We start from the raw sequence: 109,966 nt of genomic DNA, 5'->3' as shown, positions 1-109,966 counted from the left end.
ACGCATATGTTAAAGCATTGGCACATCTCATTTCCATGAAGATAGTTTGGCCCCACCTCCTCAGTCATAGTCTATTGACTATTGCATACATGTAGTTTACCTGATAAAGTTTGTAATTAGGTCAGTTTAAGATGAAACACTAATAATAAGACAATGATATTTGGAAGGCAGTTGAACTAGTATTGGCACGTCTCGTTTCAACTGAGATTATATGTTCCCACAACTTCATCATGTGTCAGTTTATTATCATGAATAAAATATATTTAAATCATGACTAATTATAAATAAGAAGATGTGGTATGAGTGTCAATGAGACAACTCTCCATCAAAGTCACAATGTGTAAAAAGTAAACAATTATAGGTCAAAGTACGGTCTTCAACACGGAGCCTTGGCTCACACCGAACAGCAAGCTATAAAGGGCCCCAAGTGTAAAACAATTCAAACAGGAAAACCAACGGTCTATTCTATATGGAGAAACGAGAAACACTCATGAACCACACCAACAAACGACAACCACTGAACAACAGGCTAGCACATTTAAAGGATTTTTTCATGTTCTTTGACAGATGTATTGCTATTTTTTGTGTTTTTAGACGACTCTCTTGAGTGTAGTTTTCAAATTTTTGAAGATAGTTAAAAAATGTCGCAGATGAAATTACATATGATTGTCATTTACGTAAAACGTTAGACATGCGTTTTGTCAGTACGAAACTTGTCAGTAACGGTCAAATTTGTTCAAATACATATCCTTGACAGACAAACAGACGGAGTACAAACATATCATCTTTTCTGTTTCATTTGTGATATTTTTAAAATAAAAATACCGAACTCCAAGGTAAATTCAAGCAGGGTAAGCCAGTAAGAACTGACAACAAACATTCGACTAAACCAACAAACGGAACGACTGGAAAACAACTATAATATTCATTAAAGCAAGTAGAAATCTTGATAAGTTGCATTCATTAATGTAACAATCAAGAAAAAGAGAATTTGACAATTTCCATATCAAATTTTGCGACCTGATACTTTAACATTCTGAAAGTATTGAACGCAATATAATGACTATTGTCCAACTACAACTGTTTATATTGAATATTTTTACACATCTATAAAACACACATTAAGTTTTTACTGATGTATATAATTTCAATCTTATAAAATACCATTGTAAAATGTCCCAAGGATAAAATATGAAAGCAATACTTTAAAAAGTTTATGCGTCCGAAGCGATTATCTGGATTTACCTTCACCAGGACGCTCAAAGCCGAATATTTGAAAGCCAAAGTATAAGAACCGAAACAGTTTAAGAGATATATAACAAACAAAGAACCTGAAAAAAAATCCCAATTCCATCTAAAGTCAACTTTTCCTGAGGGAGTTAAAAAAAAGTATAACAAAAATACCGAATTCCAAACAAGTCGAAAAATCACATCCTTTATAATAATATGAGACAAATAAATTTCGAAAACATAGTAAATAGATATTTACCCAAAATATGTCAGGACTAAAGGCATAACTTTTACTATTGTTATGAATCTGACCTATCTCACAAATGTTCAATGCATTTTCAATGTTTTAATGTCATAAACGGTACCAATTTTAATGTATCGAATGCTGATCTCGACAAATCTTGTCTCTTCAGTGATGCGAGGCTAAATATTTGAAAATTTCAAATCAAGTACAAACGTTGAAGAGCTGATCAAACTAGTATGAGATAATTAGGTATTTGAGTTATTCTTAATACAAATTCTAATACAAACGTTTAAGAGTTGTTCAAACCAGTATGATATAATAAAGTCTTTAAGTTATTCTTAATACAAATATATTCTGATAAATGGGAGATATATTAATTTTGAAAATATGTCAACGCCAATTAAACTACAATAAGCGTTACTTACTTACGTGAATAAGTTATTTTGCAAGTTCACACGTCTTCATAAGAAGATATATAAATTTAGATATTTAACCCCCATGATCAACCCCGGATTATGTAAACTGCTGCTTGTCTTACCGCAGTTTTTCGTTTTTCGCCAATTGTTTTGTCAATTTGTCTTCGATTTTTGAGTTTGAATATCCTTTTAGTATCTTTCGCCTCTCTGAGAAAATAAACGAGAAGTATGACGATGCCATACTAGTAGTTCTGATAACTATGTAGCCCATCACCCAATCCTTCTTCTTCCTCTTCTCCTTCTTCTTCTTCTTCTTCTTCTTCTTCTGTTTTGGACGTCATAATACTAGTTTCATTGGACGTGTACTGACAGTCTCGTCTGGGAAACATGATTTCATTATTAGTACCAATTGTCTATAAACGAGCTTTCAGTACCTGAATACAAGTAAGAATGGTACTTTGTGTCTTAGTCTTGTTGTTAGTTGTTTCGTTTGCTTTGTGTTGACCTGATGAATCAAGTCTTTTTAAACTGATTTGTATAGGTTTTTCTTATGCTGTGCTGTTACACCATCGTTTGAGGTTGTAGTAACGTTTACTATGTAATGATATACCGTAAACCAACTTATTTTCGCGGATACTTTATTTCGCGTTTATCCCTTTCTAGCTCATTTCGCGGCGATTTAATTTCGCGATTCTCAAATTTCTTCATGTAGATAGCTAAGGAAAAGTCAAAGTTTTACATATTCGCGACGATTTATATTCGCGTTATTTTTCTACTAATAAATCGCTCGCGAAAATTAGTTGGTTTACAGTATACTAGCAAATAATAATATGATAAAACATTAACATTATCATTAAACAAAGGAAAAATCGGACGATGAACCTTTAAAACCACAAATAAAAAATACGTTGCATGTTAACTCTCACAACACTCATGTAATAATGTTCTTTTAAAAGCATGTAAATAAAAAAAGAAGATAAAATCACCTTTACAGCTCATTGTTTTATTAATAAAATGATATGCCCATTTAGCATTGAATTGCACTTTGCTAATTTTCAATATTTACTTTGTACTTTAAACTACTGCGCTTAAAGTGAAATTAAACAAAGTGAAATAAATTGTTTCATGTAATTTTTAATATTAATGAAACCCCTGTGTGATAACAAATTAATTGAAATGCTCAAAGTCCTTGCATCACTAAGTACATGATATAAATTTATCTTAAATAATAAAACCCAGTTGTGATTTGTTACATTGCATTTGCATTAACTAGGAGTCGGTATCAACTGAATATCATACTGCTTATGAATTTAAAGATATTTTTTTTTTTACATTATAGATATTTTCAAAATAAATGTGAGAAGAAAGGAAAATGAATAATGCTTATATTACTTTGCTATGAATACACCAATGATTTACTTATCATTAACAGCAGTGGTACTACTAACACTCGGTATAGACAGTCATAACGCTAAATTGCAGAAATTCAAAAATGAGAAAAATACACGCATTATTTCAAATGATTCTCCGGTTGGAAATTTTATTGCCCGAACAAGGCAGGAATGTGCAAGCTTATGTACCACTGATGAGAACTGCTACTCTGCTACCTTTGAACTTATTACAGGGCAGTGCTACTTCTACACTATATTATATCCAAACACGGAAGCATTTGTTGGATCTGAAACCATCAGGAAGACCTCAATTACAGGTGTGGCTTCAGGTAAATGCGATAATACAATTTTTGTTCACTGCATAATTTTACTTCGGATTTATTTCTTGGAGAAACATCGTCGTGTGAATCTTAAAGTGTTATATGTCCACTTTTGATAAAAATGGAGATAACTATATATTTGAGATCCAAGTGCAATGGTCTATCCCCCTATACAACGATGATAGATTTCTTCATTCTACGAGTTTTTGTCAGAACTACACTGTTCCATCTTCACACTTCCATTGAATTATAATGGCTTATTCAGCTAGTTAGTTCACAGAAAAAATATTTTTATAGTGTTATATCTCCACTATTTCTCATGTATATATACTGTTAAATAATTGTAATCAAAATTATATTAGTAGTTCTATGAATAAATGGTTTGTATGGTGTGAACTCAATCTATAAGCAATTCTCAGAAAATCCAGCAGTACAGAATTAGGGATATTACAAAGTTAAAAAATCAATTGTCTATCTCGAATGGAAATATAGGGATACATTTCTAAAACTACATCGTTTGTAGTGAAATGTTTTATCTCCAAAAGAGGGGATGATATATTTATCTAAGTTGTTTGGCTTTAAAAAAAACCAAACAAACAAATAGCTACTCTTCATGAAGGTAAATTCGATTCCTATATAACTTTTTATGTCTCAGTCAAATATTTATGATATTGAGCATTTAAAGTTTAATTTAAATTTTCTCCATTATTACCAAAGGGGAAATACATCATAATAAGATTCACACGACGACATTGAAATGCATGTAGTTCAATTTCGTTTGGTGTTTAATAAATAATTTTGGAACACAATGCGCTAAAATGATACAAGTACGACTGTATCGAAACGATTCTGTTAACAATCATAATATACCATTTGTTTGATTTCTGTATTTCTGTTTATTGAACACCTTGTGACTGCATATTATATTATATCGTAGATGACCGTCTTGTCAATATTGTCCCAAGCAATGCCCAGTGTCGTAAATCTTTTGATAAAAAGGAATATGAAAAGATATTATATTTTTTGTGTTATTCTGATCGTTAATATGTTTATTTTATCTAGTAAAATCAAAGACTAAAAACTTCTTCTGAAGGTAAACAAACTAATTATAACTACACACAAAACTTTACAAAGTCTCAATAAACAGTTAATATTTGATACTATGTTTTGGAATTTTGGGTCCTAAATGCTCTCCAACTTCGTACTATATTTGACATTTTAATAGTTTTTTTATTCGAGCGTCATTGATGAGTCTTTTTGTAGACAAAACTTGCGTGTCGTGTTCCAAATTACAAACCGGGTATCTTCCATGAGTTTTTTTAGCATCTCTAAACGAAAATAGATAATTAAGGTTAAACGCAGGTGCTCCGGAAGGGTCTGGAGTTTCTGTTCAACCGTCGTGTTTCCCCTATAAAATTGCTTTATTTGTATAACGATGTCTATCGGCTATTGAACTTTACACACCTATTCTACCTGAACTCAAGAAAACTGTTTCATACGTATCAGATATTAATCATTTTATAGTCACGATTTCAAGCGTATGTTTGAAATTTAAAATAGATAATTTGCATTGAAAATGAAACTTTTAAAATCTCATTACATTTTTTGTAATTGTAAATGTTTTTATCTCACAATTTGGTTTTGATTGCAGATCTTGATTGACACTGTTAAATGAGTTCACCAGTGTTTTAAGACGTTGGTAGCTCAAAAGCCTGATATAGTATATAGACGTCTATAGCTAAAGTCTAAATTTCTGTCGCTGACACTGGCGTATCCCCGCATCTTTTTTTATCACATTGAAAACCATTTAACTGTCTCTTTTAATCTATAAATTGTACAATTTAAAACCATTTGACGATGTTGTTTAAATTATTGTTTGAATACTAGCTATATTGGTAGGTTGGATACGTTTTTATCACACAAAAAAAAAAACCCATTTAACTGTCTCTCCTAATTTATAAATTGCATTTTAAACCTTTTTATGGTGTTGTTCAAATTATTGTTTGAATACTAGGTAGGTTTAATGCAATTCTAATTATTTACTAATGTAACTGTAATCTTAAAACAATCTGTATTTATTGATTGTTGTTAACTGGTTAGAAATTAGCAAATTACATCATGCCATCTGATATAACACTTTAAACATTTACATTTTGTAATTATTTTCGTTTCTGAAAACTATCTAAATTTTGTTTGGAAGGGTCTGGGTTTCTTTTTTTTGTTTACATAAGCACTGACCTTATAAAGTTTAGTTAATTTTGAATGGGGTCTTGGAATAAATATATTTCTATTATTTGAAGATTTTAAAGAATATTTTGTAAAGTTAGCGCACGAAGTAAAAATATCATTTAACTTTTGAGGTGCATTATTATTCATACACTGAAACATTTCTAAAAGATATTTTGGAGACCATATAATTTATTTGTTTACACTACGACAAAAAGTTATCATAAGTTATTCATAGAAAATTTTGATATTTGTGTTTGTTTTTGCGCAAATTTTCAAAGAAATTTACAGAAATATAGATTGGAAGCTTCCACTGAAATGGTTAGATTGGTACCTTAGTTCATTATGTTTAAGTCTTTTATTAAGATTTTCTGGACACAAAAATGACTACATAGATACATTTATAATTTTTTAAGAAACTAACGTTTCCACTGCCTTAGACAAAGTCGACCTAAGATGGATTTGGATAGTATTAGGTCATTTTTGTTAATATAGCTCTTCAATTGTTTCAGTTCTTATACTTTCTTGGTTTTCAAATATTTGGCTTTGACCGTTCCTGATGAAGGTAAATCTAGAAAATTGCTTCGGACGCATGAAATTCATGTAGTGTTGTTAAAATTTTACAGCACTGGGTCGATATCGCTGCTTGTGGACTATCAGCTCCCGGGGTATCACCAGCTCAGTAGTCAGAACTTAGATTTATAAATTATCAAGAAAGTAACGATTTCAATCCTCTCAGGCAAAAATGACCATAGATGGATTTGACTATAACTTTTTAAGTCGTCTTTGGTCAATTAGCTTTTTAACTGCTTCGGTTATTTTGGCTTTCAAATATTCGGCTTTGGGCGTTTCTTAGAAGGAAAGGCAAATTGAGAAAAGTGCTTCGGACGCATGCAATTTATAAAGTGTTGTTTTCCTTTTTGACCGATACAGAAAATTATTGTTAGAGATGACCACGAAAATTTGTCGAAGCACAGCTCGGTTCTCTTTTCCCTGTCTTTTCAGAGAAGATGAATTTGACATAAAATTAGATGTTAAAGATGATATTACTTTGCTTCAATTTTCGTTAAAAGCGTATAACAGCTGAATCCTTTGGCTAATATTTTATGTCATTTTTAAAACAATTTTTAAAGACCGTCAAAACATGATATCACAAAAGGTAAATACATTAATAAAGTAACTTACTGATTTCAGATTTTTGTAATATAGTGATGGGCTATACATATGATGCAGACATCAACATTTGCTACAAGGCTTTTACCCAGAAACAAATTCATGCAAATGCAAAAGCAACATGTGACGGAGATGATGCACGTCTCCTTCTTATCAACTCTTTGCAGGTGTATCAATGGACTATATATCTGATGGGTAATATTTTATACATAAGACCCTACAAAATGAACAAACATGAATACAACTTCTTAATAGCAGTCAATCGTAAAAGATTCATTTTGAAACAAAGCGTTGAATAAAATCTGCCCAGAAAAATATGTCACATCTTAAAGATATGTTAGTAGGACAAAGGTAAATTGATGTGCACATTTGCGGTTGATTCTACAGAATTATCCCTTCAAAATTGAACACTTTGATGGAAATCCAATACCATATCTCAAAATATTTTAATACAAAATGACTTTTAAATAACCTGAATTATTGCAAACTGAATTACATGATTAGACTACAAACATCATTACGTTTAAATATAGATAATCAACGATATCAAGTAAGTTTTGAATCAATCCATTATATTTTGAACCTAATAAAATCCATGCAACCTTCTGTGATATCGGTGCAAATAGTATAGAAGGTTGGTTATTTAGACAGCATTTGATGGATTATTGACTGACACCAACGAGTGTTTCGACACTTATAATTGCTTTGACATAAACTCAATATATGTCAATGCTCTTGGACTGTTTTAATTCGATCCCCGCTGATGAGTCTCATGTGGACGAACGCGCTTCTGTCGTGCTAAATGTTAATCTAAAAATAAGGAGATGTGGCATGATTGCCAATGAGACAACTATCCACCAAAGTTGAAATGAATTGGATGAAAGCAATTATAGGCAACCGTACGGCCTTCAACAATGAGGAAAACCGATATCGTATGGTCGGCTATAAAAGGCCCCGACATGAAAAATATGAAACAATTCAATTGAGAAAACTATCGGCTTAATTTATAACAAAACAATTTACGAAAAACAAATATGACAGACATGAACCAACGACAACCTGTGATTTACGGGCTCCTGATTTGGCGGGGTTAAACATGTTTGTGAGCACTCACCCCCCCCCCCTAAACCTGGGACAGTGGTGTAACAGTACAACATAAGAACAAACTATAAAAATCAGTTGAAAAAGTCTTAACTCAACAGATAGATACAAATAGAAATACATTTAACAGAAACACAGAGTGGACGTGGACGGGTACTTATACATCCCCAAAAGCCTGGTATCTTTGATAAGTTTTTACAGGATCAATGGACGAAGCAAAATTAACTTGGAAATTAATTCTCAGATCTCGGACTCCTGAAATATAAGTCAGGGAGGCGTTTTTGGAGACTTTCGTTCTGCCCATAATTTAGAATGAATGATTAGTAATTGATTGTTTATGACATCAAATCCGAAATCTGAGTCTTCATAACTAAGTCCTGAATACCAAATCTACAATTGAAATTTCCCAAATACGCCTTATTGCAAAATTGTATAGATGTAGGCTAAAAATTCGACACTGAAGTGTTGATATACAAGTCAATATGTGTCACTGAAGTGCGACATTAAAGGTGTTCGCATTCGCATACAACTTTATTTCCCAAATTGCAAACCTACAACAAATCATTTGTGTATAGGTCGTTCGCGTAATATTTGAGATCTCGACATGGACATTAAACTAGATCAACACCACTGATGCTTGGTACGTAGTTCAGAGTAATTCCTTTTTTTTGGAGGCTGTTATTTGTCTTTGATGCTGGCTTACAGAAAATCAAACGGATTAAAGTCAGTTTCAGTTTAAAACTGACTCGCATTTGAATGATTTAAATCATGGGATTTACTCTTTAAATTTTCATATTATAAAATTATGCACTTGTTTTGAAACTAAATATACAACCTCATTAGACAAAGCTGACTCGATACAAATTTGATGGTATGGTTTATATTACGCTCGTTTGGTTTTGATAATGAAATTGCAGAAATATATAAAAATTCTTCCGAAATGAAAAGGGAGCTACAATGTAGATTGATTGATTTATTGTTATTTGCCTCATGTCCATTGAAAAAAAACACGTTTCCTTATCACGCATATTTCTTAAAGTTATTGTATGATAAGACCTCTAAACCCCAATTTTAATGAAATTTTCAAAGCTATATAAAACCATGCTATTTTATTTGTAAATGAATAGAATAACATAATCAAGACATTTACAATGCAGAACTATCAGATAGTGTGTCCTTATGATTTCATAAACATATCGAAACTGACACGTTTGATCTAAAATAGGCATTTTACTCATAGTGTTATGCAAAAATAAATGTCCACCCGAAAAGAAGGTTCACCAATAGGGATCTGTGTTTGAGACACATTGTACTACAGTGTTTTTAGTAAGACTTTGGCTCATATCTAAATATCAATGACAAGATTACAAATTGAAGCAATTTGAATTGTGTTTACTCTTCAATAAATTCGAGACTGGTGAAGCCTTATTCAAAAATCCAAATCAGAAATATTGACCTCTCATAGACTGTAGTATAAATAACATCTAAAGGATGTTATTTGGTAGAGTTATTGTTTGATTTTAGAATTCAAGAAGCAATATTTACCATTTTATATATAATGTTTCTTTATCGTTTCATTCCAGTCAATAGTATTTGTTACTTTCACACTCGTTGTTCTATTTTGCAGCTTCAAATGCCATGTCAAGAATCTATTTTCAAGGCGAGAGAGTCAATGACGTTTCTCCATTTTTGGACGACGAAGGAAATGTATTAACATATTTCAATTGGGTAGATGAAGGACCTGGCTCCGGAACATATTTACGTACGGACGGAACGACCAAACTCATGGAAGCATCTTCCGGTACAGGCGCATATAATTTTATTTGTCAGATATATTAAATTTGTTTTCCAATGATACAATGTAGCAAGATTTTCGGAATCACCTTATATTTAAAGATCGTATGTGCCTACCGACAATATTGTCTGAGCCTTGTATACACGGACAAAATCGTTGTTCAAATCTCGTAAATCGATTAGGAAGAAACAAATCTAAGGTAAAAAACAAAAACTGGGGAAATTGCAAGAACTCAAAAAGGAAAGAGACCGGATGCGTCGAAAGGGTAAGCGTCTTCTGTAATGCATGCATCATTCGCCATGCAAATTCACACTCAGTCAAAATGCCACATTCGGGAGCAGCTTTTGTGTAAGGAGCACACCCCTGTAAATGATGCCCGAATAGTGTGAACATGCACAAGTGTATGTATTAACTAAGATATGTTAACGCCATACAATGGAGTAGAATGGATGAAATGGGAAGTTAACGATTCTGATGTTGAAATCATCACGTTTGTCATAGATTATGGTTTTAATTTGTCCATCTGTCTCAATATTCAGAAAAATATCAAGATATGGGAAAGACTTTCTACTTTCGATAGTATCATAAATTCCAAGTTCACTTAGATTGCACTCATTGAAATGTGTTATTGAGTGACAGAACATCATCAATATATCTGAAATTGAAATTAGACAACTTTTCAAGATTTTTTTCTGCTCGTCTTTGAGAAGGTTTTGCATGAAATCTATTTCATTTTCGTACAAAAAAAAGTTGGCTAGCAGTGGTGCACAATAAGCACCAATCGGATTACCGACTGTGTGCTGAAATATCAATCCACCAAACTCAACAAATATTTTGTCGATCAAAAAGTCCAGCACTTTTATGATATATTATTCGGTGTATTTGGTGTTGTTGTTATAATCCAGATTATGCCATCAATTTATATTAAATAATTATGTTATTGCCCTTTTTGATAGCAATAAAATTGGTACGATACTGTGCGCATATAACATCTGTTTCTGGAATAATTGTTTAATACATTGACTTAAAATGCAATGTTACACATGTAAACGACAGCAGATCAAGAATAGTTAGGGACAAAAGTAAGATGAAGACATCAAGGAACCATTAGAATCATAATCTAAATATGGAGATTATCAATAAAACAACTATTAACCAAAGATCAAAAGAAAATAATGTAAACAGATCACCGTACGGTAGACAAGAATGAGTGAAACCCATACCGCATGGGGAATTATAAAAGACCTCGGGATACCTGTAATAAAAAACACTTGCCAGTTCCAGCAGATAAAGCCTCCAATAAATTGTCTTCATATGTAAAAGCCATTATTTGCAATGTCTCACAACAGAGCTTGGAATAAACAGCATAACTGGTAATCCTACATATTCTTTAACATCATTTACAAAGGATGAAATTTTACAAAATCACAAATCTGTCCTTCTTTCTTTTGGTATCAACATCAAAGAAAACGAAGAAAATTTACCGTCATTATATTGGATACCAAAACTTCACAAAACTCCATATAAAGAACGATACATAGCTGGATCATCCAAATGTTCGACTAAACATATTTCTAAAGTACTCTCTACTATTCTTTCTATAGTAAAAGATGGCCCTCAAAAATATTGTGATGAGATATATTTTACCAGTGGTGTTAACCAGATGTGGATTCTCAAAAATTCTTAAGATCTATGCTAATCTTAGATCAAAATCTCTGCAATTTTGCAGCAACATTAAGACTTTTGATTTTTCTACACTTTACAGTACTATTCCTCATGCTAAATTGAAAGATCGATTCCACCATCTCATTAAACAGAGCTTTTTCTATAACAAATGGGAATCGTGGATACACATTTCTTGTTTTGGGTTATAATAATTCTTATTTTGTATAAAAACCACACTGAATCTACCAGAAAATATACGGAAGATGATATTATCAAAATGCTGGACTTTTTGATCGACAAAAATTTTGTTGAGTTTGGAGGATTGATATTTCAACAGACAGTCGGTATTCCGATGGGTACTAATTGTGCACCCTTACTAGACGATTTGTTTTTGTACTCGTATGAAGCATAAAATTGAGAATGGAAATGGGGAATATGTCAAAGAGACAACAACCCGACCAAAGAGCAGATAACAGCTGAAGGCCACCAATGGGTCTTCAACGCAGCGAGAAAATCCTGGAACCGGAGGTGGTTCTCAGCTGGCCCCTAACTAAAATTGTGTACTAGCTCAGTGAAAATGGACACCACGCTAACTCCAAAACATATAAATGAACTAAAGTTAAAAAACATACAAGACTAACAAAGCCAGAGGCTCCTGACTTGGGACAGGCGCAAAAATGCGGCGGGGTTAAACATGTTTTGTGAGATCTCAACCCTCCCCCTATAACTCTAGCCAATGTAGAATAAAGAAACACATAGCAATACGCACAGTAAAACTCAGTTTAAAAGAAGTCCGATGTCAGAATAGGTAACAAAAGAAACTAAGCAAAATGACAATGATACATAAATGAACAAAGGACTACTAGCAGTTACTGACATGCCAGCTCCAGACCTCAATTAAACTGATTGAAAGATCAAGTCTTCATCATATGAAAATCTAGTACAATCCCTCCCGTTAGAGGTTTAGTATCATACCATCATAAAATATATGAGAACATAACCCGTATCATTCAGAACATTCTAAAAGATAAAAAGAAAAAGCACCTTGCGAAATTCTTTAATTTTACTTTCAGATAGATTGATGATATCCTATCACTGAATAACCCATATTTCAGCCAATACTTACATCTCATATATCCAAGTGAACTTGAAATTAAGGATATTACTGATACTAGATGGACTGCTTCATACCATGATCTTTTCCTCAGTATTGACACAGATGGACGACTTCACACTAAAATCTATGACAAACGGGACGATTTCAACTTCCCAATTATCAATTTCCCATTTCTCAGCAGTAACATACCCTCTGCCCCATCGTATGGTGTTTACATTCAGTAATGTCAGTATTACAAATCTAATCCTGAATCAATCCTAATCCTATCTTATTTTTGGGAAATATTTTTACAAATTCAAATGTGACGTCACTTTGTGTGTTTTTTTAGAATTTCAAATGTGACGTCACTTTGTGCGTTGATGCTTTGGCTAACTCGGCTGTGTATTTTTATATGTTGGATTAAGTTGTTTTATGTAATGTATCCGTTGTTATTCTGTAGTCAGTCCGTACTTTGGTTTTATCATGTATATCTATTATATAGTCATTTTATAAGATTTACTGTTTGCAAAATTATAAATTATTCTAAATAATAAGGATGTTCTTGTCCCAGGCAGAAAACCCTGGCCGTGTTAGGCGCAACTTTTTGGAAGTTTTGGTCCTCGGTGCTCTTCGGCTTTGTACTAGTTTTGGCTTTCAAGCTTTTTTCATCTGAGCGTCACTGGATGGTCTTGTGTGGACGAGACGCACGTCTGGCGTTTTGAATTTTAAGCCTAGTACCTTTTGTTAGTTATTATTCGTGTGTTTCTTTGTCCTATATGTTCTCCCATTTATTTGTATTGTGGTCCTGTCATGTGATGTTGTCGTTTTGGTGTTGTGTTTGACGTTGCCATTAAAGCGGGAGGTTTGGCATGCCACAAAACCAGGTTCAACCCACCATTATTTTCTTAAAATGTCCTGTACCAAGTCAGGAAAATGGCCATTGTTATATTATAGTTCGTTTCTGTGTGTGTTGCATTTTAATGTTGTGTTTTTGTTGTGTCGTTGTTCTCTTCTCATATTTGATGCGTTTCCCTCAGTTTTAGCTTGTAACCCGGATTTGTTTTTATCTCTATCGATTTATGAGTTTCGAACAGCGGTATACTACTGTTGCCTTTGTTTACATATCTCAGTTGATACGTTATGCTCGTGCATGTTCACACTATACGGACTTCATATACAGGAGTGTGCTCCTTACACAGAAACTGTCAAACAAAGTTATGAGGAGAAAAGTTTAAAAATGACACTCCGTAAATTTTATGGACACCATCACGAAACGGTTGATCCATACGATGTGTCTGTGTCTAAACTAACTAAGGACATTTTACCACGTCTTAGATTGTGGTTTACCATTTACGTCGTCTGGTCTTTTAAGTACCGAACATGAACTATTCCCGAATATGACTGTTTTGTTGAGTGTGAATTCGCATTGCTATAAGACGTGTCACGGTATTTGTATATCCAACATTCATGTATTTAGTTATGATGTTGTATTTGTAATTCTGATCGGATATTGTTAGATGAATGCGTTGTAGAGTCAAAGTTAGTAGAGATTTGTCGGGTTGGTTTAGGTTCGGATCCCTATTTTCTCTTTGTTGTCCCTTTTCTTTCGTTTTTCCGTTTTACTTATTTTGTATGTTATTGTCGATATTTTGTATCAAGAACGAATTTTCCCGTTTATTTCTGATTTATTATTGGCTATTCTACGTTTATCAAAAGAAAATGATTATATTCAATTTGTGTTTTCTTTTTATAAATATAGGTTGATTTTATCTGTTTTGAAACATATCTTTACAAATGCATATTCGCAAATATATATTTCAGTAAATTGTGATGTGCATAGCAATTGGTTTCTTGCTAGAATTTCGGTAACATACATATTATATATACTTCGAAATTAATTCGAAAAAGCCTTATTTCGTGAATTACGGATAATGTTCAGTAATTTTCATAATAATTCAATGGAAATTTCAGTATAGTATACTGAAAGTGCATGCGATTTTGTTTTTTAATATTATTTCATGATTTGAATCCACTACCTGTATACATGTACTTCTAAAAAAAATGATTGTTTCTTGTGAATCGTTCAAGATCTTTAGGTGGTTATTTAGATTCACTGACAATAGGGCCTAATTAGTGAAATAACTGTTATTTTGAAAAGACGTCTCAACAATAGTTTAACTAAGAGACACAATGGATAAGCGTTGGATCTTTAAACAAAATAACACTCACCCTACCGGTTTGTGTTACCTTTTTAACGACCCAACGATTATCCATTGTATCTACTTTATATATGACTTGTGCATCTGGATTAATTCATCTAATATTTGAACTGTAAATAACGTATTACTATATACATATTTTGAAAACAGTTTTAGCAGGGGCAACCAAAAACTATTAGTCAAAAAAAAAAAAATCAACACAACAATGGGTAAAAGCAAAAACGACTACAAACCATACATTCATTGACAACAGGCAATAATTTACTACAGAAAACTTTAGTTAGAACAAAAGCTGGTTGTCAACTCGTGTGATCCGCAATAGTCAGTGGTTCTCGCTTGACCAGTCGAAACATTCATGTTAAATGTCATTGGTTAACGATATCCGGTGATAAAGCAAAACATAGTCTATGATTGGTAAATGTCTGTTTTCATATACCAAGTCAAATGTTTGAACCATTGGTACATGTAAATTCTCTAGCCATTCAGCTTGGCTTGTGTAAGTCTGAAATTAGAAAAAAATATATTCTTCACAAAAGATTTACAAGGCTGTAACAGTAAAAACAATATAGATTGACAAAATAGGAAACAGCAAAAGCAATATAGATTGACAAAATAAGAAACAGCAAAATACAACACTAAAACTAAAGATTCAGTAAAACAAAACCCACCTACTCATGTATCCCGAAAGGGCATGTAGTGTTCCATGTGTGGAATGTTGTAATATTAGTCATGATAAGTAAACATTCTGTGATAAGAGTCATTCGGGTATTTCACAATCGGAGAAAAAAAGAGTGGATTGTGGTTATGAAAGATTAAACATTTCCGGTGTCATCTGTAACACCTCTATTCTATAACGTTAGTTAATATCAATCTGGCTATTGTCAAACATTCGAAGAGAACTCTTAAGCTTTACCATTTAGAACATTTGTTGGATACCTTGCGTGCAATCAGTAATCAAGACCAATATCTAAATCCAAAACGTTATATGATATAAACGGACATAACTGTATCTACTACAGAGGTAGTGGTTGCTAGTTGGTTATTCCTTTAGAGATCCTTTGGTAATATAGTTTTTCTTGTATTTATACATCCTTAGCTTTAAAATATAAATAAGTAATTACTTGAATATACCACGTCTTGTACCAGAAATGTATTGGAGTAAATAAGTAGCAATCGCTCACACATCATTACCATGGTGTTGTCCGTTTCTTTCAACTTATGACTTTGAATGTCCATTTAATATCTTCCGCGGTGCATATGTACATTGATCAAAGATGTAGGTTAATATCACAAAACAACAGAATATACCGGTCGATTAAGTTTGCAAAAAACTGTCCAATAATCTCATTGTAAAATACAATGTATATAAAACATAAACACATAAACAATATCTGCTAAAAATATGTTTAAAGAACCCCACCAAACACCGGGGGTTTACTCAGGTTCTCCATAAGGTTATATGTTCTTGCTCAAGTAGTGTCATCAGTCGTGTTACTCATGGTTAGTAAAACATTACTGGACAAGTCGCACCGATGATGGTCTTAAATACTCTTTAAAACCAAGGCAGAAAAAGTAAGTATTTCAGATTAACTACATTCAAATAAACAATATCCAAATATAAATAACTCCAAACATACATTTGTAATATGTAATATATTCTGTAAGAACAATAAAAGAACAGTATTAAGGAAAATATAAAGTAGAGCTCTTGAATAATTAAGCCATATATGCAAATACACGAGAGCATACATCTTCAGCATTGGTGAATTTTTTACGGCCTCCACACATCGTGCGACACAGACTTAGAAAAGTCTCGATATGGTGAATTATAGGTAAATGAATTCAAAACGACCACCGACAATGCTGTATGATCACTTTCCTAAAAAGTATTTTTTCTCAAGGTTGATACAGGTCACCGGGATATAATTCAGGTGAAGGATTTAGGCTACTTGGAGCATTTTAGATATTTGCTATGAGTAAAGTTTTCACATCAGGACTTCAGATTTTAGTGAAACTATCTACTATTTAAGCGGCGTGAATGAAATGTGGATACCTAACACTTTCAAAGTTCTAATGGAGTCTCTTATCATGTGCAATGTTAAAACGAATACTTGACTTATCTACTTATTCATAACTGTTTCTACTTCTAAGGTTCAGTAACAACGAAAAAATGTACTAGTCCTTTGTGTTTATAGTCTTTTGCTAGTTCGTGTTTCTGCTCTGTCGACGAGTAAAGTCATTTTCAAATGATTTTTGTCCCGCCTGCGACGAAAGTAGCGAGACATAGGAATTTTTATCAGGCGGTGACGGCAGTGTAAACTATTTGTATAAGGCTTTATATTTCAGAAGCTAGAAGACCTGGATGCTCCATACCTTGTATGCAGATACTTTATGTTTCGAAGGTTTTGTATGTTTTCATATGTCCATTGTCCTAGACCTCATTTTCATGTTTCAGTGACTGCTTGAAAAATTTACAGTTTTTTTTTGTCATGTGAATTTCTCATTTATTATGAGTAATATGATAACTATATTTGGTATATAGGTTCCTTGCAACGTCTTCATATCTGTCAGATAGGGTTCACCTGATCCTTACCTCATTTCAGTGATCAGTGATAGAGGTTAAAGTTACGTGATTAGGTCCGTTTCTCGGATACTATAAGTAGTAGGTCAACTATATGTCGTGTATGGAATGATTGTAAGGGGTACATGTCAGTCTGACAGGTTTCATCTAGCCTTGACCACATTTTCATCTCATTGGTCAATTTTAAGTTTTTGTGTTTCGGTCTGTTTTTCAAGTACTATAAGCAATAGGTCAACTATGTATGGTGTATGGAATGATTGTAAGGTGTACATGTATGTTTAGCCTTGACCTCATTTTCATGGTTTATTGGTCAATCGTAATTTTTTGTGTTTTCGTCTGTTTTTTTAAATACTAATAGCAATAGGTCACATATATTTTGTGTATGGAATAATTTTAAGGTGTACATGTCTGTCTGGCAGGTATCTTGCCTTGACCTTATTTTCATCTCATTGGTCAATGTTAAGTTTTTGTGTTTCGGTCTGTTTTGTCAAGTACTATAAGCAATAGGTCAACTATATATGGTGTATGGAATGATTGTAAGATGTCAATGTCTGTCTAGACGGTATCATCTGGCCTTGACCTCATTTGCATGGTTCATTGGTCAATGTTATTTTTTTGTGTTTTTGTCGGTTTTTTAAATACTAATAGCAATAGGTCACATATATTTTGTGTATGGATTAATTGTAAATTGTACATGTCTGTCTGGTATCATCTGGCCTTGACCTCATTTTCATAATTCATTGGTCAATGTTAAGTTTTTGTGTTTTGGTCTGTTTTCAATTACCATAAACAACAGGTCAACTGTATTTGGTGTATGGAATAATTATAAGGCGTACATGTCTGTCTGAAATTTTTGATTTGACCTTGACCTCATTGTTAGGGATCTTGTTAAAATAATAAGTTTATGTGATACATGTAGCAAAACCTCTATCTTTAAGACTTTCAACATAAAATCAATGGTCAGTAAAGCAAGTGAGACATTTCAGCGTGTGCCCTACTTATGTTGTGCTGTTACACCACTGTTAAACACAAATTATGTGAGATTGCAAGTTTGTTCTTTTGCTGGCCACGGTAAATTAGATGTTTTCGTTTTGTTTTGTTTTGTACATAAATCAGGTCGTGAATTATTTTACATTTTATCGTGTTGCGACCTTTTATAGCTTAATTTACGGTATGGGGCTTGATCATGGTTGAAGGTTATACAGTGTCCTATAGTTGCTTACATCAACATCAACATACCATATTCTCTTATTGTCATATCAAAGACAAAATCAAAGAATAGAAAAACAAAAAGTAAAATGATCGACACCATAAAAATATCTTTTGGTAGAAGTCACAGATTATATATTATGTAAAACAAACTTAGATTTAAAAAAGGTTCTCTGAAACTGTCATCTTCATGAAGCTCTATTTGTTTGACAGGCGACCTATCTGGAAACGCGCGTCTGCATGTCGTACACAATTTTAATCCTGGTATCTTTGATGAATTTATTTGTTCTATTTTGCGGACGTGTATTTGTCAAAAGAAACATTCGTCTCCGATGGTATCACAGGCCATTATTCAGTATTTTCTGTGTTGACTTGAATCATCATTGATATGTTTATTTTCTTTACATTTCAAGTTACAAAATGTTGAATCATTCAAAACACTAAGGTTTATTTTTACCACCATGCATAGATTGCCTTATCCTTATTTGGCATTTTCATTTAACTTTGTATTTAATTGGACCATCCAACTTTTTTTATTCGAGCGCCACTGATGAGTCTTATGTAGACGAAATGCATGTCTGGCGAACCAAATTATAAGCCTGGTATCTGATGAGTTTTTACAACCGCTTGATAGATGGCTCTGCTGATGGACGTTTTGTTTGCTAGGGTTTCACCAGCGCAGAAGTTAGCATTTTCTGTGTTGTCATGAAACATTAGTGATATGTTCGTTATCTGTATATTCATTGTTATAAAATTTTGAAGTAATAAGGTCATGCAAAGATTGCCCTTAACATATTTGGCACAATTTAAATTGAAATTTTTGTAATTAAAGTTCTTCAACTTCATTTTTTGTACTCTAGAGCCGCTGATGAGTCTAATGTAGATGAAACGCGAAGTCTGGCGACACAAATGATATGCCTAGTATATTTGATGAGTCTGTTTTCGTATGAGGCAAATTGTATAATCGAACTTCTCAGACAAAGTTGACTTAAGATGGATTTGGCTTTTTTTTGTAAGTTTTTTGGTCATATAACTCTTCAACTGTTTCGGTTCTTTTCACCTTTGGCTTTCAAATATTCGGCTTTGAGCGTTTCTGACGAAGGTAAATCCAGAAAAGCGTTTCGGACTCATGAAATTTATAATGTGTTGTTTTCATTTTTTCTCAAAACAAATGGCAAGAAGCTGACATTATCCCTTATTACTCCGCTTTAAAAATGATGTCCGCTCACTGAATAATTCAAATTTTAGTAATACAATCAACAGTACCAATATTGCTGCACCTGATGCGCATTTTGACAATTATAATGTCTCTTCATTGATGCTTGAGGACTACATATTTGAAAATCTAAAACATACGTTGAAGAGCTGATAAAAATGAACATTCAATAAAGCAAAATCCAGAGAAGGAATAGAACTGTATTTTCATAGGGAAGATATATTCCTTAATTTACAATTATTTTCAAACTTTTATTTCTGCAAATTGAAATGAAACAATATCAGCATTTTCATAAAAGTACCCAAGTACTGTCTAGTGACTTCGGGGAAAAACAAACCACCATCAAAGGTATCGACCCAGTGATAGTAATAACATTAGCAGTACCAATTTTACTGCACTAGACGCCCTTTTCGACAATAAATGTCTCGTCAGTGATGTTCGAGGCTAAACTTAAAAAGAGGTTGATGAAACGCAAATAGACATAAGTATAGCGAAATCTGGACAAGGAATCAGAACTTACATGAAGGTGATAAATTCTTTGATTAAATTTTATAACTGAAACTCTCAACCAAGCAATATAAGTGACATGTGGATCACATATCTATCTATCAACAGTCTTGGTGATCTCGCATTAGCGTCATCATTTCAATTGCGGCTGGTCATGGATTTAATTCACTGCTGGATTAAACCACGGACTTGAAAATTTGTACTTGCTGCTTCAGAATTGTCATATACTCATTGATACGATTGATACTAATGTCACTTTAATTTTTCATTTATAATGGTATATATAAATCTAAACAAATCGTTAAAATATTTTTTTTCGTTGAGATGTCGAAAATTTGAATTGTTACGGTATTGAAAAGAAACATTGTTCTTGAATGATCAGTTCTTCTAGATTTAAATGCTGGTTATGTAATAAGTTTTAAAGGTTGTTTCCATACATTGACATATAAAAACTCCGTATTAAAAAGATTAAACACTTGTCATTTCAGAAGTTTAAAACTAAGTAAAAAAAAAATATAAAAGACATGACCACATGCATGAAGAAAAAAAGTGAAGTAAACTTCAATAAAAAAATCCGTCAATCACTTGTGTTTACAACAATGTACCAACATTCTATGATAGAAATAGTATCAGTTCAGTCTTCTTGCCTATTCTTTTGTGTATAACAACATTAACAATACCAATACTATTGGTTTGTACTTAGACATTGGAATCATGTGTTGTATACATGTTAACTTTTTTACTATTTTAGTTTTGATTCATTATAATCTGATGTATTGACATATTTTATAAAAAAGTAATATGCAGCGTACAAAAAAACGGGGGAATTTATAGAACTCTGAAAGGGTGAAGTATTATAAAAGATGGGAAAATTAGTTTTGTTTAAAAGTAAGAAAAGAGGAGACTTATAGAAGTCACAAAAGAAGGAATAAAAGAGGAGTAATAACAAGAGGAGCATTGTCGACCTAGGGAAATGGGTGTTATAAGAAATAAGAAAAAGCGGATGATTATAGAAGTGAGAAAAAGAGGAGGATACTATAAATAGAATACGCGGAGGATTAAAGAAGTGAGAATACGCCGAGGATTATAGAAGAAAATACACGTCGTGTGATGAAAATTTAAAAACAAAATACGCAATACTTTGAATATCACAACCTTCATACAGCGTAGCTTACTAAGTAATTTGTGATAGTTTTTTGAAAGATCAAAAGAAAATATTTTCTGGTTATCTGTTATGTAGGAAAAAGTCCTGCTCATGTTTTCCGCATTATTTAAATCTTTCAATATATACATATTGTACTTTATGTAACAACATTTCAAGTAAATTAAAACAAAATCAAATAAATTGCTACTCACATTTTGCAAAACCAATAAATTCTTAGTGAGATAATTTAATTATATGATATGCTCCAGGTATTTTCATCTCATAGGACAATCTAAAAGCATCTTTTAAAGCTTAAAATAACCTAATTGAGACTAGCCCATTGGTTGACAAACAAATGAATATTTATTGATGTGAAGAGTACTCACTGGAAAGCATACTGGTTATGAAATAAGACACTGTTTTAACTGTTCTCAGAAAGCTGATCGTATTGAGTATATATGTTCAAGATAATTGAGCAAAAGCAGGAACATGAGTATTTTGTAGGATAAAATCACGGTACAATGATTACACAAATGATTCACTCAGCTGTAGCTGCTGCAGTACTGTTATCACAATGTACAAACACTCTGAAAACTAAACTACAGAAATTTGAAAATGAGAAAAATACATGCATTATAAGTGGAACACAGATTGAAACATTTTTTGCAAGAACAGTACGCGAATGTGCAAGCTTGTGTGCCATCGATGATAACTGCTACTCTGCTAACTTTAAATCCGTTTCAGGACAGTGCCATTTTTACTCCACTTTCTATCCGAACACGGACCCCCTTTTCGGATATGAAACCATCAGAAAGATCCCAGTTACAGGTAAGGTTATAAGAGATAAAATTGTATATGCAAATAATTTCCGACATCCTTATGCTTACAGGAAATTGAATTTTCGAAATAAAGGAAAAAATGAAATTTTAGAATGATTGCACATTTTTGGTACTATTAATGTCTTTTTTTAAAAGAAAACAAAATGTTCGTATGACCTTCCATTGTTTTTAAATTTCTCTTTAAAACTAGTACGAAAATCCTGTTTTGTTTTTGAATTTCTCTATCTTGGCAAACATTACATAAGATAAAATATTAATAAATAAATAAAAGCAGACAAAAATAATGGAATAATAAAAGTATAAAGAAATAAGCGAAACCCCCCCCCCCCCCCCAAAAAAAAAAAAAAAAACAAACCAAAAAATAAAATTTCATTATCAAAAAGGAAATGGTTGTTTTCTAATGCTAATCTAAGCCCCTCTAGTATAAAACCCGACGTGAATATATTCGATGTTTTCCCGAATATCTCTGTATCCAAAATTGTACGAGGTCAATTCTTGCACTGTTCGTGGTATTTGTAAAAAGACTGACAACATCCAGACTTTCCAAGTAAAACTTAAAGTGTCTCTTTCTGGTATGAAATTGATGAAGTCCATATCTTCTCTGAAATGCACTACAAAAGTCTAAAAGTCTGAAAAGACCAGTTTTTGTCTTAATTTGCATGAACTTTTACTCGACATTCTCCAAAAGTATGACTTGTGTCTTAATTTTTCTTGACAAATTCTCATTTATATTAAATTTGTATGAAATTTACTCGACATATTCCCGACATTCTGAATATGGTCTTCAAATTTCTTGACAAATTCTTGACATTTGAATAATGTCTTGAAATTTCTCGACATATTCTCGACATTCTTATTTTTTCTCAGTATGGCTTGACATATTCTGAACATTTTGAATCGTGTCTTAAATTTACTTGACAGTTCTGAGTTTTACAAATCATGACCAATATTCATGATATAACTTTAATCTTTATTTCTCTTTATATGATATACTGTTGTTTCAAGTTACACTTCTTTACAACAAAAATAAAAGTTGGGCATGTAAAATAATTGAAAATTTGGGTATATAAATATTTTTACAAATGCAAATATGGCTATGAAATCTAAAGTATAAAATAATTCAAATGTGGGTGTGTTGATATAAAACAATTTCAATGTGGGTTTTTAAATAATTACAAATTTTGATTCCTAAATCTTATAAATTAAATGAATCAAACCAATCATACATGATACTGTAGACATATTTCATTCTACATTCATAATATTCAATGTTGATATGGTAAATAATTATTATACCAAAATGTTGTTTATATAAATAGCAAATTATGATGATATACAAATCATTCATTTAACAGAAGAAAAATTTGTGTTATGTCATCTGTTGGAATATATTAAGTATTACACATGGACAGGATGTTCCCCATAAAATTAAGGTATTCCACACCCCAGAGTACACGCAACTGTCAAATGGAAGTTATTGCTTTACCTGTAATCAGCCATACAACTTATCAGTTGACCGACCATGCCACTACAATTTAAAAAGTTTGTTGATAGATGAAAATGAAAATCATCATTTTGATGAAAAAAAATTGAATTGAAATGGATTTTCTTCATCAAAATTATGAAGTTAATTATTTTAACATAAAAACAAATTGAATAATTCCCAAAGATTAAAAGAAAATTATTATCTACTCCAGGAAGAATAAAAAAAAATGTATTTATAATGGGTCCCATCAATGATTTCTATAGAAATCATCGGTCTTATGAAATGGTTCTCAAACAGACATGCATAATATAGATCTAAACATTTTTTTCTTTTCAGGAAGGAGTTATCACAAATATTTATTTTTGATAAAAAATTATAAAATTCAACACTCAAATTTGAATAAAAAATGTTTTTGGGTTGTTCTAAAAAATGAATAAGGTTTTTGAATCAAGATGGGAACAAATTCTTTGACCTGAACGAAAGCCCCCCCCCCTCTTTTTTTAGCCACACAAACCCAAAAAATGAATTGTGGGGTCCAAAAGAGATACAAGACACCTATTTTAGTAAAGCAAATTTGACTGGCAGTTTTGCGAACGACAAAAATCTAAATGCTGTTTGTCAATACCTTCGACTTATATTCCAAGTGAAAACAATTACTTAAATGTTTAATAAAAATAAATCAAAATTAAACTACATGGGGGATTATTCAGAGTATTCCAACTTAGTTGCACCAAAAGGGTATCTTACTATACCAAATTAATCCTTGATTCTTCAAAGTTTAGTTTAGCCATAATAAAAAGGAGTATATAACAGCAATAGAATGTCATAAACAGTGCAGAATAAGTCTGTTCACATTTCAAGCGAAATTTATACTGTTGAGATAGTGTCAAGACATATTTAAGACTGTCAAGAATGTGTTGAGACATATTCAGACATTATTTAGAATGTCAAGAATATGTCGAGACATATTCAGACAATTATTAAGAATGTCAAGAATATGTCAAGACAGATCGAGACAAATTTAAGACAGTCAAGAATTGGTCGAGACTAATCCAGACTCTTATCAGATGATACAGGAAGTGTCGAGAAATTTTAAGACAATGTTCATACTGTCAAGACACTTGTCAAGAAAAATCAAGAACCTTATTAGACAAATTCATACTATGTCAAGAATTTTTAAAAATTATTCAGACAAATTAAGAATGTCGAGTAAAAATTCATGCAAATTCAGACAAAAACTGGTCTTTTCAGACTTTTTGACTTCTGTAGTGATGGCTTGGCACTATTTTGCAGATAAGTTTCAGATTAATGTCCAGAAAGTTATTTAGTCTGTGGGTACTACAAGCTGGCCCAGCAATTATAGTACGCAGTTTTAGATCTGATGACTAGGTACCTTAATGTATGTTTGGTTTTGACCTTTTATTTTTTCCTGAATATCTTGTGATTTATGTTTTTTTGAAAGTCCGTAAAAGTTTCTAGTTTTTCTTTTAAATTTTTTTAAGTAATCAATATTAATATTTGTAAGATTACTATCATATATTTTGGTAAGTTAATCAATTTTTCAGCATGGTAATTCGGGTTTCAAAATACTGAATCAAACCATGTAGACATGTGATTTGTTGTGTGTAGACAGTATCAATTACAGCGATAATATGACTATCAGCATAATTAATATCAACCTTAAGTGAAAAAATTTTGAAGCAAGAAATGTATTTGGTAAAATTCTACACCATTCAAGTTTTTCTAATATAACAGAATGTGTGTGTTTCTCAAACTTTTTGTCTCGACGTACCTGACGGAATTGATAATATCATCATCAAACAATTGATAAATATTTGACTGAATAATTTTCATAGTCGTAATTAGTTTTTAAAGTACATATTGGATTGTCCTTTGTGCAGGACATTTAATTAGCTATATTTTTAAGTATGAAGCAAATCAAAACGAATGTGCACTGAGTCCCACGATTAGTACCACGAGCAAAGTTGGAACTACTTTCCATTTCAGAACACATATGATCAACCCCGGTTATCGGTATGGCCCGTATTTCTAAATTTTTAGTTTTTGGGAAAAGACGGCTTCAATCCGTCAATTCCCTATATGGCTGGCCAGACATTCTACTTTCAAAGCCTTTCACGTCAATCATTTTGTATTTTACAGTTCGAAACCCCTCAAAATTTCATACTGATTTGATGAGCAGGAGATAAACAAATGAACAGATTGACTTTAAATACTGTGTTACACATTTCCCTTCTGTTTCTAGTGAAATCGTGTCTCGAGCTCTCTTCCTTTCACTATTTACGTTTCTTTTACAATCCGGAAAAAATCAGTATTACGAAATATTCCAAATATATCCAACCTAGTGATGTCATTGTGGGACTTCCACACTTCGTAGAAGGAGGGATATCCTGCACTCGTTAGTATCGAAATCATTTGCAGAAATCGTGTACGATTATTAAATCAATATTTGTGTATTAAACATAATAATAAATGAAGTTTCTTCATGAAACGTAGAACTATCTTCGTGTGGTACTTAAGCAAAGTAAGGACGTATAATAACTAGTACAATAGTATAATAACAAAGCAAAAAAAACCTAACGAACTGTGACATAGGTGGCGTTGTTTTCTTGTCATGATTATAGTCATTTCGTACCTCATTGAATATTTATATGTATGCAACTTCGTTACTCGTGTACTATTTATATTTATTGAATGATAGGAGCAAATCAGTCCTATAACGGATAAATCAGCATATGTAATACAGTTGACGTTGTCCTGTTGACATAAATCATGAGTAAATATTGCTCTTCTGTCCAGTCCGATACGGGAAAAAGGACGAAAAGCAATACAGGATTTTCACTTCCGGTGGCAAAGTTTCGCTTCCAAATTATGTTTGACGTATCTTAACCTGGAATAGACGGATCTAAAAGAAATTGGAAGACACATTTTACAACGTAAAAGACAAGAACATTTAATTATGATCCGTTTTTGTTACGATTTGCGGAAACATTCCACAACCTTTCCGAGTAATCTTTCAATTTATTATCATTCCGTCGACAAAAAAACATAATGTCTGAATATTCTCCCCAAGTACTTTATGTTTGCTAGATAAATAGAATTGCATCAGCATAGATTAAGTACCTGGACTGGAAATCGTAAATCTAAACAATATGATTTACAAAACAATTCGTCGTGACTGGGAAGAGGCAAGTTCAAATGACTGAAATGTGATTTACTGTACCTACAATGTATTTGACGGTAATTTTCTTGGTTTTTTAATCGAAGATTCATGATTATATGTATTGGCCCAACCCTTTAGTCTCAGGGCCAATTAGCGTCGAAAGTCGCAGAATGCAAGACATAGGATTACAATCCAGCGGCAGCGACAGCATAAACTATTTGTATATAACGCTTTATATTTCAGAAGGTAGAAGACCTGTATGCTTCCTACCTTGTATGCAAATGCCTTATTTTCTAATATTACGAAGTTTCCTGTCTGTCATATGTCTATTGTTATTTTCATGGTTGAGCAACTGCTTGAATATTTTCAGTCCCCAATCGACGAAGTTCAGGTTTGCACTCCGTCCGTCTGTCTGTCTCGATGTCTGTCCAATTTTCAGTCCGGCAAATCAGTTTTCCCACACTTTTTACCTTCGTGCTAGAAGATATTGATTTGATATTTGGTTTATAGTTTTATCATTACCAGTTACAAATTAAATTTGATTTTTGTTCCGGTCTGATGATTTTGTGCAGAGCGATGGTCCTTGGACTTAAAAATTCACGCAAGTAATCGGTTTTCACACTTTTTTTCGTCATGCCTATTGGTATGTAGTTTTCCATGACAAGTTACATATTCAGCTCGAATTTTGTTCCCATCTGATGATTTTGTGCAGACTTATGTTTCTTGGATTTAGAAAATTCAGGAGATTATCAGTTTTCCGCATTTTTTTCATTATACTTGAAAATATTGATTTGGTTTTTGGTATATAGTTTTACAATGACAAGTTACAGTTCAAGTTTGAATTTTGTTCGGTTCAGGTGATTTTTTTGCAGCGTTATGGTCCTCGGACTTAGAAAATTCACGCAAATAATCAGTTTTCCACACTTTTTTTCGTCATGCTTGAAGATTATGATTTGATATTCATTATATAGTTTAACCATGTTAACACCAGGACAAGTTATAGATCAAATTAGTTGTTCCAGTGCAATGAATTTTTAGCTGGTAGGGGACTATGTATTGCCATGCTTGTTTCAGTTTTTTTGTCGCTGTGAATTACTTCCTTGTTATGAGTTATATGGTAACTATACTTTGTATATTGGATGCTTGCCAGGTCTACATATATCCCTCAGACATGGTTCACCTGATTTCAACCTCATTTCATGGATCAGTGATCAATGTTAAGTTTTCGTGGTCAAGTTTGTATCTCAGACACTATAAGAAATAGGTCAACTATATTTGGTGTGTTGAATGACTAAAAGGTGTACATGTTCTACTGAAAAGTTTCTTCTGAACTTGACTTCATTTTCATGGTTCATTTGTCAATGTAAAGCTTTTGTGGTTTGGTCTGTTTCTCAGATACTATAAGCATGATAAGCAAAATATTAGCTTATTTGGTGTGTGGAATGAATGTTAGGTCCGTCTGACTGGTTTCATCTGACCTTGACCTTTTTTTTTGATTCATTGGACAATGTTTTAAATTTTCCTGTTTGGGTTCTATCTATGATACTATAAGCTATAGGACCACTATATTTGGTATATATCATGGAATGATTGTTAGGTAGACATGTATGTCTGGCAAGTTTTCATGGTTTTGTCCATTTATCAAATGCAGTAAGCCATTGGTCAACTATATTTGCTGTAAGGAATGATTGTAAGGTGTACATGTCTGTTTGGTAAGATTCATCAAACCTTGACCTCATTTTCATGGTTCATTAATATAGTCAATGTTCAATTTTGGCAATCAGGTCTGTTTTTCTGGCCCTAAGGCTTACAGTATCTGAGAATATTCAATAGGCCAACTTCATTTGGTGTATGATATGAAATTTAATTTAAAGCAGGCGAGACATTTCAGCATGTGCACTCTTGTTGTCATTTTGGAAAGTAAAATAACAAAAATACCGAACTCCAAGGAAAATTCAAATCAGAAAGTCCCTTATGAAATGGCAAAATCAAAAGCTCGAACACATCAAATGAATGGAAAACAACTGTCATATTCCTGCCTGACTTTGTACAGGCATTTCCTTTTGTAGAAAATGGTGGATTAAACCTGGTTTTATAGCTAGCTAAACCTCTCACTTGTAAGACAGTCGCATAAAATTGCATTATATTGACAACAATGTGTGAACCAAACAAACAAACATAATAGGTACAAATGTTAAAAATAGGGTTACAGCAGTCAACATTGTGTTATAATCTTAATCATTATAAAAACCAACAAATAAGTCAACAAAGAAAAACAAAATGGCACATAGACAAAGCACATGAGCAAAAATGACAGATAAGAATACAAAATATGACCACAGCACAACAACACAATGGCGGGATGCATAAGTACGGAGCCACGCCTAAAGGATATTACCAAAAATAGACTAAACAGTAAAGGTTAATAATTTACAAAGACAAATAAAAGAACACTATAACACGTAATTAAGATGATAAACAACGTCAGTACCTAGAATCTATACTTCCAGACCATCATGTATTATTTGTGAAATTGATATATATCAACAGTTACATTTAGTTGCATTTTATTAAGTTAGTTATTTTTCAGTATGAATAAAGTTGCCTTCGCAAATACTTTTAATAATCTGACCTCGTCCACCATGTTGAAATTAAAAATATTTCACAGTGGCTAGCTTAATTGTTCTTGCATTTTTCTCTCTTTTTAAATATTGATATACCAAAAAATAGAAACAATGGCCGTCTTTACCCTCAGAGCTCCTAAACTCTTTGATTGGGAAGTATTTTTCAGACTTTGTCAAAGTGATGTCTGATTTTATAAGAATTATGGTTTTTGATTGCTCCTTGGTATTTTGATCCGACTTTTTCTTTAAATATTTCAAAAAACTACCATATCCTGATTTTTTTTGGGTCCGGAGGAAAGATAGATCAAAAGTGAATGACAAATTCATTATAGTAAGAACTATTGAAAAAGCTGAATGTGAGATGTATTCGTATAAAAGAATATGAAACGTGATGATTTCAGTTTTTCAATTGTAAAATATCAATTTCTCGGAAGAAACACATATTCTGTAAAATCGTATGTCATTTACATCTTTTAATTGATACGATACTCCGATACATCTCCACATTGTACCGACTTCCTTAAAAGGTGTTTACTTCTAACGCAAAAACTGCAGTAGGAATGAAATGAAATGAAATGAGGAGTGAATGTGAAAAATTGTTGTAGTTTTTGTCATTTCGGAACCTTTTCTAGTCCCCTGTGCAGTATTCCGTCTCCTCATTGACAAAGGCCGTACAGTTACCTATAGTCGCTTACATTTATGTCATTTGGACTTAGGTGGATATATGTCTCATTGGCAATTATATTACATCTCTTTATGTTTATGTTGAAAGCGACAATACCTAAGTTTTATGGTCACCATCACAAATTCCTTGACCAATTTGTATGTCTATGTTTGAGCTTACGAGTGACATGTTTTCATGTTCGTATATATATGAACTCCAGAATAGCTGTAAATTTACCACTTGTGTAATACTTTTTATCTAACATTTTAAAAATGGTCTGAATTCACATGGCTGGTGTAGGAGGATAGCAGGATATCCATACCTAGTCGAAGCACAAGGTCTTGCTGTGTTTGGAGTTCAAGCGATTCCACAATGAAGTATCTCTTAGATGGTTTATCAAAATTGATAAACGATTTTCAATATTAATGAATTATATAGGCTCATATTTAGCATGATACTGAAAAAAGAATATAGGAAATTAATTTCAGCATTTTGAAAATTCTCCTTTTTGATGCCACAGAATAATCTTTTCAATTGTCCTGTCATGAAAGCATACATATACCTTTGTATGCTTTTACAAATGTATTTTTTACGTCTTAAACCAAGCTTAAATCAAGCTTAAAATGGCATCTTAGGCAAATTCATCAATGTTTCTGGCATTTAAGACCACTCAGGTTATATAAAATATAACCATTTGATCTGATAATGTTAATTGAAAGGCACATCAATCGTTCCTACTTTCTCGGTTCAACATTGATCGGAATACATTTTTAGCTAGTGCTTATTGATTTTTATACATCTTTAAATTACATCATTGATGAACACTTTTATAATACGTTACATGTATATGAAATTAAATTCAAGTTGTCTTGTTAAAATCATTTTTTTTGGAAACAAACTCCACCTTTGTTGCCTATAAGGCCATCATGCATAATTTAGATTATATAACTTGAACTTTTTAATTCAATTTAGAATCGATAAACATGTAAGTAGTTTGAGTGGAATTTAAACAAAAACACGAAATATGCAAGACAAATATGAAATTTAGCCTTTCATCATATTAGTATCACATTATTTGTAAGATGAGTATTAATTCAACTATCAAAAGCATTCATTTTGGGCATTTACTTCAGTCAAGTCATAGCTGTACGATTCAATTTTCATATTAGGAATGCTATATATTCACTGTGTCTAAACTACCCCGGCAAAAAACGTTTGGACTCGATAGTATCTAATGTCCGGTACGGTGACGGACAATCAACAGACAGAGAAAAGGTAGAATTTCTATTTATTTATTTGGCTTTTAATGACATTGAAGAATAAACATACACATATAACTATTTTCGATTGTGTGATGAAATATTTTCTACAACCGTTCTAGATTAATGGAGAAATAAGTAAAAAGGTACATGAAAATGGTGAATTGAGTGAACCTTGCTACGAATTTGTTTAATTTCTTTTTAAATTGTGCACATTGTACGGAAAGAAAAGTACGGAAAGAAAGATATTAACACAGAGATTGCATGGCTAGTCACTATGAGCACCTCAATATTTGCATTTCTGTGCACGGAACGGAAGAAATGGGTCATGTCAAAATGGAAGGACCATGTTTCGTCAATGTTGTTTATTACACAAGGACCCTGTTTTGTCTCAGTATAGGACCCGGTTTTGTTTTGTTTTGAAACCACAAATTTATGAACAGCTACGTTAGCACGGATCTGGACATTGCCCATCGGAAGAAATTAATTATTTGAGTCAAAAAGATGTTATACAGATGTTATTGCAATACAAACATGTGTTAAAATATATTTCAAACGGGAACTTTTCGAAATAGGGAGTAGACATTTTTGAATGCTATACGTATACCTTATTGATCTTATCTTCGAACTAAGTTTAAATGGAAATAAATACTTTATATCATGTACTTACATTAATTCCTTATGATAGCAAAAAGAAGATGTGGTGTGATTGCCAATGAGACAGCTCGTCACAAGAGATCAAATGTCACAAAAATTAACAACTGTAGGTCGCCGTACGGCCTGCAACAATGAACAAAGCTCATACAACATAGTCAGCTATAAAAGGCCCCGAAATGACAAGTGTAAAACAATTCAAACGAGGAAACTAACGGACTAGTTTATGTACAAAAAAAAAATGAACGAAAAACAAATATGTAACACAGCAACAAACGACAACCACTGGAATACAGGCTCCTGGCTTGGGACAGGTAAATATATACAGAATGTGACGGGGTTAAACATCTTAGCGGGATCCCAACCCTCCCCCTAACCTGGGAAATTGGTGTAACAGTACATAAGAACGAACTATAAAAATCAGTTGAAAAAGGCTTAAGTCATCAGATGGATACAAATAGAAATACATCTCAAAAATGTTTGTTTGTTTTCTATACTACTGTAATGATGTAAAAATAAGAAGATGTGGAATGATTGTGTTACCATATCAATTTATCAAAAGAGTAAGGATAGTATGCTTTACTACACTATACGCTATGTTTACAATATATTTACTCATTCGTTCATCCATTGACGGACAGTGAGAGAAAAAGCTCCGTTTTGAAGGCCGTACAATGACCTATAATGGTTTACTTTTACAAATTGTGACTTGGATAGAAAGTTGTCTCATTGGCACTCATACCACATCTTCTTATATCTATTAGAACGTTTTGGATATCTCAAATCAAAATGGTTGCCTTTCGAACGTGTATTTTTTATGTCCGCTTCGAAATACACAAGTTCTAAACTTCCCCATTAGAAACAAAATAATTCTATCATGCCATGCTCTACGCTCATTTTAACATAGGTAGGCATTATATTTGTCAATATTTTATACCTGGCTAACGCTTGGTTTAAAAATTTTAACAAATATAATGCCTTCCTATGTTAAAATGAGCATTGAGCATGGCATGAAAGAATAATTTCTTTTTATAAATAAAAGTTGGTTTGCAACATTATAACGTCCAATATCTTCGTCTTCGTCTTCTTAGAACAACCTAATTGGCAATTTAGCCCGTGAAAAATGACAATGAGACAGCTTTCCATCAGAGACCAAATGACGTAAAAGTTAACAAATATAGAACACCGTATGGCATCCAACAATGAGAAACGCCCATACGGAATAGAAAGCTAAAAAAGGCCCCGAAATGAAAACTGTAAAAAAAAAAATTAATGTAAAAACTAACGACCTAGATTTATGTACAAAATAAAAAACGAATAACAAATATATGTATGATATACAGCAACAAAAGACAACAACCGATTTACAGGCACCTAGATTCGGTACTGGCACATACAGAATGACGGGGTTGAATGTGTAAGCCCCCCGCTCCCCCTTCAAAAAAAAAAAAACAAGAAAAAACTGGTATAACAGCACAACATATGAACAAACTATAAAATTCAGTGAGTTGAAAAAGGCTTAACTCATTTGATTTCAGAGCCCCTATAATAAATATGCGATTGGCGGCTGTCTCTGTTTTTTCGTCTTTTATTAAATTTAATGATGGTATACGATATAGTTACATTATATCAGTGGCGGATCCAGGGGAGTAGAGGGAGAACGCCGACCCCTCCCCCCTTTTGGAACTAGAAATAATTATTTTATCATTTTTTTTACGATTTATATATGATTTTTTATTTAGCATAAAATCGTTAAAAAAAGTTCCCCTTGCTACGCTCGGCGGTATAAAATCCGTTTATGAATACGCCCCTTTAAAAAATCATGGCCTCGGTCCGCCCTTGCATATTGACAATTTTAAACTTGACCAAATTGCTTAAATTGTAGAACATTTGTCAATGTACGATGATCATTATACAATGAAGAGATAAACCTATATATAATAGTTGTACTATACAGGGCAGTTGTTAACAACTTGATACTAGTGCATTAAAGAATTTGTTAATGTTAAAAAAAAAAAAAGAAAAAAAAGAGAGATAAAACATCGTTTATTTATAAAAATTACTAATCAAATAATCATTATTGCAATTTTTGGATGGCCTAAGACTTTTATACTAATTTATACTTAGTATTATTGTAACAAGGAGGGGTAAACAGATTTTTAACGCACTATTACTGTGATCCTTTGCGCCGCATGGAAATTCCTTTTCTTGGGCGATTCTGCATGCACATACATTTGTCTAATTCTCTTGCTTTGTAATGAACGTTTAGTTTCAGAATATTTATTTTCAAACGATTATACTGTCTTCCCTTTAAGTAGAGCGGACACTAAGATAACCATCTTGTTGTCCCAGAAAATCCCATATCAAATGTGCGTCCTTAAATTTTCAAAGCCGTACACTAATTAAGTTTGAACACTTAAATTTGTATAGATGATATAAAAAATCTAATTCCGTTTCAAAACCTTCATTTCTTTTTAATTTTTCCTTTTTTTTTTATACAAAACAAAATTGAAATTTGCTTTGTTCTAATATAGCAGGAATTCAAGTGTTTACGGATTCAAAAAGGTTATAAGTTATCCTCTGAAAGAAAATGTTTTTCAACGATCCCTCAAACTGCTGTTGAACGCCATATTTTAATTTTCGTCATGCGATTATGCATTATTTTCTATGACAAAACCGGGTCTGCTTTGTGAAATTTAAGGACAAAACCGGGTCGTACACATTGACAAAACCGGGTGCTTCAATTTTGACATGACCCACTTCTTTCATTCCATGCACAGACATGCAAATATTGAGGCGATCATAGTGAAAAGTCTTGACATCTCCGTGTTAATATCTTTCTTTCCGTACCTTTCTTTCCATACAATGTGCTCAATTTAAAGAGAAATTAAACAAATTCGAGGCAGGGTTCACTCAATTCACCATTTTGATGTGCCTTTTTACTTATTTCTCCATAAATCTAGAACGGTGGTAGAAAATATTACATCACACTATCGAAAATAGTTATATGTGTATGTTTATTCTTCAATATCATTAAAACAACATATAAATAAACAGAATTTCTACATTTCTCTGTCTGTTGATTGTCCGTCACCGTACCGGACATTAGATACTATTGAGCACAAACATTTTTCGCCGGGGTAGTTTATATTCAGTGATATCAATACCTTGTTTTGAAAAATATTACTATAGCTGTTGTGACATGGATCATAATGTCAATGTTCTGTACTAATACTTTAATGCAAAACTTAATCGTTGAGTAGACAACAATGCCTTGTTTTTGATTGGTGGTGTTATCTTCTTTCAAAGCCTCTATCAAGCTTTAAACTAAACAATTTAATCTAAATGAAATTAAAAGTGCTTGTGTTTCAATCAGTCGTGATTTAGAACGAACATTTGCGATTGCTTGCCAACTGAATGATAATATGATTAGTATTTACACATTCAATTTAATTTGGACGGATTCAGTATCCCATTAGAAATAACTAATTAGGAAAAACATACCATGAAAAAATAGAATTATACAAATTTTACCTATTAGAATTGAAAGTACACATCTGTTATTGGATAATTAGTCGTTCTTATATTGAATATACGCTAAATACTTCCTTGTTCGATTCCATTGATTCGACCAAGATAATCAATTTTTTCAATACTTTTTTGACAAAATAAACCATTTTTTTTACTATTCGTGAGAATATGACATGTTTAATTTGACTAATGACGTACCTCTCATACGCCGTCAAAAAGGCTTAATTTTCATCTGAGTACTTTAGTCTTGTTTTTCGTTCCTGCATGAATTTTTAATACGATATAAATTAATCAAAGAGACTTTCATAAAGTTGTTTTCATGATAATTGTCATGAACATAAACAATTCGTAAGGGATTCCATGGAACCCTGTTTCTCTCCTACGATTGCTGCTGTCAGTGTTAAAGGGCAATCTTTACTGTAAAACATGAGTCCATTTATCAATAGAATACAGAATTTTCTTTAGATGTAATTTTTTGATTTTGAAAATAAGTGTCTGTCAAAGTTTCAATACAATACATGGAGGTTTACAAAATTATTATGTTTAAACAATTTAATCCAAGACATTGTGTAAATGTTAACTGCAGTAAAATATTGAAAAACAAAAGAAATATATTTTCAAAATTTTGCCCCAGACATTATCTCATAATCATAAATAAGCTTCTGCCAAAATTTCATTACATTTTATGGAGATTGGCAAAGTAATTGATGTGTAACAAAATTTAACACCTAGCTGTATCTACTTCTAAACTGCAAACATCTAAGTTATTCTATCAGTAAACAATATTTTGATTATTTTGCTCCGGATACCGTCTTTAAAACATACAAATATTCCCTCAAAACATATGTAAAATTCCATGAAGGTTTGACAGAGTTATTTATAATTGAATTTTTTTAACCTTAGATCGACGTTAGACTGAACTTTAATGTTGACGCCGTTGACGATCACGGCATAGCCGACGACGATGGAATTTGGAGCGTTATGTCTCGTTTTTGCGACATAAATGTCATAGATTCGGCAAAAATGAGATCTGCTTTTAAGGACAACAAACTGTGAGGAGACATTGCATGTCGGATGCGCAATCGATAAAGTTGAAATGGTACCCTTTAATACGATCACATATACGAAATTGTAAACGACCTCCTTATAACAGTACCATCTCAACTTTATCGATTGAGCTTCCGATATGCAATGTCTTCTTAGTCAAGACCAACGCTAAAATATGTATTTATCAAAACAATAATGCAAACATTGAAGAGCGGCCATAACCAAGAAGGACATCAAGTAAAGCAAAACCGGAAAATACAATTAGAACTATGCATGAAGGAGAAAATTCTAAAATTCAAATGATTTGTCTTTTTTGTAGATCCAATCGTGGTCTTTTAGACTTTTAAAGTTTCTCTCTATCTGTTAGAGATTGATGCCACATGTGGAGCAGGAATTACCTACCTTTCCGGAGTGCATGCTTTCATTACCGGATTTTAGTTGTTTTCATGTTGTGTTGCTCAATTGTCGGTTTATATGTAATGTTTTGGAATTGTTGGTTGTTTTCCTGTCCTTTTTGAGGCCATGCCGTTGTTTGTTATTAAAGGAGAAATGAGTTTTGCTTGTCCCATTAGTATCTGTTCTCTTTTCCCCCATAATTGTCAAGATAAAAGTTAAAACGCTTTAAACGAAAATGCATATTGAAGGACAAATATCGGTCCTATAAATAAAAATAATACTTTGAAATGTTGGTGAAATAATAGTACTTTTCATTATTTACTTTCATAAGAAACTCTAAAACAATTGAAAATATGCAATTGTGTGAGGAGCTTTATAACAAAACGGACATGCATGTTATTGCCATAAAACTAGATAGATTCAACTTTAATGTAGAAATTTGAATATAAGCTTCTGAACAAATTTCTTAATTTATCAACGAAAAAATAAATAAATAAATGTATGTTATACATAATGTCTGTGTGAAGCACTGTCTACTTAGTAAATAACATTTCTAAGAACTTTTACAGCACCAGCTGTGGTATCGATGCATTACGAAATGAGAGGCAGATGATACCAAAGAGATATTCAAACTCATACATAGTAAGTCGATGAGAAACTGACAATGCCATGGCAAAAAAAAACGAAAACCGACCAATGACAAACAACAGTATAAATAACACAACAAAGAAAGCTAAAGAATGAACTACAAAAACCCCGCCCAAAACCGGGGTTGATCTCAGTGGCTCCGGAAAGGTAGGCAAATCCTGCTCTAGATGTTGCATCCGTCATGCTGCTCATGTTAGAACAAACTCGGTGATAAATATAATGCGGTGATTTCACATTCGGAAAAACGATGACGATATTGTTGTTATGACAGTTGGAACATATCTGTCTCATTTGTGAAACAAATATTCCAACCAACTAGTGATGGCGTCCGTAAAATTTTCGAAGGACTGACTTTAATTTCACCACTTACAACCCTTGGTTTAATAGCTATTTTTGTAAGCAGCAACACTCTATCAAGAAAATCATGATAGGAAATGCAAGCTTTGGAATATCGTATCAACTGAGAGATATATGTCCCATATGCAGGTGCTGCTGGAATATTGCTTCATAAAAATGTTAAGTTCACGATGGGAAGCTGGATCATCTCTTTTTTCGTAAAGTTTTGTTATCAACTGACCTTCATTGTCAATTTCTAGACGTAAGTCAATGTATGAGGTATACCTAACTTTATCAATGTTCTTAAACTTCATGCTTTAATTGGGCTTTTACCTTTTTTATTTGAGCGTCACTGGTAAGTTTTAAGTAAAACTACGCGCGTATGACGTACATTATTATAAGCCCGGTATCTTTAATGTGTTTTTGTATCCTTTTTTCCAGTTCTAAAAATTATAATTTTAAGTGCTATTAGGAGTCAATGAACATTTTCGATTATGTCGACTTATTTGAAGAACTTATCTGATCATATTTGCTTTGTACAGTTTCTCTATACATATAAATAAATAGGAAGATGCGGTTTAATTGTTAATAAGACAACCATTGATATCCCAAATGCCAAAGATATGAACAATTACAGGTCACCCTAAGGCCTTTAACAACTAGCGAAATCCATATCGAAAAGTCATCTATAAAAGTCTCTAGTATGACAAAACGTGACTCAATTCAAGATGGAAAACAAACCGCCTGATAGATATTATCACAATGAAAGAAAATAAAAAGATGGCAGAGAGCAACTTACGATAACCACTGGATTATAGGCGCATAAACAATTTTGCGGGGATTATATGTGAGTGAGCGCTAAATTATCTTTCCAACCTGGGACAGTAGTGAATTGTAGTGACAATAGAAGGGATTGAATCATCAGATCGGTTCTTAGAATATCTAAGTGTATATTATAGCGTTACTGTTAAAAGTCATATGTTTTTTTTTCTGTACAAAAGTTTCTAGGTACCAAATCACCAGTTGTGGTAAAACTAATAACACAAAGGTCAAAAGAAAAAAGACTTAAGATAAACTACAACACAGAAATAAAGAATAAGAACTAAAAGGCCCAAAAAAATAGACAAAATCATCTAATGTTCAAACATAACCTGCGGTAGTTTCTTACCTTAGTTTTTTAATACTTTCTTAATTCATCCATGGGGAATTTTGAAAATAGTATGACTAGTGGAAATGCGTTTGAACTTAAAACAAAGTAACACATGACAACTGTCTAAGGTTGGTGGCCTAATGCCTCTTTGCCCTTTAGTCTTTTATCGGCAAGGCATTCTTCTTTTACTTCTATTGCAAAAACTTTACTTAGTGCTCTTTGGACGCACGAAATCACAGTGCTATTTTTATTTTTCACTGTTAAAATCACAATACTGGGAAAGCTTTTATATTAATTAAAAGTAAGTTATTTTATGCATGTTCTTAGCTTTTCTACTTCCGTTTTGTGCATTTTAAAGATTTCTGTCATTATGGATGATTTAATGCACTTGACATTTTGCTTCAATCGATTTTCTTTAAATACAATAAATTTTACATTTATTTGTTCTTTCCCGTCCGTGAAATTTGAAAATACACGAGTTTATACTGATTTCTGAAAAGAGTTTGATTTAAATGAGGTCATCAGTTAAGAGAATCAGTATCCATGAAAAACAGTGAATTCTTTTCTTGTAAAGTAGTAAACGCTCTCCTGGTATTTTGTACCAGTAAATAGCAGAAATAAAAATAAGGTTTGCGCGTTTACCTTTATTCATCCAGCATTCTGATACAAAGGATTAACCATTTAAACAGAACATTATGTACTGACAACATCTAAAAATTGACACACGTTGTCTTACTTCCCCAAGACATTTACATTCTTAAAATCGAGGTTAGCAAATCGATTAACATGATTAAATAAGCTTACATGTATCTATTATGAAATATAGAAATGACCACGGTTTCCACATTTATATGAAGTTTTTGGAAGAACAGTTGCAAAGCCAAATCAAATGCATGTTCAATAGCATTCATAACCGAACATTCCGAAAAGTTGTGTCTAATACGATCAAATCAGTCTGTACCTTGTGTTAGAAACCCCTTAGTGTTTTAAATATTTCAACGTTTTACGTGTATAAACAAAATCAGCACAAAGAGGATGACTACTTGGCTGGTGATACCCTCGGGGACATTGTCTATGAGCAGTGGCATCAGGGAAGCTTGACTTTTTATTTCTTCTAAACAGCATTGAATGAAATAAACACGTTCTGTATTTAGCTTCATCAGGAAACCTCATACTGCATAGCAAGCAATGAAAGGACCAGACATGACAAAGTGACAACTCAAAAGAGAAAACCAACGTCGTAAGTGTCAATAACAATAACAAAATATATTCAGTTATGATTTAATGTATTGAACAACAAAATTAATGTTTGTACCGATAAAAACAATATTCAATGATATAATTAAAATATTTAATTGATGAACTATTAGAAAATGTTTATTCGAAGTGTAAATAAGCTTACACGGGTCGTATCTAAATTTACGGACTTAAAAAAAACACCATCGTAAAAATTAGAATGTGATATCCCGTTTGTAATACGTTTTCTACATTTTTAGAGGTACAGCCTAACTTCCAAACCAAATAATATATCTGTAAAACACTTTGTTAAAAGTTGTGATTAATTTGTTTTTGAAAAATCCTTGACTTAATCATTTTCTAGTGATACATAGATTACATTCATTTTATTTATAACGTCACTACAGACACGGGCATATCAAACGCGTTGGGATATATAACTATTTTAAGAATTGGTCAAATGAAAATTACCGTTAAAAAAATAAAAACATGGAAAAAAAGATTGTCCATTTTTGTCATTAATTTTAATATCGAGTTTCCCATATGAAACTGAAATATGCGAATATAATAAAGGCAGTTATTACTGTTTATATTAGATTCATTTTGAGTATGTACCCTAGAATAGATTTTGGCACTAAATGTAAAGACAAAATATCATCAAGGTAACCGTATGTGTAGTTAAATGTTTCAATCAAGTAAAATTTAGACGGGCCATGACTGAGTTTAGCAAAAAACTGTCATACCAATACCGGAACAAAATTCTTATTAAAGGGCGCATTTGGTGCCCATGTGAAAACCTTTAATGTGTCACTAAACTTATTCCAGAAACTAACATAGATGTTGTCAAGGAGACTTTAATAATCTCATCACACCTCAATTAAACATCTAGCATATTTACCTATCAACTACAGGAGAAAGCTTGATATGATTTGCAGGAAATAAATTTGCAGCCAGATTACCAAAACGATTATTTAATCAATAAGGACAAAACATTGTGTGGAAGTGCAGTGTTGAAAGTCGAAAAGTTAAAACTGTCAACAGAATTGAAAGGACCATTAAACGCATGTTATGTTTTTAAAACATCGAAATAATTTTCTACACAATAGAAATGTTTAAAACCGTTATTTTCATATGCTTTATTACAAAAGTCAATGATTGTGATAATAGAAAGAGAGCTAGTTAAAAGTACTGAAAGATTAGTTGTAAAACGCTTACTTGAGTCCAAGAAGAAACCACTATTTGACGGATTTGTTTGTATCGTTTATATAACCTATACACAGTAGGAACCTTAGTCTTTAGTTTTCTATGTTGTGTCATCTGTACTATTATTTGTCTGTTTGTCTTTTTATTTTTGGCCATGGCGTTGTCAGTTTGTTTTCGATCTATGAGTTTGACTGTCCCTCTGGTGTCTTTCGTTCCTCTTTTCAAATATTTAGAGGAGCATTCGCTGAGATTTGGGAATGATCTGATTTTAACTATTTGGCCGGCTCACTATTAAAAAAAAATTGAATTAAAACGATCATTTTCATCTAAAAATCTCTTAAAAGACTGAACAATAATTTTAAAAGTCATTTTCAGTCTTCCAATCAATTTTATGGCTCATTCACTGCGGCAAATTTAGAACTGTTCAGACAAAACACTTGCAGTCAAAATGAAACCATTTACTAAAAGACTGAACATGACTCAATAAATTATTGTTCAGACTTTCCAGTAGATCTTTACATCGAAATTACTAATACAGACTAAAATTCACTTACTAGTGTCGTTGGAAAGCACGTACCTGAACGTAGAAAAATTATTTTATTATTCATGATACTTTATAAATTTGGATCGTCGGTACACTAATCTATATTTGCCTTCGTGCTGTAAATTTGAAAAGCCAAAGATGTATCAATACACGAACATGTGAAGAGCTATATGACCAACACGGACATAAATGAAAAAACTAAATCCATCTTAGGTCAATTTTGCTTGACAAAGTTTGAACCTTAGTTTTTGTTTGATAATTTTGAATTTTACCCAACGAAGAAGTGAATTAATGAATGCCTCTTAAGATTTGATGTTAGACATTTAAACATAAGGAACACAATTTTGACCTTTGCATCGACAGAAAGCGTCCTTTAATTTTGACTGTTATCTTAAGTGCTATTTGCTTTTATGATCTAAACATTTTATGTACCAAACTTTTGAACCAGAACGTATTAAATAAAGATGATTTCAGAAACACGTATTCGTTTGTATATCAACCACAAAAATATGTAGTTTTTCATGGAGGACACGAGGAAATTTAGTCGAAGAGTACAGGATCAGAACCTCAAAGCATAAAATCGTCTTAACTATAGTATTTATTCTCTATCAAATATAATTTGATTGCAGAGTTTGTATTTAAAAGTTTTTTTCTCCTTAGATGACCCAAAATTCATAATATACAGATCATGATAGCAAAAACTAAACCAGAGGGAAACTCAGGAAATATGAACAGAGCCATACGAATCCATTCTCAGTCATAATGTCATATTAGGGAATAGAACATAATCGGTTAATTAATAGATCATGCAATCTAAAGATCTATGACACTTAAACACGGTGCTTGTGAGTTGAGATAAACGTACCTCGACTTGGTCGACATATATACATGACAACGACCGTAATACTTATATATAAAGTAATAGGGAATAGTGTATGTTGCATGATGAATGTTGTATGGTTCGTAAATTTAAGTTTGTTTAAGTAAAACATTTTTAATTTTTCATCTTGCTCAAACACCTTTCATGGTTGGTTATTTTGAATAGCGTGAACAGTATTTGAATGAATCGGGAAAGAGGAAAGGGGAATGATGTATGGTGAATGGTGTAATGTTGTATGTGACAGGGTGTATGGTGTAAATGAGATGATGACACCATTCGAGGATTGTATAAATAATAAACATAATAATGTTTGAAGCTATCAATTGTTTAGGTCAATCAATTGATACAATACCATTAACATCTGAGGTGACCATAGTATACATTTTAATTCCCCAACTTAGTTTATTTTGACGACCTTTGAAAGTAAAACACAAAATAATCGGATTATTAGAATTACGAAAGTAGGTAATTCTGAGAAGCACAAATTGTATTTAAATTGTATGATTCTAAAACTTTTTCAGTTGCCACAGTCTTATTTTTAGGTGTAAACACGACCATATTTGACAAAAGGTTATAATGAATTTCGGACCATGAAATTTATGAAGAGTTGTTTTCTTTAATCTTACAAGTTTCAAAATTAACGTAATCTTCGACATACCATACAATAAAACTATACACCACACCTTTTTAATGCATAACTCATACACATGTTCATAATTTGAAGCAAAACATAAAAAACCACACATATTTCTACACTCTTTAGTTTTCTAAGTTGAGTTCTATAGACTGTTATCTGTCTTTTTGGTCATTAATTTTGCTTTTTGCCATGGCGTTGCCAGTCTGTCTTGGACTTATAGGTGAGTATCCCTTTGATATCTTCCCCCTCTCCCCCTCTTCTATAATCTCTTATATATTTACATGTATTTATGTGTAGATATAACTTTTTTTCCACTATGGTCAAACTTAGAAAATTTAATAACGCTCTTAAAATACAAGATCATAGAAGAGTTATGTGCCCTTTAGAATGATGGACGTGTAAATTTTCAGAGTACAAAATATTGAAAATATAGCGAAATCAAAGATGCTATGGAGATATGTGAGATATGATTGGAATTGATATCTAACGGACTTTATTTTGGGATGAAGAGAGCCAATAAAAAATAAATGGTTTATTTATTTTCACACAATTTGTTTATTCTTCATAGACATCACCAAAATAGAACATAACACCTACACGTAACGAATAAAACTAACTAAGATTGAACAATACAACGTTTTTGAAAGCGCTACTGAACAGTTCATCGAAGTTAAACTTTGGACTTTAAGATCCAACTATGCCCATAAGTGTTTACACGCAACCTCAATACACATAATGGATTTGAGCGAGACACGTAAACTAATGGAAGATAGAAGGACAATTATTGAAGGCAATGGAGACGACCAAAGCGTACCTTTACTATTGAACACTTTTATTAGCTTGGTATCGAGCATTGATAAAAGATTGCAAGTTGTTGAAAAGGGGATTGAGAAGTTTGTAGAAATTAAAAATATAATTACATCCTAGACCAGTAGGGTAATAACTAACGAGCAGGGACAAAAATCTTGTCAAACCAAAGTAACGGAACTTGAAACCAATGTTCAAGGAAAAAGGGAACTTATTTGACGATGTAAAAGCTTGATGCGACAGAAACAAAAGCGTCAACGAGAAAAATTCAAATGAACTCGAACAAGCAAAAGCCTGCTTTAATAAACTCTTTAAAAAATTATCAGAATTGAGAGACCAGCGGCAAGAATGCAACTGTCAAACGGAGCTTGATAACATGAAGGAAAGAGTGCTCGACCTTCAGTGCCGCTCCATGAAGAACAATCTTGTTTTTACCGGGCTTCATAATGTCAGAGATGAAAATACCGAAGAACTTCTCCGGTGCTTTCTTTACAACGAACTAGGCATTGACTATAAAATTGAGTTCTGGAACGTTCACAGGTTTGGACGATATCAAGATGGCGGAAGACCGCCTCTTTATAGAAAATGAGCTGAACCTAATCCGCGACGAAGTCGAGACAGCAGAAATGCCATACCAAGGTGGCAGTCTACCAACACGCCAAGGTGGATCTTCGCCACCACGCCAAAGCGATGCCACACCACAGCGCCTAGGTTAAGCCACACCACATTGCAAAAGTTACGCCACACGCCTTCGCATTGAACAACTAACATCAACCCCCTCATCTGATAGCAACCCCAGGAAACGATCCCGCACAGGGTATACTCCGAAGGGACAGTTATTGGATTGCCTAGGAGTGCACCATATTGACAGTTCAACACTAATTGATAGATCTGATATTATTTATGTAGACATTGCTAATAATGATGTAAATAGTAACTGTAATAAAACTATGTGTAATGATGAAACATTTGAACAGATTAATTGTATTTTTGAAAATGTAAACGTCGATTAAGATATTGATTAAAATGTTAATATAAATCATGATGGTATAAGTTAGTCCTCTTTTGATGAAACTGTAGATTTGTCTAAAAACAAAAGCTATAGATCTTTTATATGTAAATTGTTGTGGCCTAAAACATAGGCTACAATATCCAGAATTTTAAAATTTGATCCGAAAACATGATATTGCTTGCTTTGTTGAAACAAAAACTGACGATATGGATGATATTCATTTATCTGGTTACAAATCAAAATTCAAAAATAGACGTAAAATATCAAGAGTGAAATCAGGTGGCATTATAATCGGGTATATAGAAAATCTGAATACTCTATAGAAGTGCTTGAAACAAATAGTAAATATGTTCTATGGTGTAAAATTTCTAAATTTTTAAATAACGAGGATATACTATTCGGAGTAGTCTATATCCCACTAGAATATACAACATATTCTTCCCCTGATGAATTCAATGACATTGAAAATGAATACTTGGAATTTTCAACCACATTTGAACATATTTTTATTATTGGTGATTTTTACGGACGTACCTCAAATGAGAAAGATTATGAATTAATTGATGAAAAAGATATAAGTAGAGATTTGGAGGGTGTATCTATAAATGATGTATGTAATTTAGAATTGTATAATATACCCAGAGATCGTATCAGTATGGATGAAGAGAAAACACGTTACGGTAATAACCTGCTTGGTTTATGTAAATGTAACAACATATTCATTATGAATGGTAGACTGGGAAATGATAAAACTGGGAAATTTACCTGCAAAAATGCTAGCGTTGTAGACTATTGTCAGAGTAATGTTAACGTTTTAGAGAAACTTATTGATTTTGATGTGTTAAACACTTGTATTCAGATGTTCATTGTCCATTGTATTTTCGCTTACAAAGCAATGCATTTGTTATAGATTGTAATGACCTGGACAGTCCGAATGATCAGTCAAGACAAAAGATTAATAAATGGAATCATAAAAAGGCACCTGAATTTAGAGCTAATATCAATGTTGATAGATTAGACAGTTTGTTACGTAATTTGAAAAATGTGAAAGAAAATGTTGATGATAACAATGTTAACGCATTTGTAAATGAGATTGCATTAGTTCTTTCTGCTAAGACAACGTTTGAAATGCGAACTGATATACCGAAAAGGCGAGCCCCTAAAAACAAAGGAGACAAGCCATGGTTTAATTATGACTGCAAATTTGCGAGGCAAAGCTTAAGAAAACTTAAGCGCAGGCTCATATCAACACCTTCGCTTTTATTATATAACGAAGTTAAAGATTCTGAGAGGAAATATAAAAAAGGTATGGACAAAGCCATTAAAAATCATAGACTGGATATGGCTAAAAAATAAATAACCTCAGATCTCAAAATTCAAAAGAGTATTAAAATATTTTAAATAAGCGGGAACACACGAAACAACCGGACATAAATTTTGATAATTTTCTTAACTTTTTCAGAGATCTAAATTCAGGCACCCGCGATCCTATGGTTTTACCAAATGTTGACCAAGATATTTTAAATGAATTAAATGGTACACTTAATGGTCTAATTACAAAGGACGAGATTATGAATTGTATTAAGAAACTAAAAAGTAAGAAAGCCTGTGGCGACGATATAATTATAAATGAATACATTAAATCTTCTTTTGATTTTTTAATTGATGTATATGTTGAATTGTTTAACTTAGTTTTTAGAACTTGGATTATACCAGAATCTTGGGTAATTGGCACGATCAATCCATTATATAAGAATAAGTGAAACAGATTTGATCAAAAAAACTATAGACCTATCACAATTGTCAGTTACTTATTCACTTCGATCTTATGTCATAGATTATCATTTCCGATGAAGTTTTGTTAATAAATGAAAATCAATTTGGATTTAAAAGTGGATATTCAACAGTAGATTGCATATTTATACTGCATTCTTTCTTTGAAATTTTGAAATTAAAAAAGAAAAAAATGTTTTGTGCATATGTGTATTTACAAAAAGCGTTTGACACAGTCAGAAGAGACGCTTTATGGTAAAATATGTTATTGAATAACATTAATGGTCATATGTATACCATAATTCATAAGATGTATGATAATATTAAGTCATGTTTATCTTATAATGGCAATACATCATATTATTTTTCATACAATATTGGTCTAAAATTTATCTCCTTTTCTGTTCTCACTTTTCTTAAATGATTTGGAAAACTTTTTAAGATTAATGATTTCCCATTTCTCAGCAGTAACATACCCTCTTTTCCGTCGTATGGTGTTTACATATCTAAATTGATACGTTATGCTCGTGCATGTTCACACTATACTGACTTCATATACAGGAGTGTTTTCCTAACGCAGAAACTGCTCCAACAGAGTTATGAGGAGGAAAGATTAAAAATGACACTCCGTAAATTTTATTGACACCATCACGAATTGGTTGATCTATACGATGTGTCTGTGTCTAAATTAACTAATGACATTTTTACTACGTCTTAGATTTTGGTGTAAAATCTATGTCGTCTGTCTGCTAAGTACCGAACGTGACCTATTCAAGAATATGACTGTTATACCGAGTGTAAATTTGCATTGCTCTACGACGTGTCTCGGTATTTTGTACATCCAACATTCATGTATTTATTTTTGATGTTTCTGTTATGGTTTCGGTTGGATAATGTGTTATGTCTTATCGTTTGTAGTCCAAATAATTTATAAAATTGCCTTTCAATTCCATCATTGTCATGAACATTGTTTGGACTGGTATTGCGAAAATATTTGTATAAAGTTCGAGACTGCATGTTTGTTACGTAAGTGCGTCACTGTTTGTGGTGTCTATCTTTGATAGAGGAGGTTCGTTGTTGTTCTGCAGTTTGCATGTTGTGTCAACTATTATATTATTTGTTTGTGCGTTTCTCTGTGATGAGTGTTCTTGCGTGTGTTTGTGCAGAATTTCTGTCACGTAGTGTTGTCATTTTAGCGATATTTTTTAACATTGTCATATAAGCGGGAGGTTTGGCTAGCCATAAAACCAGGTTCAACCCACCATTTTTTCTTAAAATGTCCTATACCAAGTAAGAAATAAGGCACTTGTTATCAAATAGTTCGTTTCTATGTATTTTGCGTTTGTTTTTGTTGCACTTCAGTGTTTTTTTTTGTTCCTTTGTTTTCCTCTTATAATTGATGTGTTTCCCTCGGTTTTAGTTTGTAACCCGGATTTGTTTTCTTTTAATTGATTTATGACTTTTGAACACCGGTATACTACTGTTGCCTTTATTTCATCAACGCGAACTTGATTGGTTTGAACACTATTGAAGATGCACTAGAAGAAAAAAGGGATATTTATGTTAAACTTTTTGCAACTCTCTATGCAGATGATACTGTGCTAATGACGGAATCGGTCAAGAACCATCAATTGTTGCTAGATAAATTTCACTCATATTGTGATGTCTGGAAAATGAAAGTTAATGTAGAAAAAACAAAAATTGTAATTTTTAGTAATGGTAGACAACCGAAAAATCTCAGTTTTACATATAATAACTCTGTCATAGATATCGTTCAAGTATTTAACTATCTTGGGATCTATTTTTCCCAAAATGGCACATTTAAATACTGTAGAAAACACCTAGCAGAAAAAGCTACAAAGTCAATGCATGAGGTGATCGAAAAGGGGAGAAAACATGGCTTATCTATTAGTTGTCAATTGGATTTATTTGACAAATTAGTGAAACCGGTCTTATTGTACGGTTGTGAATTTTTTGGGGTTTGGGAATAACGACATTCTGGAGAGAGTTCAATTAAAATTCTGTAAGCTTCTTCTGCACCTAAAGTCTTCTACCCCAAATTGTGTAGTATATGGTGAACTTGGATGATATCACATAAAGGAGAGGGGGCTCTAAGGGGCAAAATTGGCCCCACTTCCAAATCTATTGATATTTCTTTCAATTGATATCTATGATATGGAGCTTATAAAACACCAAGGATTTAATAGTTATCTTTTGCCGTTTTCTTGTTATGACGTCATAAAAATGGTATGCCGACTAAGCTAAAATATCAGCTTTTTGCATATTTTATCCTTTTTTTATGAATTGTGTACTTTTTACAACAGATTAAACCTTAAATAATCAACGTGAATACATTATTACTAGTGTAACATTGTATTTATACAATGAAGAACAAAATTGATATAAAGTTTAACTATTTAATATCAGTAATATAGTTGCTATGGTAACAACAAAGTTAAAATTTTGTTCTATGTATGACTAAATTACAGAATTTTTTTCACAAGAGAGAATCAACAAGTATTGTTTGTGTATTCTTTTACCTTGAATAACCAAAATGAGTATTGTGTGTACTTTTATGTAGCCTGTTGATAAAAACAAAAAGAAGGTATAACATTTAAATCGTACAGTACTAAGTATAGAGATAATATATGAATAAAGTTCGCAATTTCATAAACTATACATTTCAACAATTTCTCAACCTTCTTAAAACTGAAATATTCTTAGCACGTTTATCTTTATTAACTTTTCACATGTTCTTCATATCAAATTAAAAAATATAATGTGCATCCCCCTACCCCACCCCCACCCCATTTTTTTATTACCTCAACCTTCCTTTTTTAAATGTTGCCAAGGTTACAAGTGCTACATCAGGAGATAGTATATCAGATCAACAAAACTGTTGATTAAGAAACTCGTCTTACTAGACAATGATTATGATTTTTTTTTTAAACAACAGTTATCACAAATTCAGGTATTATGCTATCAATAATAATTATGCCAGTTTGGTGTAACAATTTGTTCGAATTTACCAATTTAACTATTGCAATAAATGTCTTCCCTTCTATATTCGACATCTGCAGATACACATGAAACTTGAATTGAAATCATTTCAATTGTTGTTTAAGATTTTCCGTACTGAAATTAAGCATGAATTGAATATTAAATATAATGAAAAAACTTCTTAAGTATCACCATTAAAAAATTTAGAAAAATCTCAGTCAAGCCATCATATTTGACATTTGTTTTTTGCTTTAGAAATGTTAAAGGAAGTACATGTATATATCAGGCAAAAACACTTTAACTGCTGTTCTTTTCTATAAAATTGACAGTTGTTGGTAATATTCCACATAGTGGTACCCTGATACCGACGTACGTCAGTTTCATTTCCAACAATGACATACAAAACAAAATTGACATTATACGATATGCCCTATATGGCCAAGTAATTGTTCAGTATAGAATACAAATGTTTAATGTTTACTCCTCGGGTTCACTGTCACTATCATCAATGACTTCAGGCTGATTAGCATCATGGACATAGTCCCTCCATTGCTTTGCTTGATTTCCTTTGCAACTTTGATGCCGGTAAAAACTGAGAAACCATATCACTGAGGAAATATGACTACAAGTGCCAACAATTCGAGCTCCGGCCTTGCAAGTACAGTACCAAGCCTTTATGCAGCAGTCATCGTATGTAATCCATAGATTATGCGATTTGCTGCTTGTATGCCTACTTGCCATTCTAACCCTAATGAGTTGATGTCCCTGTTGCATGACTTCATAGTATTCGTCATTTTCTAAATGTTCCTCAGTATAACTCTTAGCTAGTTTAAGCTGGTATACACCGAGCGTTATGTCCCTGATGTCCTCCTCCGATAGCTTCGGAAAATCTTCAACTGAATCGTTGCCGTCTATTTTTTGCCACCTACCACTTCTGGAATGCAAGTTTTCATTTGATACTCGTTCCATGAGCTCATTTTTCTTCTTTGACATGTGAAGCATTTTTGTACCTAAGAGAAGGTCTTCAGTTTCATTACCAGAATTAAGTGGTGGTCTATACTTATTACATATGGCACTGACAAAACGTGTATATTCACCAGCATACGGTATAAGGGAATTGGGTAGTACTTTGTCAAGCAATCGCCACTGCTTGATTCTACCATTAACGGACTCAACAACCCAGCGGACCTTTGTTACTAGACGTGTTGTGTTACCATCTTCAACCGAAAGTTGCTTCTCTTTACGTTTGAGAAAGCTTGGCATTTTAATTTGAATACCAAATTCTTCTAAAAGGTCGATACTGTCCCGAAATCCCCGATCAACCACAACAACATCATTTGTTTCAAACCATTCCTTAATTTTCTCCAAGTTATTTTTAAAAATTGAGTTCAAAATTTTGGCATCATTGTTTTTGCTGTTACAAAGGTAGGGTCCAATCACACTTACAATGTATCCAGTAGTAGTTACAAACATCATTGGCTTAATCAGGTTGCGGTATTTGTGCATGCTATATGTACTACGTTGAAATTTAAATTGTCCACTCTTTTGTATGTAAATATAAGTACCATCAATTACGAGTATAGCAGTTGTGTTTGTGATATCACCAAATAGTGTTTGTGCCAGTGGACGAGTGTGGTTTTGTATAACACTTTCTCTGGATACATGATCAAAACCTAAATATTTTGGTGTAAAGTGCTGTTTAACTGCATCTCTTGCGGATGATATAGCTTTCCTGATAGAATCTTTGCTTATATTAAACAAAGTTGCTAATATCTTATTAGACATCCCCGAACGAAGTTTGGTCAAAAATATACCAATGCATGTTCTCATGCTTCGTACTCGAGTATCTCTTATAGATGAGTTTGGAATGTGAGAACATAAGTCTTCAAAATCAGTTATTGTTAAGCCAGTCAAATTTCGAAAATCTGTGTCATTTAAAGAAGAAGATTTATCAAAGTCAATTCTAGCGTTTTTATTTTTTAAAGCATGTTCTCTAATTGTATCGATCAATTCAAGTAGTCCGCTGCGATTGAAGTCAGAAACAGTATACACACTTGTTATGTCTTCGTTAGCTTCTTTTGTAAAACCTTCAGTACATAAATGACGAGGACAGCAACGTGATCCGGCAGGAATAATTATATTCTTTTCCAAAAATGTGTTAAATCGTGCTTCTTGGGGAACAACCATAAGTTTTGGACCACGCTTTTTGCAAAGACAACATTGTGCATGACCTTTAATTGTTGAAGAAATAGGAAGCGATATTGATAAAGGAGAACTTAATTTTGCTCTTTTAGGTGCGGATGGTGGCATAAAATCAGGATCATTTGTATTTGTATCAGTTGTAAGAACAGTTGGTGTATTTACTTGTGCTTGCTCTTCTCTGTAGTATTTCCGTCGACAAGTATCACATATAACGTCATCATCATTAGGTAAAACAAGGAAACTCTTACTGAGAAAATTGCGCAGATTTTTATTTGCTTCTCCACACAAAGGTCTTCTTTTTCCAGGTTTTGTTCTTTTTTCACACAATATACATTTAAAATCTTTTCGTCCCTTTCTTATGTTGTCCATTCTGAAAAAAAAAACAACATAAGAGGATACAAATAATATTTGGTACATTCAATTGCAAAATCTATCCAACTCCTAAACAATTTCATTGCAATCTGTTTTTGTTAAATATATATGTGTTAACTGTATTGCAAAATCTAACGTTAGCCTGTGCTAAAAGAATATTGGTGAAATAACATGATTAAATTTAATGATTATTATTGTAAAGAAGAGAATAGAAATAACCGTTTATGAATATAGGCGGAATACATTTTACAATGTGTTGTGCAGAATAGCCATATTAAATGGGGAGGCGAATAAATAAGACAGCAAACCAACTACAGAGAATACCAGAACATTTTCGACATAAGACAAGCCCGGCACTGTAATGACTGTTCAGCATAAATTGCTTTTTTAAGTAACAGTCATGTTGAGGTTTTATGTTTGATGTTTGTTATTCACATAACACAAAATTTAGATCAAATATAATAAATTCCTTTGAAGATGAAACTCTGTCTGTCACTCTTCTTAATAGCGTAGATTATGCAAGCCAGTGCATCACATGAAATTTTCATAAGATTTTCCATAGTAGAAATAACATTCTAAGTTGTCAAATTCATCGATGTATTTGGTTATATGAATATTAAATGAATGTATTGACATCCAGTGGCAAATATTTCATACATTTTCAGACTATAACATAATGTAATCCATATTTTATACTTTTACTTCTGGATGCTGCGCATAAATATCTAATTTTAAATCTGGTTTCGCAATGCTTCTAATTGAACTATTAATCTTCTGCACTCAGTATCAAATAATCGATTGCATAAAACTATATGGATACTTACTCATTTTTAATTCTACAAGGAAATTATCATGTAATAATTTAGGTCCACTGTCTGCAGAATCCATTTATGTCTTAAAAAAAAAAAAAAAAAAATCACGTCTTTATATATATTGGTGCATGTTGATTTTGTTTCTTTTTTTTATATCTATCATGAAAGTCAACAGAAGGAACTTTCCTCTTTAGCACATATACCATTTCTTCATGAGTAAAACACGTGCAAATCTGTCGATAATGATACTATAGTACATGTAGCTTGAGAATTAACAATTAACAAAGTTCGGGTATATACTTTTATTTATCTTTTTTTTTAATTTTTTGTTGTTTAAGGTGTCTTTACAAAATTATTGATAAATGATAATATGATTTAAAACGACAAATGTAAAAAATTACGAAACGATGAAAAAAAAAAATTGGTCAAGATGAGACTCGAACGTAAATCCTTTTCTTACTAACGTAGCGTGTAGGCGATATGAACCACACTGCCACATCAACTACATGACGTTAATAACTCATATTTATCATTTTGATTCATAAACGGACGGAACAATATTATTTCGTTTTCATTTCTTTACTACTTACTTACGATTCAACTAAATTGTTTATATCATTGATATGGCCATTTCATAATTGTTGATTATGTCATGGTCTAAATTATTTTTGTTTTATACCAAACAGACCATGCAGACGTGCAAAATGAAAATGAAGTTTTCGTCTGCTGTGCCGTGGAATTTTATACGTGTTTAGTAATCTGTGTTCCGTTTTAAATACTTAATTTTGAATAACTTTGAAGCAATTAATAGAAAATAAATCATATAATTAAAATTTTGTTTTTATTTCGATTTTTCTTAGAGATAATTATATGAAAAGATGGAAGAACTTTTTACGTGACATGTTCATGGTGTAGTTTATGCATATAACTTAATTACCTTTCACGGAGTACAAATTCCACCATTTTCAAAAATATGATCACATCTTTTAAATTATATTAAGTTCTTTCAATTCTGTCTGGCAATATCAAGTATTTAACGAATGATACGCTGATTTCTATTCCGCTATAAAAAGCTTCTTAACAACAGCACTAGTAAAATTCCGTGCGTCAGTTCCGTAATCGTTTACAACAAATATACGCAAGGGCCAGGATATGCTTGAGAGGCTATGTTATATATATATATACCCAAAAAAATGAAGACAAACACTTTGTTATTTACTATCTATAGCCAAACTTTATTGTAATCAACCATTGACAAAAAATTCTGTTAAAAAAATACATCTGTTCCTGGTCAACTCTTTGTCTGACAAAATTTGCGTACCGGTATATATGAAAAACGGACGATAATTTTAGATTTTTGATGCCGGTTTGAGCAAGTTTTTAATTGAAATTCAGTATGAGCGCAGCTTTGCCCCATGAAAATATTTCAACATAAGATGCTTTTTGTTGATATTATTGCTCTGACAAAATATTTTGTTGGGGCAAGAATGCGCTGGTACTTTTTTCGTAAAAAAACTTAGTGAAAATGACTAGAAAATTGCGAAAAGCCAGCAAATATGCACGTGAAGTGATGTCAAAACACAGCATTGTGACGTCATAACTACAAAAAAACATTTTTTTCATAAAATGAATATGTCCAACGCAAAAAGAAAGCCATACACATACGAATAAGTAGAATTTGAAAAATTCTCGAAATTGAGGCCAATATTGGCCATTATAGCCCCTTCTCCTTTAGATATTAAAGTCCGTATGATGTCATTTTGGGTGAAATTAGTATGTGGTAAACCGACTAAATTATCAGCTAGCATTTATAAACTACTTTGCGTCAAATGAAAATGATGTAAACTTTAGTTGGTTAAATCATGTTGAATCTATTTTTCCATTTTTAATGAAACGGGATTATCTTCTGTGTGGTTATATCAAACATGTATCAGTGACATTTGGTTAAAGAATACAATCAGAAAATCACTTCAAGATCAGTTTCAACACATATGGTTTTCAAATGTGCAAGCATGTTCGAAGATATTAAATTATCGAATTTTTAAGAATACTGTTGGTTTTGAGAACTATTTTGATATTTTAGAATTTCTTGATATTTACACTTTATGCAAATTTAGAACCATTAACCATAAACTACCTACTGAGATAGGGAGATAGACAAATATTCAGAGAGATAGACGAACTTGTAAATTGTGTAATTCAAAAGATCTTGGAGATGAGTTTCATTATATTATGAAGTGTAAAGAGATGTCAGTAAAAAGAAACAAATGTATTGATAAACAGTATGTATCTCGTCCAAATATATTGATGTTCAAGGAAGTTATGAATTTAACCAAAAAATCTAAATTGAGAAAGCTTTATACCTTCATAAGATATATAAATTCCCATGTGTGCCCTCCTGGCTAAATACAATCAGTATAATTGTAAATAGCGTACATATTTTGCTCTGTGTATTCATGTATTTATGTCTGTATTTATTGATGTCATGTAGTGTCTGTATACCATTGTAATTGTAATGGTTTGACAAAATAAAAGATATATAGAACTAATAGGCAAAGCAAGTAAAAAGGAAATAATTCAGATAGAAAAATGCAAGGTAAAAGACAAATTACTGCCATGTAATGTATTATTAACATTTGCTTTGAGTATTTCGAAATTCGATCATGAACAAATTCAAAATATTATTTGGGATTTTCGCGATGATTTGGTTTAAATTTGTAAGGATTTCATGTTTCTAAAGCAGGTAATAAATATTTATCGTATTACATTTGAAAAAGATATCGATCTCAACAACTGAAGAATATGTATCATTTATAAACAATAAAGTTGTTTTTTCTAATAAATTAATGAATACAAGCACTCTAGGAGACTATATTCTGCGTTTAATGGACGAAGTTCTATCGATCCCTGTATTTGTCGAGAAAGTGAAAATCAAGTAGGTATATAAACCTTTGAAGTAGAAACGTAAAGAACATTCATATAATTGCAGAGCAGTTTATATCAAATATGCAGAGAAAACTGATTTTCCGTGTATTTTTCTCTCATCTTGGTACAATGAACTCATCAAAGTATCAGAGGTTATAATTTCGCACACAACACGAGCGTTTCATCTACTTAATACGCATTAGTAGGAATCTAAACAATTTGAAAACAAGAAGTTAAAAAACACTTTAAATTTTCAATAGTATATTTGATAAATTAGTTCTATCAGAACTTTTGATTTTTCAACCCATGATACCACCATTCCCCATGTGAAATTGATAAAAACGTCTAAAAGAAATAATCCTTTTAATACGCTATACATTTATTACTTTTGGATACCATAAGGCATATTTTGTTAATAGGAAACAAAAGGGTAAATCATGCTACACAGAGGAACAAGTGATCAGTATGCTGGAGTTTCTTATTGACAACATATTTGTTGAATTTGGAGGTAGACTTTTTCAACAAATTGTCGGCATTCCTATGGGAACAAACTGTGCGCCTCTCCTTACCGACCTCTTCTTATTTTCATATCAATCGGAGTTCCTTCAGACAAAACAAGAAGATAAAAAAAGCCAGGTTATTCAATTTCACATTCAGATATATTGATGATGTTCTTTCCATTACCAATCCGAACTTTTCTGATTGGGTTCCATTAATATATCCCCCAGAACTAGAAATTAAAGAAACAACAGACACGGCTTCCTCAGCCTCAGCCTCATTTTTAGACTTATATTTCGAATTTGACATACACAGTCATCTCAGTACCAGAATCTATGACAAACGAGACGATTTTAATTTTGAAGTTATCAATTTCCCCCACCTTAGTAGCAATATACCAACTTCACCTGCATATGGGATATACATTTCCCAACTTATTCGGTATCCAAGAGCTTGCAGCTCTTACTCAGACTTTGTAAAACGTCACCAGTGTCTGAGCAGAAAGTTGATGAACCAGGGGTATGTCAAAGAACGTCTGGTCCTTTTTCTAAAAAAGTTCATCGGAATGTACCAAGACCTTGTTGATAAATATTCCGTATCAACTTCACAAATAATACACGATGGTCTTGAAGTATAGATTATGCGTACTGACGTTGTTTATCATCTTAATAACGTGTTATAGTATTCTTTTATTTGTCTTTGTTAATATTACTTTCACTGTTAAGTCTGTTTTTTGTGATATCCATTTGACGTGACTCTGTACTTATGTATCCCGTCATACTTTGAACGACACAATTATTTCATTTTATTAATATTACTTTTACTGTTAAGTCTGTTTGTTGTGATATCCATTTCACGTGACTCTGTACTTATGTATCCCGTCATTCTTTGAACGACAAAATTATTTTATATCTACCTGTGTGACGTCAAACGCGCGATTCTACGCCAGTACTTTAAACCTTCAATCCTTTATGGGTGGATTTTACATAGTTAAATAAAATCGTATAATAAAAAAGCAAAGTGAGGATGTTAAATTTGATGTATGCCTTTTTGTGCTTCTTTGTTACATTTGTTTGTTTTTATAGTGATTAAAATGATAACACAATGTTGACTGCTGTACCCCTATTTTGACATTTTAACCTATTGTGTCTGTTTGTTTTGTTTACGCATCGTTGTCATTATAATGGAATTTGATGCGACTGTCATACCATACAAGTAAGAAGTTTAGCTAGCTATAAAACCAGGTTCAATCCACCATCTTCTACATAAGAAAATGCCTGTACCAAGTCAGGAATATGACAGTTGTTATCCATTCGTTTGATGTGTATGAGCTTTTAATTTTGCCATTTGATTATGGACTTTCCTTTTTGAATTTTCCTCGGAGTTCAATATTTTTGTGATTTTACTTTTAATGATAATCAACATTTCATCACATTGAAATATAATTGAGTGCATGTTGTTAGTGCTTTACTTGATTGATGGTCCACGAAAAATTGTTTTGATCAATATTTCATATCAGTGAAATAAACCGAACCAATTTTAAAGAGAAATAAATTTTGACAAAACATGTATACATAAATATATAATGATCGTTTTCAATCGAATATGTAAATTTCTGTCTTGTTTTGACTAAAATATCGGAAAGAAAGGAAAATGAAAATAAGTTTAATCATTTAAAAATGTAAATACAATTTACCAAAACAAAAAAAAAAAAGAAATCATGATGATCCCAACACAAATAAAAATATATAATTTGATAAGAGATAAAGGTAACATTTGTTCAAAGTTACAAATGCACGGAATTCACAGCAGGACAATATGCTTACATGTAAAAAAAAATTTCATCGGGTCGTATTAAAAAGTCATTAAAAATAAAAATCTATTAACAATCCGCAACCCTGAAGGAAACATTTATTATGTGTAGTTTCGCCGATTATAAATGAAATATTTATGTGTATTAAATTGGTTTTATGGTAATCTAAGTTGCCTTTGCAAACAGATATAATAACAAATATTTTTTTAAATTCTTATAATTGTTTAGTCGAACGTTTGATTTTGTTTGTTTTTGTAGATAAGTAAAATTTTGTACATCCATTTGAAAATGACTTCTGCGATACAATCTTTATTTGAATTTTTATATCAAAAGTTTTACATGGAAGAATTTCTTACCGATTACTCTCTTATGGCTTGTGTTATATTGATAGTCAGAATATCATTATTCATGTTTTTTTATTTGTCCACTAAATTCTTAGATCATATGAATTGTTAAATTGAAAGTATGCTTATGATATGAATATGTCTACACCATTATATGTTAGATTGTAGATAAAAGGAAATTGCAAAACGGATAAGAAAGGATATGGTGTTTCAATTCTTTACACAAAACCAGTACGAGCACATGGCTAAACCAGAAACAAAAGAAAAGCGTTTTTATTGCTGTTCAAATTTGGTCATTTGTGACACAGATTTGGCATGATGGTCAGGAAAACCATTCTGACGTTCATAACATGTCTAATGAACGACTTAAACCTTTCAATGAAGAGCAATTGATGCAATAGGTTCCATGTAGCCAACAACAATTTATCAGACAGGTTGTACTATGGGATGTATGGCTTGGAAAATATAGATGTATACTTCATATAAAGGTACTACTGGAGCGGTTATACAACGCTTACGATCCCAAATTGGAAAATGTTTGGATCATCTTATTTGTCATTTAGTTTATTACTCATTAAGTACTCATAGATGAAGATACAAAGACATGCCATAATGACCAACATACATTTTATACATCATACTCATTTATACATTATTTATAGCTTCAAGAACAGGTATATTGAAATAAAAAGTTCATTGTGAAAACGCACATTTGATCCATCAATTTTGAAAATATTGAGCATCAAATTAAATTCCGTATCTAATGAATTTTATTGTCACTATCTGTCGTATTTACAGTTGTGATTATCTATGAAAGTTTGGCAAATCTGTCAGAACAACAATTTCCAGAAATGTTCTTAACTGTTGTAGAACAGTATTTAGAATTAGCGGAGTGTATTTTTAACGGATACATTTGAATCAATCTCTAATTCTACAAATTTAAGCTTGATTGCGATTATATAACAATGATCAAGTCAATGAATCTAACAAAAATGTTACTATCTTGAATTTGCGTTTCGGACCAAAGATCATTTAGTTTTGCCTTAGTGTAAAGATAAATATGACAATGGTGTGGTGTCGTTGTCAGCAAAGTGAAATAATTTGCACCCGTTTGAAGACTGATCGACATATTCAAGTTGCTTTCCTACAGATAACTAGTTCGAGAAACATTTGACATTTTGACATAAAGTTCATGGTTTACAGTGTCAAATGGAGTTTGTAAATCTATTATTATAATCCCTGTAAAACTTAATATGATCAAATGATTGATAACAGAATTATCTGTTGATTGCTGAAACTTGAAATATGCATAATAGACTATGTTAAATAAAATGTGTCTCAAGTTGTTTATACAATGGCTTTTCAAGCAATGTATACACCATTCTTTAATTCGATTATTTATTTTGCTTCTAACTGATTTGATTCGAGCGCCCCTGATGAGTCTTGCGAAGACAAAACCGGCGTCTTGCCTACCAAATGATAAGACTGTTATGTTTCATGAGTTAGTTTTTCTCAAGAATCTTGATATTAATGTATGAAAGGCTGACAGGTCCAAACTTTCCTATTTCTATTCTACTATACACCCAGTCTCATTTAAGTCCTATTTATTAGAGACTTCGTATGATACTCGATATTGTTATATACGTATCATTCCTTGCTTTTATAATAAATCTTTTTAGATTTAGTTTTTTTCATGAAGATCTTTACCTTGAGCTATCAAATAGGATATATGAAGTTCGTCTCTTTCTCTACAGTTGACATAAATGTCTGATGTCTCCCAGGGCTCTGCGTGATGTCTTATGTTGACATTCCTATATGGAGCGACGTCATTGAGGATTGAGTGGAACAAGGAAGAAGCTTCCCCCAAAGTTCTTCAACGGATGACAAATACGTTTCTTAGCCGAAATTTCGTTTTGTACTTTAAATCATAGTTCAATTTCAATTTCAAGCAACAATAGTTAGATAACATATCATTTTCTAGTTAAGTCAATTTATACATGAGTTTACCTGATGCACGATAACCACAGAGTTTTGAGGAGGAAAGATTAAAAATGACATTCCGTAAATTTTATGGACACCATCACGAATTGGTTGATCTATACGATGTTTCTGTGTCTAAACTAAATAACGACATTTTTACCAGGTCTTAGATTGTGGTTTATCATCTACGTCGTCTGATCTGCTAAGTATCGAACTTGACCTATTCCCGAATATGACTGTTTTGCGAAGTGTGTATTCGCATTGCTATACGACGTGTCTCGGTATTTATACATCCAACATTCATGTATTTATTAATGATGTTTCTTTTGTAAATCTTTTTGGATATTGTGTTATGTTTATTTTCTATATGTATGTAAAAGTTAAGATAATTACTCAGCTATTTCATTTATATGATTTTTAGTTTATAGCAACTATGTGCACGGATTTTTGTTTTTTTTTTTTTGTTTATACACAGTTTTGATTAAGAAAAAAACCGAAATGGTTAGAAAATACAGTTAAATACACCATTACAAACACAATTCCATTTTAATATTCTTGTCATGGTTAGAAAATACATAAAATAACACCACTACAAACTCAATCCTAATTTTATATTCTTTTTTTTTTAGAAATTTACATGTGATAGAATAAACATAACAAATAATATGTCACTTTTGTGGTTTTTTGGTGTGACGCACAGTTCATCATTCTATTGTTGTGTCCTGGTGTACTTCCGTAAATTCATGGGAGGTGATCGTTGATATTCTGTGGTTTACATGTTGTAATGCACTGTTGTATTATTTATTTATATATTTTGTCTGTCCTGAGTGTTCTGGCGTTTATTTGTTCTGTATTTCTGTCACGTAATGTTGTCATTTTAGCGGTATTTTGAACGTTGCAATATAAGCGGAAGGTATGGCTAGCCATAAAACAAGGTTCAATCCACCATTTTTTCTTATAATTTCCTGTACCAAGTCAGGAATATGGCAGTTGTTATCAAATAGTCCGTTTCTATGTATGTTGGCGTTTGTTTTTGTTGCAGTTCAGTGTTTCTGTTGTTAGGTTGTTTTCCTCTTATAGTTGATGTGTTTTCCTAGGTTATGGTTTGTGACCGGGTTTGTTTTCGCTTAATCGATTTATGACTTTTGAACAACGGTATACTACTGTTGCCTTTATTTGACATTACACAATCTTATACACTGACAAATATATGGTTTAGCAAATTTATTAAATTTGGTTCACATGTCGTAAACAAATAATAAAAAAATCATAACGAAAAGAAATTAATTAAAAAAATTTAACAAAACTGAATAAAACATAAAAAAGACATAACTTCTGTTAGAAACTGTCCCAAAAGTGCAAAAAGAACTGTTTTATCGACTTTTCTTGAACAGTTCCGGACATTTTGTTTTATGACAGGTTAGATCTGATGCCACCTTTATCATTAAGTGGAATATGTACACGGGAGTATGTAAAGCCACATCAATGATCTGTTGGCTAAAATATTGTCAATGTAAACAAATCAGGTATTTGCATATGATTTTTGTCATCTGAAATTTGATAGTTTAAAATGAGGTATCAACAAGTGTACGATCTCGTGCAAAACGATATTTCTCCACTCTTGACAGTACAAATTTGAATATCTAAAACGCCCGTGGAGCCGTGCCGAATTAAAATTGAAATTTAAGTGCTCGCGAGTGGAGAATATTCGTATGCAATGGTAGAATCGATATTTTGCTTGCAGCTTAATGTTGACACTTTACTCAAATAGTTTTGTAAATCTCAACCGTTGTATTTTATTTGAACATCAATTTAAATGGTTAAAACGGACAACGAAGAGAACCTACAAACCAGCTGTGACAGTAATTTAATATGAATATTCCTCAATACTTAATCAAGTACTACGAGTAAATTTTCATGTACTTAAGAAATAAAAATTCATTTATTTGTATGTACATGTATATACCTATTGTTTGTACATAAGTTGCATGTTTGAATTATTAAATATGTTTGGGATAATGCACACTATAAATCGTCAGATCGCTATTATGATAAGTTTACCGTGATAAGTATTATAAATTAAAAAAGGAGACTTTATTTTCTAGTAAAAAAACGTGTATAAAATGATCAATGCTCGTGTTTATTGTTGTTTGCAAGTTGTAAAACGGCTTTTTCGGGGATGATGATGTATATCTTAAGACTGCACTTTTTCAACTTTACTTTTATACACATATATATAAAACAAAAATACAATTAATTCTAAATAAAGGAAACAGTATTCATAAAGATATGAAGTAAACAACGTATGAAACGGATTTTTGAGCCCATGACAGGTGTATCTTGAATATACTGTGTTAGTAACGTTTTGGCTTATATTTACAATGTGAATGCTATCAAGACAATTTGTCTCTTAAGGGCATACGATACATTTTTGTTCCCACGGTGAATTTTTGACTAAAGTTTGCATACAAGCTGTTTTTCACCTAGTCAATTCAAATATGTTATAAAAAAATAGACCTTCATGTGCTACTCTTTGAGATAAATGGGGTCGAAATTTTAGACATTTACTGGAAATTTCGGTTTCTTTGAAATGTATATCCATTGGAAAGACATACCTAACTTTTTTGTTTCAAAAGATAAACGCATGCGGACTTTTGTAAAAACTTCTGTAATATCTTCTCTACAGAAGTGTGCTTTGAATTTGTGTAACACTTCTTTGGAAATAATCTATTTTTTCATATTTTCATGATTTTAGTCAAAAAACGGCATGTTTTGCTGTATATCTATCTTATTTAAAAAAAATTTCATTGGTGATTTGTTTATAAAAATTGGCACAAATAATCTTCATACATCAAGCCAAATGTCATTTTTAAAAAGAGGGGTCCATGAACTCGTTTTCAAGTTAAATCAGTCTGAATGTGAAAAAACAGTCGAAAAATGCCTCTTTTCCCAATATGTCACAGTTTGACGTCGCGAAAAATAACATTTTACGTTAGCAACGTCATTACCTCCCCTGGAACTGTATCGTATGCCCTTAACTTTATACGTCTCACCAACGTCTTAGTATTTGCAAAATTCACGTTAAACGAAAAATCAATATCTTATATTTCAAAGACGAAAACAGAAACTACGTATCTTTCTATCGATTAGAGAACGTTGATATTTGGGTTTTTATACATACTTGGCTTTTCAATATTAAGCGTTCATGATATAGGTAAACCAGAAAAGCGCTTCAGACGCATGGAATTTATAAAATGTTGTTTTCATTTTCGAACTATAACAATTCAAAATCTTTTTGAAATCTGCGCCTACCCCCTTTTTATAAATATGATAACTACTTTTATCGGCAATTTGTTCATTTTCCCTTTGATCTTACTGCCTAATATTTTTAAGATCATGGACAGGACTTGATACTAAAAAAATTCAGGCAATGACGTCATGTATACAGCAGTACAGCAACGTGACGTGCTCAAGTCCATCCGCGTCAATTTATCAATGATTTGCACGCGCCTTCATTCATACAACCGAAATACTATCATAACGTTTCATATGCGTAAAGGTAGTTTTACTAACTAATTCATTTTATTTCATATTCTCAACAAATAAAACATTTTGTTAAGACAAATTGCCGATAAAAAGAATGATTGATTTTTATTTTTTGCTACTGATTTCATCAGCTCGAATATCATATCACCCTAGCGGGCTCGCTTGATATTCTTGCTGATAAAGTAAGTATCAAAAACTAAAATGCCATTATTCTATATATCCCTGTAAAAGAAAACTGATATCTATCTTATAAATAAATCATATTTAGGATAATTTGCATCTAACTGAGTACTCGAACATTGTTCAATTTTATTATATCCCGTTATCATATGTAATCTCAATTAAAATCGTATTCAGTGAAAAAGTTCATTAAAGGTGTGTGAGTCATTTACTTCTTTAAAATATAAGTTATGCCTTCTGGACATCTCTAGTACGTAATTATTCCCTTAAAACCTTTTCACGCAGTGAAAAATAAACAATATTATCACTTGATTTATCGCATCTCAGGTAAATAAGTGACGTTATGATTGATTTAATGTCGACATGTGGTGACCCCATGTATCTGTATGGGGTCAGTAGATTTTATTTTGGGTGTATGACGTCACGTCTACTATAAATGGTGGCGTCATCAATAAATAATATTGTATTTCATAGATTATTTTTATACAAAATTTGGCAGGAAAATTCCCGTGAGCGATGAATTCGTTATACGGTTCACTTCTGACCCCCTACCAATTAATAGAGGGTGGGTAAAATCCATAGGAGATTCGGCCATCGGTCCCACCCCCTATGGATTTTTTTTTAATCCTCTATGGATCAGAAGGAGTCAGCAGCAAAGCATTTAACGTTTTATTTTAGTATCAAATGTTTTCGAAAAGGAAATGTCTATATTCAATGTTTAATGAGATGTCGGAACTTTTGACAGAACAACAACATGCATTTATTACTCTTTATTTCGTCACTTGAATTACGATAGATATGTTTATATCATTCAAATAGTATATAATCTCCCCCTCTTATTACTTCTGAATTCAATGTATCAAGTCAAGGCTTACGAAACTGTTTCACCAATAATCAGTGAAATTAATATGTATCTTTAAATTGCGCCTAAATTTCAATAATTGTTTGAAATCATTGCAGGAACAAGCCAGACAGAGTTATTGTCTACTCCATCTGTAGACGTAAAAACAATTGAATCAACTCATCAGGTGACCAGTATTTCTACAATTGAAGGTATTTAACTTTTACAATCATAAATGTTTGAAAATACCCTGTATTAATTGTGAATTTCTGCATATACTAATCAGGTAAATTATACTTTAGATGAATAGAGCAAACGGATGTCATAAATTATTACTAACATTACTACAAAAACAGTGCCAAACAAATTATTTCTGAAACATTTAGAAATTATTAATAATCTAAGGTTCAAACTCCCTCAGGCACAGTTGACTTTAGGTGTATTTTTCTCTTCAATTTATGTTTTGGTTTAAGTCATATTGCTCCTCAAATATTTTAGCATTTATACATCCTTTTCTTGTTTTGAATTTTGGTTTGAGAGTTATTGATGATTTTTCCCCCAGAAAAGACAGCAACAAATCATTGAAGCATTATCTTTTTTATTTTAAAAAAAAGGAGGGAAATGTCATTTTTATTTTCAATACTCTTAATTCTCTTTTATGATTTGGCCTTCCAACTGTTTTTATTCGAGCCCCACTGATGAGTATTATATAAAAGAAACGCGCGTGTGGCATACTTAATTATAAGATTCTAGGTATCCTTGATGATTTTTTTTAATATAAATATACCTGAAAGGTAGAACATTAAAGTTACAAAGAGTTACAAAAATTGCATTTTCTTCAAAATTGCATTCCGTAATTTCTCCTTTAAGTTTGGAATGCACTAGAGAGATTCAAGTAAAAATATATTTCCACTCAAACAGACGAAAGATAAACAAGACGGCGGAAATAAACATAGCGTTCTAACTGAAGGTATCAGAGCTACATGAATTTAAAAAGAAGTATTTGTTGCTATATCATTAAAGGTTATAGTATTTATATTGATGAATTTTGTTTCTGGCAGTAAATCGTATTGTACTTGCAAAAATATGACATGCTGATTGGCACCATATTACTCAATATTAGTGCATTTTGTCGTAGGAACAAGCCAGACAAATTTATTGTCTACTTCGTCAGCAGAAGTAACAACAATTGGACCAACTAATCATGTGACCAGTACTTCTCCAATTCAAGGTAAGTCACTTTTATTATTATTAATATTTGAAAAGAATATTTGATAACATTTAAGACAAATCAGATCACTGTGTATAATAATCAGATAAAAATACACTAAAAACGAATGTAATAAACCAATGTCCAATCACAATAGAAAAAATAATCATTTCCTAAACTGTCGGAACCGAAAGCGTAAAAAATTAACTCATTAAAGACACCAGGCCTATAATTTTGTTCCCCATTTTCATCTATAAAAGTGTCAAAGTAGAGTGAAACCCAGATACCAGGTGTTTCAAACTTCTATTTGTTTGAGGTGCATTCTATGCGCCAAACACGAGTTTCTTAAAGAATTTTAATTTTACATTCTAGATTAAAAGTTTGGAAAAATCATTTTGTCATTACCTTCAGATTTATACGATAACTCCAGCTACAGATTTTTTAACATATTTTACTATGACTACGCATACATGTCATTTCTAGCAAATAACACATGTAAATCGGAATATAATCTAAAGTTAAGATTGTAACAAATGGTACATATTGCTGATTATTAATGAGGCTGTAGTTTGCCGATTAAGAAGAGACAAATCAAGGTAATAATCAAACACTGAGGGAATCACATGATCGTCATAAGAAGCAAGACAAGGTGCGTCGTCAGGGTAAGTGTTTCCAGCTATGCATGAAAAGTACGCTACCAGTCTTGATCCTTTTTGTTTGTCTTTTGTAATTTATGAGATTTGAACTTAGGTAAAACACTGCTTCCTTAATAAACACTGGTAATATTTTATCATTGACTTTCAATCAGAGGTTCCAGTTCAAGTTTTGTTCTTTCCGACTCATATTATACGAATAAACATAATAGAAAACAAAGGATACGGGTTAACCATCCATGAAACAAAATCAGTACATGCACAGCAAAAAGAGCATCTACAATCAAGTTTTTTATAATCTTATTTTTTGGTCTTAAATTATATTTTGCATAGTGCAAAAGAAGTATTCTGTCAGTAAAAATATATTTCAGGCCCGAACGTTGCATTAATATCTTGTAACACAAAAGCACAATAGATAACTATTCCTCAGCATACCTAAAATGATAAGCATGTAGCAAATGAATTACTAATTTACCACTCTCCTTATAAAAACGATCTTGCATCGAAAAACAATGATGGTCAATGTGAAATACATGTATATGCTATTTTTACATCCTATTTCAGTCCTATGTAATACAGCAACAGGATATACGTATGACGCAAACATCAACATTTGTTACAAAGCTGTTGCAACTTTAAGATTTTATACATACGCTAAAGCAGAATGTGTTTCAGATGCTGCACATCTCCTACTGATTGAGTCACCGGAGGTGTACCAATGGGCTATGGATCAAATGGGTACTATTTCACATATCGATTTACAAAATAATTAAGGAGTGTTTATTGTATATCAGGCTTCATCCAATGTCGTATAAATGTCTTTCGACTTGCAAACCGCCACGAACGCATAACAATTGTTGTTTTAATATTTTAGAGCACTGAGTCGATACCGCTACTGGTGGACTATCAGTGCAAGAGGATATCATCGGTTCAGTAGTCAATATTTCGGTACTGCCATGATTTATAACAAACCTTTCATTTTATAAATCTCAAAATTATTAAGAAAGTATGGTTTCAACTTCCGCAGTTAATTTGACCTCAGATGGATTTTGCTATTTTTAGGTCCTTTTCGGTCAGAGATCTTCGACTGTTTCGGTTCGTTGCACCCTTGGCTTTCAAAAATTTGTCTTTGAGCATTCCTGATGAAGATAAATACTGAAAAGAGCGACTGCATATGAAGTATATATCTCTCGGTTGATTTAGACCAGCTATCTATGATGAGTTTATTGATACGATATTCCATAACTTGCATTTCCTATCATGATCTCCTTGGCAGAAGGTTGCTTCTTACAAGGAAGCTATTGACCCAAGAGTTCCAAGTGGTGAAGTTGAAATTATCCCTTCGAAAATTTTACGGACGTCATCACGAGATGGTTGAACGTTATGGAATATCTGTTTCCCATATAACGACGGATATATTCCAATTGTCGTAACAACAATTTCGTCCTCTCTTTCTTGTTTGTGACGTCCGAATTAGACTTATCAGCGGGTTTGTACTTACATGAGCAACACGACGGGTTTACCCTTCCAGAGCACCTGGAATCACCCCCAGTTATAGGTGGGGTTTGTGTTGTGTTGTTTCTTTATTTTTCTGTGTCGTGCTTTGTGATGTGTTGTTGTCTTTTGGTAGTTTTTCGTTTTTTGTTCATGGCATAGCCAGTTTATTTTTGACTTATGTTTAAATATCCCTTTGGTTACTTTCGCCTCTCTTTAACACGAGATGTCTGATTAAATTATTTTTTAGTTATAAACCTCCCTCTTTCAATATTGATGAGTGAGATGACATAGTGATGCATCAATGCAACTTCCAGTTCAGAAAAAAATCACTTATTTGCATAAACACGATATAATAGACACCAAACTACAGATTAGAGCAAAACAACAATTATTACTATTGTAGTATTAAAGAGACCTTGTGGTAATTAGAAGAAACCAAAATTAACGTTATTTTAATCTTTTTAATATGGATACATGTCTACGTAAATTTACCATATTTCTGACATCGATTTTTTAAATTATCGATTATTTATATCTTTTTCATTACAGATTCAAATGGAATCCCTCGTATTTATTTTCAAGGTGAACGAGTCGACGTGTTTTCACCTTTTTTAGATGATGCAGGCAATGCATTAACATATTTCAACTGGAGTCCAGGGGAACCGGATATAGGGAATTATTTACGTACGGATGGAACAACAAGACTGATGGAGGCATCTTCGGGTAACACCGAATATTCCTACATTTGTCAGATATATTAGGTTTCTGAATGGCAATCAGATGTTTTAAAATTTATTGATGTAGACGCTTAACAATACTTTTTAGAAAATATACCAATACGAGTTATCCAGTTATACCCTAACCTAAAATAAACAGGTTTGGTGTTTTATGTATGATATTATAATTTATCATGACAATTCTCAGATGAACATTGTTGGTAAGAGGATAACAATTTCTTCTTATTCTATTGGTATTATTTTTACTGTTGGCATATGTGTACATGCTCGAAACACTAGGGGTTATCTACCCAAAGACATAAATTTCCTTAGCCGTAGTTGGTAATACATGTTTTATTCGGGCACCACTGACGGGTGTTATATAGAAGAAATGGGAGTCCGGCGTACAAACTTATAAGACTCTTATCTCTCTTTATTTAAGTGACGAGGAAATGTGAAATCATTCAAGTGGAAAAATCCAAAATGGGATTAGTGACAAAAAAAGTATTGGGAAACAAATACGGCAGTCAACTGTCAACGTATATTTGCTCCTTTTTACCGAATTTTCTCGGAAAAGCTCCTGACAGGGCAGGCAGATAGTGACTTGGCGGGATTAGCATATCGTGAGCGAACAACCCTCTCCCTACCTATGACAGTGATCTAGATGAACAAACTGCAAAAATCCGTTAGAAAGTACTTAATTGACTAGTTCGATCGGCACATAGCACAAACACACTAACAAAACCACAAAAGCTACTAAATACTTATCTTTGATGAGTTCACTTGGGGTCCCCCTTAGTTCACAAGGTCACGTTTTAAGTTTCTACAGGCTACCAGGTCACTTTAAAGCAAACTTGACAGTTTTAAATTTATTAGAATTTCGATTTTGATCATATTTGAAGGTCACATGTACTTTTAAATAAGACGTCAGGTTTCAAAATCGCCTGCCAAACCCCAGATCGCAGGTCATTTTTGAATAAGAGTCTTGGCGGTTACGGAAAGCTGATTAAAAGCCTATTGACAGTAGTTTGATGATGTTCAAATCACACCGATGGAAATAAAATACAACAACTGAATAACAAACTCCTGATTAGGGAAAGTCTCATAGAGAATGTGGCAAGATTAAGCACTACTCAGTTAAGATTGATTTCCGTTCAAATTAAGTTTGTTAACAAATGATCAATTAGTTAACATATAAGAAGTCTTCAGTATGTTAAACTGTTATTATTCTATTTGTTTTTTGTTTTGTAATGTTCATGAATTAAGCAAGCCGGAATTCTTACTTTACCCTTCACCCCCATTACTGTTCATATTTTAGTTCGAAAAATTCTTTGAATTGTTTTTTGCATTGTTCATAAATTCCGGAAGATTTTCATTTATGTATGTACATTCATTTTTTAAAAGACCACATTTACCTTAAAATATATTTTAGTTGAATGTGTCGTTAGATTGATGTTCATTAGTATTACCTAGTTTGCGAGAGAGTGATTTTTCGCTGGATTTATAATTGCTACGAGTAATATAAAAGGTACAACAAATATAAAAAAAAAAAAAAAAATGCTTTACCTTTCGTAACGCTTTAGCCCTTGTTCGATGAGTTTTCTGTTGCTCAATGTTTAGTTTTCTTTTTGTATTTTATAGACGATTGACTTTTCGGGTTTTTTGCTGTCTTTGTTGATTTTAGGGCTTTGACTACCAACATCGTTTCCTAATTGTTTTTAACTAAGACATGCACATCTCTGAAATGTTTTGTTAGCAGGTTAGTTGGACTGATATAACGGATAAGAGCTTCTAAATTAATTGCATGTTCCTTACACCTGTAGGTGGAATATCCGTCCCAGAGGGTATCATCAGCTCAGTAGTCAGTACTTCGGTACTGATATAATTGATAACATTTTTTCGTAAATTGTTCGTTCATACAATAACTTATTAAGAATCTAAGGTTTTATCTCTCTCAGGCAAGGTTAACTTTAGATGGATTTGGTTATTATTTTTAGATCCTTTTTGGTCATATAGCTTTTCAATTGATTCGGTATTTATACATCCTCAGATTTCAAATATTAGACTTTGCATCTTCCTGGTGAAGGTAATTCCAGAAAAGCCCCTTGGACGCATGAAATCTATAAAGTGTCGTTTTGATTTTTACCTTAGGAATAACAACCTGTCATTGTTTATTTTACTTCAGATTGTGTTATAAAGTCTAAATCAGTGTCAATCAAAACAAGTCACCTCAACGAAAGTCTTAGTTTGCATTGAGGTAATCATCTAAATTAAGCAACAAGTAAAATCACAAACCTACTGAACTCCGAGGAAAATTCAATAAGGAAAGTCCCTAATCAAATGGCAAAATCAAAAGCTCAAACACATCAAACGAATGAATAACAACTGTCATATTCCTGACTTGGTACAGGCATTTTCTTATGTAGAAAATGGTGGATTGAACCTGGTTTTATAGCTAGCTAAACCTCTCACTTGTGTGACAGTCGCATCAAATTCCATTATATTGACAACGATGCGTGAACAAAACAAACAGACACAATAGGTAAAAATGTCGAAAATAGGGGAACAGCAGTCAACATTGTGTTATCATCTTAATCACTATAAAAACGAAGAAGCACAAAAAGGCATACATCAAATTTAACATCCTCATTTTGCTTTTTTATTATACGATTTTATTTATCTATGTAAAATCCACTCATAAAGGATGGAAGGTTTTAAGTACTGGCGTAAAATCGCACGTTTGAAATTCGCACAGGTAGACATAAAATAATTTTGTGGTTCAAAGTATGACGGGATACATAAGTACAAAGTCACGTCAAATGGATATCTCAAAAAACAAACTTAACAGTAAAAGTAATATTAATAAAGACAAATAAAAGAATACTTAACACATTATTAAGATGATAAACAACGTCAGTACGCAGAATCTATACTTCAAGACCATCGTGTATTATTTGTGAAGTTGATACGGAATATTTATCAACAAGGTCTTGGTACCTTCCGATGAACTTTTTTAGAAAAAGGACGAGACGTTCTTTGACATACCCCTGGTTCATCAACTTTCTGCTCAGACACTGGTGACGTTTTACAAAGTCTGAGTAGGAGCTGCAAGCTCTTGAATACCGAATAAGTTGGGAGATGTATATCCCATATGCAGGTGAAGTTGGTATATTGCTACTAAGGTGGGGGAAATTGATAATTTCAAAATTAAAATCGTCTCGTTTGTCATATATTCTGGTACTGAGATGACTGTGTATGTCAAATTCGAGGTATAAGTCTAAAAATGAGGCTGAGGAAGCCGTGTCTGTTGTTTCTTTAATTTCTAGTCCTGGTGGATATATTAATGGAACCCAATCAGAAAAGTTCGGATTGTTAATGGAAAGAACATCATCAATATATCTGAAAGTGAAATTAAATACCCTGGCTTCTGTGATCTTCTTGTTTTTGACAAGTGTCTGAAGGAACTCCGATTCATATGAAAATAAGAAGAGGTCGGCAAGGAGAGGCGCACAGATGAAAAATGAAAGAAAATGAAAGAAACACGATATGAACTGGTATTAAGTCGGCTTTATATATTTTTTATTGGACTTATTACTTTATAAATAACGTACACCGTATCACACGTATTAATGTTGGTATAAACGTCGTTTTAATTCTTAATAAAGTAGTGTTTAGGAATAATGTTTCTTTTGTATACCTAAACATTGTGTTCATTACCACTAGCAATTAGATATTTTTTTTTCGTTCGGTCATTTTGGTCTCAACCAATTTTAAATCGGTTGAACAGTGTGCATTATTTAGCTTTATATTTGACTTGTTCAATGGGAAGTTTCAGAACTGGTCAAATGCTTAGTTTGCGGTCAATTAAGATTCGCTTAGTCTTACAAAGTAATGGACATTTTCATTATCAGAAACATAATAATAAATACTATATACAATTATCTATAAATATTATATACAATCTGATTAAAGTTATGAATTCGATCTTTATTCTAACAGCAAAATATTGTTTGTAATTTCGTCATGATTTGTTGCTTTGGTTACTCAAAGATATAAATGTACCATACCAGAACTTTAGGTAATCTGACATTGATGACAGAGTTTTCATCATAATCCTTCGGAAATGTTGGGACTTCAATGTTCTTCCACTTCGTACTCGATTTGGTCTTTTGACTTTTTTTATTCGAGCGTCACTGATGAGTCTTTTGAAGACAAAATTGAAAACCTGGTATCTTTGACGAGTTCATCTATTGAATCCAGTCACAACTTTCTTTAATTCTGTTAGAGATCAACCAAACTTTGAATTATCCAATAGAGAATAAATCATTCTATACTGTTACTACAACATGTTTCACAGTAGTTTGTTAATACTAATTCTTAATCAAGAAGCTAATATTTCTACACAAAACATAGATTTTGTCAGTACAAACAACACGGAAATAAGACTGGTTTTGTACATTTTGTTTTGTCTTAGAAAATATATTTAGGATTAATATTAATATCAATAAAGTTTGTAGAATTCTAATTTGTATATAACAACCTCATCTTGTAAGAATAGTGTTATTTTGTTGTCCAATATGTTACATAATCCTTCACAGAATCCCTAAGGATATCAAAGTATAACTTTTTGTTTCCATTTTAAGTTACCAATTAAGTAAATGAATGAAACATCCACATTGCACCAACACGTGTTTCTTGAACAATCTTACACTGATTTATAATAGTTATTGGCTGAGCAATAACTGCATATGCAAGTTATATGTAAAAATAAGCAGTTAGTTTTCAGCATACGGTTTATCCAATGAAAATTAGTTAATTTCAATAAAATTAATTAAAGCCGGATCACTTATATATATGTATTCTACACTTATATTTTCAACACTTAATTTGAAAAAAGCAAAAGAAATAGAGATAAGAATAACATTTGTCTAGAATGTTTTATCAAATAATCTACTGCATTCTAGCAACGGACACATTCATGTTACTCCGTACAAGCAGCATGAAAATTAACTTACAGAAATTCGAAATTGAAACTAATACACGTATCGTGCCAACCAATTCCTCCATCAGAACATTGATTGCCAAAACTTTCTTGGAATGTGCTAGCTCATGTACTAGTATTGCAAACTGTTACTCGGCAAACCATGAATCCGTTACAGGACAGTGTCATTTGTACTCTGCACACTTTCCTCACAAAGAGACCTCTGTGGGAGAAAATACCATCAGAAAGACAGGTAAATGTAAAACTATACTTATATGATTCATTTATTTAATAGTTTCAAGTTTGAACCATCCTAGTTTTTTTTAATTTTAAATCATTAAATGGATGTTAGTCGATTATTATTACTTGCTACCTAATAATAATTGCGTATATCTTTTATGAGAGCTAAGGATTGCTAAGTTTAATGTTTGTTGTTTGAATGATATATATGACAAAAAGTATCATTGAAGATCTTAAATTTAATATAAAGGTTGTAAATATATTTTCATTTGATAAACATGTCTTAAAACATTTTAATTTTTCTTAAATGCCAAAACATGAGGGATCCTGATAGTTTCAGGCAAAATATTTTTTTTGAAGGGAGAGGGCATTGACAACGCTATTATTTCGGCTACTTGAATTTGAAAATATAAAGTATGACATAGTTATCAATAATTCTGATATTCATAATACTAATGACCTCATATTGAATGTTGTCTTACATATTTGCTTTAAGGTATGAAAAATTGTTCGTTGAATGAAACACGGCACAAAACCCTGCCAAAGTATGCTCATTTTGATATTTTTTCAAACTAAGATAAACTAATATTTCTCTTCTGGAGTGTCTTGATAATATCGTTCTATACAATTTAAAAAAATTAAGGAACTGAATAAATTCTGTTTTTACAATTTAAGGAGTAAAATAAAGGCTCTCTTGACGTGGCTAGGTATTTGGTTATTGTGCTATGGTTATGTTTGTATTTTTGCTTATGTACTTTATCTATAGAGTCTATATGCCATTTTATTTTTCTTTGTTGAAATAGTTATCTGTTTTTATAGAAATTAAGATTATAACACAATGTTGACTGCTGTACCCCATTTTTGACATTTTTACCTATTATGTCTGTTTGTTTTGCTCACACATTGCTGTAAATATAATAGAATTCTATATGACTGTCATACAAGTGAGAGGTCTAGTTATAAAACCAGCTTTAATCCACCATTTTCTACTTAAGGAAATGTCTGTACCAAGTCGGGAATATGACAGTTGTTTTCCATTCGTTTGAAGTGTTTCAGCTTTTGATTTTGACATTTGATAAAGAACTTTCCGTTTTGAATTTTCCTTGGAGTTTGGTATACCGGTATTTGGTATTTTACTTTTTAAGCCATCTCGATTTGATATATAATTCACGAAAAAAACTAAGTGGAATTTTTCTATACAAGATTTGTGTTTACTAAAAGCAAAATGTTTTTTTTAATTGTCCGTTTATAAATTTGGAAATTATTTGGAAACTAAGGTTTCAACTCTTTAAGACCAAGTTGACCTCAGATGAATTTTGCCATTTTGCTAGTTCCTTTTTGGTCATATAGCTTTTCAACTGTTTTGGTTCTCATTCATCCTTGGCTTTCAAATATTCGGTTTCGAGCGTTGCTGTTGAATGTGAATCCATAAAAGTCCTCCGAAACATATTATTTATAAATTGTTGTTTTCATTTTTTACAACACTGCATCGATACCGTTGTAAGGTTTCTACTCCCTAAGTCAATGTTGACCTTGGATTTTGCTTGGATTACCCTGCTATTATTTTAGGTCCCAAAGCTCTTAAACTGTTTCGGTTTCGGTTTCTTAAACATCCTTGGCTTTCAATTACCCGGCTTTGAGCGTTGCTGATGAAGGTAATTCCAGACACATGAATTTTTTTGTTAATGTGTTGCTTTCATTTTTTGAATAAAGAGGATGTTATATTTCAAATATCTAAGTAGTCTTTCGAAAAGAGGGGCATGAACTGTACGAAAGCGTAGGTTCACATCGACAGCATAATTTACGTTTATCAATTATTTTAGAAGGGTAACAAGAAATACACTTAGAGCAATCAATAGACTGATCCAACAAAGGTATGAGGGAGGACGGCATAAATCCACACTACATACGTTTTGCGGTCACCACCACGAATTGGTTGACCGATACTCTGTCTCAAATCACTAGCGATATGTTTTCTCAGTTTCAGATATTAACAAACTAGAATAGTCTGTAATTTTGACGATGTGTCCTATTCAAAGTTATGACATTTTGCTTTCAACTCCGAACTTGAATTTGCCTTTAAATATTTTGATTCGACCATCACTGGTGAATCTAATGTAGACGGAACGCGCGTCTGACGTACAAAATTATAAGCCTGCTATTTTGATAATTTGTATGACTGAGTGTTGATTCTCATGGCGAGTAATGCAGGCATAGCTTGAGACGCATGTTTACCCTTCCGGTCTCATTCCTTTAAAGGCATACGATACAGTAAAGATCCCTCGTTGATTTTTTCTTGAAATTTTGGTAGAAGGTCAATTTCGATGTGTACTTTTGAAATATGTAAAGAAAAAGACTTACTTTATGAGATAATTTGGTTTGAAATTTGCATATTTGAAGGAAAAACCCTGAAATTTCATAAATAAGGACTTTTAAGGAAAGTATCAATACTTTTGAACGAGCAGTCATAATTTAACCGGTTTTTTTTGTAAAATGTTCCCTTGATCCATGGCATCAGCATGCTGTAACAAGATAACGGTTGAAATGAATAATTATATCCTGAATTCTTTTAATACAAGTGAAATAAAGAAGTTGAAAATATTTTTGTGTCTACACAGAAGTGCAGAAAAATTCTATCGTTGATTTTTTCTTATAATTTTGGCGGAGCGTTCTTGAAACAGAACTTGATAGATTGCAAAAGAAAAAACTGGGGGTCCATGTGCTTGTTTTTTCAATAAAAGCAATAAACCTTAGTTTTCAATGGCAAACGGGACGTTTGCCAATAAGGCGCCAAACTACGTTGAATTAAGTTTTATTCGCAACAACGTCGTGAAATCTTTCCCGCCGTTCACTACTACGTTGTCAATTTCAGTGGTAGAGCCAAGGTCTTTTTTGAAAGCAATGATATAAATCATGAAAATTAATAAAGCTGGTTACTCGTAAAATAGCATAGAATATTTTCCAAACCTTTATGAATTGTAACGAAACTTGGATAGAAAAAGTATTCTAGTAAATTACTTTTAGAAAAGAAATGTTCGGAAAAAAAACAGAGACATCTAATAAAAAAATAATTTGCATCTCTCTCCGACATTAGTCATAAAATTCATGTAGACAACACAGCTTTAGCATAGTTTTAATTATTCAAAAGCCCCGACATGACAAAATGTGCAACAATTATAAAGTAAGGGGGATAATATAAAAATAAGGGCATTTGGTATGATTGCAAAAGAGACAACTATCAACCATAGTTCAAATGACGAAGATAAACGCTATTAAAGGTCACCCTACAGCCTTCAACACAAAAAAAATGAAAAAGAAAAAGCCAGCTTTAAAAAGCCCCGACATGAAAATGTGAAATAATCAAACAAGAAAACTAACGACCTTCTCTATAGGCATTACATGAACACAAAATCATACCCACATTAAATCGGGTTAGCTTAGCTTAGTCCATTACCTGATTACAGTGAAGTATAACAATTCATAGGAAGTACAGCAGTCGATATTAGAGCATGAAATTTAATGATTCTGTATCAATAGATTAGTTACCGAAGCTTGTCTTTATGATATTTTTTTTTATTACGGTACATATAATCATTGAATTACTTGTCTGTATTATACCTCCAATCTAGGAGTGATTTCAACCACATTGTTTGTCCGGTCTAACAAATATATTGTTTCTTATCTGAGAAATTACATTACAAAAAGACTTCGTATTTGGTCAGTAACTTAACATCAATGAGTTGCAACTCTGGTCTGTCAAATACCTAATTCCTGTGTGCCGATTTTACTCTCTCAATATGACATATGGGGGTATGCTTAGCACATCAACGGGTGCGTTGTTGATTTTTGGTCTATAATACGGAGCTTATAACTGTGTCATTTTAACTGACAGTTTCTTCATACACATATATATTCCACTGTGTTAAATTCTAAAAAATGCCGTTAAACTCTTTAATGTACCTTTCCAAAGTCAGGAACAGTGTGATGCGCTGTCATTATTAATTACGTTTTTTGTCATTTTGTTGATAGTCTCTGTTTATCCGTACAACTCTAATTACGATCTAGAGTTTGCCAAATGGTAAAGTTACTATATACATTACTTATTGATTTTATTTGTGTAGTTGGGTTTCTCTCTCATCGACATCTTATGTTTTACATATCTCGTATTCGTTTCCTATATGAAACAACAGACATACAAAAATAAGAATGTGGATTTGATTTTTTTTCCAATTCGAAGTTAATATTGTTGACTTCCTTATTAATGAATAAATATAACAATTCTCGTGATTTGGCCGATTTTCATTGCAGGTACTTTTTTCAAATTCGCGCAATCGGGATTATGACGTCAGTGGATTTTCCGCAAATGTGAATACATCTGAAGCGACGTCGCCAAATGTAATCGTTCTTATTAGAAACATCGCGAAATTACAACGTACTGATTACCAACGTCGCGAAAACAACACGAAAAGTTTTGAAAACGTTATTATCTGCCCCTGCTACTGTATCGTATGCCCTTAAGAGTTCACTTGATTCCCTCAGTTGTTTTTCTTACTGTAATTTGGCTTTCATCGATTAACGAAATACGAACACCGGTAAACTATTGTTGCCTTTATTTTGACAAACTTGTTTCAATGAAAAAAAAAAGAAAAATCTGTTGGGTGTAAAAAAAATGTTTTATCAAAATTTTGATATTCAAATTTAACTAACATAATAAAGCTTGTATTGTTATGAAACATTATGATAATAATGTGAACTGTTTTATTATATTTTCATTCTGGTAAAAAGATTTTCATTAATTTTCATTATCATGTCTATTGATATTTGAGTAGTCATCATGAAATTGTGCATTTAGAATGAAATGAATGATTTCATACAATGAATTTATAAAACAAAATCCACTTAAGGACAGTAAAGCAAACCACTCAAGGAAATGTGTCTTTTTTATAATTTTGTATGGAAGTTATTCTGAGGAATTTCAATATCAATTTGACAAAATAATTATTACAAATGTTCTCTTTAAATTTAGTATAACAAAGTGTGTTTAAACGAATTGCATCAGTAAATTTTGGTTTGAGTCATTCTTTGATATAAGCTATAAAGACATTTGTTGTATACTGAGCACATTTTTCAAACTTGATAAAAGAAAAAAAGGTAAGCATATTGGCAAACTACATTGGCTAAATAAAAAATAAACGTTACCGATTTGTATATTCGTTTCGGTTGCTTTCTTATGGACATGTACTCCTCACATTGTTGCTATTTATATATTGAAAGCAAACGTATTCTCATAAAATGTCATGCTCTTTTAAAAGATGTGAGGAAAATTATATAGAGAATATCATATGGCTTTTTTTAATATCACATGAGTATCAACTAGAAACACCAATATAATCCCAAAAGATCTGATTGAGGGATTATATTGTTTGGGGGTTGATATGGCGTGCGATATTGAAAAAAGCCATATCATATACACTTTATTATACATGTATACTTCAAATGCATATTTTTTTCACGCAAGTCGTGATATGACGTATACGTTTAATGGTTTAATAAAGCCTTTGCAACTGTGTCTGATATCGATATCATCATGGATGGCTAATACACCACGATTTCAATTGATGGTATTACACATGCAATTTCCTTGTATATACAAAAGTATAAAATGCATTTTATTACATTATGGTGAAATGAAATTTACCTTTGGTAAGAAATATTTGTATAGTTTCAGATGAATAATGATCCGATTCTGTTATATTAGAAGCAAGGGGTATACTTACTAACATTGATTTTGTTTTCAATAAAACATAACTTAATAATATATTGCTAAACAGTTACTACTTCTTGGCCTATACCATGTCGATAATTATATTTTTGCTTTGCACACGGTCGTTTTTTTTTTCTCAGGCTGTTTAAGACGTCTTTACACCAATTCCATTGGATGTGTACTAGCGGTTTGATATTCAAGTTTGGCAAAATATGATTTGTTTGTTAGTTGTAGTGACCTTTCAACTATAGTATTTAGTAACTGCTAGTCTCTTAGATCGGTGCTTTGTTTATTTTGTCTTTTTGCTTATTGTCCTTGTTTTTTGTGTTCATCAGATGATCCAGGCTCTTTGCGACTGACATGTTGTTACATAGAAATGAAACGTTCACAGAAGCGAAGCTGAAATCATCTCTTTTGTCGTAAAGTGATGTTCTCAGCCGATTCTCATTGTAAATTTCTACATGCAAAGCAAGATAAGAGGCAGAATTAACTGTATCTGTTGTATTCTGTATTTCAAGTTCGATGGGATAGAAGTGTTCAACATAATCACAAAACTTTGAATTATTAAGTGAGAAGACATCATCTATATAGTGGAAAGTGAAGTTAAAGGATAATGGTAGCTTCTTTTTATTCTTCCTACGAAGCTCCTGTATGAAGTCAGCCTCATATGAATAAAGGAACAAGTTGGCAAGAAGAGGAGCACAGTTGGTTCACATGGGAATGCCAATTGATTGTTGAAAAACATGGCCCCAAAACGTAACAAGTATGTTAGTCAAAATGTCAATCGGGAATAGGACACAATTGGTAAAGTTACAGAATAGACAACTATAGTGGTATCTAAAGATCTAAGATCGCAAAATATGTCGATATTGAGTTGAGACACTAACACAGTATCGGTCAATCAATTCCAGATGAACATATCAACCGTAAAACCTATGTAGTGTCGGTTTCAGTCGTTCTAAAACTTTGTTGGAGGATACACCTGTAAAAGACATCCGTATAGTGCAGGTAACATGCAGGTGTAATGTATTAACTGATATATGTAAACGCCAATCGGCGGAGGGGTTGGTTAGTTACTGCTGTTGACAATTTGAAAGTTGCAATTACCACGTTTGTCGTAGACTCTAGTTTGACGACGTCCAACTGTGTCAATGTGCCGGCTGGAACAGCAACATATTTTTCGTGAAGGGAGGATAAACCATCCACAATCTCGGATTTTTTGAAAGGGTTAGAAACCCGTTTGTTCATTAATAATCGTAGATTTTAAATGCGCAAACGAATGCATGTCGAACCAGATTTTGTCCATTCTGATATAGGTCCCAATTTCGGTTCATCTAGCTAGTTCGCGCGTTACTCATATGCATTGTCTGGCATAGTCCTCAGATGCATCCATCAGTAACCTGACATTCTTCTTCCATCGATTTGCTAGGGAATTCTGTAAGTCGGGCCTATGGCTAACAATTGTCCAAGTTGTTCACTGTTAAAGGTTGCAAGATGCCAAGGTCTCCAGATATGACATAACAAGCGAGACTACATTTTCATTAGGGGCAACGCACAGGAGCAACCCTAAGGGTAAAGGTCTTTAATATCCTATGTGGTCGATCATTTTGGATGCGGTAGGTTCAGTGTAGACAGGTGCAGTTTTAATTATGTAGAAATCAGGGATTGTTTCCTGCACCGATTTTTGTTTGTGAATAATTGATGATATTGATGGCATTCAAACCTTTATTTGCGAATCTTACTGGACAAATTTACGTGTTTACGTGTTTCGTCATCTTTGAAATTTGTTATCACGGGTTGGAATACCTTCGTGTTATCAATGTTCACAATTATTGGGTCTTATCTGTAATTAGCGGAATTTTGTATCAATAACAAATAATGAATGGAGATCTGATAACTGTATGACGAATAATGTAGTTCGAATATAGTGCATTCTAATAGGTTTATAGAAAGAAGATAACAAACAATCTATATACTGGGTGGAAACTGCAGGTATCAAATTCAACTGTTATTGCATCGAACAGACGTGGTGATAAATGCCAATATGTTTTGTTGATATCATCATACCAGGGATAGACAAAACACCTTCACCATCAATGGTGTCGTTGCATCCATAAGAGGTAAATGTGCACAATGCATGAATCCAGAAATCGTCTCTTTGTAAGGGAAATACTGTACTCAATATTGCCGAAAGTTGGCCTTGGATGGATTTGGTTATTATTCTAATGTCTCTTTTTGCCATAAAGCTCTTCACGTGTTTCGGTTCTTTTGTATCCTTGGCTTTCAAATATTAAGTTAAAGCATTCCTTGTGAAGGTAGATTTAGAAAAAAGATCTTCTTACACATAAAATGAATAAAGTGGGTTTTTTTTGTTAACTGATCATACACATTAGACCGGTGCTAATACATATCCGAAAACCTTATTTAATCGGCAAATGAATTCAAACGAATTGCAATAAATAAAATTTCACTGAAAATCTTTGTTTTACACATTACGTAAAAACAAACATTCAGGAAAGACAAAAATTCAAAGAATTGCTTACAAGGGACAAGGAGAAAACAAATAAGTATTTTCGAAAAATGACATATTTGCGATTTATTTCCTTGTAAAAAGACAATAGTAGGCATTCGTTTTAGTAATGAGTTTCTGTTTAGAACTAGAAAGTTAGGTTATAAAACTAAACATTTAATTGTTTTGAATACTCTTAATCATTCATTATTTGCAAAACCTTTGAAACTGTAAGAAAATACTTATTCTAATCTGACTAATACGCACTATTGGCTAAACTGTATTTCTTGTGAGTTTTAATTTATACAGTATTAAGTATTGTGTTACCAGTTACAAGAGAAAGAATGCACCACTGAGGCAACCGAAAGACTAAAATTGATGAAGAACAGACAATACCATGAATAAGGAGAGAAACCATAAAAGACAAAAACAACTTCGCAAAACAATTCACATTATTAAAACTTTAGAAGGAGCATATTGTAAATCACAAGTGGTGCCCTTCATGTTGCTATTCCCATGATATTTCGGTTATAAGTCGTATTCGGTGTTTTCAGAATCAAATAAAGAGGGTATGATTATGGCTATGACAAGTGGAAACAAACGTAGTCATCTGTGACGCAAAAAATGTATACCTGACAACCCAATAATAATGGCGTCCGTAAAATTTTCGAAGGGATAACTTCAGTTATAACTTTTAGAACTCTCAATTTCTAGTGAAAGACTATTGTTTCGTAGTGAAAGACCTCCATTTTCAAAGAAATCATCAGAAAAAAATAAGTTTGCCCTGCAATAACATGCTTATGTTCAGAAACCATGTCAGCGGTTTTTCCCAGTAAGGAAGTTGTCTCTATGACGGTTTCTAAAACGTCTCTCATTTTTCAGGCTATATCAGATAATTTGAAAACGTATAAAAAGTATGTGGCTGAATACTAAGATTTTCAAGGGTCTCCGTGAAGGGTAATAGAGTATTTGCCATAGGGTAGAGTCGTATTTGATAAAGCGCACACTTGATCAAGCGTCTCCGTGAAGGGTAGTAGAGTATTTGCCATAAGAAAGAGTCGTATTTAATAAAGCGCACACTTGATCAAGCGTCTCCATGAAGGGTAATAGAGTAAATTAACGCCCTCGTATTAGCCAATCAAAATATGGCATTTTAACGTGAAGTATAATAAAATCAAATGTACAAGTATTCACAAACTGTAGAGATAATATTATAACATGACATTTTGACAATCTATTTATTTGCATAAAAATTGATGCGGTGATGTATCTATCCAAATGCATACATGCATTCAGCTATCATTTTATAAGTTTGTCCTTCGCTACCTCTGCACTTTGCAAAGTATACCATGTATGTGGCACTGATTTCTTTCACTCAAAAATGAGCTAAACATACACATGTATGGGCCGAATTACATTCAATAATAATCCATCATGGTTTAAAATTGAAATTCAAAACATGATACCGAGTTCTTTCTCACGACACGAAGTAACCGTAATCATATATACTCAGTGTCGAAGTAATCGTAATCATATATACTCAAGGTCGAAGTAATCGTAAGCATATATACTCAGGGTCGAAGTAACCGTAATCATATATACTCAGGGTCGAATTAACCGTGTTGTTAATTTGGTTGTTTAATTGCTTATTGACATATACTAATACCCAACATTTTCTTTTTGTTTTATTTATGAAAATTAGATATACTATCCAGCCTGTCAAAAGAACAAGTGCTCATAAAAAAAAGAAGTTTAGCTAGCTATAAAAAGTAAAAAAACAAAAATACCGAACTCGAAGGAAAATTCAAATCGGAAAGTCCCTTATCAAATGGCAAAATTAAAAGCTCAAACACATCAAACGAATGAAAAACAACTGTCATTTTACTGACTTGGTACCGGCATTTCCTCATGGTGAAAATGGTGGATTAAACCCGGTTTTATAGCTAACTAAACTTCTCACTTGTATGACAGTCGCATAAAATTCCAGTATAATAAAATCAGGTTTTATCCAAAGTTTCTTTAAAAAATTTTGTACCAAGCCAGGAATATGGCAGCTGTTTTTTTACACTTGTTCCGTCGATTGATAGCGTTTGATTCAGTAAGTTTTTATGGACTTCCTCATTTTTTGAAGTTTTTGGAGTTCGGTGTCTTTTTCACACAGTTTGTCAATTCAAAAGAGTTCCAATTCCAAACAAGGTAAAGAAAACACACGATCAGACAACGAAAACCAATGACGAATTTTCTGACTTAAAACTGTTTTCTTAACAAAGCTAGGTAAACAGGTTCAGTTTAACTTTTGTCTTGTTTATACATTTATGCATGATCCATTGATTATCACCCAGCTAGGAACTAAGTTAATCCCCTTATCAATCTAAATGTAAAATGAAGTGCATCGTTTTAATTAGCCAGAATAAGGAACATAAGCAAAGGTATGCATACCAAATAAAACCTAAGAAAAATAATATTATATAATCAGTACTTATTTATTCAATAGATATTATCGATGCACTCAGAACTTGTTCCTTTAAATAGCGATGCTCGATAATAACTCGTCAAGAATTAAAATTGAAAATAAATACTAGTACTCAAACTAATTTAGAAAAGACATGGGTTTAAACATACTGTAAAAGGGGTAATTGGTACTTTGAAAAGAATTACAAATATTCAAATTATCTTTATTAATTCGTTGATTGTTAGAGCAGTTTTTAAATGCACTAGTGATATTTTTATTCGGTCAATGATTCCACTTCTCGCGTTATGTCATTTGCATGGAATTGTTTTGTTACAAAAATTATTTTCTAAGCTTTCTTTTGTACGGATAGATGTTATTTTGAATTTATTAGTCATTGTGATGCATGCACATCAGAAGATGATCAATCTATTACTGCACTTGGTAATACTATTTGCATTAACTCCGATTGCTATCACTTTCATATTTGATTATAAAAATATGGTATTAGAACAATATCGTTGCAATACTATAAAATACACTATAAGAAGCTATGTGTTAAAGTTTGGTTTCGACTGGTGAATCAGTTCTCAATACTAAGGACAATTGTTTTGAATGTTTCCTCTATGTTTTAATTTTTAATAAAGGCGACTGTAGTTAATCGATATTTAAATCACTTAAATAGATTAAGAACTCCTAAAGGGAACCTTTCAGACAAACTGGAAAACGTTGACATTTTTTATGAAAGTAATAGCCTCAAATAAAAGTTAAAGTGAATTAACTATTGCTTTTGATGATCATCATGGGGATTTTTGACAGAGCAAATGTATTACCATGACAATACATTTTATTGGATTTAAACTCTTAGAATATGCCACAATGGTGTTGCAATAATATTTGTAAGCAATTCGGTATCACTTCGATACTTTTTCTAATTCGATACTTTTTTCTAATTCGATACTTTTTGTTAGAAGAAGATATCGTAGATTCAAATTAAATATCTATTCGGTCTTCAGTCAGTTATCATATCTATAATATGTGACCCGCCATGACATTTCTAGGTTTATGGAGGTGTAATTAAGTCAGTGTGAGAAAAAAGTCGTTAACTGTTAACGTCACGTCAGATCACGTATGAGGACGTACGAGTTTATTTCTATACTGCATTTAGAGTCTGGATGCTCTTTTAGAATCAAATATGAAATATCGTGTTTAGTTTTTCGCTAAAACATTAGAAATAATCATATTTAATATTCGGCAACATGAAGTTTGATACTATTTGCATCGTTTACTTCATCTCCGTCTAGAAAACGTGAAATTTTAGCAAAACATTTTTTTTCTCAGTCCTAATTCATTGCACAAGTACATTGTACATAACCTATTTTATTACCAATTATTTAAAAACGACCAATAATACCATAATACTATATTATTCAAAAATCTGTGTCTACTGTTTGTGTATATCTTCCATTATTTTCAACGATTTAAAATTACACATTTCATGTGATATTTGTCGCTGGCGTATACATGGTATATAGGCAGACAATATTTAAATTACTTAAATCAAAATGAATTCCAAATATTGATAATTCATATTTTAGAAGAGATTAATTCGGGATGAGTTCTCTTCTTGGATGAAGTTTTCGAATAGTAAACAGCATATTGTGGACGATTTGTATTATTTTGATATAACATTTTTTCTTAGATTATGTGAGACAACTCTTAACAAAACATGTTTCTTCGTCAAAATGTTACAATAATTGTATATGTCATGTAAAAATTGAGACGTTACATGGGCTTTATTTTTTCATTTGTTTTATACAATGTACATCTTCAGCAAATTAGGGCATGACTTACTTCACGATGCGTTCTGATTACTGTTTTATCCAGATTTTGTTCCCTCCATATTTTTTTGTTTGAAAATCGATGTATATGTTGTGACAATAGACACAATATCGCAAATATCATTTCAAGAAATAAATGCAGCCCCTGCAGTTTATGCTCAATCTTAATAAATATTAGTTTTCGATGAATTTGGTTCTTTAATGTAGCATTAAAAAGTATATTTCATATACGAACTTGTTCGTATTTTGTGTAACATTGAAAAATATATGTGATATCCGATTACGTTCGTTTGTTTTCCCTTTTCCAAAATATTTGTTTTTTTATCCGATTTATTTAAAGTTATGGCTGACACCAATTCAGCAGTTCCGAAATGTTTTGGTCCATTTCTTTGCAAGCCGCATTTCAAGCATATTAATTATATTATGAAAGTTTATTGTATATGTACGTTTAATTGTTTTGTTCATTTAAACCGTACTTTACTCGCTATGTGTTCACTATATGTGTAACATCTCAACAGACAATGATATGTTAAATGTCCAGCGGCAAATATTGCATGGATATTTATGAAAAACCCGGTTTTGTGCTAATCATAGATCACAAGGATATTATCCTAAGAAGCACTTGTGTCATCTGATCGAAAAAAAATTATGCTGACTTAAAGCCGCCATCCATTTACTATTGTCTTTGCGTACTTAGCAGAGAACCTGATGGGCAAAACAGTTTTAACGGTTAAACACAACCCCTCGCAGAACTCAAGGTAACATCTCTGCCACGAAACTACCGATATGGTTTTATATGTTTGGATATATTACTATAAACTTGTACCACTGCATAAACATTAGTTTCGTATCCTTGATATGATATTGGTTCTTCATAATAAACGTTTTACTTCTTTTTAATACATACATATGACAGGAACTGTACATTTTTCATGTGGATGAGAATGCAGGTGTTTGTTAGGGCTACTGAATAAATCACACATAGACAATGTTTGAGTCTTTAATTGGTAAGGGCAAAACATCTTATTTAACAATAAAAGCCACAATAGGTTGTCCGATGTGTGTGTGTAAAAAAGATTTGAATATCAGATTTGAAGTGTTTTTATTTCTCGGTTTTAAGCCGTAAATTTAGAATGAGTCGGATGGACATATTGTGTGGAAACCCATCTATTGTTGAGGACTTATATTGACCTTTAGGTGTCTGTTTTATCCTTTGTTGTGGAGTTGCTGCCTCGATGATGTATACTCACCATTTTTTTATCTATGATAAAAAAAGACCGTGCGAGGGCTTTACAGCCAGTCAAGGTCGTTAAACACACCTATCATCTTGATGAAAAATGTTGATTCCGGGTGTTTCTATTATGCTTTTTATGCTATATTTGGGTATGGCGCATCAATTTAAGATCAAAAGCAAACATATATCTAAGTATAGAAGGACGAATATAAAAGCTAACATGGCGATTTAAGGAACACATAACTCTAATAAATTCATGTATTATTAATTACAAACATTTGCAATTTTTATAGATTGGTCCTGTAAGACAATACATGTATGCTAAAGGGGTACAAATACAAAATTACAAATATTCCTGTTTTTTGTAATAATAACAAGGAAGAACTGGTAGTGGAAATAACTACCAAAATTAATCAAAATGATCATTCCTAAGTTCTGTATTTTTGTATTTTATTCCTATCTCAACTTTGGAAATATCATTTTGACCTTTCTGACACATTATTTTAGAGCTCCTTGTAGAAAAGTAAGTTAGATCTTGCGCTTCAAGCTTTTGTTTTATCAAATCTAATGTATATTTAAATAAAATGAAACGTGAAAAAGTGAGAGAAACGAAAAGTTTAGGAAATGAAGGTCATTAGATAGGTAAGAGACGAAGCATCGACTAGTTGAATGATAATACCCTAAAGAACTGACAGTACACAAGAAGAGGCATCGACCAACTGTACTATTAATGCACAACAAACCAAATAAATATCTGTTGGCTTCCTAAAATACCTAAAAGCCTATTGACTTTTTTTTATGCCTGTATGAAGTAAGTATTCAAAGGTCATTTTTTCTGTACACTAGTATTCTCGCAATCATTACGGAATTTGTTTCAACATATCAATCCGATTACTGATTTCAGAGCAATAATCCTATACGACTTGTCTTTTTGAAATTTTTAGATTTGGATAATGCAATTGCACAAGGGAAAAGTAAGTAAAACAAACATTTACGACAAATAAGTCAATTTATAGTATCGATTGTTCATTTCATTTTTTGGACGTTAATGTTCATTTTGCCACTTCTATCGGTGTGTATGTTTCCCAACTAGTTCGCCCTCCTCGTGCATTGACGTTTAAGATTAAGATTACATTGAACGTAATCTATGTATAACTGGTTAATTATTAAGTTGGGAATCAACTATTAATTACTTAAAACTTAATACAAAGATTTGATTTTGAAGTTTGTCTGTATCAGTAACATTCATATTAAAAACGGGATACCCCATCCTACGTTTATGTTCATTACAGATCCCTTTATTCTAAATATCATCAGGTTAAACTTTTTATACCGATTAATAAACTTTTCTTAAAGGTTATCAATTTAACACCATAGCTAGCATTTTCAATATTTTCTTAAATGGTTATCATATTGATTTTTTATTGATTACTAAAAGTATAAATAAATATATATTTATATACAGGTATCTACTTATGGTTCTTTATCCTATCAATAATATTGTTTAATTATATTTCGGAATTTCAAAAGGTCATGCTTTTCAGATGTCATTACATTAAATCCATTGGATATGTATCGATTGATACTTTAGTCTGGGAGAATATGATTTATTAATTTGTTGCAACTATCTTTGAATTATCTTTCAGTAATTGCGGGTACTCTAAGATCGTTACTTTGTTGTGCTTAGTGCCCATTCAACGAGTCAAGCAATTTCAAACTGACTTGAATAAAATTAAAATTGAGAATGGAAATGGGGAATGTGTCAAAGAGACAACACCCGACCAAAGAGCAGAAAACAGCCAAAGGCCACCGTTGATTAGTTTGTTTTGATGTTGTAATGTTACACCACTGTCCCAGGTTAGTGGTCGGGTTTCAGCGGACACAAAAAAGTTATTCAATATTGTAGATAGCCTTGTTCCAAATCAGAAGCAAGTAATTAAATGACTGTCGTTGGCTGCTGTCTGAGATTTTAATTTTCGTTTATTGTTTTAACATAAATCAGGCCGTCTTAAGAGTTTTGACATACATTGACTCTTTTTTAGCTTTCGTACGGTGAAGTATAGTTGCATACATCCGCGTCCTTTGGTCTCTGGTAGGTATTTATCGCATTGGCAATCATAATACATTTCCTTATTTATATTTGAAGGTGCAAATGGGTCTTGGGTAAAAAGTAATGTGTGATTTTGTCATATAATGATGTTTTTATTGGTTACTACCTACTATATGGATACCAAAAAGGTACAACACAGTTCACAATGTACGGAAGTCAATGTCAATAGGGGGGGGGGGGGGGGGTGCTCCTAACGAAAAATCTCCAGCAGATTTATGAGAACAAACGACTGAAATCGACACAACACCAATTTTACGGTCATCATCACAAATTGGTTAACCGATGCATTCCTTCTATGTTTCAAGTCAAGAGAGTCCACATTTCGTGTTCTAAGATCATAGGATATCACAATAGTTGTCGTATTTGTATATTAATCGATTGTAGCATATTCTCCTTTTATTACATTTTGTCCGAGTCTATACTCAAATGTCCATTGATGTATACAAGGAATGCTTTCCTCGTAGATGGACCCATTCCCGGTTTGATTTAGAAATTCCATCAGTTTTATTTTAATCTTTATAGTAAGTTCAAAATCGGTCCACTAGACCTTGTTGATCTGTAAACCAGCTGTTTTTTTTAGCTGAAGGTAACTTTCAGAATTTAAGATGTAGAACAGCAATAATGTTTCTGTTCCTTTGCTTCGTGTTTTGTTAAATTGTGTAGATCATACCCTTTCATGTCAGCCAACGTGACATTTAAGACACTTAAGAAAATTGAAAACTAGAGTTTGAAGTTATCCGACATAATCTTACAAATGTTTATAGTAAAAAAAATGAACAGTAAACATTTCTCTTTTCAGACTTATGTAATGGAACGATGGGATATAACTATGAAGCAAACCTCATCCTTTGTTACAAAGCTTTTATCAACAGAAAAAACCATAGTATTGCCAAAGCAACATGCAAAGCAGATGGTGCGCATCTCTTACTTATCAGCTCTGTGCAGGTGTATAATTGGGCTGTAAATCTGATGGGTAATATAGTATACATACCATTTATATAAAGTAAAATAACAAAAAGACCGAACCCCAAGTAAAATTCAAAACGGAAGGTCCCTTATCAAACGGCTCTGCAATGTTTATATGTAACATTTATCATCGGGTTGTACATATATATCACAAATCCCAAATATGTTTTCACTCTTAAATATCTTGCTACAAATGATAACTTGAAATTTTCAATGTCGACAGAAAACAAATTGAAGTTTATTTTTCCATTCCCATTAAAGAAAATAGTACAAAAACACGGAAAATTATTAACATTTTTTCTTAATTATTCTTTTATCAAACTGGAAATATAACACTCCAGAATTGTTCAGCTAATCTTACCATTACATTTAACTGATCAAAAAGTTAAGGTTGATTGGACATGATAAGTAATGTGTATCAAGTCAACTTGCAAGCGCTCATTGTTAAAAAATTATGATTGTCTGATTGATTTCTTTAGTAAAACTAAAGATGTAAAAAGAAATATTTATTCAGGACATGAACATATGACAAAAGAAAAAAAACTGTATCTTAGACTGCTATTGCTATGAGCCATACTTAAAATGTTTTTACGTTTCATATTAAAAAAAGTCTTTTCCTAATTTTAGGACTTGCGCACGTCTGCTACGCTTCGCTGAATTAATTTATCGATTCATATACTTTTTATTCTTTATTCTATCAATTTGAAAATATCTCAAAATATGATGAAGACGTATTTAAAATTACGGCGACTTTTGATTAGCGATTTTAAAATATTTGGTCTGTTTACAAAATGATACTTTAGTAGCGTTTATCTACTTCCGTCTATTGCCGAACATTCTAAAACATAATGGAACTCGTCGCCAATATCACCGGAATTACACAAAGTACAAATACGATTTTCTCTCTGAATATTTTGCCATCTACCAATATCGATAGGAATTTTTGTGTTCAAAGTTCTAAATCTACAAAAAGAAGCAATATTTTGTCATCTAAAATATCAAAGTAGGTTTCGAAATTTATACTATTTTTGAATAATTTATAATTTAGAGCTTTTGGAGAATTCTGTAGAGTAGCATTCCATGTCTGTCTGAACTGGTTAATCTTAATTTAACAGTACCATACAACCAGTTTTTACTTATAAAATACTTAGTGTTCCATATATTTGATAGTCCACAATTATCAAGCACAGATTTTACAAAAGTCCTTCTTACACGAAGCTATATTTCCATTATAACTACAAGTAACAAGATTGTATAGATTAACAGGAAGTTTCTTTTCTTCTCCAGTTACAAGCTTTGCCTAATAATTAATAGTACGTAATTTAATAAAAATATCCAGTGGGAATCGGCCAAGTTCCCCATATATCATGCAATCAGGAGTGGATTTTTTTTAGATTAAGCAGTAGTTTACAAAATTTAAGATGAACACGTTCTATGACAGAGGTGTTACCCATTCCCATGACTTCACACCCGTACAATAATATTGGCTTAACTACTTTGTCAAATAGTTCTAGTTGACATTTAATATTTAAATTATGTAATCTCCCCTTTTTTAGAATATCGTACATAGCCCTTGTTGCTTTATCAGCTTGTGCCTTTTTTTGCTTTTGTAAAACTTCTTGTTCTTGTTTCTGACATGAGTACAGTGTCGTCTGCGTACAATACAACAAACAGTTTTACATACATATTTAGCTCGCTCTCTATTTGATCTGATAAAGATTTCAAACCATTTATATTTTTGTTCTGAAAAAAGCTTTCCAAATCATTTAGATAAATAGTGAAAAGTATAGGAGATACATTTTCTTCCTGTCTTACACCTACATTACATGGAAAGTAATCTGAATATTCCCCATTACTGAAAATTCGTGATTTGACATTTTTATACATATAAAATATAGCATTATACATCTTCCCATTCACTGTATGTAAAATGAGTTTTGACCAAAGACCAGATCTCCAAACTGTATCGAACGCTTTAGCAAAATCCATAAAAGCACAAAAAAGTTTTTTTTTTTTTTGTCTCAGTAGTTCAAATAAATATGTAGAGTAAATATGCTGTCTATAGTGGAATAGCCCTTTCTGAAACCAAACTGGTTTTCTTTTAACAACAAATATTCTTCTAAAATAGTACCAGGTCTTAAATTCAAAATTGACGTGAAAAGTTTGCCCATACAGCTTAATATAGTTATTCGTGTGTAGTTTTGAGGATCTGACTGGTCACCTTTGTTTATATAAAATGGTATAAAATTACCAACAAGCCAAAGTTTAGGCACTTTTCTAGTATCAAATACAATATTGAACATCTTTACATAGATTGGCATGAAAATATGGGTGGGGCTTTTAATATATTCATTAATACTAAAAGTCATCACCACAAGTTTTGCCATTTTTAAGATTTTTAATGCATTTAAAAATTTCATTTTCCGTAATAGGACTGTTTAACAGTGAATTAAGTTCGTTATTCTCATCTGGAATAGTTTCTTCACCAGCGGCAGAATCTGACGAATTTAAATTTTTGAAAAAATTCAAAAAGTATATCAACTATGGCATGGTTTTGGTTGCAAAAATTTGATATTTTTGATTTAAATGCAATATTTTTTACTCAATTGGTATATTTCTTCATTTGAATGCAATATTTTTTTATTTGAATGGTATATTTTTTCATTTAGATGCAATATTTTTTATTCAAATGGTATAATATGTCATTCAAATGCATTGTTTTTTATTCAATTGGTATATTTCTTCATTTAAATGCAATATTTTTTATTTAAATGGTATAATTTGTCATTCAATTGGTATAGTAGTTTTTTTATTTATATGCAATAATTGCATTATGGGAAATTCTTTGACGTCTTAAGGTCAAATTTGCAACAACGTTTCTGATTGGTCGGTAATTGTTTGGATTTCCCCCTTTCTTTCTAAACATGAGTGACCAAGAATTAAAAAACGCGTCAGAATATCGCCCCTCTAACTAAATCTGGCGTTCGTGCGAGTCCTGCACTGGCTGTAAAAATCTTCTGGTCCTAACTATTATTTCTATTGCAAAATAACGATGGTCAACACGTTCGGACCACCACTTTTCAAAAACTTTCATTGTATATGGATCTATATGCAAGTATATCGTTTTTTAACTAGATTAGACACCGTTGATTTTCCCGTTTGAATGGTTTACACTAGTCATTTTTTGGGAGCCCTTTATAGCTTGCTGTGCGGTGTGAGCCAAGGCTCCGTGTTGAAGACCGTACTTTGACCTATAATGGTTTACATTTACAAATTATGACTTGGAAGGAGAGTTGTGTCATTGGCACTCATACCACATCTTCTTATATCTATATACAACATAAACCAGACGTTTCTCATACTGTTTTCTTTTTTAATAAATTCTTTGCCGCGCGCTGTGTACTGATTGATACTTCAGTCTGGGAGAACAAGATTTATTCCAGTACTAGTTGTAGTTAGCTTTGAGCAAACTTCCAGTAATTGTAAATACTCTTATGTCGGTGCGTTGTGTCTATTGTCTTAATGTTAGTTTTTTGTGTGTGTCTCATACCGATCTTTTGAGTTAATCTAATTGCAACTGATTAGTGCAGGTTGTTCTTTTATTGTACTGTTACACCACTGTCCAAGCTTCGGGATGGGTTGAGTGCCGCTCACAAACATGTTGTTGTACTGTTACACCACTGTCCCAGGTTAGGGGAGGATTGAGATCCCGCTAGCATGTTTGACCATGCCACATTCTGTATGTATGCATGTGCTTGTCCCAAGTCAGGAGCCTGTAATTCGGTGGTTGCCTTTTGTTGCTGTGTTATACATATTTGTGTTTCGTTCCTTTTTTTGTACATTAATTCGGCCGTTAGTTTTCTATTATATTATACCTGACTTCTAAACTCGTGTTTTCCTGAACAAGCATGAAATATTTGTCACTGGGCGTTAACAATTAGCAACAAAACAATCAATCAATTTAAACTTGTGCTAAATAAGAGGAAAACCATTTGATATTTATTTATTTGTTGTGGTGGGGGACAGAAGGAATTCATATATATGAGTATTGTTGCCTGGTAAGAGCTGAAAAATAGGCACGCGATTAGCGACAGATTAAAATGAATAATAATGCCCTCTCTTCCCTTCCCCATCCTTTATCAATAAATTTAAACTGACCACTACGGAATAGCCCAATAGTGTTGAAAGTAGCGTTAAACAACAATCAATCAAAATCCCTTACCTAGAATATCAAATAATCGTCCCTTAACTGTTATTGTCCGTGTAGTTCTTATATTTATCCAGCTTATCGTCCTACAGGGATGTCTTACTAAGGCTTTCATACCATAAAACGTTTATAACATAGCTCACATTCTAATATATCTGAATTCATAAATTTATTAATGTTATTTAGACTAAACGACGCCATGTTTGTTATGTGCCTCTGCCGTCTTAACAACCTATAAAAAAAAAAAGAGGTGGAAGAGAGCCAGAAGATCTTCCCAATGCAAAAAAAAAAAACAGAAATGGACTTCTTCTACAAAAAAAAAAACGCGCCCCATTAATATGTTTTAAAAACGCCTTGCCCCTACCCTTTTTTCCCAAAAATTGGCATTGTTAAATATATATACATATAAATAATCATTATTAAAATGCTATTGTATTTTTATAAGACCTACTTTATTACATGATCTGGGACTAATGACATCTATCTATAAGTCCAAGCATACAGTAAATTATTATAATATGAATATGTTTCTTGTTTTAATAACCACATTTGATGCTATGCATGAGTCACCATTTATCAGGACAGGAATTGGGTTTACATAGAGAGAATAATGTGCAAAAAATGGATATGGGGCGGGACCAAACCTATAGATAACATAATAAAGAAATGATGAAATATAAAGAATGCGTCGATTGTTTTTTTGGTTGCCAAATGTCAAGTAACAAATATTTCACGCATGTTTAGCACAAATATAATAGAGATCAAAGGATAAAGAATAGAGTGAAATGGTAAAAACTAAAAGATATAGAATTATAAAAACTATCTTTAATCTGAATCCCCTCCCCTCACACACACACACACACATTAACCATCACTGCAAATATCGCATATATACGTCTCTATACAAATATCTTAATCTGACCCACTCCCCTAGACACCGAGGTTTTGGATCCGCCCCTGTTAAATGTATCTTATAATATTATTCATTTTGTACGGGTCTAGATAATTGCCAAACGTACAATCCTATAATTTGTTGGATACATAGAGATTTGTATCTAATTATATAATATACTGTGTCACAAAATAAACTTGTATACCCCCTCCCCCTCCCAATGCAGTATTGAAAAGTAAATCGTTTAAAAGTCCTGAAGAAAAAATATGTTTTGAAATATGCCCTGCATATTTATTTATGCAAAGACATAGGTATATTAATTATTGAACTACTGTCACTACAAACCAGTAAAAGTCTGAAATGGCCTATATCTGTACTCAAGGCGACTGTACTGATTTTTACTCGACCAGTCTGAATTGGTCTGAATTTTACTCGACATTACTCGACCCCAGTCTTAACCATACTCGACCGTACTGATTTGTACTTGACCCTTATCTTTGCCATTGAAATAGTCTGAACTATTACTCGACCAGTCTGAAACAGTCTTAACCCATTCTCGACCTGTACTCGACCATTTTTTTCAGTCTAAACCATACTCGACCAAAGGTCTGAACAATAATCGACCAGTCTAAACCATACTTGACCAAAAAACCTATACTTTTTTTTAATTTTAGCTGTTAAAATTTATTTCTTTTTTTCTGACATGACAACAGCCACAATAAAATAAAGATATATATAAAACATATTTTTACATCCTTACATGATTCTCAGATTTATCAAATAGAGATATTTAAATTAAATTATCTTATATAATAATTTAATAATATTAATTTTAAAGTTTTAGAGTTTTGTTAGAAAAAAAAATTCTTTTAACTAAAAACCACACCTTTACTGAGGGTAATAAAACCTTATTAAGGTGCTTCTTGTTTGGCATGTGTTTTTTTTTTTTTTAAACTTAATTTTCCTAAATTCCTAAAGAAAAACTATATAGGTTTCATGGTTACATACAATAGTTATATAATTATCTTTTTAATGAGGTAACAACAGCCAAAAAATCACTGAAATTGTTTAACCTTATATTAGAAATATATCTATTCTTATTATAATTTGGGATATATTATATATAAATTATATATATCAAAAAGGGATAAAAAAAACTAAAGAAATAGATAAAAAAAATTCTTCTGATTAGTGGTAAAGTATAAAGTAATACCTCCTTCTTGGGCCAAACTCATTAAAAAGATCACACCTGGTCAGAGAGTATTAATTGCTAATTAACATTCATTAAAAATTGCAATATCCTGTAAAACTTAAATCACAAGGCCTTTTGAATTCACTAGATAAGTAATACACGAGTTTAAGAAAAAAGGGCTTTCTTTTAACCTGTAAAACACACATGTACTGAGGTAATTAAACCTTATTAAAGTGCTTCTTGTATGCCATGTCTTTAATTTTGACAAAAGTTATTTAAATTTAATTGAAATAAACTTTTTTCTGCAACTTTGGAACACATTTCCTTTTTTAAATGGTTATCAAGGATTGCTATGGAAGTTTTATTATCATGATTATATTAAATTCTTGGTTTTACAAAACAAAGGTGTGATTTTTAAAATTTATTAAGTTGCTTTATAGGCTATTTTAAATATATTTTAATGAAAAAAATGTTCACTGCATTATTAACTAAACTCAACTGACACCATAAATCTATACAAGGCTTAAGTAAATGGTGAAAATTGTCCAGTAACCATAAAATATATCTGAAACATTCAAAAAAATATTTGAATAACATTAAAAATATTAGTCACAATTCAGTTTTGAGATTATTTGATCAGCTTGTTTTATTTTTATTTTAAAGGTGATATATATATATATGTAAGTGTTGATAAATATCAAATATGGTGTTGAATTTATATTATGTTTATTGTTAAATTTTGGTTTCAATGCCATATTGAATACATTTTAAATTTCAAATTGTTGTTCAAATTTCTAGCCAGGGGAAATAGCTGTTAAAAACAGTTCCTAAATTGATGAAATACAATAGATAGATACAAAAATTAGGTCTAGGTTGGTTCAGACTAGGTCGAGTATGGTTCAGACTAGGTCGAGTATGATTCAGACTAGATCGAGCATGGTTCAGACTAGGTCGAGCATGATTCAGACGAAAATAAAATGGTTAAGTACTGGTCGAGTACAAGTTCAGACTGTTAAGTATGGTTCAGACTACAGTCTACATGCATTTTTTTTTTATTTCAATGTGTAGACTGTCGGGGAGTTTCTTCAGAAAGGGTTTTCATTGGAGGCGTCTTTGCCATGCATGCAGGCATCTGTTTCTATCCATGAACAGGTTGTGTGTCAAAATAATTATTATTACTTGTCACTCGCATTTTTTGCTCGACCTGGCCAATATTGGCATTAACAGCCAGTGCACGAACTCGCACGAACGCCAAATTTAGTAAGAAGGGCGATATTCCGACGCGTTGTTTTAATTCTTGGTCACTCATGTTTAGAAAGAAAGGGGGAAATCCAAACAATTACCGACCAATCAGAAACGTTGTTGCAAATTTGACCTTAAGACGTCAAAGAATTTCCCATAATGCAATTATTGCATATAAATAAAAAAACTACTATACCAATTGAATAAAAAATATTGCATTTGAATGACAAATTATACCATTTGAATAAAAAATATTGCATTTAAATGAAAAAATATACCATTCAAATAAAAAAATATTGCATTTACATGAAGAAATATACCAATTGAATAAAAAATATTGCATTTGATTGACAAAGTATACCATTTGAATAAAAAATATTGCATTTGAATGACAAATTATACCATTTAAATAAAAAATATTGCATTTAAATGAAAAAATGTACCATTCAAATAAAAAAAATATTGCATTTAAATGAAGAAATAAACCAATTGAATAAAAAATATTGCATTTAAATGACAAGTTATACCAATTGAATAAAAAATATTGCAATTGAATGACAAATTATACCATTTGAATGACAAATTATACCATTTGAATGACAAATTATACCATTTGAATAAAAAATATTGCATTTAAATGAAAAAATATACCATTCAAATAAAAAAATATTGCATTTAAATGAAGAAATATACCAATTAAATAAAAAAATATTGCATTTAAATGAAGAAATATACCAATTAAATAAAAAAATATTGCATTTAAAAGAAAATATCAAATTTTTGCAACCAATACCATGCCATAATCAACAGGAATATTATTACTTTTGTTTTCTTTATACGAGTTCAATATCTTCCAAAATTCTTTAGAATTACTGTTTTTTAATACATTCATCTTTTTTGTCATGGCTTTTTTATGCTTATTAATAGAAATGTTCATTTGCCTCTTATATTCACGTTCTGTATTCTTCATCTCCCCTCTTTTTAAACCTGTTTTATTGTATTTATATCTTCTTTTTGCTATTCGAAAGCACCGCCTTCTTTCCCAACATATTTGGTTAAACCAAGCTTTAATAACTTTTCTTCGACATTTCTTTTCATGTCGTTTATAACTAAATGATCCAAACACCTTTTCGGCTGAATCCAGCATTAAACCATTTACAGTATCAACTATTTTATCAATATTTTCTTGAGCCAGTATACTGGTCTTCAACATAGTTAAATCATTATTTAATTGATCGGTTTTATTTCCATCGATATTTCTCAGAAATTCGGCTTCTTTTTTACGATCCCATTTTTTGAAGCCCTTTCATGCCAAATCGTTTATTAAAATGTCATCACGTTCATCGACATTATCAATCGAGTTGAAGACTAGCTTACAGTTCAGAGGCAAATGAACATCGGAAAAACTACAGAAAAATCAAGTACAGACATATTTACAACACATGATAACAAATTATATGTACATATAAAATAGTCAACCACACTAGACTGGCGACAAGTAAATAAGCCTTCTTTATCGCCATCGACCCTTCCATTTGAAATAAACAGATTGTTATTTCTACACATTTCTAAAAGTAGATTTCCAAAGTGGTTTTTTGTCTTGTCACAACTATTTCTAATACGTGACATATGAAACTTGTGTAGATTGTTTGAAAAATCAATATTAAAATTATCTGATGTGTCATGATTGGTATTTGTTATTTCATAGAAGTCTGAATTGGCAGCAGTTCTGCTGTTAAAATCTCCTGTAAGCAAAATAGACTCATTGTTAGCTGAAAATTTTAGAAATTCTTGTTCTAGTATATTTATTGAATCTGATACCTTATAAGTAGAATTTTCTGGTGGTATGTACACTGTACCAATCATAACATCTTGTTCTGTTTTTAAATAATTGGCCGGAATTTTAACCCAAAATACTAAATTGCTCTCTGATTCTATTGTTTGCACATAGTTTTCTAATTCACTTTTAAATCCAAATGCAATACCACCTGATTAGACTTTTGATTTAGTTTTTCTATTTTTCAATTTAAAAGTATAACCTGGTATATCAACATTATCAAAATCATCAGTTTTTGTTTCTGTCAAGCAGATAAAGTCATAACATTTCATTAGTTCTATAAATTTAGGATATTGCATTCTGTTCATGATCCCACAACAATTGAGCGACAATACAGTATATTTAAGTCTAATGAACAGTTAACATTTTTACAGGTATTGTTGCCATAACTTGCGTCTCAGCTATTTAAACACCCTTGTTTCTTCATACTTTTAGAATCTCCATGGGATTCCTAATTGTGTGGTGTAGAAGTCGAGGATATACGTCGGCGTCGTTTGCGGCCTTGATGGTGGTCCGGTGTGCGCATGTGAGACGTAAGACTGTCAGTGGGTTCAATGTCCGACATTTGGTTGTTATATATTTCACCATCCACATACAAAATGTCTCTCACTAACTTAGCAGTGATTTGTAAATAAAATAATTGAGTCCTGTTCCCGATTCGCATGGCGGGTTATGCATGCATTGCAGAAGACGCTTTTCCTGTTAAGGCAACCAATCACGCTTTCTTTTTGAGGTCATATCATGCCCCAGTTTTTATTTTTAAAACGCTTTGAAGGAAAATATATGTTTTTGTAAGGTTGTGGTTAATATGTTGCTGTATAGGACAAAGTCTCAAAATGAAGCTAAGCTGACTCTGCATTTTATTCAAGATATTGGAAGCTCTGAATAAATATACATTACAATATACTGATATCTGACAAACTATCGTGGAAGAATATATTTCCTCAACTATTTTAATTTTTGTTCTTTATTTCAGCTGCAAATGATATGAGTCACATCTATTTTCAAGGCGAACGAGTTTTAAATGAGTATTCACCATTTTTGGATGACGAAGGAATCGAATTATTATATTTCAATTGGAATGAAGCGCACCCTGACACAGATATGTTTTTACGTACGGATGGAGAGACCAAACTTATGGAGACAAGCTCCGGTACCACCGACTATGAATATATTTGTCAGATATATTAAATTGTTTTACAGCGAAAGTCAGATTATCTTAGATAAAACCATAACTTTAATAGTTATGCTGGTGTATGTGGAAAGGGAGAGTATTATACACGAACAATTTATATTATTGTTTTTTTTATCCAGGAAATATTCTCATTAAATTATCATTTATGTGTACATAATAACAATATAATGATTTATTTGACGTTTCTCACAAAATTAGATAACAATACCATAAATAATACAAGGTTAATGTAAGAAAACGAAAGAAGAAACCAAGTAAAATATCAGAATAATTATTAGAAGAAGGACACCCTACCAAAAGAAAAAGGGCAGTCAACAATTAACAAAACACAACTTCAAAACAGGGTTATGTGATCAAAACAAACCTTATCAAAACCGTAAGTGATCTCATATGCTGCAAAAGGGTCAACAGTTCCTTCTTTACTATCGACACCCGTCATGTTATCCTTGTGTAAATCAAATGTAAATTTCTGATGGGATAAGACATGGTGCAGTATCAAATAAGTATTAAAAGAAACTCATCAACAATAACAGGCTTGTAATTTTACACGCCAGACGTTTCGTCTACAAAAGACTAATCAGTGACGCTAATATACCATAATCCTAAGGTATTACTAACTAAAAAGAAACCAAATGACTCTAAGTGATCATTTATCACATTATTCAGAATGTTTTAAATACCAAATATTTGAGTTTGTTTGAATCAATTTTTTTTTTATCTTAGCCATAAAAAGGCAGATAACTCAAATATTTAAATTTTTATATAAAAAGGAATGTTGAAGAAATTTTCATTTTATACTTGTAGCAAGAAAACAAGTTCAGTGACACAATTTTTTTCTTTTTATTTACTTAAAGCATATTTATTATAAAACCTTTCTTCGTATGTTTTATTTCAAAATTCTATCCCATGTTTCGTTTTATTCACAAAAAAGTGGGTTTTTTTCATGAATAATCTATGCAAATTTGGGCAATTCAGCATGACTTGTACCTTAAAACGGTGTCAAATACTTTTAATTATATTTTTGAAAAGCATGGTAAAATCTACATGTTGGCAAATTATAAGAAAATTCTATCTAGGGAAATTTATAGTATTACCGGTGATCCACCTTAACATAAATATCAACATCTTACTAAAAGTTGATAGCCTAAATTAATAATATAAACGGTACTGATTTTACTGCAAAAAATCTGAATTCTAACATTTAATGTCTCTTCAGTGTTCCTCGAAGCCAAATTAATTTAAAAGTCCAATACATAATACTAACGTTGACGAGCTTTTAAGACCAACAAACAAACAGACAGTGTAACGGAGCTTTGCATAAGGGAAATACATTCTTTACTTCAAAATAATTTCAAAAACTATCAATAAACCAATATCCATTTTTTGTCATGCCAGTACTTAAGTACTGGCTACTGGGCTGATGATATCCTCGGAGACTAACTGTCTACATGCAGAGGTATCGATCTAGTAGTAGTAATAACATTAACGGTATCAACTTTACTGCACCAGATGCACATTTAATAATTTGATTGCAATTCCGTGATTATCAAGGCCAAACTTGTTGAAAGTCCAAAACCTAGTAGATACTTTGATAAGCAAAAAATGGGCTTAAATTAAATCCAAACCAGGACAAGGAAACACCATCTATGCATGACGGAGATACATTCCTTAATAGACCTTTTTCAACAATTGTCTACACCTACAGTTGAGAACGACTACGACAGGTGCGATATGAGGGGTCGTCTCAAAAATAAAATTGAAAAAAATATTATTGATCGCATATGATTATTTTGATTGCCAATGAGACCACTATCCAACATGACGTGTATATAAGCAATTGTTGTGTACCGTACCTTATTTTGTTTTTTAATAGTAATTTACTTATTAAGATTAAACTTATGTGTGAATTGACTGTGAAGAAAAGGAAGGACTTCGATGTTTCATTTCTTTTAGACGTAGAGTTGGAAAATGAAAAAAACAAACAAACTGAAAACAAACCTGTATGTTTGTATTAGATGTTTAATTAATCAACGTTTTATTTTCTGTTGACTAGGGCGGTACATATTTCTACAATGTCTGCTTCGAATGCCTCAATGGTACTCATTACTTTATTTCTATTTAATTCATCAATTTGATTTCAACTTGAAATCGATATTCAGCGACAATGCAATTTAAATTTCGACTATTTCTCTTTAAATTATCCGGTTTACTGTGCCGTCACTGGACCTGCTCCTCGGCAACCAGATGCCGTAGCTGACCAGAGAAAGGAGGAAGCTGATGAATTGCCTCGCCCTAATGCTGTACGACCAAAACAAACGAAAAGCAAAATAGCGCCCACAAATGAACCTCATTCGTGAGAATCAGCTGGAGTACAATAAATTCATAACAAAAAAGGTACATGTACCAAGATTTTTTAAGGCCCTTGGTGTCTCTTCTGATAAAGATTCAGATCCAAATCGTAAGCTTTTTTTTCGTTTTCTTGTTATTTTTGTGACTTCCGAAAAAGGAAAAAAATAAAACAATGCAACATATAAAACAGACATTCAGAGTTACAGCATGGTCTCATTCTGCTAAAAGACCACCATCCCCAACCCAAAAAAAGGAAAAAAAGGAAACAAAGTTACTATCTTTGATCGAATAAAATTGAAATAAATATAAGAGCATTGAAGAGCGAAGCATAATGTCAAAATATAAAATTGTAAGCTAAAAATTCTATTGGGACAAAAACTTACCAATTGCAATGACCAAATTGTTCAGGAATTGTTTCAGGCGCATACAACATGCGGCGGTTTTTTACTTGTATAATTGGATCTAAAACCTCCTCTATATATGGTCAGAGATGAAATTTTAAAACCATTATGCATGAAAAAAATAGAAAAAAGTAGAAAACCAAAGCTATGTCCTGAAAAGAGTAAGGGTAAGCAGTTCTCGCTTCTTGCAAGACACACGAAGGTCATTTTTCGGAAACAAGGAAAGGAATCTACGACAAAGTGACAAGGTATGTTGTCTTGCGGGACACGGACAACCTATAACGGTCAACCAGCTCGGCACTGTCCAAAAGACATTGCAATGACAACAAGCTCTGTTGAGATATGAATACCATACGCATCACTGAAGAGACATTAATTGTCAAAATGTGCATGTGGCGCAGAAAAAATGGTGCCGTTAATGTTTCCAGTTCAGTAAGGAAACATCACAACTTTAACATGGTATCTACAAGCGGAGTAGTCCCTCGTAACAAAATTATCGATGTGGCCTTTTCCTTTGACCTTTAGACCAATAGGCTTTTACCCCTCCCAAAATTGAATGTGTTCAACAAGTGACGTGAAGATCGGTTGAGAAACACAAACTCTAGCGGACGTACGGTAGTCCTGTTACAATGTTCCTTCCGCAAATTTCATAAATAGCATTACAAAAACGAATTTATCGCTATTGGTATGTGGAACAATCTGCGTTGACAGACTCGCTTATCTAAACACTCGCATAATCATAAAATTTAAGAAGAAAAAAAGGCAGATTACGATGTGAATTGATTGCAGTAATTATTTACTTGAAGATTTAATAAATGCAACGTAAAATGTCGTTTGAATACAAGTAATTAGAATGTTATACAAAAAGAGAGAGATATAATTCATATTTGTTTAAAATGTTCTTTCGTCAAAATAGTGTAAAACGATAAATCAAATGTGTAAACGTAATACTATTCATGAATGATTGTTAATTTGAAGAAGACCCCTTCATTTTACCTGTAAACTGTATGTGTCATTAGTCGGTAACGAGAGTTGTTGAAAAAGTCTATTTGAAAATGATTTTGAAATATTTACAACAGCAAAGGAAAAGGTATGATAAGGGTTGTTTTTGGTCCCCTCTCCAAATAAGTTTATATTAATATCATTGATGGTCTTAGTAAAGAAACTTGATAAAACAATGATTTTATATTGTTCTGGTGAAAGAATGGTTGCCTAGCAACGGTTTTAGTTAAGTATCTAAATTATCACATAGGAATTTCTTTATCTGTACACATTCAAATATTTCAAAAATAATATTGTTTGTCCAAGAAGAACTTGAAGTCACAAATAAAAAACCTCTTTGATTTCATTTAATATGTGCTTAGAAACAACCTAGCAACAGAAATTTTGCCTAACAACGGTTAAAAAATGTGTGTTTTTTCCCCTCTGAAGCATGCATATAGCAGTTATTTGAAGATTTTACATTTCCATATGGTGTTTCATTCCCATATACTATCATCTTTATTCTTAGCAAATTCCGTATTGAGCATAGCAACTCAAATGTTGCTTAGCAACGGGAAAATGTGTTTGAATTGAAGACAAATACAAATCAATTAGTCATTTTATTGAACAAACTAAATGAAATGTAATGCAGACTGTCTGTTGATGAACAACTTTAAGTTAGAAATGAAAAGTAAGTTCAATTGTAGTTCACTTACTGCAGATCAACAACTAAGCAACATAACAAGTGCTTAGCAACCGTTCAATAATAGTTCTTAATGTTATCTCAAGTATGAATTTAGTCATTTTGAAAGAATGTACTTTCCCATATGGTGTAACACTATAATAAAAAACATCATTAAGAGTATCATTTATCCTTTTTTAACGAATTCCATATCGAGCATAGAAACCCACATGTTGCTAAGCAACAGCAAACATTTTCTTAAATTAAAGACAATTTCACAACCTATGTTTCAATGTGAAAGTCTTTTCATAAAAACACAATTTAAAGGATTTACTAATTATGGGTGGGTCTGAATAGATTTTAAAGATAGTCAACAGTTAATGAAATGAAAGAGACTTGGCTTGTACCACACATAGTCCTCGTAGGGAAATAAAATGTCTAAGAATATATATGGTTTAAGAGTTGAACATATGAAGCTCAATCATTTTACCAAGAACAAAACATCATTTATTTGACCTTGAGATTAACGGCAAAGGTCATTATGATATTAAACTGATACCTCATTGCTATACACTTTATGCTAAATATTATAAGTCAATGTCACAAAATTAAACAAGTGTGGGCTCGGACAAGTGTGTATGAGAATGAAATACAGAAAAAGAAGAAGAATACTTAAGTTAAACATAATGTATCCATTCATTTCATCTTGGAAGAAAGGGGGAAATGACAAAAAATAGTGAGAACTGAGTACTGTATAAACTGCTGTTTCTTTCGATGAAATGAAATATGGAACGATTTTTTTATCTGTAATTATGATGTGGATACTTGCGATGACAAACAATGATAACTCGTTCCTATTGTTGTCGATTGATTCGTGAAATATCAGGTAAAATCAATAATATATGTTTATTGTGCATTATCGTGTTTTTACAGCGGATGACCGTGAGGGCATTCTGGTGTATTTGCTATCGCCTAGATTTCCATTACGTATACGTAATATTCGTTTTGGGTTTTTAACCGATCTATAAACATGATGAATACGTAGACAATCATCAAGTGCAAACTAACATTCCTTATCGCTTGTTATAAATTCATTTCTTCAATGAATACTCATCAAATACTGTTTAAAGAAGATAACTTAATAATATTAAAATGTTTTGTTATATGTATATACACATAAGTAAACAATCATTAATATCTATGCACACCCATGCGGAAGAATATCTCAAGAATGTTTGCAATCTCAAGGAACGATAACTCTGCATGGATGATTAAACATTTTTTGCGGGAAAATACGAATGCCTACTCAAATCCATTCTATTAGAAAAATCGAATTATTACAGAAGAGTGACGTGTCCACCATGCACTTGCACTGCACTTTTATTAATATAGTAGAATAGAATGATATACAAATGCATGAAAATTATATATACATGTAACTGTAATATACAAGTATTAATATAATATATAATAATAAACCACAGTATACTGATTTGTATCACTGCAATATAATAGTCATTACGGTGAGGATGCATTCGCTGTCATTAATTTATCATCCATGCACGAACTTGTCCCTTTGTTTTGTTTTTGTGTTTTTGTAATGTTTTTATCAAAATGAACAACTGTACTTGGACATGTAAGATACTAATAAGAGTATAATTATGATCACAGAAGTCAATTTTTTGGGTTTAAGCTTATGTTTAAGCGAGGATTTGTATCAATAAGAAGAATTCATTTAAGTCATTGTAAAATTAAACAAGCATTCTGAGAGTATTGCATAGCAATACATAGTCCACTACCGGTTAAAAATTCATTGTACTGGAACAAAATGCTAACTTGATATATAACTTGCCATGGTGTAAACTATCTAACAAGTATAAAAGTCAATTTCTTCAAGCATGACGAAAATAAAGTGCGGAAAACTGATTATTTGAGCGATTTGTTTAAGTCCAAGGACCATAGCTCTGCACAAAAATCATCAGACCGGAACAAAATTCGAGCTTGATCTGTAACTTGTCATGACAAAACTATATACCAATTATCAAATCAATGTCTTCAAGCATGACGAAAAAAATGATTATTTGAGTGAATTTCTTAGTCGAAGAACCATAACTCTGCACTAAATTATCCGGGGAGGGGGGGGGGGGGGGGGGGGGGGGGGGGGGCACTTCAATACTTAGTTGATAGGCTGGGTTTCTGTTACCCCCCTTTTCATTTGAATATAAAAAAATGTATACCTTTTCATATATTGCGTAGGTTAAATTTTTACCTTTTCCCATATTGTTTTGGTTTTGTTTGGTGTGTAGTGTAACAGCGTCCATGGAATACCAAAGTGCAAAAGGGAGAAAATTGGTTGATAAAACAAAGCCAGGAACACCAAAAAGATGACAGATGAAGTTTATTGACCTTATCATATATTTCTGATAGTTTTTCCGACCTATTCACATATTTTCAAGATAAAAAAGGTGACCTATTCCAGCGGCATGTCCTATCACCTTATATATAGGAAGTGGACCTCCCGAGAAATTATCAGACTGAAACAAGATTCGAATTTGATCTGTGACTTGTCATGATAAAACAATACACCAAATATCAAATCAATATCTTCAAGCACGAAGAAAAAAAAAGTGTGGAAAACTGATTTGCTGGACTGACGGATGGACAGACAGCGGACAGACGGACGGAGTGCAAACCTAAAGTCCCCTTCGACTTCGTCGGTAGGGGACTAATAAATTGAAGAAATGAATTGAAAATATACAAAGTCTTCTTAAAACTGACTGCACATTTAATGTTTTATAAAATCGTGCAATTTTAAAAGATGTAATAGAATGACATTTGGTGATCTAAACTTTTTATGATCAATAA

At 32.1% G+C, this 109,966-nt stretch overlaps 2 protein-coding genes and 1 long non-coding RNA gene across 3 annotated transcripts; 2 read left to right on the top strand and 1 right to left on the bottom strand.

Moving 5' to 3' along the window:
- The first annotated feature begins 21,936 nt into the window (after positions 1-21,936).
- On the top strand, positions 21,937-67,178 carry LOC127735937 (uncharacterized). The gene is made up of 3 exons (XR_007998664.1): positions 21,937-22,361; positions 66,073-66,165; positions 67,092-67,178. It is a non-coding gene; the product is annotated as an uncharacterized LOC127735937 (long non-coding RNA).
- On the bottom strand, positions 50,606-54,727 carry LOC127735923 (uncharacterized). The gene is made up of 2 exons (XM_052246366.1): positions 53,839-54,727; positions 50,606-53,012 (listed from the first exon to the last, which is right to left on the bottom strand). Exon 2 carries the CDS (start codon positions 53,009-53,011, stop codon positions 50,918-50,920), a length of 2,094 nt encoding a protein of 697 aa, XP_052102326.1. The 5' UTR covers position 53,012; positions 53,839-54,727; the 3' UTR covers positions 50,606-50,917.
- Positions 67,179-67,841: 663 nt separating the features above from the next.
- LOC127733732 (uncharacterized) lies at positions 67,842-71,420 on the top strand. The gene is made up of 3 exons (XM_052243049.1): positions 67,842-67,878; positions 68,381-68,554; positions 69,863-71,420. Exons 1-3 carry the CDS (start codon positions 67,842-67,844, stop codon positions 70,072-70,074), a joined length of 423 nt encoding a protein of 140 aa, XP_052099009.1. The 3' UTR covers positions 70,075-71,420.
- The last annotated feature ends 38,546 nt before the right edge of the window (positions 71,421-109,966 follow it).

This window comes from Mytilus californianus, unplaced genomic scaffold (genome assembly GCF_021869535.1).
Source record: "Mytilus californianus isolate M0D057914Y unplaced genomic scaffold, xbMytCali1.0.p SCAF_3, whole genome shotgun sequence".
Taxonomy (NCBI): domain Eukaryota; kingdom Metazoa; phylum Mollusca; class Bivalvia; order Mytilida; family Mytilidae; genus Mytilus; species Mytilus californianus.
Note: the sequence above shows the minus strand (reverse complement) of the source record. Positions and strands in the feature narration are given on the sequence as shown.

What these genes read in the sequence shown, in the direction of transcription:
- LOC127735923 (XM_052246366.1), bottom strand. Translation starts at nt 53,011, where the DNA reads ATGGACAACATAAGAAAGGGACGAAAAGATTTTAAATGTATATTGTGT.
- LOC127733732 (XM_052243049.1), top strand. Translation starts at nt 67,842, where the DNA reads ATGCATGAAAAGTACGCTACCAGTCTTGATCCTTTTT. An exon ending in TACCAGTCTTGATCCTTTTT is followed by an intron (nt 67,879 to 68,380) that starts GTTTGTCTTTTG and finishes ATCCTATTTCAG; the next exon opens with TCCTATGTAATACAGCAACA. An exon ending in ATGGGCTATGGATCAAATGG is followed by an intron (nt 68,555 to 69,862) that starts GTACTATTTCAC and finishes TTTTCATTACAG; the next exon opens with ATTCAAATGGAATCCCTCGT.